Genomic DNA, 118,432 nt, shown 5'->3' on the forward strand with positions numbered 1-118,432 from the left:
CACCACAAAAATCACCCTTCATTTCCAAATGAGAAAACTAAGTCTCAGATACGATCTTTATGACTTGCCTATGTTGTCATTGAGACAGGGACCATGGATGTAATTAGAGTAGAGTGAGAGCCTCCGGAGGGGGCAGGCGGGATATATGTAGTCAGAGCAATGTAACTACATGCAAGGAAACCCCCCCTGCTAAAACTTTATGTTAAACATTGAGCTCTAGAACCATTCTTCAGTGAAATCAGTTAGTGTTCCCCAGATAAAGAAGAGTAGCACATGTTTTATTATGCTAATCATTTGTAACCATGTGTAAGATTCACTTTAGCATGCTAAAAGGCCCAGGCCTATGTGCTGCCTTTCCTCCTTCAGATCTGATAAGGTGATTTTGCAAACTGAGCAACTAACGTAGCATGCAGACCCAGCTATAGACGGCCTGGTTAAAGGCAGGCAGAATTCCATCTTAAAGATAAGACTGCATTTTAACACCCAGGAAGTTCAAGAGGCAGGATTCTTTAGCAAGTAGACAATACCTCAGCCCCGCTTGGGGGCTGGGCAGGCAGCCTTTTGATATGCTCCCAGACCAAGGTGTCGGTGTCCCAGAGAGAAATCAAGGCAAGAAATTCCTTACAGTTAAGTTAATTTTTAATATTCAGGGACCACTTAACAAGTCCCCACCCCTAAGTTTTTTCATGTTCTCGAAAAATCTTCAACTGCCTATAAAACCCCCTAGACAACGCACCACTATGGACTCTCTTGTCCCCTCCTGGCGTCAGCCGGGAGCTCTGTCCTTTCACTTTATCTCTAAATAAAAGCCTGTACCTTGCTCTCCTACCCTGACTGTTTGTGAAGCTCATCCTTCGGCTCCGCAAACAAGAACCCTGGCATCACCACGACACTAATAACTGCAGAAGCAGAAGGCAGTCTAGTTATATGTAAGTAATCAGTGATCTGCGTACAGTATTCCAAGATTTTTTTTTAATTTCAAGATGGAATCTTGAACTCTTAACAAAAATGACACGAATGAGGGTACTCAACTCCATCCCCTTGCAAAATGCTGTCACGATATTAATTTAGGGTGTCACTACAATCATTATCCTCATCAAGCACTCTTAGGATGAAATTCCTTGTTATCATAGCTGCTGTCCTCTGCACTCCCCCTCAGCACTTACCAATTTCCTAAACAGAATGGCGAAGACCCTGAAAGAGTCAAAGCAGGCTATCTCTGGGCCTCCTCACCCTCGTCCCCGCCCCATCAGAAGTCCCAGACATTTCTACCATACAGAGCCCCTACATCAGGCACTGATATCCCATACCCTTACTCTTCTTGCTGCTCTTCCTCAGAAGACGTGTATTCTCAGTGTTGAATGGTCAGAAAATATCCTGGGGCTTTCTGCCAATGCCTACTCATCAAGAGTCACTTGAAGATTCTAGGCATGTCCCCCCCAGCTTTCCACCCTCCCCCTCTGCTTTATTTCTTCTTTAGATCCTAGGATCCACTCTCCTTAGTCTCCTTAGCTGCTGCCTCCTTATCCTTTAATCTAGAATTTCTGTGTCAGCTAACTGGAGGGCAGGGTCCACGTCTGATTCCTCCCCACACCTCTGCTGTGCATCTTCACTGCTCCTCACAGACACGGTAGGCAATCTGTTCATTCTTCCCAGATGAACAAACCAATTAAACCATATTAATAAATCCTTAGGACTGAATGTGATTGGGGGGCCTCTGGAAAGTAATTAGGTTTAGACGAGGAAAAGAGGGTGAAACCCCCATAATAAGATTAGTGTCCTTACGAAAGGAAGGGAGACCAGAGGGATCACTCTCCAGGCATGCACAAAGAGACGGCATATGAGCACAAAGGTAGCCCTTTGCAAGCCAGGAGGAGAACCCTCACCAAAAACCAAATCTGTGCCTTGATCTTGAATTTCCTGCAGAACTGTGATAAAATAAATGTATATTGTTTAAGCCACAAGAGTCTATGGTATGTTGTTACAGCAGCCCAAGCTAAGATACTTACTCTGCCAAGAACTATGCTGGCCACCTTTATATCCAAGGCCCTATTTATGTTCTAATTTGCTTAAATCAGGTGACACCCATCATCTCCCAACTTGTAAACAGGAGTACAACAACCCAGAGAAGGCAAATGACCACCCAAAAGATAACACAGAAGGATGGAGTGGAGTCTGGGTGGGAAGTTAAAGCTTCACATTTTGTACAGGACCTACAATATGCTTGTTGATTCATCGGAATCAAGGAACGTTAGAACTAGAGGGGCCTTCAGCTATTTTCTAGCCCAACCCCATAGTATATGCATGAAGTATCACCAGGGATACAAGACAGCATCAAGTGGAGAGCAGCCAGAGATAAAGGCTGCATGAGGACTATGGAAGAAAACTTCAGCCTTCACAGGGGAATCACAATGTACCAATATAGAACAAATTCTTCACTGACTATTAGTTTAACGTCCTAGCTATATTGGTGGGCACTTGAAAGAAAGCAAGAGAGAAGAGAGCAAAGAGGATATAAATAAAAGAATTATAGTTCCAAGAGAAGAGGGATATGAAAAAGCAAGAAGTGTTGGCTAAGGAGGGGATACATGCCTTCCCCTCTCCCTGGACACTCCCATGGGAGTGGCTTCTTAAGTTCTTCAACTATGGGCCTAGCTGGCTAGCAGGAGGCAGTCATGGGGTTGCCCGGGGCCTTCCATGCTCTATGTGTGCTTTCCCACTGAGCAGCACTGGCCTCACCTGGGAGCTTGTTAGAAATGCAAGTTCTTGGAGTCCTGCTCCAGAATTACTAAATCTGAATCATATATGCGCAATAAAGTTTGAGAAGTTGCTTTTGTTGGGCAATTCAGGATAGCAAAAAATTGGGAAGGATTGGAAATGCCTGTGGGGAACCGGAGAGGGACTGAAATTCCTGCTCATGACAGAGAGCTTGAGAAGGCAGGGGGCAGTGTGGAGAAAGATGGTCTAGACTTTTTTCCCCCCATCTGGCTTCTTTTAAAACAATCCACAACAGCAAATCTGATTCTGCTTAAAGTGGCAGCTATCCAGGACCAAGTGAGTGGCATCTGTAAACTCATACTTCCCACTCTAGAAGGCAGGAGCATGCCACCATGTCTCCCTTCCTGTCCCTAACATGCCCCACCCAACTGGGGACCTTTTGTGGAAGCTCACCTCAGGACAGGGCTGTGGGCAGATGTTGGGGAATTTGCAGTTTCTGAACTCCTCCTGGGAAGGCATGGCCCACAGAAGTCCCCTGTAGGCCCTCCACTCACAGAAGCTAAAATGCCCCAGAGGGGCAGGAAGCCAACAGAACTGGCCACCAGGAGGAGGAGGACAAAGGGGTAGCCAGACATTGGAGCACCTGGGGCAGGGAGCATGTGCCCTGAGATTGCCACTCTGGAATGAACAACAAGGCACAGTGGGTCCCTAAGGTACATGTCCCAAGGACCAATTCAGCCAAGTCAGAGTGGCCATGCCCTGAGAAATAAGAGCTATTTCCCAAGGATGCCCCCTTTTCCTGAGGAAGCCCCCGTTGCATCCAGCTGCACAATCACTCCTAACAAAGCTTCAAACCAGGAAGGGTGTTTATCAAAAACCAAAGAAATGCAAACATCCTTGGGCAGAAGGAGACCAGCAGGGGGCCTGCGAGGGCAGAATGGCTTTGAAGATCCCAGAGATCCCTCTGTTGCCTTAGGCAAATTGGTTTTACTATCTGAGCCTGGGTTTTATGATCTGAGCCTCTGCTGTAAAACAAGGGTTAAGAGCATCTACCATGGGACTGTGGAGGCAATTGCAGGGGATGAATACACCTATCCAACACAGAGCTGGACTCACCGTACGTACTCAGAACTATCAGCTAACCCCCCCATGGTAAGGTGAAGTGAGATTCCAACCTGGCTTCTGTGACTGGCTAAGCCACGCCCAGCCATCTCTCCCTGATACTCTAGGTCAGGCCTCAATCCGCATCAGGATCTCATCTTTCCAACATGCACCTTGCCCCATCAACAATGTCAGCCTTTTCAAGGCTTGTCCAAGAGCTACAGATCTACTGTTTCCGTGCATGTCTGGTTGCATGCAGATCAGTAAGTCCCAAACCAACCAGACCCTAGACCTTGTTCATAGGAGTTATAAAATACATTTGTTATAAACAAAGGGTTACCTACTTCCATATATAATTCTTTTACAAACTAACAATGTCCTAATCGTAAGAGTAAAAGCCATGATAACAAAATCGTACGTGAAGTTGGAAGAGGCAGAACTTACAATGCATTTGCCATGGAATATGCATTTAAGAGAAGACTGTATTTAATGAATATTGTTGTCAGTTTTTCCCATATATTTGGCATTTTGAAATAAGGGCTAAATTAGAATCTTTCTATAACTGCATACAATCATTTGTGAGTAAGAAAGCTACAAATGCAGACCAGTAGAGGGGGGTTGTCTTGGTGACTCACTCACTAGGTGTGCAGCATTGCCATGGGTCATGTGATTTTTCCAAAATTGTGGCTTAAGAGTTGATAAGTTCCAAAGAAAATGAAGAACAACTTACATTTAACTTTCAACATGGTAGCTGTACTTCAGGCAGCATGTGTAATAAAAACATGTTTTTAAAGAAATCCACTTCTCGTATGAAACTGAAACTTTGTAGCTCATGTGTTTGTAGCTTATGTAACTATGAACTGGATTTTCATCTACATGAATGTTCTGGCAAGATGGTTAAAAAATGTGTGGGACTCAAGACAATACTTCATTGTGAGGGGCTACCCTGGCAATGTCTCCATTGAAAGACATATAGCATCCATCACTGAATGCCAGAGATACTACCCTCATCGTGCGACAATCCAAACTTAAAATTTTCAGGATGCCACCGAGGCACCAAACTGCCCCACTGAGACTTGCTATTGTGGGCTGATAACATGAAAGCACTCTAGCACAGACCTCATTTCAATCAATATCCATAGCTGAGTGTCTGTCAAGTTAGAAGGGTCTTAAGCATCATCCAGGCCCATCCTTCCCATCTAGCACTACACCTCAGAATATCCAAGAAGCTTTTCAAAATTCATATGTCGGGGCTTTCCTGAAGACCTAGTGAATAGGGGTGAGGCCCAGATATCTGTATTTTGAATACCACCCCCAGCCCCCAGATAAGAGCTGTTAAATTCTATCTGTGGGTTTGAATGCACCATTTACCATCTCTGCATCTCAATTTCCTCACCTCTAAATTGGATATAGAGTGGAAGTTGCTCTGCAACTCTGCTAATCTAGAATTCTCTGTGCCCACTCAGATTAAACATCTCAGAAGCCTCTGTTTGGACTCTCCACCTCTCTGTCCTCAGTTCCTAGCAGGGGCCCTCAATTGCCCAGTGATTTGGCTGGGGAGGGTGTCCATCCTGTCCTACAGGAGGATGAGCAGTGTGGTCAGAATGCCCTGGGGGCCAGGCCCCTCCCTTCCACCTCCCACAGTGTTGACACAGATGGGATGCAGTGAAGAGGCCCAGGGTAATATAAATCCTGTGTAAACAGAGCACCAAGGGGATAATTAGGAACCTTGGCCCATGGTTGCTCTTTGCTTTGCCCTCCCTGCAGAACCAGTTTCCAGGGCTGACTTCCTCAGAGGAGCTGGACTTTGGACAGCTGGGCAACAACTATATCCCAAGCTCAGGGGTCAGAGTAGGAGGAGAGGGTGTCCACCTCCACAAGCAGAGGAAAGACCTGTTATGTCTTTAAAAATGAAAGAAATTTTCTCTAGTAGGTTTTTTTAAAAACCAAGGAAGACCAGTTATTCCCCATGCTCAGGGGACTTGACTTAGGCAGAGGGATCAAGGACAGCTGAGCTGAAAGTGTCAGATGAACAGGAGTTAACCAGGCAGCAAGGGGCAGGAAGAGCCTCGTGGCTGAAGGACTGTATATGCCAAGGTCCAGTGGTGGGCACAGGAAGGCCACTGTGGCCAGAGAGACAAGAGGAAGAGGGAGGAGAGGGAAAGGCTGCTGTGCATGTTAGTAGGAACAGATGCTTAGGGCAGGTATGCAAATGCACATGACTTCAGGAGCCCAAGCAGGTAATGTGATTGGTACCGTTTGGGAATGTAGGCGTCGGCTCCATTCATTCATTCATTCAACTATTAAAAGTTAGGTTGCAGTATCCTGGAGAGGGGGCGCAAGTATGATCAAAAGAAACAAAGATCCTCTCCCTTGGGCAATTTACATTCTAGTGGGAGGAGACAGACAAAGAAACTTAGTAAGTAAACTATATGGTAAGTTAGGATATGTCAAGGGCTATGGAAAAAAGCAAAGCTGAATAAAGGAAACAGTGGGGTGCAGGGCAGGATCTCATGGGTGCTGCAATTTTAAATAGAAGGGTAGGGTAGGCCCAACATTTCAATTGTCCAAAGGAAGTCAGAAATTCAGACTTTTTGGTAAAATCTCTCAGTGCTAAATTGTGATGTCCTGGGAGCCTGCCAGCATCAGGGACTTTCCTCATTCTCTTTGCTAGGACTACTTCAGTTGTTTATGTTAAACAACAGAACAGTTTTCACACGCCAAGGGACAGAGCCCAGTCAAAGGCTTGTCACAGCCACACAGAAGCAGTCTTCAAATATCACCAACAATGATTTCAGCCGTCCATGGAGAGCTCTTCCTTGTTTTACATGCCCAAGCTCTTCAGAATACCCGTTTTCTGAAAACAGCAAGCTGCCCACAGCTCCCTGCTTGACCAAGCTCTCTGTTGGGAAGACTGTTGCTTCAGAAAGGAAGGAACAGAAATACTGCACAGTGCTGATACCCAGTCATACCGCCTGACCTCCTCTGGGTACTGGAGGCAAATGCAACATGCAGATCACTCATTATTCTTAGCATCCAAGGGGAACAGCAAGTCAGCATAATTTCTGGACAAAAAGAGCTCAAAAATGTTGTAGGACAAGTTATTTTCTTGTTTCAATTTGCATAATTTATCTTGTGACCATGATGTAACTTGCTGAATCACCCCTGTCTTTTCAATCCCATCCTTTTGTTCCCCAAGATAGAGAAAAAAATTTGTATTTGTGTGGTAATTGTGAAAAGATCTGAAAACTCATAAAGGGGAATAAAGGAATTGCCAGATTTGGGCAACTTAACTGTTTTGAAGTTTTGTTTTTTAATTGCGATATACCATAGGTACAGACAAGTTCCCAAATCTAATAGTAGAGCTTGATGAATATTCAGAGTTTGAACATCGGTGTTCACCACCCATATCAAGAAACAGAGCATTGCAATTCAATTGTTTCTTTAAAGACAGGCAACAGAGGCTGGATACAGATAGTAAGCCTCCTGTCTGACCTCAGGGCCCTGTAGGACACAGAATTTTGAAATTTTGATCTTTATCTGACTAGCAAGAAGCAATTTTTGAGGTCATTTTAATCAAGTAGCGGACTTGTAACTCAGGGAGTCAGGGGGAATCCCCACAGGGCAAAATACCTTTGAAACCGCAGTCAGTCAAAGGGAGAAACAAAGTGGGAGAAACCCGTTTATTTCTTACAGGCAGCCTACTTCTGCTTGCTGGTGTCTCTCTAGACCCAGCTGCAGAAGAGGAGGCACCACCCAACCTCTCCAGTCCAGATATGCCAGCTTGCCCTTGTAATTACCTATCGAAATGGAGATGAACTACTTCTCTCCACCCCTTGCAAACTCCTATTGATATGGAGATGTACTAAGGCCAAGTGAGAGATTCTGGAAATATTACAGTTTTACCCACAGGACTATATCACATTTGTGATTTAAAACTATCCCTCTGCATGGAGAATGGCTGGGGAGAATATACAAATGGGCAGACTAGTTACAAGGCTTTTGCGTTCACCTAGGCAAAGCATGAAGACAGTTCTAGGTTGAACAATGGCATAAGCTTAAGATACGAATCCTCGGAAAGGCAAGGTCATACTGGAGTAGGGTGGACCCCTAATCTAATATAACTAGAGTCTTTATAAAAAGGGGAAATTTGGACACAGATACCCACACAGAGAGAATGCCATGTGAAGATAAAGGTAGAGATTGAGATGATGCTCTTACCACTTCAGTTGGTTGACAAAAAAAAATAAAGGGAAAGGCAAGGTACATGACCTTCTCCAGTAGCCTCCTTCAGAGCATTCAAGAGCTGGAACAATGGTTGGGGTGGAGGAGCGTCCAGAAGCCCTGGGTCCACTGCCAAGTGGCTGCCTGGTGGGCAAAAGCAGCCTGAAGCTAGTCCTTGTGGATCTGCTTGAGGGGACTGCAACATTCAGTTTTGGAGTACAAACCATTGCCCCTTAGGGACGGATGCTGCAGGGGGCACTGCAAAGGAAACCACTCATTCAGATATATTTCCAATCCCCTCTTACTATCTACTTTCGAGGTATTTCAAGTATTGCAAATGTTTAAACTATTTCCCCTGGCTGTCCAGTCAAACATCTAACTCAACACTCTTTGGTTATGTCATCATGTTAGACCCAATTAAACTCATTTCATTTTAATATTCTTACAAGCGTCTCCAATGCATGAATCATTCCAGTCCTTTGAAGCAAGTTGTTTATAGCTGGTAAGCCTACTCCTGACCCCAGCTATCCTCCTCCAGGGAAGCCTTACAATGTTTCTAGTTGGGAATGGAAGGCCCTGAGGGGATTGCCCAATGTTTCTTCAGGACACAACCTGACAACCATAAAAACAACTCAAAGCCAAAGTCTTGTGGCAGAGAATCAGTTACAGGACATGCAAGAACAAGGGTCAGCAGACGTTGCCTGAACCATGGGGAAAGCACCTACCTGGTAAATCTTTCATGAATGGTGACCCACAGCAATAATCATCTATCAATAGATGTACTGATTTAACTGTGAATTAGATTATATTTGAAGGAGATGACCTCAAAGGAAGACACCATGCAAAGCCCAGTTAACTGAATGTTCTTTTTGAACTTGGCCCACAAAGCTCCTTATGATCAGCCCCTGCCTCTCTCCACTTTCATCTCCCCCATTTTTACCTCTCTCAAACTTTATGCTCCAAGCATAGTTAGAATGACCATATAATTTATCTTCCAATCTGGGAAACTGAGGATATAATAATAAGTTTCCAGCAACAAGTATAAACTGGACTGTTTTTGCACAACCTGGGACTTGTGGTCCCCTAGCCACGTGGAACTACTTAGAGTCCCTGTAACCGTGCCATGGGCTCTTATATCCCCAGACTGTTGTATATGTTCTCCCCTCTCCTTGTAACATCTTCTCCTCCCTTGTCTACTTGGAGCACATTCAATAGCCCACTCCTCTGTGGGGCCTTCCTCAAGACTCCTGGGTGGGCTTGGGCTCTTCTTTGGTGTCTTGACTGTCCCTGGCATTTATCACATTCTATCTGCATTTCTCAGGCTCCTCACAAGACTGGCAACCTCTTGAGGACAGGTATGTGTTTTCATCTTGGTGTTCTCTAGCCTATTCCATGTTACAGATACTCAACTAATATGTGTCTAATCAATGATTTGTGATTAGCCTGGAGAAGAGGTGGATGTGAGAACAAACTTCAAATATCTCAAGGATTGTCATTACAAAGAGGCCTAGACATGATTTATGTGACCATAACGATAAAACAGAATACTGACTGGAAGCCTCCAGGAGATGTATTTTATCTCAGTATTAAGAACCTTCTAGCCAACAACACTACACAGAAAATGAACAGGCAGCCTTGGGCAGTAGAGAGCTCCCTGTCACTAAATCTGTTATATTGACAAGTTTTAGCATTCACTTGGTCTTTTGAAGCAAGAATTCAGGCATGTAAGTGAGTGAATAGCCTGGATTACTGCTTAGAATCTGTGATTCATCCATTCATTCATTCAACAAATATTTACTGGACACCAGGCATTGCATCAGGAGCTCAATGAATTAGCACAAAACAAGTACAACCATGTAACCACACACAGAGCAAGGCCCTATGCTGGGTGATGAACAAAACAGATATGGCCTCTGACCTTTAGGAAGTTACAGGCTTGCAGGAGACAGACACACAATTATAAGAATTACTAGGTATTAAAAGAGAGTGTAAGGGGAGACCTTGGGGTAGGAAGCAGAGAACAGACTTTTAAGTTGAAAATGGATAAATGTAGGAAGCTTGTTTGGTTCCATGACTTTAGACCTTTCTGGAGAGCTCAGACTTCTTCTCTCTTCTCTGATGCCTGCTCTTCCTGTTGGGTGACCTTCCCAGGTGCTGGCTTAGACCAGTCTATACCTGCCAGCCTCAAAGCTGTGAGTCCTGCTCCAGTGACAGGTAACCAGATAACTCTGATCATCCCAGAGGAGACAGGTGGGTGAGCCATGTGGGGTCTTTAACCACCCCCTTTCTTTCGAACCCTCTTCTCTAAAAAAATCATCAGAAGGATAGTCCCACAGACTTCAGGACAATAGGGGCACAAGCAATGCCACATTTGGTAGGTGTACCCCAAGAGCTTGGCAGACACTCAATTTTTAGAGCAGCCAACTCTCATCAAAGCAACCAACGGTATTGGCCGCAATCCAGAACTCCATGCGCAAAGCAGAAAAGACATAGCAGGTGAGCCAAGGGACATGTGAGCAGAGGATTTTTCTCCTGTACACTGAGGGGAATAGCACTAGGATAATACAGCTGCCATTCACAAAATGTTTGCTTAATTTTGGTAAACAATAAAAAAAAATCCATGCATCAAACCTTTACCATGAGCCAGGCACTGTACTGTTGATTGTATATTCATTATTTTATTTAAGCATCAAACAGCCTCATAGTGTTGACAGAATTATTATCCTTATTTTATAGATGAGGAAACTGAGGCCTAGAAGTTGTCAGAACTTACCTAAGGTCACATAACTAGAGAAAGGCAAGCCTGAGTATCTCTAGAGCCTGCTCTTCTGGCCTCTATTCTGTGGACCTTTCATGGGGATAAGAGGAAGCCCAACAAAGTGGAGAGGGTCAAAATGAGCTATCTGGTCAAAGTTCCAAAAGTAAGTAAGTCCTCAAAAGAGTAGCAGTTTAGCAGGAGAGGGATCTGAAACCTGATATTACAAAGGGATAATCTCTCTATTATATAAATCCATATATCTTATAAGACAGACTAACAGACCATAGAAAAATAGACAAAGGATATGAACAGAGATCAAAAGAAATACATACAAACAGCACCTAAGCATATGAAAAGATGCTCAACCTCACTGATTAAAGAAATGCAGATCAAAGCTAAGCTATCATTTATCTACTATAAACTTGAAAAACTTGTGGGATGCAGCTATTATGACCTTAAATGTGTAGTATATTTGAAAAGAAAGTAAGTGAAAGCCAAGGACTTAAGTATACATCTAAGAAATTATAAAAAGAACACAAACTTATGAGAGATGCCCTCTCAAAAAAAAAAAGAACACAAACTGCAACTAAGGAAAATGGAAGAAATTAAATAAGAAGACCAAAAACCTCAAAATTCATTCTTTGGGGAGAAAAAAAATCATAAAAATAATGATCTTTGGCATTGATCAAGGGAGAAAAAAGAATGAAAAAATTCAGTCCAATATTAGGAATGAAAAAGAAGATATCACTATACTTCTGAGAGACAATGTAAAGATATGGCCTATGCTATAAACTTGAAAATGTGGATGTTCTGGAAAAATTACTGGGAAAACACAATAGATGCCAACCCCCTAATGACAGAGAAGTTAGAATTTTCTGACAAAAATTTTATAGCAGCCATGCTAAAAAAATGCTTCAATTGAGTAATTAGGAGCACACTTGAAATAAGTGGGGGGAAAATAGAAAGCCTTACAAAGAAATAGAAGACATAAAGAACCAAGAAGTTTTAGAACTGAAAAATACAATAACTGGAATAAAAGACCCAGTGAATGGACTCAACAGTACAATAGAGATGGAAGACAAAAAAATCAGTGAACTGGAAGATAGAAAAATAGAAATTACCCTGTCTGAGAAACAGAGAAACTAGACCAAAAAGTGGGGGTGGGGAAAGGAGCAGGGGATAATTAGATTAAAAAGGGGTTGGGGAGGGGAGAGGAACTCTGGAACCTGTGGAACTATAACAAAAGATCTAACATTTGTGCCACCAAAGTCCCAAAAGAACAGGAGAGAGAAAGAAACTGCAGGGCTGAAAAAGAACTCAAAGAAATAATGGATGAAAACTTCCCAAATTTGTCTAGAGATTTAAACCTAGAAATTCAAGAAGCTGAGCAAACAGAATAAATCCAAAGAAATCCACATCCATACACATTCAGAAGTTACTAAACTTCTGAAAACTGAAACTAAATTTTAAAAACCTTGAAAGCAGCCAGAGAAAAATATCTCCTTACCTATAGGGGAAAAAAATATTTCTCATCAGAAATTATGGAGGTGAGAATGAAGTTGCACATTATTTTTCAGATGATGAAAGAAAAGAGCTATGAATCCAGAATCCTACAAGAAATATACACAAAGATATCCTACAGTAATGAAAGGGAAATCAAGTCTTTCTCAGATGAAGGAAAACTAAGATAATTTCTCACTAGCAGACTTTCCCTAGAAGAATAGTTAAAAGTTCACAGAAAAGAAACAATTATAGAAGAAACCCCAGAATATCAGGAAGGAAGCAAGAACACAGTAAGTAAAAATATGAGTAAATACAATAGGCTTTCCTTCTTGAGTTTTCTAAATACTGTTTGACAGTTGAAGAAAAATTATAACACTGCCTTATATGGTTCTAGATGTATAGAGAGGAAATATATAAGATGATTATGTTGAAAAGAGGGGAGGGTAAAGGAACATAAAGAGGAGTAAGGCTTCTGTACTCAGAAGCCTTCACTTGAAGTGGTCTAACAATGACACCAGTGTTGTTTGCTATATGTAGTGTAATATCTAGAGCCGCCACTAGAAAGTAATACCAAGAGATACACTAAAAAACACTAGATAAATCAAAATGGAATTCTCAAAAATGTCCAGCTAACCCACTGGAAAGCGGGAAAAAAGGAACAGAAAAACAAACACAGATCGGTCGAATGAATTTTTTTAAACAAAACAACTATTTGCTGTTCAAAAGAAATTCATTTCAAATATAACAACATAGGCAGGTTGAAAGCCACGTCAGCTCACACGGTGGGAAACCCCCCAAGGGTGCTGAAAGCAGCCAAGAGGGGCTGGTCAGAGGAAAGCAAGCCTTTTCTTATTTCAAACATAGCATTATTTATCTTAACAGTCAGCAGGATTCCCAGGAACATGGAAGAGGGAGTTTTCAGAATGATTTCAAAGGGGCCACCTCATTCCTGCAAAGATAGGTGCAGGAAAAGCCAGAGCTTAAATGGACAACATTCTGACCTGTACGGATGGAGAAGCCTCTGGGGCGAGGTGAAGATCAGATGCCACCTGCCGTGGGCCACCACTAGGATTTGAATCCCCCACCCCTAAGATGGGAAGGGCAGAACTTTGGGGGAACTTGGGTTTGCCCCTAGCTATCTTCCTTCCTTTTGTTCCTCTCCAGTGGAAGACAAAAGGTCTGGAAGCCTCGAGCCACTGATAGGAAGCCAGGAGTGCTGAGGATGAAGACCTTTGATTGGGCCCACCCCCATCACTTGTGAGGGCCAGTGGCCTCATTCCTAGTACAGAATTAAGCACCAGCCTTTCCTTGGTATAGAGCCTGTTTGCACCCCTGGCAGCCTCTGAGTTCACTGCAGCCCTATGGACAAAAGCTTAGCCTCACCCCATTTCACAGGTGTCCAGAGAAATAAAAAAAATTACCCAAGGTAGTTCTCAGACTAAGGACTCATCCCACTATATAATCCTACCTCTGTCAAGATGCCAATATAATTATTATTATTATTACCATTTTGAGCACCACTTGTGTGTGAGGCATAAGACTAGGTGCTTCACTCCCGTTAGCTGGTTTGTCCTTCACAATAATCCCCAAAGAAGGTGAGGGTTCTCCATTCTTTAGACTCAGAGAAGGTAATAACATTAAGAGAATTGGTGCCAAGCTAGGTATTCTGAACACTTTAATGTACATTGAATCACTTAATCTTCACAACAATCCTATGAGAGTAAATGTAAGTATCATTTCCACTTCAGAGATGTGCGAACTAAGGCTCAGACACATCAGGTAAACTGAGGCCACACAGTTAAGAAGTAGCAGAACCAGGATTTGAACTGAGCATTCTTACCACTAATCCCCAACTCTGGAAGTACAAGCAATTTACCCAAGGTGATACATCTAGGGAGCATTGGAATCAGATTGAAACTCTTGCCCAGCTAGAAACTCAGGATCCGCCCACCCAGCATCCTGCCTAGAATAGGGCTGGAGCGATGCTCTGGGTCACTTGGCAGCCTCCTCCTCTCCATCTAGGAGACAGTTCTCTGCAAATACTCCCCAGACAGGATTCATAGAGGCCGAGCCCTCCACAGTGGCATCAGGCCCAGTGGGGCCAGCAAAGCTGGGACCCTGCCCAACCAGCCTTCTTTGTCAATTTTTCTCTCTCTGCCTGCTGCTTGCTGACTCTCTCTCTCCCTGGGCCCCCATTGGAAGTGCTGAAGGCCAGGTGGAGAGGGAACTTGGAGGGAGAGTGGGTCCAGGAGGGGTAAGAGGAGCTGAGTAGGGGTGAGGAGAGGGGTGCTGGGGAGTGGTTCTGTAGTTGTGGGGCAGGGGTAACCTAGCAACCACTGGCTCACACAGTCACAAAGCAGGCAGGCTTGCCCACAGAACCAACGAGCCTTCCCGTTGACTGCCCTCTTGCTCCTTCCTGCCCAGGCAGCAGGGGCTTCTCACCCACATGCTATAGCGGGCACTTGCCTCGGTGAGTCCAGGGATCTCTCCAGGGGAGGAAATGGACACTAGAACGAGGCTGGGGCCAAGATGGGGAAAGGGAAGCTCTGTCTCAGGTTTGGTGTGGTCATTCAACCCCCTTCTGCCTAGCTGGGGGGCCTCAGGGGAGAGGGAAGTGAGGACAGGGGCAGACATAGTGTGGCCAGCCCTGCACCTTGGAAAAGGCAGGCCTGGCCCGCTAGAGTCCCTGCTGACCTCTCTACAGCAACTGCAGGTTGTGGCCCATTATAGTGGCTTATAAAATCAATTTAATGGGTCACAGGTGACATTTACAAAATGAAAAAAAGTAGAATGAAAATATCAGTGTGCACCATATGTAGCCAAGGTAAGCACTGCTTAGGATATTGTTGCTTCCATTTCACATAGATATACAAATGTGTGTGCACATACATGTGAATTGTGTCACTATCTAAAAGTGAGTTTCTTACTGTGGTCACAGTCAAAAACATTTGAAAGTCTCTGTTATAATGAGGGCCTTATCCTCTAGGCAGGTGGGTTTGAGACTTTCAAATGCCCTGTCTTCAAGCCTGCACATTTAAATGCTCTAGAATGCCCCATCACCGAGGATGTCCGAAGCTTCCTTCAAAGGAAGCTCTGCCAGCTGCTTTTCTCTTTAGAGAAAAGACCAGGAGTCTTGGAGTAAGGATGCCTGGTTCCTTGTGGTATGACCTCATTCTCTCCCCTTACCTGATTTCAGTCAGTGCTGCCCACCTCTTCCACCCTAACCTGATAAATGACTGGCCCTGGGGGATCTTTGGGGTTCCTTGCAGAACCTGTGGGTATGAGGGTTAATACTCAGCATGCACTGACTTCTATACCAACCCCACCCCTGGCACCTGCAATCCCAACAGTTTGGCTATATATACACACACACACTTCAAGTCCATAGATTTAGATTAATCACAATTCTTGGCTTTGACACTTATCATCTTTCATCCACATCCTTGAATTGACTTATTTAGTAATGTAATGAACACCAGTAAATGCACCTCCCAAACCAAGAGCTAGAATGTCACTGCTAACACATCTATGTGCTCCTCTCCCCCCATTCTCCCTCCCCATCTTTTCTCAGAGATAGCCACTAACTGAATCTTGTGTTGAGCATTTTCTTGCTTTTTTTCTTGTTTTTATCACATATTTATGATAATTTTGCTTGCTTTTGAACTTTATTTTTTAAAAGGATCTCAGGCTATGTGGTTTTCTGGAACTTATTCTCCTTGACTTAGCATGATATTTGTAAGATTCTTCTATGCTGCATGTAGATATGGTTCATTCATTTTCATAGCAATATAATGTTCAATTGCCTGAAGCCACCACAGCTTATTTAGCCATTCTTCTGCTGTTGGACATTTGGGTTGTCAGGTTTTTGCTAATTTAAACAGTGTTAGTTTGAATATTCTTACAAGTTCCAGTTGCACATCTGCCAGTTTCTTTGGGTATATATCTGGGAGAGGAACTGCTGGGCAATATGGCATGTATATGTTAATTTTATAAGATATTGACAATTTCCCCCCCAAAGTGTTCCAGTTTAGATCCCCACCACCAGTCTATGAGAGTTGCTGTTATCCATCTTCAACACTCACATTAAGTGCACTGGTCTTTATTCTATTAGAAACCATAGAATGGCTACAGAGGTGAAGACCCAACAGGCTGAACATCCATTGATGAGGTAAGATGCCAAATGCCCATGCTCCTGCCTGGGGGGCGTGAGGGGAGAGGAAGACAAGGCGGCCTAGGGAACTCAACAGACTAGGGGTCCAAGAGAGGCAGTTTCTTCTCACCTCCCATTGCCACCAGCCAGGCCCCCCATGGGTCCTAAGGCTTGAGTTAGCAGAGGTCACAGGCTGGGCCCCTCACTGGAGAGGGAGGGGGTGTGTTGCAGGGTGTACGGTGCAGGAGCACTGAGGGCAGGAATTCCCTGGTTTTCAGGGGGTGACTTCCTTTGTTATTTGTGGGTAGGGGAGGCCAGCTAACTGCAACTTTCAGAGAAGGTTTGCTCTATTTCTTTAAGTCCTAGATCCCTTAGAGGCGAATCGAGGATGGAACAGTAAGCTCAGGGGCCTGGTCAGTGAAATCCTCAGAAGGTCCCCAGGCAGAACATCTTGCTTAGCATATCCAGAGTCCATCTCTGCTCCAGAGGAACTCCCTTCAGCCAGGGTCACCAGGAGGGAATGCAGAAAGCGAGAAGGCAGGTGGTCCCACCAGGCCCCAGGGGAAGAGCAGCCCCCTTTGGAGCCTTGCTGGACTGACCTTGAGCTCTTCCTCCAGGGGCAGAAGCACAGCATCCTCAGGAGAGGGAAGAGGGGCAGGATGGAAGGAGAGAGCCTGAGATGGCTTATCTCCAGTGAAGCCAAACAAGAGCTTGAAGCTTTCCTATAGCGTCACAGCCCTAATAATTGCCCCATCAGCTCTGTGTCCGCTAGGAGGGGAAAGGGCTTGCTGGCGTGGTCCGGCCTTGGAGCCAACTTTGGCCCCTGTGTGCTAAATCTGGGCCAAGCACACCCCAAGGACATGGGGGAGGGGGGAGGTGTGACTGCCTCTAGGTGGCTTCTCCTGGGCTGCCAGCAGTTTGGCTTGGGAAGAGCCCCTTCCTTGCTGGGGTCAGCCCCCCAGCCCTGGAGGTATATATTACTGTGCCTTTATTCCACCCCAGGTATTTGGATGAGCAGGTGGGTCTATGGCTTCTCTTTCTGGCTTTAGAGATGGTTTCTAGGAAAAAACTGGGGTTCTGGGAGATTCCATCTGAGTTCTCTCAAATGGATCATAGCTCCCTGCTAAGACATCTTACGAGGACAGAGGCTCCCTTGGCCTGAATTGTACCAACTGGGAAAGGACCATAGGGGAGGCCCAGCTTTGGGTGGCATGGGGGCAGTAGTGAAATCCTGGAAACCAGATGTCTGAGTATCTCAGGAATGGACTCAGGCTCCCACTGAGTCCTGCCCTGGTGGGCACTGCTGCCAGGAGCTTCCATTAGCTTCTCTTTGACCCTCTCCTTCAGTCCAAGAGCTGAGCTGAGACCTGAGAAGAAGCCAGGGCACAGGCCAAGGAGCCAAGGGGACAACGGGCCGCAGAAAGAACTGATGATCCCAGGGATCGTGGATCTTGAGCTGAACCGAGAGGCACTGAGGACCCCAAAGCCCCAAACCCCCACCACCTATCGCTTTGGCCGCCTCAGCCACCACTCCTTCTTCTCCCGGCACCATCCTCACCCACAGCGTGTGACCCACATCAAAGGTAGGGCTGGCATAGGCCAGAGGCTGGCTGGCAGTCAGGGGACAGTCTTGAAAACCAGAAAGGGAAGACTCAGCCAGTTTCCGGGCTGAGGCCCAGAAAAGACAGGGACTTAGCCAGGCGGCTCTTGATTCAGGGGGCAGTCTCCTAGGGCAGAAAGTATATCCCTACAGAATTCCCCTCATTGCAGATTCTCCCATTTCACAAATCAGAGAAAGTGATGCATGCTCTGCTCCAGAGCTGCACTCCATCCTCTAACTTAGGCCATTTCATCCACTCAGCCATTCATCCATCAAATATCTATTGAGTGTAAACTATGGGGTGAGGCACATTTTTAGGCCCTGGGGGTAGAACAGTGAAAAAGTCCCTACCCTCATGGAGCCACCTGTGGAGGATAAGAGTAGGAAATAGACAAGATGTCAGAGTGTGGTAAGTGCTAAGGCTATAGACAGGAGACCTGACTGATGGCATGACATCTGAGCCAAGAACTAAAGGAAGAGAGGGTATGAGCCATGTGAGTATCATGGAAGGGTATCCCTAGCAAAGGACACAGCAAGTGCAAAGTACTGAGGTGAGCATCCTGGCTCTGTTGGAGGAACAGCGAGGAAGATGGTGTGGCTGGAGCAGAGTAAGAAGGGGGAGAAAGGAGATGCATCAGAGAGGCAGTGGAGGCCTGATCATGTGCGCCTTGGAGGTCACTGCAGTCACCAGGAAGCCATCTCACTAGGAGCCATTGGAAGGTTGAGAGCAAAGAAGTAACAGAAGTGATCTATTGGCCTCTGTCTGGATGGTGGCTTGGACCAGGAGGTAGCAGGGGAAGAGTGAGGGGCCCTGCTCTAGATACACAGAAGGTAGAGCCAACTGGGTTTGCTGATTGATTAGAAATGGTGTGTGAGAGGAAGAGAGGGGTCAAAGCCGACGCCCAGCGTTTTGGCCTGAGTACCTGGAACACTGGAGTAGCACTAGCTGACACCTATAAGTATCCAGGTGGGAGTGCAGAGGAGGCAGTTGGGTCCAGAGCTCAAAGGAGAAATGCAAACTTGAGAGCCATTAAGTAGGGATGGCATTTGAAGTGGCATGCCTGGATCACCCAGGAGAGGAGAGGAGAACCTGGAGACTGAGCCCAGGGACCCAAGGCTAAGGGTTTGAGGAGATGAGAAGGAAGCAGCAGAGGAGATGACAAACCAGGAGAGGGAGAGGTCCTGAGATGAAAAGGAAAGTGTTTCAGAAAGGGGAGACTGAGCAACCGTGCTGTCCTAACCAGGCTGGTCCTCAACGCTGAACTATCTGATAATATCACATCACGCAGACCTGAGGCAGAAGGTCCCCATGTGTAGACTGCTTGCCACCACCTGCCGGCTGCTCTGCACTCAGCCGAGCACAGGCTGACAGATGATGTGAGGTTTTATCCAGAGGGTCTAGCTACATCTGGCTCTCTGCTATCTGAGGCCAGTCTCTTCTCTTCGCGGGGGTTTAATGCCCTCCTGCCCCATCCTCCTCTTCCAGCTGCCTGCCTCTGTGTGCTCACACCTGCAGTTCATTGCTCTGCCATAGAAAACCAAAAGGACCCAAGGACTAGGGCCCCGGGAAGCCTGGTTGCCTCACGCCTGCCTGACTTGCCGTGTGACCCTGCGTGCATCCCTCTGCTGTCCGTCCTTAGTGTCCTGTGGGTAGGGTCTCAGCAGTTGCAGAGGCTCTCCCAGCTCCTGTGATCTATGGCCTTGTGGTCACTGGAAAAAGTGAGACCAGTGCTCTCCCTGCCTACCAGCCTCCTGGCCTCCTGGAGTCATTGGGGTTCACCCAGGACCTCTTCCCATAGCCTCCAATCCTTCACAGATCTCACTGGGAAGCCCGTCTGTGTCGTCAGGGACGAATTCTCTCTGGCCCCCTTGCCTCAATCCACACTCTTATCTCGCTGTTTGATGGGGATGCCCACCATCTCCGTTCCTGTTGGAGACCCACAGTCCAATCGGGACCCCTGGCTTTTTTCTGGTGGGTACTTGGGCCATAGCCCCTCTACCTTGGGTTGCACCTCTCCCCAAGGGCTGCCCCACTTGGGCAGGTGCCTGAGAAGGAAAAAGCCATTGCTCTTATGTTGGTGGGGTCTGATGGGGTACCCCGCTTAGTTTCTCATTTCCTCAGGCTGCTGCATCTACATTATTCCCCCACCCCCCCAGGTCCTCAAAAATGTGCCCCTGCTTGGGTTTGAGGAGTGATAACAGTCAGGACAAACAGAGTTCTGTCAGGTCGGTGGGGTGGGTGGAGGGGGCCAGAGATTCAGGGGAGGGAGCTGGGACATCTGCGTTGGGCAGAGAGGTTTGGAAGGCTTGCGCAGTGCACTTCAGCACCAGGAGCACCTCAGCAGCTTATCAACTAGCTAGCCTGTCAGTTGAATGTCAGTGCTGGCTTCCGGCTCCTAAAAGAGGCAAAGCTACATTAAACCACACGCATCTTGGCGCAGGTAGTCAGACACTCTCCAGCATCTCTCAATGAAGCCACAGGCTAGGACATCAACAGCAGCCCCCCTCAGCAGCGACTGCACCCACCCACCAGTGGTGTGATTCCTCCTCCTTCCTCTAAGGCACCAGCCCCCCTCCTTTCCCTTTAAGATGCTTGGCAGAATCTGGGCAGGGGAGCAGGCTCTTCCACCTACAGTCACAGGGAGGGTAAGGAGGAGGGCCCCAGATATCAATTGGCGGGATGTTGTCCCCATCTCCCAGAGGCCTGGAAGAAGGAGTTAAAGGACCTGGCTTCCCGGGTGACCACGTTCACAAAGGAGAATGAGCTGAAGAACAAAGAGGTGGGTGTGGACAAAGGAGCTGTCTGGGAAGTGATGAGATGGGTCCATCCCTTTGTAATGGAAAACCTCCCAAGTCGGTTCCACCAAACCAGCAGCAGAATAAGTGCTCCTGAGAGGTGCTGCTGTTGGCATGGGAGAGTGGAGGTTGGGGGGCCACCGAGTACCAGTCCAAGGGCAAGGGTCACAGTGAGGGCTCAGAGGAGGAGAGAATACACCTAGGTGGAGAAATCCAAGACCACCTCAGAGAAGCAGGATGTTTACAAGTGGCCTGGGGAGATAATCCTAGTGGAGACTTGCAGCACAAAAGCTCAGAAACTGGAAAATGCAAGACCTCTTTAGAGGCCAGGGGGTGAAGTCAGGGTACAAGTGGACAGCAGTGGGGAAGAAGGGGGAAGGGGAGAACTTCGAATGTGGGCAAGAAGAGCTTGTTCTTAATTCCTGAGCGTAGTGCAGTGTCTTTTCTCATAAGGAGTGGAGAATCACTAAAGGTTTTCAGACAGGATGGGGCTGAGCTCATTTGCTGATAAACCACTGAAGACAATTGGAAGGCAACTTCAAGGCAACTGGCATTGGTCCTGTGACAGGCCTGGCCCTTTGGGGCTGAGTCTGGTCCTGCCTTGTCTTGGGCCACAGAGTTGGCATCCTTGCTCTGCAGCTGACTCACTGCCATGCTCAGGGCAACTCAGCTAAGCTGTCTGATCTCCATTTTCTTACCTTTAGAATGGACAGAAGGATCTACCAGTCTTAAGCAGAGTTGCAGGGGCAGGAGGTCCTCAGCTTTATATCCTCAGGCTTGGGTTCAGGAGGGTTTCCCAGGGCAAAGAAAGGATGCCAAGCTGTAGGGAACAGACCTGGGGGCAGCCGAGCTTGGAATTAAGGTTGGTGGGGACATGGGATCAGGTACAGTTTTCAATCTCTGATGGGCTGGAGGTGACAGGGAGGGCCTGCCAAGGAGGAAGTATGGGGAGTACTGAGGACCACCAGGGTGGCAACAAAGTTTTCAATAAAGTTCCAGGAGGAAGGAAGGGCCTTGGCTAGAATGGAAGGGCCTCAGCTGGGGAGAGGGGCCTAGGGCAGGGTGGGGCTGGTCTGGTCGACATCCCTGGTCCCTGAATACTGTGAGGCTTTCCTCCAGCAGAGGAGGTGATGGGTGCCCTGGAGGTGTGACTGGTCTCTTCCTCTTCCCTTCTCTTCCTCTCTGCTTCTCCCGCTTCTCTCTCTCACTCTGTTGGTCGGTCGGTCTGTCTGTCTGTCTCTGTTTCTCTCGTGCACTGCCTGGAGTCTCTGGCCACTCTTCTCCCAGCAGAAGGAGGAGCCTCAGCGGGAGCAGGGGGCAAAGTATTCAGCAGAGACCGGGAGGCTCATCCCTGCTGCCACTCAAGCCATCAGCCGCTGCCACTCACGCCACTCACGCCGACAGAACTACCCTTCGGGCAGAGCTGGAGGGGCCCAGACCTTCATCCTGCAGGATCAGGAGCTGCTGGTGAGGCCCTGGGAAGGCCCTAGTCTGAGAAAAGAGAGCGTGGTGGCACCTGCTCCCAGTTCCGAGCAATCCCAACTAGGACTCTTACAAACTGCTTTAAAGTGTGGCTTTAGAGTATCTCCCAGAGATACTTATGCCTAAGACTGCAGGACTTCAAAACCCCAGGCCTAGAGTCAGGAGCTTGGATTCCAGTCCTCTGCTGCCTCTAGGTTTCTGTGATAGGCTTTCCCCTCTCTGTTAAGTCCTTTCCCCCTCGGGGCCTTAGTTCCAGACTGGGAGCTTGAACAGGTTATCACAAAGGTCTGTTCCAGCTTCGGCACCTGATGAGCCCGTGAAGGGAGCTACAGTGGTAGAATGCGAGACATGGACATGAGGGTCCTGCCCTGTATGTCCTCAAACCATGCCCTGTGTGTCACACCCTGCAGCCGGCAAGGCTAGTCCCTCCCCCTCCCCCCTGGGTCCTCACACTCTGAGAGGTGTCTAGTCTATGCTATAGCACAGCACAAAGCCCCCCTCCTCCATGTGCAAGCTTTCCCATTGAGGCCTGAGATGATTCCCTGACTCATTCCAGTGGGTTAAGGCATTGAAGGTCCCTGTTAAAATGCACATTGTGTTCTCCAGGAAAGGCTAGACATTGAGCTAGCATCTCGACACCTTCCCTGGGGACAGAGCTTGCAAGCAGGTGGCCCCTTCGGTGCCTTACAACAGTCTAGTGAAATGGATAGAGCAGACGGGGCCTGGGATCCCCATTCTATGGATGGGGAGGCTGAGGCCCTGCCAGGTGACATTCCATGGTCCAGTCCCTGGAGAGGGAGCAGCATAGCTAGGACTAGAATGCAGTACTTTCTCCACCTTAGGGCAGCCTCACCTTGCCTGGAATTAGGTTCTCGGGTCCTCTGGGGAGGGGGCACAGGGCAGGTAAGTTGGACATGGAGAATGGAGAAGGGGCCAGGGGCATACATAGGGTGGTGGTTACTGCAGCGGGTGGGTAGCTGGGGGTGAGGATGGGTACCCTGGCAGTTGTGGGCCTGGGAGAGGCCCAGCCCTGCTCCCACACTGCTGAGGATAAGGCAGACCTGCTGGGGACTGACAGCCCTTCAGTTCCTGGGAGACTGCCAACTGCTGAGGGGACTTCACTTTCCTAGGATTCCAGGGGCTCCACCTCCCACAGCAGGCCCCATCTCCAGCCAACCATAGCCACAGCCACCATCAACAGCCCTGCCTAGGGGGCTCCCATAGCCTGTCCAAGACAGAGCTGGGTCTTATCCTGATAGCACTTGACTGGAGAACAAGTGGGGAAAGGGCCCTGAAGTGGCAAAGACACCAAGTGCCGGGAATACAGCTGGGAGCAAAGAATACACACTGCTTGGCAGGAAGGAACCCCAAACTGGGCAGTTAGCAGAACCAGCCAGCGCCACCTCTCAGTGCCACTGGGATGACCCCACTTCTTTGCTAACATTGCCAGATTCTGGGAACACCAGTGGGGAGGCCTGTGGGGTGCGTGACATCCCCATACCCAGGACCCAGAGATTCAGGACTTGGTGTGTCTCCAAGGAGCTGACTGGCTAGCTCTGACTTTGCCTTCCCAGTGAGGGACTTTGGGGTATAACCAGCCCAAGCAGGGTTCAGGGATGAGGGGCCCACATACCTAAATCTGAGGCTTATTCTGCCACAAATTCCCTGTGAGGTGTCTCCACCTCCAAGACTCAGATCGTCACCTGTCCAACAAGGAGTTTAAGAATCTCCCTCCGGGACTGTTGGGAGAGAAAGCCCTCTGGGAAGTGCAAAGTTCCATGCAGAGGAGGGGCAGGGGCCATCATGGGGACCAGGTTAGCCAAGCACATGGCTCTGGGAGCCCACTCTGCTGGGGAGGGGGCATGCTGCTGGCTGCAACATGCCATCTGGGCACACCGACCAGGCCTGTCCCCCACAGATCCTGGAGCTCCTTTGTCAGATTCTGCAGACGGATTCGCTGAATGCTATCCAGTTCTGGCTACTCTATGCTCCCCGCAAAGGTGAGGACGCATCCTGGGCCCAGAGCCTTCTCTGAGTAGAGGCTGCTGAGGGCCCTGTTCTCTGGTTCTGCAGGACTCTGACGTCACTCGGCTCCCACCCCAGGGCCTTCCTCCTGGGCCTTGTCTCCTTTATGGAACCCCAAGCTAACCTTCTCCAGCTGGACAGTATCACCGCTCCCTCCTCCCCATCCCACAGCAGGACTCCTATGCTCCATACTGACTGCAGGCCTTGGCACCTGGAAGAGAGAAGTGCAAAGACCACTCGCAGATGCAGCCTCTCCCCCACCACTGAGGGGAATGCGCACACACACACACAGACTCACGCACATAAGAAATACGTATATGCTCATGAACACACGAATAGGTGCACACTGGCACACTGTGACAGCGGGTGGAGGGTGCGTCTGAGCAGGAGGGTAAGGAGTGGGAGAGCCAGACAGCTGATTGGAGAAGGCTTCCTGGATGGGAAAATGGAGGAGGAAGAGGGGGAAGAGGGCCAGGGGAGGAGGCAGGTCCCAGCAGACTTCCCCCAGAGGGCCAGGGGGCATGGCGGGCGGCAAGATAGGCAAGAAAGGGTTGGGGACTCGGCACACACAGGGGCCGGGAGAGGAGTTGGGACCTCCCCACGGGGGCCTAGGAGAAGAATGTGAGATGTTAGAGAAAGCTGCCCTGGACTAGAGTTGGGCAGAGAGCTGGAGCTGGAGGCTGCTGCCTGCCTGTCCCATCGAGGGCCGGGAAGGGGGGCCAAGGTCTTCCCCTGAGCACTCTGCCTCCCCACACCTTCCGACTGTGCTTACAGAGAAAGACCTTGCGTTGGGGCTCCTGCAGACAGCAGTGGCTCAGTTCCTTCCCCAGCCCCTAGTCTCCATCCCAGCAGAAAAACTTCTGAACCAGCTGCAGGAAGCCCAAGAATCACCTCAAGAGAGGCAACAGCCACCCTACAGGTAGGCTTCACACCCCTCACCTGCCCCTTCCCAGAACTGCTCCCTCATGTTCAGCCACCTGTCCTCCCAGGTGAGGCCAAGGGGATCCAGAGAGGCGCCAGAGGGCTGATGGAGGCTGCCCTGGAGGAAGAGACCCAGCCCCTGGCCCAGGGACCCCTGAGTCCTGGCTATGCCGCTTAAAGGCCCACTGTGCCAGCCCAGGCTCAGGCAGCTGGCTGTGGGGGACGCCAGAGAGGCTGAGCTGTGTCAGCTGTGCCACGATTAGGCTGGATAAGCCACTTCCAGCCCTCCAGAAGCAGCTGGTCTTTGGGAAGACACAGAGAAGGAATGCTAATACAAGGGAGACAGGAGTGCCTTCATGCCGGGAGTAAGGGCCTTGGATGGCTGGAGGAGACAAGGGAAGATTAGGGAAGGCCTCACAAACTAGGGCCTGAACGTCAGCAGTTGAATCAGCTATATTGACTGCTCACTATGTTTGCCCACCACCACCAGATATTTTACATATTTCCAGTCCATACACCACCCACAGAGGCCATATTACCCCATTTTACAAATGAGAAAACTGAGGTTCAGGAATAATGGATGACCACCCACAGTCATCCAACAGGCCAACAGAAGAGCTGGGATTCAGACTCAGTTCTGTCTAACTTCTAAGCCCAGCAGTGCTCAGATTTATGGGGTACCTTGTTAAAAATGCAGATTCCTTGAAATTTTAGCCCAGCAAGTTGGGATGTATATGGGATATGCAATTTTAACAATCACCCGGGTATTTCTGAATAGAGCTTGGGGAACACGGCTGGGGTGGATAGGGTTTGAACAGCAAATGAGAGGGTAAGGGAGGTCAGAAATGGAAGTCAGGAACATGCACACTTTAGGGAATAAGCTTGGGGGTAGTTGGGGCATGGGCAGGCATGGTAAGAGGAACAGTAAGTACTGCTTGCTCAGATCAGCCACGATCACATCTGTTCTGATCATGCACAGAAGGTGCAGGTTCTTGCTGCAGCCTGGGACTTAGTTCTTTTTTCCATTTTGAAATACTGGGCAAGCCACAAAAAAGGAAGGCAGCCTTCATTGTGATCTCAGGCAAGCTGCCTCCCATCTGTGGGCCTCAGTTTCACCTTCTCTCAAATTCCCTCTCCCAGAGTTGTAGAGAGAAAAATAGTGTACTAGGTACGTAAAACAGTGCAGAGCACATACAAGACAGAAGGCATCAGTGGGGCTTGTACATCACTCAGTAGGGAAGTGGAGCCCCTGTCTTCTCCACTCACCTGGGAAGGCTGCCCGTCTGCAAGGAAGCAGGAAGCAGGGCCGACTGAAGCAGGGGCCTCCCTTACAGCTCCCAGGGCAGGAGGGCCTGGGTTCCCTGTGACCGCAGCAGGCAGGGGAGCCACAGTTATTGGGGTCCTGCTTGGGGGGTATCAGTCATGCTCAGATGCTTTCTGGCTCTCTGGGAGGGGCAGCTCTTGCCTTCTTCCCCTCCTTGCGCACCCTGCCAGCCTGCTGTGGGGTCTCCAGCCTGCCCTTCCATTTGTGTTGGTTATAGCCAATCCCCGAAGAAGATGAAGACACCACCTCTACCAAAAAGCGAAAAACCAGGTAAGCGTCCATGCAGCAGGCCGTGGGGGCTCACTGAGGCCCACCCCTGTTGGATTCCTCAGGGGTTCGAGGCACCCTGGAGATGAGTCCTCCCCAGGGGCTCATTTCACCCATCTATCCATTCATCCAACAGACACTGATTTCACACCTGGGTGCTAGGCTCCAGGGATCCCTGGGAAAGAATTCAGACAAGTTCCTGCTGCCATGGAGCTTACATCCTAGTGAGCAGAGGTACAGACAACAAATAAGAATGTCTGAGGGAGAGAGGCACCGTAAGGAAACTGGAGCAGGGTAGTGTGAGAGATAGTAAGGACGGGCAGGGTGAGGACAGCTGAACGACAGAAGGATCAGCCCTGTGCAGGCCCAGAGGGAGCCTGGAAGCAGGGCTTCCACCTGCCTGGTGTGTTGGTGGAAGAGCAAGCTGGCTTGTGTGGCCAGAGCCTGGTGGCTTGGACATAGTGGTAAGAAATGAGCCAGGTGGGCAGCACTTGCAGAGGACACTGGATGGTTATAAACAGGGCATGGCAGGTCCCCTCTGAATGCCAGGAGGAGAATGGGCTGCAGTGGGTGAGAAGGGATGAGGGAGACCAGGGAGGAAACTGCTGCATTGTCCTAGTGCCAGGGCAGAGGGGAGAGAAGAGGACAGATGCCTGCGATGTGCATAATCTCCCCCACTAGACTGTAAAGGGTCCTCAGTGCCTGGCTGAGTGTCTGGCAGAGAAGAGGCACTTCACAGACACTTGTTACCTGGATGCAGAAATAGGGCAGCAGTGAGACCCCAGGAAGGGTGCCAGCTCCTCCCAGGTCCCCAGCAGAGCCCAGAGCAGAAGCTGAGCTTGACCAGGCTTGACACATCTCCCTCTGTTCTTGCACATTTGGCTAGGGTCTTGGGGGAGAAGGGGTCTGCCAGGTAGGGGATCACCCTTCCTCATCCTTTCCTGCCTGCTATCTTCTTTTCTCCCAGAGAATATTGGGAAAGCGCAAGTTCTCCAGCTACATTCAAACCAGAACACGGAAGAGAAAGCGTCAAAGCCGGAGTGCTGAGGAATCTACACCAATTTGCCAGCCTTGCTCAAAAGGGGTTGCTTCCATCCTCACCGCCTCAGAAACAGCCCTTACTTGCCTATCACACAGAGTCTATTAAAACACTGTCTCCCCTTTAAGAGGACAGTTCCACTCTTCCTATCAGTAGTAGATCTGTGCTTGGGATCATTTATTCCAGGAGAATGGGATAAGCTGCGCCAAACCATCCCCCCTCCCTCAGAGAAACCCCAAGTGCCATCACCCACGAGAGGCTTACCTGGTTCCCTCATGTTCCTGAGACCTAAAGGGCAGATGGTAGTCCAGGTGGTCTGAGAAAGGGGCTCTGTCCCTCCTTGAGCCAAGACACACAGGGCTCTGGGTAGGTTAGAGCAGAAGTCAGGAACCCACAGGTCCCCTTAAAATAATCATTGATACAAATCATTGAGTTCCTACCTGGCATTGAGGGCTGGACTTAGGTAACAGCTAATGATGTACACTATGTGAATTGTTCTACATACTTGATGTGTAGTATTTGATTCTCCCAAATGTCCTAGGAGGTAGAGATTTAATATTATTATTATTAGTCCCATTTTACAGAGGAAAAAATTGAGGCTCAAGGGTTAAATAACTTCTCCAAGGCCACACAGTCAGTGGCAGAGCCAAGATCCAAACCCAACACGTCTGACTCTAGAGTCCCTGCTCTTACCTGCTGTACTCTCTTGCCTTACAAACAGCAACCCTCACCAAAAGTTATGGTGTGCATTTCTGAAAAGCATAAGGGTTAGCAAAATGGTCACTGGCCAGACCAAGGAGGAAAGGGGACTTATATACATGTGACCCAGACGCAGCTGGGGTGTGTCTGTTGTTTAAGATCTAAAGAAGATGGCTGTCACCCTCTGGCAGGTCCAACGTCTTCCTAGAGATTTCTGCAGATTCCCTGGAAAGGTTCAGGGGAGAGAGGCATTGAGGATTTACAATGTCATGGTTGCCTGTGGCTCTGAGCCCTTACTTCTACTGACTTAGTTCCATCCATGGATTGTGTGGCTACATCCTGTACTTGCAGCACTGTTCCACCTCCCAGCAATTCAGAGGGATTCAGTCCCTCCAGGGATTTTCAAATACCACATTTACATAAAACTTTTGTGTGCAGGCTTCCAACAAGACTGTGCTGGCTGGAGATGTGCTGTGATTCTGGCAAACAGCTTCACCGTCAGTATTAAATCGCCTTGTTTTTGGAAGTCCTTGGCTGTTCTCCCCCTGGGACGCTTCCCTGGAGGCAGCATCTGCTTTAACTATGCCTCTTGCTTCTCATTGGCTTTTCCTCTGGTCCTCACCTCTGCCACCAGTTTGCCCGTAGAAAGCCCACATTCATTTTATTTTATTTCCAATTTTTTTGTTGTGATAAAATCTGCATGACATAAAATTTACCACTTCAGCTATTTTTGAGTGTATCAGTCAGTGATATTAAGTAATTTTGCATTGTTGTGCAATCATCACCACCACGGGTCCAAAGTCCCCTAAAAGGCCCACATCCTCTTTCCATGTTTTAAAGGAGTCATTCATTGCTAAGTCCCAGGAGGCCAGCCAGTTGGGGGATTTGAAAGTTCCAGACATCTCACAAAGCACTGGTCAGAGGTGTCAGCTTCCTGGAAATGCCACTGGTGTCTGGTGTCAGAGCTGCCTTCCTGGTCACCTGCATAGGGCCATCTGTGCCCTCAGATCCTGTGCAAGCCAGGCTGGTTAACTAGGCCCATGAAGTCAGTTTGGCTTTGCAGAGCCTCTATGCTCTGCTTAGCAGCACAACCTGCCTACAGCTGCTCAGCCCGCATTTAGGCATTGAGGTGACTTCTGCTTAGGATGCCAGCTCACTCCTAAGTTTTCCCTGGCTCCAGGCCCTAGAAATTTTCTTCTCCCTACCCTCTGCATCTCTGCCTGAAGCATGAACACATATTTTCCCTTCTAATCCTATGGCTCCGGATCCTTCTTGGGATCCAGACTCCTTAGCCACTTGTGGTAGCCATTGCTGGGGGCTGCCCAGGATGTCCCCCACCCTCTTTCCAGGATGGGCCTGAAACCTAGCTCCATTCAATCAGAGCAACCCATTCCTGAGCACAGGAATTGGCTCGGGGTAGAATAAGCATGTGACCCAAGCCGGCCAATCATAGTCTGTCCTTGGGATTGGCAGGGGAATGTTGGCTTTGGAGAGGATGCCGTCATTGGTCATCATCACTCCAAAGGGGTAAAGCTGGACTCAGTCACACCTGATGCCCCTGATTCTCCCCCATTCTTTCCCATTATATGAGAAAATGAAATTACTTCTTGATCTAATAGTTGATTTTTATGCATTTTTTAACATAAATCTGTTACTCATTTTTTATATTAATACACACATATTGTTGTCCTATCATCACCACCATTCATCCACAGAACTCTTTGCATCTTACAAAACTGAAACTACACCCATTAAGCAGTAACTCCCCAGTCCCTCCTCTCCACAGTCCCTGGCAACCCCCCTTCCTCTTTTTGTCTCTATTGATTTGGCTGTGCTAAGTACCTCATACAACTGGATCATACCATGTTTGTACTTTTGTGACTGGCTTATTTCATTTAGCATAGTGTCCTCAAGATTGATCCATGTTCTGGCATGTGTCAGAATTTCTTTCCTTTTTTTAGGCTGAATTCCATTTTAGGCAATATTCCATTTTATGTATATGCCCCATTTTGCTTATCCATTCATCCGTCAGTGGACATCTGGGATGTTTCTGCTTTTTGGCCATTGTGAATAATGCTAAGAGCATGAGCATACAAAAGTAGTTGATTTTTATGTCACATGTGGTCAAAGGGATCCTGGATAATCTAAGGTCAGTGGAGGCTCTAGAATTAGAATCCAAGCTCATCAGACTCCAGTCATTGACAAGAGCCCTTGGTTCCCAAACTTGAACCATTCTCATAACCCATATCATGAATTTGTTACAACTGTTCACCACCTATACTAGCAATATTTCTAAATTTATCTTTATTTTTTTATTTAGCTTCGACCTAAGCAATAATATCCATGGCATCATGGTTTTGATGTGTTTTTTATAAAAGTTTCTCATACACATGAAAATAAATATAAATAAGTGTATTAAAATTAAGCTGTTCCTCCATGTGTCACCTAAGGTCCTCTATTGCATCACCAGTGTACACTTACCACACCACAGAAATGCTGACCAGAACAGACTGCAGTTTGGACAAAGCCACCCCTGGACCCTTGGCTTAAGGATACTCGTGGGGGTCTGCTTCTCCCTGCCCAGTTTGTTGCTCAGCAATGCCCCCCGCCACTTGCCTAACTCCACTTAAATAGATGAGAATAGGCTGGAGACCATTTTTCAGCAAAGGCAGGGGGAGGTTGTATGCTTACCGCTAAAGCCTTAGAATCCCACTGCTGGCAAGTCCCTCAGAAACTCCCAGCACCCTTCCCAGCTCATGGGAAACCCCACCCACAACATGGTGCCCAGCTTCTGCTTGGACAACTATAGTAACAGAGATCTCTCTACCTTTCCTGACTGCTCAAACCTTAGCTCTATCCCCAAAGCCACAAAAATAAAGTTTCCCATCTTCCCCTAATTTTGCCCTTGTTAAAACTCTTCTCTAAGTAAGTAGTCCTTAGACTACACCTCCTTTCAAATATTTGTATATCTTTTATTTTTTTCTCATCTGATTGCATTAGCTAATACTTTCAGAGAATAGTGCACCCTCCCCTCTGAACATTGGCTAGAGGGCTGAATAATCCTGCTTTTTAGTCTCCCTGTTTCCCTCTTCAGCTGCCTGGGACAGAGGGATTGGGGAAGACTGGGTCCTGGGAAGCCAGTAAATCAACTGGGTCTCTGTAACTTCTTGAAAATAAACTTTTAATTTTAGAACTGTTTTAGGTTTACAAAAAAATTCTGAAAGTTGTACAGAAGTTCCCACATGGCCCACACCCAGTTTCCCCCACTTTTATTTTTATATAATAGCTTTATTGAGAGCTAATTCACAAACTGTAACATCCACCCATTTAAAGTGTACAATTCAATGGTTTTTTAGTATTCAGAGAGTTGCACAACACAATTCCAAAATATTTTCATCACTCCAAAAAGAAACTCCTACACCCATGAGCAACCACTCTCCATTCCCGTCAAAGCACATTGACCCCGACCCCCTGGCTCTGTGCCCCCACCCTATGTAACCACTAAACTATTTTCTATCTCTAGGGATTTGCCTATTCTGACCTTTCCATAAGAATAGAAGCATACAATATGCTTTTATGTCTGGCTTTTTTCACTTAGCATAATGTTTTCAAGGTTCATCTGTGTTGAAGCATGTATCAATATTTCATTCCTATTACGGTCAATAACAGTACATTGTATGGACACACTACATTTTGTTTACCCATTCATCAGCAGATGGACACTTGGGTCGTTTTTACCTTTTGGCTACTGTAAACAGTGCTGCTATGAACATTGATTTACAAGTGCTTGTGTGGACATGTTTCCCATTCTTTTGGGAATTCTACCTAGGAGTGGAACTGCTGGGTCCTATGATTACTCTGTGTTTAACTCTCTGAGGAATGGTCAGACTGTTTTCCAATGCAACGGCACCATTTTACATTCCCATCAGCAGTGTATGAGGGCTTGAATTTCTCCATATCCTGACAACACTTGTTGTTATTTGTCTTTTTTAAATTATAGAGATCCTAGTGGGTATAAAGTGGTATCTCATAGTGGTTTTAATGAGCATTTCCCTGATAGTTCATGATGCTGAGCATCTTTTCATGTGTTTATTGACCATTTATGTATCTGTTTCAAAGAAATGTCTTCAGATGTAATTTTGTTTTTAAAAAAACAAAACTCCTGTTTTGTATATGGGGGTACTCCATCCTGTCTGGAACCTTCCTAGTTCTAGAGGAGCTACCCTGCAAGGAAAGCCCACCTGCCATTTTGGTTTTGAGAGTTTCAAGTTTTTGTTTGCCTTTGATGTAGCCCAGCACTTCTAAAATTCCACCATTCAGCTAAGCTTTTGTTTGTCATCAGAGATTATTAACATAGGGTAATCATTGCTTTCATACTTTCTTTGCCAACTGGGAGGGGGAAAAGCACACATTAGCAGTTCTTTCAGCTCCATCCAGCTCCACCCGAGATGCTCTTTGTCCCTACTGGGAGACAAGCACCACGTGTTAACTCTGCATTAAGGGGGCAAGTCAGCTCTCCATGGTTACAAAGGGCCCCTTCTTCAGCCTCACTTGTCTCACTGACCCCTCTTTGTAGATTTACTTACTCACTAATACAAATGCTGCCACCCACTTAGAAGGCAAAAGTGATTGCAGTCATTTTGTTTTTGATGATCTATTTTTCTGTTGGTGGTGGTTGTTTATCAAAGCCTCTGGAGCTTTCTTTAATGAGCTCCCCTAGTCACATTTAGAACAGGGTAAGGATTTTTATAAATCGGAATTACAGAACTTTTTTTTTCTGCAGCACCATCTGAGATAAGGGCAGTGGTACAGGAAAGCAGGAGATTTGGTACCCCACAAACTGGTGGAAGCCTCCTTCAGGGGCAAAAGGAGGGACCGCCTTTCCCCATGTGCCTTGAAGCCCCAGACCTCCCAAACCTGGGTGTGAGGCTGCCCCCAACACCCCCTTCACCCCGCCTCCCCTGCTCCAGCCCCGCAGCAGAGGGTGTCCTAGGGTGGCATGGTACTGGGTGCAGCCCTGTGTTGGGCCCGCCCTCAGGAGGACATCTCAGACTGCTGCTCATGGTGGCCCAGAGGAGCTCTAAGTGCAGAGGGCTCAAGGGCCTGCACAGCATCCTGGGATGCCAGAGAGAGCTGCAGGCGGGAGGCAGCCTCTCTACCAGCCACTTACCAGCTAATGCTCCTTGTGTGCCCCTGTTTGGTCCAGGGAACTTGGCAAGTCCTTTCACTGGCTGTGAGGGGCAGGGCCCAGACACTCTGGGGCTGATCCTGCACTTGGGTTGACATTCCGCCTCGGGCTGCCTTCCTTGGGCAGGTCCCTCTACTTTTCAGTGCCTCTGTGCCCACGTCTGTAAAGTGGGAGGATAACACAGAGAATGAAATTGTTTGGTGAAAGCATCTTGCTAACTGGCAAACTGCCAGTGTCAGATCCAAGTACAGTATTAGCACACGTGGTAGAAAACAGCATCCCAGGCCCCTGGTCCAGAGCTCTTGTCCAGTGTTCAGTCTCATGTGGCTCTATGACCCTCTGTCTTCCAGCCTATGGCTTTCCAGGTGAGACATCCTTGAACTCTCCCAGTTACCGTAGTCCACAGATTTCTGGGGTTCCTGCAGACAGAATCTCAGGGCCCTTCTGCCTCTGTCTCCTGCTCTGCCCCTCATGTTAACCCAGATGCAGAATTTGAATCCTGTATAAATCGCTATTTAATATTAATGAAAATTTAATATTAATGAGCATTTGGGATCTCTGGAGATTTTGCCTGAGACATGCAGGTGCCAGGGAAGAGCTATGCTGTTAGACCCTGCCATTCTACCATGGGTGCCACTCCTCCCCGCCTCTCTCTCCCCATTAACTCTGCAGAAAGCCCCAGATATTATCCTCACTCACGACCAGTAGCTCCCAGCCTTTGGCAGTGGTAGTACCAGGGAACCCGAGACTTGGTACTTTCCCTCAAGGAGCATTGTCAAGGCCCCTCCCTAAGAGGCACCTGCCTCCATCCAACTGCTCCGCTGGGCAAAACAATTCCCTCAACTCCTTTTGCCAAGGATTTGCCCCCCTGGTCTGAAGACCTTAACAGCCCCAGAGGGCTGCCTACTCAGGATCCTTGCAAGGCTGAAAGCCCCTCTCGCTGACCTGTGCCCTCCCTCTACCCTCTCAGCCCCCACGGTGAGATTTTGTCTCATGCTTTACTCACTCCATCTGCCACCCCATCAGCCCCTTCTTGGTGGATGCAGCCACGTCTACTCCATGACCACGTTCCAAGTTCCTGGACTTCAGCAGCCTGGAGCAGGGCACCATGGGACGTGTCCCTATACGCACTGCCCTGGCCCCTCAGTCTGCTGCAGACCTGCTGTCTGCTGCACAGTGCCCACATGAACACCATCCCCTTGGGAGGGTGGAGGAATAGCAGAGGGGTGAGAGGAATGACCATGGCTAATCTCTGCGGGAATCTGGACCTCTGTTTCCCTGTGGTGCTGGACTTTGTCCTCTCTACTGCCATTCTCGGTCTGACACCCTGTGGTTCTGTGAGAGGCAGAGACCAGTGAGGATGGAAAGAGGCCAAAGCACTACCTTTACCTGCCAAGGCCCTGTGCCCCACCACCTCCATCCCTGGTCATTAGGAGCACAGACTCGGCACATAGATGTGATGGTGAATGGTCCGAGCTTAGGCAGGGCCCAGAGAGCTCATGTGCTGTGCCAGGGCCAGGCAGCAATGTGGGGTTTCCCTCCTCTCTTGGCTGCCCTGTCTGGAAGGCCCTTAGAGTCACCTGTTGGGGAGTCTGGAATCATCACACGGAGCGTGGTCTTTGGGAAGGTGGGTCAGCAGGGGTGATCCGAGAGCCTGTCCCTGGTGCTGGGCTTTGAAGGGCAGAGCTGCTTCTAAGAGGTGCCAGTTGGGAGACAGGCATTCTAGGCTGAGGAGGATGGCTAGGAGGATGGGTATATGGAGGCCAGCATGGCAGCTGTAGCTTAGTGTCTACTGGGAGATGAAGGCTCAGGAGATTGGGTGGTGCCCAGTAGGCAGGTGGCTACAGGGGGTGACTGAAGAAAACTGAGCTCTGTCAACAAGAGGTGAGCCAGCCACATCCCTGTCCCTGGACAGGCAGGCAACTGAGAGCAGAGGTAGCACCTGCCACCCTAAGAAATGCCTGCCTCCCTGGAGCCATAGTCCTCTTCCTATGCTACACAGAGCACTGCCCCTTGGGGCAGCCACGGCCATGGCCACCCTGCAGTGGTTCCCCACCTGCTGCATCGCAAACCACATAGGGCCACCCTCGCCCTGGCTCCTGGTATCTGCTGCTCCCGCTCCCAGCTCCTTCCTCTTTCTCTGTACTTCCCACCATCCAGCCGGCTCTGCCTTCTGGGTGGCTTTTCTCCATTCAGCATATGGCTCGTTCATGACCACTCACCAGTGTGTCAGGGGTGGAGAGGCCCAGATAGGGGACTCAACCTGCCTGAGGTCACACAGTGGGCTCACGGGCCAGCCTCTATTTTCTGGATAATTGCCATGCTACTTTTTTTCTGAATTTCTTAGCCAGTTTGTTAGCTTCCCAGGGCTCCTGTAACAAAGGACCACAAATTGGGTGACTTTGACAACAGAAATGTGTCATCTGCCAGCTCTGGAGGCGAGAAGCTGAGATCAAGGAGGCAGTGGAGGGAGTTCCTTCTGAGGACTGAGAATCTGCGCCAGACCCCTCCCTGAGCTCCTGCCGGCTTGTTGGCAATCCTTGGTATTGTTAGGCTTAAAGAAGTACATGTGGCCTCTCCCTGTGTGGCTGTCTGTGTCCAAATTTCCCCATCTGAAAGGGCAGTAGACACACTGGATTAGGGGCCCACCCTGCTCCAGCATGAAGTTACATTAACTAATTACATGTACCGTGATGCTGTTTCCAAATGAGGACGCATTCTGCAGTACTGAGGGTTAGAACTTCAGTATATGACCTGTGCTCCCTCACAGGTGAGTTAGAGATGGGAGGCCACAGTTCAATCCATAACATACGTGTAAGGCTCTGGCAGGCCTAGCTGGCCCTAGCTGTCAACTCTTGGCCAGCAGTGTCCTGTGCTGGGTAAACACATTGCTTAGGCCTGTTGGTGGCCTCCCTCCTGGACTTGAATGTTAACTGTCAGAGGCCTGCAGGGCTCCTTCCTGGACCCTCTCCTTCCCCGTGAGAGCTCGTTCCCTGGCGGCCATCCTTCCAGGTTCCTGCTGTCAGTCATCTCTCACAAGCTGATAACCCCTCGCCTACTTCTACAGCTCTGTCGTCACCCCTGAGCTCCTGCTTCCCAACATCTCCCTTTCTTTGGTAAAATGTCCAAGTCCATTTTTTTAGAGTTTGAGAGTTCTCTATATATTTTGGATACATATCCAATTTCAGATTTATGATGTGAAAATATTTTCACCCAGTTTGTGTTTTGTCTTTTCATTTTCTTACCATTGTCTTTTGAAGAATAGGAGTTTTTAGGGCTGACCAAGTCCATTTTCCGAATCTTTTATGGCTTGTGCTTGCCTAACCCAAAGTCACAAAGATTTTTTTAAAACATTTTCTTCTAGAAGTTTTATAGTTTTAGCTCTTACCTTTGATTATCCATTTTGACTGAGTCAATTTTTGTATATGGCATGGAGATGAGGTCTATTTTGGTCCATATGGAGCCCCCATTTTTCCAGTATCATTATTGAAAAGACTATCCTGTCCTAATTGAATCAACTGGTCACCTTGTTGAAAACTGACCACAGTTGTATGGGTCTATTTCTAGATTCTCTGTTCTGTTTCATTGTTCTGTTCATATACTAATACCACACCATCTTGATTGTTGTAGCTTCACAGTAAGTCTGAAATCAGGTGATATGCTTTTTCAGTAAGTTTGAATCCCAATTTGCCCTTTTACAGAATGGTTTGGCTATTCTGGATCCTTTCTATTTCCATTAACAATTTTATAATGAGTTTGTCAATTTCTTAAAAAAAAAGACAGTCTGCTGGAATTTTGCTTGAAATTGCATTATAGACCATCTTGGGGAGAACTGACATTTTAAGAATACCAAGTCTTCTGACTCATAAACACAGTCTGCCTTTATTTAGATATTCTTACATTTCTCTCAGCAAAGGTTATTTTGTGTCCCTGGTGTACACTGTACATGGGTATGGCTTTGGTAATTTGCACTCTCAAACTTGGTCAGAGCCCCAGGGGTCTGTGGGTCTTCTGTCTTGTCAGGCCCCAGACCTTTCTCGTGTACACCCAGCGGAGGCCTGCGGACAAGGGCTGATGCGTGTGTAGACTACCCGTGTGCACAGGGCTCCCTGTGATTCCATATTGTCACACTAACCTTAAAAATTTGTTAAAATTTCAGTTGTGTTTTCTTACCTGCTTATACTTTGTCCACTTTCTCCCTGCTCCCACGCTCGGCTAATGTAAAAGAGCACGTGTGCCCTCTCTCTTCTCAGAGGGACTTGTCACCTTTTGGAGTTGGGTTCACCCACTTGCCCTACAACTTCAGCCCTCTCATGGGCTGAAAAAGCATAACATTGTAGATTATCAGGCTTTGTCTTGTTGTTAGAGGAGGACTGATATTCTTTTACAGCTTTCTACAGCCTAAGTAGGGTTTGGGTAACTTTTGTTCAGGGCACGGCTTGTGCTTCCATGGCCCAGGCCCGCAGTCCCTGAAGGGGCAGGGGGACCACAGGGAGACAGGAAATGAGGCAGGATCCATAGGCAGAGATCGGGGGGCTTTTGAGGATCCTAAACCCTGACTCTGGTGCATTCCTGTGGCCCAGCTAACAGCTTATCTGGCCCCCCAAAGCTGACTGGATCCTATAACCCCCATTCCAGGAATAACCCAGTGACCAGCGTCATCCCTGCAAATCACCATGATCACTGTCCCTTGCATTTTCCGGTCACACTGTTTGTAGTGTTTGCATAAGTAGGCAAGGTAAATGCCTTCACTCCCATTTTTCAGATGAGGAGAGGGACTCAGAGCCCCTCGAAATCTAGATCTCAAAGTTTCCCTAGAGCTGTCTTGCCCCCACACAGGACTCTGTGGGACCCCAGAGGTCAGTGTGGGTTCCTCAGGGTTGGTTCTGGGCCCCTCTTCCTCAACACTGCAGTCTTGCTTGTAGATGTTGAGCTTTGGCCTGAGATGCTGATTGAATGAAGGTTACAAATGACATAACTTTAGAATTACTCATCCTGTCCAATACCGCTGTTTCTTGTCCTACCGATGGCACTGCTCAGTGGTTACTACCTGGAACACTAATGTGAAGGACTCTTAGGGGGAATCTCTTAGGGAGATGAGTGCAGTGGATGGATTGACAGTGTCTGCCATGGGCACAGGATGGGGGAGTCCTGGCACGCATTTCCATGTGTTATCCCTACCCCATGAAATGTGCCAGGATGGCGGTGAGAGCTGGTGCTGGGGCTCTGAGGGCCCCACTTACCACAGCACTCACCACTACAAGGACTGCACTATGCCAAGGGAACGTGCCCACCCAGGGCCCATGATCCTCCTTTGCAGGCCATACTCTGGGTACCTTGGCCCACAGAATTCCCTGCCTCACCAGTGCTAAGTACAATTCTAGGGCTTGGGCTGGCATCCCCCCAAGTCAGTCCCCCTACAGAGTGACCTGGTCACCATGTGCGTACTCCTAGGCCCAAGTGGTAGCTGTTTAGAAGGGTAGTTTCCAAGGGGAGGCTGTTTGCAGAGGAATATAAATGGTGCTTGGACAGGAGGGCTAGATTTTCCACAAGGAGGCATGTGAGGTCCCTGGAAGGGGGCCCCTGTGTCCTTGCCCTGCGCCCCACAGATCCGAGGAAGGGGCCTGTGGTACACTCACTGAAAGAGTGTGGAGATGAATCAGTGATGTCTGACGCAGACGGGGGGTGAGACGTGGACTCCTGGCTTTAAATCACACAGTCACGCTTGATGTTGACCCTCCCTGCCCAGCAAGAGACATCACATTCCTTCCACCTCCTGCTGATGCCCACATCCTGCTTAGACTTTACCAAGGGAAGAGCATTCATTACCCTCCAAGGAAGCCACTCCTTGCATATTTGAACAGTTCATCTACTTAGAACATTCTTCCCTAAGCAGACCCCAAACTACCTCCCAGGCTCTTCCACCATTTGGACCAAATTCTGGGTGGCCCAAGAGGCTACCTTCCCAAGGCCGCACAGCTACTCAGTGATGGAGCTAAGTGGGACCCCCAACCCTCCAGCCCTCAGCCCTGTTCCTGCCTCTCCACCCCATGCTGATGTTCAGAGGAGCCCCAGAGCACGCAGGGCCGAGGCAGGAAACCTCAGGGTCAAGTCCTCTTGTGGCTCCAGTCTGTCCTGTCTATCCCTGCTCCCAGTCATCTCACCCAGCCCAGCACATCAGAGCTCTGGCTTTGTTGTCCCTATGTCTGAAATAGAAAAAGAAAAACACAACACAACAATTTGGGGTCCAAAACAAAACACAAAGGACAATGTTAATAAATACATTAAAATGTAGAGATCTGGATCTCAAAGGCACAAGACTTGACATCACCTAACACAGGCAAGCTGGGTCTCACAGGAATGATTCAGTGTGTGCCCCAGCATCTCAGGGAGAGGGCGGGCAGTGGGCGGAGAGGGCACCAGGGGAGCCCCCTCTAGGGCCTCAGGCCACGCCCACTGCTGCCACTCCTCCTGCCTGGCTCAGAACCACCCCTGGCCCCGGGGAAGGAAGAACTGGCAAGCACCTCTGTCATCTCCGAGGAGTCTGGGAGACCCTCTTACATGCTCAGTGGGAACCCCGGGGAGAGATCCTGGAACTTGGGTGGCTACCTGAGAGTCAGAGGGTTTAGGGAAGGTAACTGCCCTTGGAGGTAACATGGTGGGCAGCTGAGGCCCCACAGTGCTGTGGATTAGCGTCTCTCCTCCCCACACTCGCAGGGGGCAGAGGCTCACATCCTGCCCTGGGGCACCTGGCCTGGGTGGCCCTTGTCATCCTCAGGGCCTGGCTATGAGTGGACTCTGGTGCTCAGCCCTGGGACCTGACCACCTCCTCCCCGGCCCCACACCACAGACCTCTGGCCCAGGGAGCCAGGTGGAGAGGAAGACCCCTGACTCCAGCAGGAGTGGTCTTTGATGGCGGGCAGTGACTGACAGGTCATAAGTTGAACACTCACGTCTCCTCTGGGTCCCACAAAGTCACATCCCAGAGTGATGACCAAAGGTGCCATTCCTGGTCTAGCCAGGTGTCTAGCACCAGTTGGAAGACCCCTGAATGTTGAGGACACATGTTTCAGAGTGTCCAGACCCCACTTCTTGGGTGAGCTGGGCTAGGTCGGGAGGCCTACCTCCAACCCTGCACCTAGAGCCTCAGAACCACATTCAGCCCCCCAGCCCCCTTCCTTTCAGACTGCCCTACAAGTATGCCCCCTCACCTTCCCTGGCCTCTCTTTGCCTTTCTGGGCAGAGGGGCCAGATAGATGGGCCTCCACAGGGGTCCCCACAAGCTGTGGGGGCAGGACAGCCGGACAGTTCCAAAGTGAGGCCTGGTAGCTGGGAGAGAGTGGCTAGCTGGCCCTTGGTCCCAGTGTGGGAGACAGACAGGAGCCCCTGAGAGGTTCGATTCCATTGCCTGGGCTGCTTGCTGAGGTATCTCTGGTTAAGGCTTTCCCTGATCTTTTTCTTTCTCGCATACCCACTTTCTGGGGTGAAAAGTCTCACAGCCCCAAACTAGAATAAGAAGGCAAATAATTTAACAAGAAGTCTGTGCCTGCCCCTGCCCCTGCGCCACTGTGTGTCCTCTGAGCTGGGGGTCTCCAAGGCAGAACATGGAGTGTAAACCAGACCGGTGATAGGTGAGGCAGGGTTCATGTTGCAGGGGAGGTGGCGGGAAGGCTGGTGCCTGGATGCTTCGGGTCGTCCCTGAGCTGCCCTTTATTTTCAGAGACTGACAGAGGTGCCCCAGTCCAGCCCCAAGGCAGTCCCCAGGGGGTGCTTGGGGAGGTGTCCCAGAATGCTCTTGGGCTCAGTTTCTGGGGAGTAAAGTGATGCTGGGTCATTGGGGAGCCTGTGCCGAGAGGTCCTGGGAGCTGTGTGGGTTGGCCATGCTGATAGTCGTCTGATCCCATTGGCCCGACAGTAGGCTCCACAGCATCTGGAGGTGCCTTGGGTCCCGGTAAGGGGCTTCCAGGAGTGGAGAAGGGTGGTGGTGAGGCCAGGCTGGGAGCTGGGCTCATGGCAGGGCCTGAGGCCTTCTTGGTACAGGACTCACAGCACAGCTGGTGGTAGCCAGGGATGGAGCAGTAGCGATCAAGTACTTCCATCTGGCAGAAGATGGACCTGTCCCCCACGCAGGGCTCTGCTGCATACACAGCACAAGGACCAATGCCAGGGGGATGCCCATCAGCTGGGTGACACAAGGACACAAGCCCCCACCTCCCACTTAGCCCACCAACTGCAGGCCTTCCACCTCCTGCCCTGGTTGAACTCACAGGAGACCTTTTTCCCAGAGGGGGCCACAGGGTGGCCTGACAGGAGAAACTGGCCTGAGTAGGAACTAAAATCCCCTAGAGCGGTGGTTTTCAAGTGGGGTCCCTATGCATGGGGCATCAGCACTATTTGCTGAAATTGCCAATTGCTGGGCCCCATCCAGACCTATGAATCGAAAGTCTGGGGGCAGGGACCAGCTCTGTGTTGCAACAAAACCTTCAGGGTGATTCCAACATGTGGAAAAAATCTGAGAACCATGGCCCCACATCATCAACCACACTTGGCTGCAAACTAGATTTCTAGTTTGTCCAATCGTGAGGGAGACGGGACAGCCTGGGTATGGCCTGGATCCTGGGTGATTCTAATCTGCAGCAGAGCTTGGAAACCCTGCTCTAGATGGAAGTGGCAGCTCTCAACCCGCAAATCCAATCAACCCAAAGGAGTCTCATCCACTCTGTCCAAGGCCAGGCAAATGCCCAGGTAATTCACACTTGTAAGCAGCAGATTAGACATCCTGCTGCCAGTCAGCCTGCATTTGGGTCTTTAAGCCTTCCACCAATAAATCTGGAATCAAGCAGATCTAGGTTCCTATAAGAGGCCCTACCACTTAAAAGCCATGAGGCCTCAGGCAAGTCACTTAAATTTTATAACCCTCAGTTTCTTCTCCCATAAAATCGGGAGAATGCTGACATTTACCACTGAATAATAACATAATAATTATGAATGACATGGATAAAATTCCTGGCATTAGAAGGGTGCTTACTATACTAGTTTTGTTTGCTTTGGTTCAAATATCATCTAAAAATGTTTTTGCGTTTCTGTGATAATTCCAGGCAGGTCTCTCCAGACAATGCAAAGGCAGGAGCTTTGCTTTCAACTACTTGCCAGAAAGGTTAGGTGAAGGGGCAGATAAGAAAAAAAGGAAAGCCAGTGGCCTCTAGATGTCGCAAGAATTCTAGGACCAGAAGCAGAGAACCACCCTTAATCCAGGGAAGAAAGGGAAGGAAAACCCAGACACTTGGCCTCTGGAGCCTCGAGTAGCACAGGAGCAGAGCAGCAACAAGGTTGGGGCCAGAAGATCCTCTAAGGACATCTAGTGAGACCCCTTTATTTCACAGATGTGGTCACTGAGCTCAGAGAGGTTCAGGTATTTGCACAAGGCTACACAGCCAATCAGTTCTTTAATGGGGAGTTAGGACCAGTGAGCTTTCTGCTACTCATTTTGTCAGACCCTGGCCCTCAGGAAGGTGAAGAGGGAGAGTGAAGGAGCCTAGGGAGGGAGCATAGAACATAGAGTGTGGTACATAGCAGGTGCTGTGTCAATATTTATTAGTAGATGGATGGATGGGAAGATGGGACAATGAACTGACAGGCTCCTGATCGGGAGGCAGAAAGAAACTACTACTGCTGCTTGTGCTGTTGTTAGCTGACAGTTAGGCAGAAGTGCATGTATTATTTCATTTCATTTTCTCAACAGCCCTATGAAAGCAGCTCAGACCTACAATGGCTTATCCCAAAATCTTGAAACCAGATATGATTCATGATTAAGAACTTCTGAGGTTAGAAAAGTGATATTTGGTATGTTCAGGATTATATAACATCCTAGGTGGAGACTGGGACGTCACCTTGTGACCAAATACGGTAATGTTTATGCAAAAGAACAGCTCATCTCTAGTTAGTCCAGGTCTGACTTGGCTGCCGAATGAGTGTGCACCAAATTTAGGAAAGCACAGCTCTCAACATTTGGGAACAGCTGATACAGGATCACAGACCAGTACGAGCAGCATGCCCACCTCACAGCTGAGGAATCTGAGGCTCAGGGAGGTTAAGGTCACCTGGTCAGACTGGAGGCTGGGTCTGCTCCACTGCATGGCCTGTGCTTGTGACACTGTGACCACTGGAAGGTTTTGTGGGGGGGAGTCCAGAGAGACACTTACTTGATGATATCTTATTCATGGGATGTAGGGGTCCAGATTGTGGCACCCACTGCTTCTCTGGGGTCACCAGTTCCCGGATGTCAGCCATCACTGTGGAGTTCTGGAGATTTCCTGTGAGCAGGGAGAAGCAGCTCTAGTATTTGGAATTTCCAAGGGGCCAAGATGCAAGCAGGCATAGGCCTGCCCCCATCCGATCTGGCTCACCTCCACAGGATGGCAGGCTGCAGACCTGGACAGCGTCTGGCTTGTCTCCCTCGCACTGCCCGAGAGTGTTGGTATTGGTCCTGCATACCACCTGTCGCTGCTGGATGCCCACTCCACAGGTGGCTGAGCACTGCGGAGGAAGGCCAGGTCAGGGCAGCCGGGGAGGGGAGGGTGGGGAGACAGGGAAATAGGGCAGTGAGCTCTAAAGACCAGCCAGTGTCCAGGACAGAAAGGGTGAAGAAGAGGGAGCCGAGCTTCTACTCGACCAGAGGGACATGCAGAAACTGCTCTAAACAGCCTCACCGGGACAGCACACAATTGTCAAATACTCCTACGCCAGGTGGTGAACAGCCACCCCCTGGGCTTACAATCCCCTGAACCTTTCCAGCATCTAAACAGTTAACCCTGTCTCAGGAGGTTATCCATATCAGCACGACTGCCTGTGTCCACTGCAGACTGAGCCTGGGTCCCTAACAATGTTGTACATCGCCCTGGCAAACTCCCCTGTTGTGATCCACCAGCCTGAGGGACCTGGGACAGGTCCAATCTAGTTGATGACATCTTGTTACCAGGATGGCGAGGCCCAGATTGTGACAGCTGCTAAACTGATAGAGCTGGGTGGCAGGGTCCTCATGGACCTTTCTTGCTCCAATATTCAATGGCTTTGTGACTCAATTTACCAAAAGTCGGCTGGCAGAGGCATGTTCAAAAGTATTTTCTTCGCTGAGAAGAATAGGCATGGTTCTAAGGAGCAGATGGCTAACAGTTTGCATGAGCTGCCACCATCATCCCCTGGATCTCGCACACTCTGCTAATGAGTGGTGGTGGTGGCAGTGGTGGTGGGGTGAGGGAGAGTCGCCAGAAAAGCAAAGCTGCCCAATATGACCAACCACAGCCTCTCCTAGTGGGGTGGGGAAGAATCTGCAGGCACCACTTCCCACGTAAGGGTCACAGGCCACAGAGAAACACGGGACAAAATGGCTCATGCTCCCAGGATGAACAGTTACAAACAACAATAGCTCTTAAGTGCTTTGTCTGTCTTAGAGGGTACAACTCTCTTCCACCATCTGTCCCCTCTCTATTAGTTTTATCAAAGGGGTCCTTTGTGGACCAGTACGCTTTCTGTTTTATATTAAAACAAAGCTATACATGATGGAGAATATTAAATGTGTGTGAGTGGGATTTGGGGGTATTCAAAAATATTCTTTATTATACAGTATTTCAAGCATACAGAAAAGTATGAGGAAGTTGGTCACGAGAGCCTGTGCAAATACCACCACCAGCTTTAATAAATCAGCATCCTGGCATGTGTTCAAACACTGTGTTGTGCCTTTTTAAACTTTAAGTAAATGGTATCCCTTTGGAAGTGCTTTTTTCTTCATACTTCAGTCATTTTTCTTGCCTTTTTTTCTGAGGCTTAGCTATATTGGTAAGTACAGTTCAAGCTTATTCATTATTCTTGCTGTATTTTATAAGAACAGACCTTTTTTTTTGGTCCAGTCTCCTATATCTGGACATTTAGGATATTTCCTGATATTCTGCTACTACAGTAAGTACCACTGTGCTTTTCTCCATGATCAAATGAGGTATAAAAAATTGTGGTAAAATATACAAATCACAAAATCTACCATTTTAACCATTTTTGAGTGTACAGTTCAGTGGCATTAAGTACATTCACACTGTTGTGCAACCATCACCCTCCACCTCAGAAGCTTGTCTCCTTCCCAAATGAAAACTCTGTGCCCATTAAACACTAGCAGCCCATTCCCTCTTCCCCAGCCCCAGGCAGCCACCATCCTACTTTCAGTCTCTGTGAATCTGACTGGTCTGGGTAGCTCATGTAAGAAGAATCATACAGTATTTGTTATTCTGTGTCTGGTGCATTTCACTTAGCGTAATGTCTTCAAGGTTTATATCAAACAGATTTTTAAAGAAAGAATCCAAGACATCAAAAAACTTCTCTGTGGCCATTCCCAGGGGCTAGTCACAAGTGCATGGACTACTCCACAGCCTTCCTACTGTCGCCCTTCTTCTACGCTGGCCTCCCAACGATGAACTTTCTATAGCACTGCCAGAGTGGTCTTTTAAATTTGAAATTAGAGTTTGTAGTAATCATGTTAAAAACCTTCAACAGTTTCCCATTGCTTTTAGAATACTTTCTAACCCCTAATAAAGGATTTGACCCCTGCACACTTCTCCAACATCTTCCCGTAGCCCCTGCCCCTCCAGCTAAGCTCCAGTCCTTTTGGTCTGTGAAACAGGACAAGGTCACTCTTGCCTCAAGGTCTTCCTGTGGCTCATTCCTCAGGTCTCAGCACAAATGTCACCTCCTCCAGGGGGCCCTCCCTGATACACTGTCCCATGTACTTCCACACAGCTCCAACTGCAATCTATGAATACTTTTGCTATTGGTTTACTTGTCTCTATACCTCCCTCACTGGACTGTAAGCAACATGAGGATAAGTATCAGGTCTGTCTGGTTGATAACGGATTCCAGGCATTCCTAGTACAGTGTGCCTGACATGTAGTTGGCACTCAGTAAATATTTATTGAATATAAGAATGTACTTCAATTTACTCATCTGTAACACAAACATATTAGTTCATGCCTCCTGGCTCTAAGTGAAGGTCAAAAAAGATAGTGAATGAATATAAAGGCCTAGCCCAGAATCATGGTCCAACATATGTGGGAGACGTTGGACTTAGTTTTGAGAAAAATTAGATTAGATGTGGGGACAGAAATTAAGCCAGAAACACTCTGCCTATAGGGAGCACCAAAGCTCTCGGCAATTCCCCCACCCAGAACTGCCTCTTCCCTGACTTCCCAGAGCAGGTGCCCCTTGGCCCAGCCCCTCGCACCCTCTGAGGAAAACTCACCTGGGACCAGGCTCCAGTCCGCCACTGGGCTGGACATGGCACACGGAAGCAGGGCCGCCGGCTCTCAGGCCGGTCCCCAGGGCAGGCCTTGGCTGGCATGGCCTTGTGGGTAGTGTTGGAGAGGGGCAGCAGGCACTGCACCCCCCGAGTCTGCACCCCCAGCTTCCCACAGCTCCGGCTGCAGGTGCCCCACTCCTCCGTCACCCACCTGGAGACAGAGCAGAAAGTGGAGGGGAGGTGGGACTACGGGAGACTTCCTGCCAGGGTCTGTCCCACCACCTGAACCACTGCCAGGAGCCAAAGAGTAGGTTTGGGCTTCAGAATGCTTGGGGGCCAAGACAACTATCTGCCCAGCTCTGCAGCTACCAGGCTGTGTGGCCCTAGGGAGGTCGTTCATTCCCTCCTGTTTCCTCATCTGAAAAACAGCATAATGCACATTTAAATCCTGACACTCTCATGTCCTTGGGCAAGCTATTAACCCCTCTAAGCCTCTGTTACCCCATCTTTACATCAGATTCTTTCAACACCTCAAAAATACTTTTTTAGTGTCTAGGTTTGCAGGCACTGTCCTAGGTGCTGAGACAGGGCAATGCACAAAACAGATGCAAGTGGCTTGAATATAAAACCCCCTCTGCTAAGGCTCTTGGGGACAATTAACAGACCTGTATATGTAAAGCACTTGGCAGAGTGCATAGCATGCAGTAGGCAGTAATAAATGCGGACACTAGTACTATCACCGTCAGCGCCCGCAGAACTTCAGTAGTGATCAGCTAAGCTGGTGGCCTCTAAGCGTCTTTTAGCCACAGAGAAACTACGGCACCTTAAGCAGATGCCCCCTGGATGAGTTGACAAAAGCAAAACTGCTCTGGTGGAGCAGAGGGGGTGGCAGCCCCAACCCCTTCTCCCTTCTCAGCTTCCTGGGGCAACTTTTAGTAAACCAGGGCTCTTTCAGCCAACAAATTCCCTTAAAAGACAAAAAGCTCCCAAACTTCACTTGGCATTTCACAGATGAGGAGACAAGCTGGAGAGGGGTGACCTGCCTGGGCTCACAGCAGAGGCAGCACCACACGTTCTGTGATCACAGACGTTTGTGGGGAAAGTGGCCTGTGAGCAGCATAAAGTAAGTAAAAGAAGTAGAGAGGGCTGAGGGGCTGGGGCTCACGGCCGGGTGGGGCACAGGGAGGCCACAGTGGGCTCCAGTGCAGGTCGCCAGCTTCCCGCCTGACGAGCAGAGCTGCTGGGTTAGGCACCCCTGGGAGGACTCCTGGGGGGGAAGGAGGATGAACCCAGCTCTCTGCCTGGGGTCACGGCCACTAGAGAAGCCTTGAAGAGGCTGAGGAGGTGCTGGGCAGGCTCTGCTGCAGGCTCAGAGGCCAGACCTCAAATCCTCCACAAGTCACAGCTCTTTCCTCTTGCAGAAGCCCCTCTAAATAACCCCCAGAACATGGCTTGTGGCCGTGAGAATCTGAACCCTCAGGCTAGGGAATCGCAGTCAGGGTCTAGACCACGGTTGGGGGCTGGCAGGCCAGGCCGCGTCCCTGGGCCCCAGATGATAGCTGAGAGGAGCTGGTGGATGGCGGCCTGGATGGGGACCTAGAACTTCACTGGAAGCACTGAAATCCACTTCATCTCTATGACCCCTGGATCACCGAGGGAAAGCTGTGTCCCCAGACTGGGCCTCGGTTTCCGCATCTGTAAAAGACTGCTGGGAGGGGCAGACAGTGGAAGCATCTTCCTTCTTGGAGTGGAACTTAATCAGAAACCCCAAGGGGGGCAGATGGGCAAGTCTGCCATGGGTGCCCTCTGCTCAGGGAGTCATCGCTGCAGGCCCTGTGGGCCTCCATGCTCCAGTGCTGGGGGAAGCAGGCCCAGCAGCCCCTGCTCCTGGGGCCAGGCCCAGAGAGGGCCTGTGACAGCCCCAGGCGTGGGCTCAGGCTCCGCCCCCCGCCCCCAGGAGCACTCACACAGGCTGGGCACATGGGTCCTGGTTGCAGCGCCGGCGGATAGGCTTGGGCCTCTTGCTGTGGTCGCACAGGTGCCGCTGTACCATGTGGTGGTCTCGGCGGCGCCGGCAGCCATATTTGGTGAACTGGATACCTGTGGGGGGGCAGGCTGCCATGGGCCTCATCCTGCCAGGGCTCCACTGCCCCACCCGGGGCCTCAGGGATAATACCCTTGAGAGAGCCTCAACAGCCCATCCAGCCCCACCCTGTGCCTTTGTGTCCCCTCCTGCCCAAGTCACTTTCTGAGGAAGACTTCCTTGACCAGCTCATCTCATGTTTCCTTGATGCAGTGTAGGTAGGGATGTGGCTCTGGATGGCTGTCTGTCTGAGTAGCTGATAGGGCATAGACCCTGGCCCAGATACTGCTCTAGCAACCCCAGCCCCAGCCTAAAGGCCCTGCCCAGTCAGGCTACCACATCCCAGAGATATTCAAGGAGAAACTGAGGCATGAGCTGGGGACACGTCAGGTGGAGACAGTGCCACTCTCCAGCCACTTCTGCTCCTCCTCGAGGCCCTGGGCTGCTCTCACAAGGCAGCTGGGTGGTCGGGTGGTACAGTACCTCCTCCACACGGCTTGGTGCAGGGGGCCCAGCTCTTAAGTGCCCACTCATACGTGTCCGTCTCCTCCAGAAGCACATTGTTGCTCCCGATAAGTGGCAGCAGGTCCTCATGGATGATGTACTTATAGGCCAGGCTGCTGGGGGGACCACCCTCTTTTGGGGGGAGCACCTGAGGGGAGACAGAGGAAGTGGCACAGGACTGGAGAACAAAGAAGTAAGGCCAGGGGAGGGTGGAGAGGGGAGGAGGGGGATCAGTGCCCAGCAGAGCCTGGGGAGTTCATTCAGACCAGCAACCATGCAACAAACTCAGGCTGAGCACCTACTGTGTTCCAGGCCCAAGAACAGCCTTGGTGCCCATCAGTGATTTTCCCTCCACAGACCTAAGTTCTAAGGTAGGAACCATGTCTGTCAGTCCTGCTCACCAGGGCATTCACACTGCCTGGCTGCCTTAGGAGAGGGACTATAACATAGACTCTTATCAGCTACATGATTGCAAATCTTTCTTCCCATTTTGTTTAGGTTATCTTCCTACTTTCTTGATATTTTTAAATTTTGTTGCTCATGCTTTTGGTGTTATGTCTAAGAATTGAAGATCATGACATTTATCCCTCTATTTCCTCTAAGAGTTTGGTTTAGCTCTTGTATTTAGATCTTTTATCTATTTTGAGCTGATTTTTGTATATGGCATGAGGTAGGGGTGTGGATATCCAACTGTCCCAGCACCATGACATGAAGTGATTCTTTCCCCATTGAATGGTCTTGGCATCCTCGCTGAAAATCAGGTGGCCATAGGTACACAGGTGGTCAATAAAAATAGACTAAATAGAAAATACATGTTTGATTGAATTAATATGCTGATACCAACAGGCTTCCTGCCCTCCAGAATCTCCCTGACTAGTGAGAGTAGCACTAGGACCGACCAGCCAGTGCTGGGGGCAATGCAGACAGAGGCCCTCCTGGTCTGGTCTCCTGAGTTAGGAATCCCTGCTCCACAGGTCCTGGGCTATGGTCTAGGAAGAGCACTTATGGGCAGAGGTGGGCCCCAGCCCAGACAGTGGCCCTGTCCCCCTCTTAGGAGGCTGGCGGTGCTAGATGGCTCCCCCAGGGCAGTTACCCAACAGGCAGCAGGAAGCCACTCCTAGACTCACCTGTTGGCAATACCATAATACAAAGGGACACTAGATGATGCCAGGATGATGGGGGAACCAACCCAGGTCCTTCCCGCTCCTCTCAGGCTCTATTTCTGACCCTGCACTAGGGAGAACAGACTCTAGTCTGTGTGGTGTCTCTAGTCTGACAGGGAGACACTGTTTCTATTTCCTTCCTCACTTGCCATCCTGCCAGTCATTAACCACAATGGAAGGAGCTTACCCAGATTCCTGAAGACACTGGAACAGGAGCAGGTTCACCAGGCCTGTGCTGGCTTGGCAGCTGACAGTGAGCTAGGGGGACTGGGCTGGGATAACAAGGAGGGTGGGCAGGGGCCACCGGGCAGGGTGGGGGCTCACCAGGACGGTGATGGCCTCAGGCAGGGGCCCACTGGTCTTGAGGCTCTCCTTGGCATCCTCCACTGCGTACTCCCACTCCAGGCCCATTGCAGCGAAAGTCCGGCCCGTCACTTCCTTGCCCTTGGGGTTGAGGATGAAGCTGCCTGTGACCTGGTTCTTCACCGCTGGCCATGGGGAAAGGATCACACAGATTTCTATTCTCCTTCACAGGAGCATGAGCCAGGCCTCCTCAGAGACTTCAAGGCCTTCCCAGTGGGCCCCTCAGGCTCCTGGTCTACCTGTCACTCCTTCCCACCTGAGCCCTTCCAGTCAGATAGGTCACCACACTGTCCCCACACAGCATCCCTGCCTCTGGACCCAGGTTCACATCATTCCTTTCACATTCACTGTCTTCCCTTCCTCTTGCCTGACTAATATCCACCCGTATTTAAGGCTCAACATAATTCTCCCCTCCTCCAGGAAGCCTTCTTCAATTGTCCAGTCCTCAAGGAGCACCCTCCCTAAAATGTCTATAGCAGAGCATAGAGTTCTTAAACCTTTAACAAGCTCTGTAGTTAGACTGATCTGGAGAAATTACTTAGTTTTCCTGTGCTGCTTCAGTTCTTATTTGTAGATGGGAATGATAATTATACCTGGCTCTCAGGGCTGCTGACCTCTGAGGATAATCGCAGTACCCCACTCCCACCTACCCCACCAGGGGGCTTTGGAGACAATGAAAGAGCTCATTCATGTAAGGAACTAGACAGAGCGCATGGCATGCAGTGGGCACTTAACAAATGGTAGGCATTATTACCGCCATTAGAACAGAGCCTGCCTTGGCACTGCTGTGGCTACAGATCTCCTGTCTCTCCCACAGCCTGTCAGCACCTCTCCCCCATCTCCGTGTCCCTGGGCCAGCACAGGGCCTGGCATAGCATGGGAGTTTAAAAAGACGTGTAAATTTCTACCCCTTAAAGTTCCGTCAGCGAGTAACTTCAAGAGACTTAAACAAAGCCAACTTATTACTGAATGGCAAGAGGTAGGTGGGAGGTGTGTGGGTACAGACCCTAGCACAGACCCCAGAGTCATGGTCTTGGCCACCCTGGATGCAGCAGGGGTTGGGGAAGGTCTGAAGCCTCGGCGCGGAGCCCCTCAGCCAGGTGGGGAGGGCAGAGGCTCTGGAGCCTGGGGGTAGTATGACTACAGTATAAGAGCCCATGACTGTAGTATAAGAGCCAACGATTCAGGGCACTAACCAGGCGCTGGTCACTCTGCTCACTGCCTCGGTGGGATCCTCACACACGTGCTGAGGCTAGTGCTATATTAATCCAGGTGGGAACTCAGAAGCCTGAGAAGGGCTGGGATACACAGAGGGCTGCTGGCCCAGCTTCCTGGAGGACCGGCCTCTGCGCTGAGCAGGAGGAGGAGAGATGCCCCTCGTGTCTGACCTCTCTTGGCCCTGAGAATGGCCAGATCCTCTAGGCTCCAGCTGGGTGGCTCCTCAGGCCAGGCCAGCCTCACATCTCCCCCGCACCTCGCAGCAGCCACCAGCCCTGTCCTGGCTGCATGTGCTGCATTCCAGGACTCAGCACATCCAGGCCTCCCACTGACCCACTCTGTATCTTAAGCCACAATGTTAACCTCCTGTAGCCTCAATTTCCTCAACTACAAAATGGGATAAATAGCCTTCACAGATTAATAGGCTTAAATGAGACTCTGACTAAGAAGTGCAGCTCAAGGCCCAGCACATGGGAGATACCAACAGCCTGACTTCTCTCCTCTTTCTTGCCTTTCAAACAGATGATATTTGAAATTTCAGGAGAGCCTGACAAGTTTGGATAGGGCTTCGGTCCTCACTGCCAAGGCTGCCACCTGTCCTGAGCTTCTCTGGGAGCACCCACCCTGTCAGGCACCATATACACCTTTGTCCTGAGGGCCCACTGTGCACCTCACACACACATTATCACACAACCCATGCCAACATGAGGTCTCTGTTTCATGTCCCTCCCTGCCCAGGCCCCTGGAGAGCCCTAACCTTCAGGAAACTCACCAGTAAGCACACTGGTGAGAGTGCCTGTGCTGAGCCTGCGCTGGGTGCCAGGAGCCCACCCCACTTCCACAGGACCAAGGAGCTAGATTTCTGGAGACGGTGGAAGGCATGTGTGCGTACACACACACACACACACACACACACACACACACACGTGCACACACACGGCCAGGGCAGCCCAAGGGACTGCTAATATTATGGACCATCTATAGGGGTGCACAGAAGGAGTGTCTGTGAGTTCCACCCTCTTCTTGGAGTAAATGACCCTCTGTCCTTGCCTTCTTCCCTCCCCTGGTCCTTCTTCCTGCCTAATTCACCAGAGCCAAACAGGCAAGTGAGCAGGGAGTTGGCTGAGCCAAAGCCCTCTAAACTCACACCCCCTGTCAGGGCAGTGTGGCTGGCAAGGCCATGGGACTCGGCGACCTGGGTCCCTACTGGTTCACCCCCTGGGTGAATCAGGGTACACACAAGACCCTATGTGTACCCTCAGTTTCCCCTTGTGCCTTTGGTCTATTTGGACTAAACCCCCACAGATGCCTTCCAGAGCAGGTTAGGAATCAATTATGGCTGTGCTAATGCATTCTCCAGGGAATGCAAGTTCTTCATGAGACTTGAACAGGTTTTCTTGTATTATTGTGAAGATAACCTAAAAAACATGAGTGTCAAAATTTTTGTAATACATAAGCTTGCCCAGAAATGCTATGTCTTCTGTTTGTGTTTATGACAAGTTGGTGACAAGCAGTGTGACTTGGTGGACATAATAAGTAGGAGGTGCATCCGGGATTTGCTAAGGCTCAGTGACATCATAGCCCACATGCCCTCTATAAGGGGTTTGATCACAGACAAATGTGAGAGAAGCCAGCCACTGCCCAGCATGTGGAAAGCAGCCTTCTGCCCACCTGCCCACCAGGACCCTGCTCCAAACCATGCTTATGTGTTTTAAATTGAGATATAATTCACATACTATAGAGTTCAGCCCTTGAAAGTGTGCAATTCAAGGATTATACAGTCATCACCACTAATTCCAAGATGCTTTCGTTGCCCCCAGAGGAAATCTGAGACCGATTTACCATCTCTCCCCACTCCCCACTCATTCCAGCTCCTGACAACCACCAGTCTCCTTTCTGTCTCTGTGGGTTTGCCTGTTCTGGATATGGTCATTTCTCAACAGCCAATTTAGTTACAGCAAAAGGAGAACAAACCAAACACACACAGACATCTCTCCAATTCCATTTCTGTTCTTAATTTGAATGTTATGATTTATTTGAGGGCTGTAATTTAGAAACTATCAGCTTATAGTTGGGTGCGTGCAAAGTATAAAGAGTAGGCATCTAGTTTAGTAACTATGTGTTTAAGTGTCACTATGGTAAGAATGATTTAAGGGTCCATGTGGTAAACTGCAAAAATGGCTCCTATTCCTGTGTGCATGTGCCTTTGTACTATGGCTTTACCACATTTCCCATCAACAGATGGTCTTTTTCTCCCCCTTGAGTCTAGGCTTGGCCATGAGACTTGCTAGGGCCAGTGGGACGCTAGGAAGCGTGACAAAAGGAGACTTGATATATGCTTGCACACTGGGGTTTATTGCTCTTGCCACTCCTGAGGACCACGTGCAGACACCATGTGCATAATCCTGGGCTAGCCGGCTGGGGACATGGCCCTGTCATCCCCAAGACTGCAGGAGATTTCCAGTACCAAACAGGTCCCTACAGAGCTACCGGATGATGGTATTTATATAAGTAAGTCCAGGTGGATGAGTAGCAGAAACACCCAGCTGAGCCCAACCCCAACCAATGATCCACAGAACTGTAAACTAACAAACACATATTATCTGAAACCACCAAGTTTAGGGATGGTATCTTATACAGCAAAAGCTGCCTGATACATTCTATGAAAATGGTTTTCCTTTAAAAGGTATCTACACGCACAAGAAATTAACAGTGGTTGCCCATGGAGAAGGAAACTACTCTTGGGGGACAGGAGTGGGAGGGGAAATCTTCCCTAGATCCCCTTCTAAAATTTGAACCATGGAACAGGTTGCCTATTCAACATAAGTAAAAAAATAAAAATAAAAAAGGGTTCTCTGTTATTATTCAAATTATAAAATCCCCCTGCACATTAGAATCCTGTCTCTGTTTTCCCAGCTCTGCGACACCTGAGGTCAGGTCTCGGGGCCTGGCTGCCTCTCTCCCAGCACCCCAGCACTCACCAATGTGGTGGGGGACCTTCTCCAGCTTCTCAATTTGGATGTGCCTGGCACCCGCTGGGATCTGTACCAGTTTGAGAGCTCCTGCCACAGAGGAGGATCCAGAAAAACTGTGAGCATCCTGAGCTCGTGGCCCCACTGCCCGGCATTGCCCATAATCCTTTGGCCCAGCAGGTACCCAGGACTATCAGTGTCCTCATCTGTAACAGAAGAATGAGCCCTTCTCCACCGCTCTATTACAGATTATGAGAGGATCAAATGAGATGTTTTTGCTTCAAATTCTCTATAAGCTCCAAGGGGCTCTGTGTGTGTGTTTATTGCTATTACTTCCACTTTCTTGACCCTCCTCTTCTTCCTGACTTCTCCTGCCCCCTTTCTTCTTACACCTTTAGGGATTTAGATGAAATAGGCCACGAAGGTCCAGCATGACTGCCCTGGGCTTCTATAGCCTTCCCAGTTTGAGGCCTGGAAACCAACTTTTCACACAGCCACCAACTTCCCCCTTATAAGGAAAGGTGAGGCAAAGCTGGGGCATTCCCAAAAGGGAAATGGATCTAGTCCATACTAAAGTGTAAAGGACCAATATCCAGCCCTATGCAACAGCAAATGTGGCCAGATTGGAGGTGGGGAAAGAAGTCAAGGAATTCAAAGTGACCAGGAGTTCAAAGTAGGAGGCACCCCAGGCTTAAAAAAAAAAAAAAAGAAAGAAAAGAAAGAGAAAATTAAAATTACTAGTCCAGTCTGGGCCATATCTTCAGACCTATCGGACTCTGCTCCCACTAACGGCCTCAGGGCCAAAGAGATGGCTGAGCTACTATCACAACACATTGCCTAGCAGGAAATGTTCTGAGCTCCTGGCCCAAATTTAGGCAGAAACATGCCTGGAAGACAAGATGACCAGCTGCAGCTTCTGACTCACCAGCCTGGGGATGCCTCGGAAGGTCTGGAGATAGGTTCTACGGCCCCTTCTCCTCGCCTTGAATGGTAGACCAGCTCAAGGAAGGAGGGTCTTAAGGTCCCTGACCTGAGGCCCCAGGGACCCTGCTGGGCCAGAATCAGGGACTCTAGGGACTCTTGGGACCCAGCCACTCCTGATTGTCCCCCCAGGCCCAGCCTGCTCACCTGCCTGCTTGGAGGCCTTGCCCAGCGTCCCCTTCACAGTCCTGCAGTGGGAGTTGTCACCGCCACAGACTCCACACTTGTCATCTGTCTTCATGGACCCCACCTCCTTGTCACAGCCGACGGGCTGAGACCAGAGGTGAGGTCAGTGGGAGGAGGCTCCCACATCTCTATCACCACCCCTGTGCCCAAGACATGAGAGGGCCCTGGACTGAGAGGCATTCCTGGACGGGGCTCTGCCACAAACTTGCCATGTGACATGGGCAAGGTCTTAAACCTGGCCACTCCTCTCCCCTGGAATGGGGCTGGGCAAGAGCCCCTTCCCAGCTTCCCAGGGTTATACTGAGGACCGAGGTGTGTCATGGGTGGAAAGGTAAAGCAATGCTTATCTTCCTAAGGAACAGGGGAGGCAGGCAGTGCAGCCCTCCAGACTCCCAGGGCAGGTGGCAGCTGGGTAGCCCAGAGGGGCATGCCTACCACACACTCGCCACGGGCACAGACGCTGTACATGTCCCGGTAGCTGCAGCGCGTCCCGTCATGGACCACCTGGTTCATGAAGACCACGTCTCCTGTTTCCTCCGACTGGCAGATCAGCTCACACTTCTGGGCATCTGTGGGGAAAGAGACCATGCTCAGCCCCCAGCTGGGCTCTGAGAAAGTGGGCTGGCCCAGAATGACACCAGCACATAGCCAGGCCAGAAGCTCCAGGGCAGCTCTGGGCAGTTGGGGGAACACTGGGTGTGGAGCTGGGGCTTAAAAGTCCTGCTATATCATTTATCAGCCATGTGACCTTGGGCAAATTATCTAACCTTTCTGAGCCTCAGTTTGTTATTTATTATATCTGACCAGTAAAATACCATAGCAGGTTAAGACAAATTAAGTGTTAAAATAATAATGATCACAATAATAATAAGTTTAGTAAATACTTATTATATACCAATACTTCCAAAGCCTTTACACACTCCTGATGTACGATTTTAAATGGTTTCTGTGAGTTAACTCATGTGAACCTCTCACTAGCCTAAAGGAGTAGGTTCTAGTAAGAGGAAGGGCCAGGAAGATAAGCTGTCTGGCTCGAGTCCTGCTCTGACCTCTGCATACCTTCCACCAGTTGCTCGTATGATGGTGTGAACGAGATAGAAGGCTGTGTGAACGTAAGGCGTAAGGCAGAACAGTGGTCTCTGCTTGGGTTTACAGAATGGAGCAGCAGTGAGGGAGGGTAATAGGTCCTGTCTGGTTCTAACAATGAAATGTTTTCTTCTCTATCAGGGCTATTGACATCCTAAAAAGGAGGTTCTGGAGAATATATAAACATTTGCTGTTTCTTAGAAAAAGGGAGGTTGGGGCTTAGCTAACTTCCTGGAATTTGTCTAAAAGTCCTGGGAATCCAGCTGCCCCATTGGCCTCAAAGCCTCTCCCTGTCCTGAGCTGCGATGGCTGGTTTGCCTCTGAATAAATCTGTGAGGCATATAAAGCAAGCTGCTCCCTCAGCCAAATTTCTAAGGAACTGTCTGGCTCCCCACTCCGGGTTCCTGGGCTCCCAGGATACCTGGTGACATCTTGCCCCAGCACTCAGGACTCAAGTCTGCAGCCACTGACACTATTTTGGATTTTACACACAGGAACCAGACTCCTGATGGGACCTGGACCCAGGGCCAAGGGTGGGGGGCTCCACTTTTTGCAGAACACTCAGTCCTTGGGCTCACATTTGGAATGACATTTTTCAAGTGGGAAGGGAGCTCAGAAGCCCACCGGCCCACTGGCGCACAGACCCCTCTGGAACAGGCCTGCAGGGAGTGTCTTCCCTCTGCTTGGATTTCTTCCATTCTGGGGACCCGCCACTCCCTACGGCTGGCTTCCATGGCTGCACAGCAATCTGTCTGTCTGGGTCAAGGACTGAGGGTTCTGCAAAAAGTGGTGGCCCTGGGCTGAGGAGAGGCCCAGCCATTCTAACTGGCTAAGAGCTATATGATAGGGGGTGAGCATGTGTCCATGGACGAACCACAGAAATGTGGCTGGCAGGGGGAGATGGACTCAGAGGACTGTTAAGGGTCCTTCCAGCTTGAGGGCTCTAAGATGCCACGAACCTAGCCCGTCATTGGTTTCTCCCCACTGCTACGAGAGCCTTCACTGGAGATGCCCCAAAACAGACAGGCACTAGCACGGGCTTGGTCCCAAAATTCAGACCCTCTGCATGAGTTTCGATGTCTATGTCTATGTCAGGGCAGCTTGGAGGGGGTCAGTGTGAGGATCCCACAGGCTCCCATCGCCCTGCCTGCCAAGTCATTTTCATTAACTGCAATGGTAGCACAATCAGTAAAACTGAAAAACATGGCATGTGATAGGACAGAGCTCCTCAGCACATTGATTATGAGTGAGCAAGGGGCACCTGCCCCTGCATAGTGCCTTCCCGCACAGATAAGGACGTGTGTGACAGGCACAAGCCCCAACAGCCAGCACTGTGCCAGCATCCACAGCTCCACTGGGTGAACTGTTCCTTGCTCAAGACATTTTCCTTGCATCTGCAGAAAACAGTCATTGTAAGTATACAAATCAGGGATGGCTTTGATGAGGATGGTGCCTCCACCCCTGCCACTGAGAGGAACTCATAGCCAGCCCTGCACACAGGTATGTGGCAAGCCTGCTGACAGCATGGCAGATCCTGCCTGGGAAGGCAGCGGCCCAGCAGATGAGCAAGGATATAGGGGTGGGAGAGGGGACAGAGCCGGCTCACCATCCTCAGGCTCGTAGGGCATCCAGCTGTGCTTGGTGTTCTGGTGGGTGTAGTAGGAGTTGCGCTTTGCACACTGCTGGGCCCGAAAGTCCTCGTAGGGACCTGGACACTCCTCGCTGTTGCAGACCTGGTACTGGAACATGGGCCCTGAGCACAGGCGGCCTCCATAGGCTGGTCTGGGACAGGCACAGAGAGACCCTGTGACCTTAGAGGCTGGGAAGGCTGGGGAGGACCAGTCTCCTAACACAGCCCCATGGGCAGCTCACAGCATAAAAAGTGTTTGCACTGACTTATGAACTGGAGAGGGACCCCCATTGTGGGGGTTGCTGAGCTCAGAGCCTTCCAGATCCCTCTTGCTCCACAGTGCAGGCACATGCACATTGCACTGTGTGTGTGTGTGTGCGTGCGTGTGCATGTACGGATGTGGGGGAAAGGAAGGAAGGGGGAAGAGAGGGGGAAGATGGGAGTGGCTAACGCTCTCAGCTGGGCTGAAAGAGAAATCAGTCTCATTCATCTTTGTGTATTCTTTCAACTGTTACCCAGGGCCTGACATACTAAGCATTCAATAAATGACTCAACTCTTCCTATTTATATCCACTCCCACTTAAAATAATAAATTAAGGAGTAGTAAAAGACACTTGGATTAGGCATCAGAAGATCTGGCTAAAGCTCTCCCCCACCCTGACGTGGGTCCTGGGTAAGCCCCTTAGTCTTGCTGTACCTTAATTTCCCCTTTAAAGCAGGGACATAGTACTTCTTCTGTTACCTACCTAATGAAGAATAAACAAGAAGAGATATTTTAAAGCAATCCCTACTCTCTTCTCCCTTAAATAAAGAGGATTAGGTAAGATTTATGATACAAAGTATCCATGTGTACTGGGTGACTGGTAATCAGAGAATTACGTGGATTTATGCACAAAAGGCTTGGCATCCACCTAGCTCGGTCAATGTACTCAATACACTGCAGTAATTTTAACAGCAGCTGCCATTTATTAGAGCTTAATCTATGCTGGGCATGGTACTGAGGGTACACATATTAATTTCACTTAAGCCTCGTAACATAAAAATGGTTATTATTACAGAGGCAGTCAATAAGTTTAGCTTTCATCCAGGGGATAACTATCCGTCATGACTGAAAGGTGGTTTACTCAGAGTGGGCAGCATGAGGCCTTTCTGTTACCCCGGCTTTCATACCCACATTGGGTGGAAGTTATAGGCCAGTTCATTTGGGCTCGTATTTGTAAAAGGCCAGTACAGCCATCTGACACAGGAACAGGCTGCTCCAGCGGGCAGTGAACTTCCCGTCCCTGGAGGTAAACACATCCTGAAGGCCCAGTCCTGAGGGTGCAAGACAGAGGATGGCCACTCTGGAGCCGCTGCCATCCTGCACCCTGCCATTCTGTAGACCCCGTCATGTCACTCAGTGAGGGCTGGGGCCAGGCGCTGCCCGCAGAGGTTTGGAGGCCCTGGTTTCTGGAGCCAGCTGACCCACACGGCCACCCCCACCAGTCCCTGCCTCTCACGAAGCTGTTCTAAGTGGGCTGCTTCAGCTTGGAAGATGAAGGCCACAGAGCTGGCACTCAGGAGGTCCATATCCTCGGGAAGGGATCCCCATAGAGGGAACTAAAAGGGAGAAACAGACTGCTCCCCCAGAATGTTGAAACTGGGGGTGTAGGGTGAGGGAGAGTTGGCATTAGAAAGAGGTAAGTTAAGAAAAATTAATGGGAAGTTTTGCTTCATGTGGTACAAAACAAACTTGGGGAATTTTCTTTTCCTAAGATGTGGCTACTGAGCATTTCAGTCAGGGTTCTCTCAAAGGTAAGCCAGAGGATCAGGGTCATGGGAGGGCGTGTTAAACTGGCAGAGTCCTAGGCCCACCCAGGCCCTCCTGAGTATCTTCTGCACACGGAAGCGTGAAAATCACCAGTTTAGACCCATTCTCAGTTGTCAGACCCAATAGGCCATGTCAGACTCAGGCAGAAGTGATCTGGCACCACCCAACAGTCCTGGGCCCTCATCCATTAGAATGCTCAGCCACCCATCGGGGTCCTTCCCCCTGGTGCCCTGCACCCCCCACCCCCTCCAAATGCCTTCCCCTTCAAGCCCCTCAGGCCCAGGGAAGGGGGTTCCCTGCCCTGCCACCCCAGCCAAATGTACTCACGGGGGATTGTCACAGCTCCGGCTGCGGGATCGAACTCCACCCCCGCATGACCGTGAACATGACCCGAACTTGGTCCAAGAACTCCAACCTCCATCCTGGCCATAAGTCTGCTCCAGTGACTTCCAGATGCAGTGGCCTTTGAAGCACCACTGGGAATGAGCAGAGGGCATGAGGTTACTTTCAAGGCATTTCTGCCAGCCTGCCATGGAGAGTGCTCCACCGAGCACCAGCTCAGAGCTCTCACACCCAGCCACAAGGTCCCCTAACAAATGAAGCCCTAGTGCTCACACACACAAGGGTGCAAACACACACCAGGAAATACGTGAAAGCACAGGTCTGGGAAGGAGGGGAGAGAACACGTGTGTGGGAGAAAAAGCGTGGTGGGCAGGGGAGAGGAGGCAGGACAGCTGGGGTCTTCCCTTCATTCTCTCTGCCACTCCCTGTTTGACCTCCACAAGTTCCTTAACTTGCCTGGGCCTCACTCTCCTCATCTGTGAAGTGGAGTAAGCACTCCGGCTGGACGGGCTATGAGATAATGCCAAACCCTGCAAGCTACAGAAGCAAAGGACTGTGTTGTGGGAGAGAAGAAAGGGTGTGGGCTCATGGGGGGGACTCCACGCGTGCCTGCCTGCACAGGGAGCGCACACCTGTCCTCAGTACCCACCCCAAACACACTCCTACACACACTCGGTGAGGAGGCATGGGTTCCCCTGGGACCTGCCCCCAAGAGGGCCACTCTGGCTGCAGGCCCTGGCCACAGAGTACCTTGCCTGGCGCACACTCGGTCCCGTCCAGTGGGGGCCCCTTCTTGGTCTTGCAGAAGTATGGGTTGTCAGGGTGGCTGCACCACAGCTGCTTGCAGGGCTCAAAGGTCCTGAACTGCATGGTGAAGGGAATGGGGTCACTGGACTTGACTGGCTCTCTAGCTCTGACAAGTTTTCCAGGGGGCAAAGGAAAATAACATGGAGAGAGGAGGGTGTGCTGGATGCTGGTGACAGAATACTGCAAGGGAGGCAGGAGGAGCCCGGCCAGCCAGAGCCCCACACACCCTCAGGCCTGGCCCTGCCCCGTGTACCAGTGGCCTCCAGTGACCCCTCTTCTCTCCAGTGGGGCAGCCAGCCACAGCCCCTTGTCTCCCTCCTTATGTCCCTCCCTGCTTTTGCAGAAGCCACTTTGTCACTGAGCAGGGACTAGGGTTTGAAGTTCTGGGGAGCCTGGACCTGCTGGTACCCCCTGAGCCCTGTGCATATGGGGGGCATGATGGGGGCTACCAGTTCAGCCCAGACCCCACAGCACTCAGACAAGGTCAGGGCTCCCCTCTCCCTCGAACCTCACCCAGCCATGCCAGAGGGTGGTCACCTTAGGTTTCAGATTGTCCAGGAAAGCCCCAGTTCCTTTCCTCTCCTATCACCCCCTGCAGCCAGACGAGTGTCCTACAAATACAGCACTGGGGCACTGAAATTCCATATCCCAGGCTTCCTTTCTGTACCCAAAGCAGAGACCACATGTCCCAGTGTGGCCTGGGCAGCGGGGATGGTGGCCACACTCAGGGCCTCCTGAGCCTACAGAACTGGAGCTGCATTTCTGGATGGAGGGTTTAAGGCACTGCAGTCATTGAGGCCTGACCGCACAGAGAGCCCCGAGTTCTGGCATGTCCCCTTCTCAGAGCCTCTGCCTGGGCCCTGGTGAGCAACTGTTCCGTTCTTTCCTTGGTGGCTCTAGCTGATTTCTAGGCCCCAAGGTCTTCCTTGCCCTGCCCTGTCCTGCAGGGCAGAGATGGGTTAAGCTCTCCTGTATCTCTCTCCTTATGCATGGTGGTGGGCAGCAAGCAGCTGAGCCTTAGGAGAGAGGTTTATGTGCAGGCACAGGAGAATTCCACTGTGGTGGGAAGTCAGTCCAAACAGCCTTCCAAACCCCTGAAGAGCAGACGGTGGCAACTATTTCTTCCAGGCCAGAGCCCAGTGCCTGATCTCACTTGTGGACTGCCTAGTGGTAAGCTCCCCCGGTGACCAACCCAGCCAGAACCCCAGGGACCACCTGCCCTCTCTGTTCTCTGTGCTACTCATCTTTCCCATTTCAGAGCTAAAGCATTTTCCAGCCACAGCACACATCTGCACACGGGTGGGACAGGTATGCAGCAGAAGGTGCACTGGTTACCCTGCATCTCCCCACGAATGCTGGCATTAAGCCTGTGGGCTTGTCACCAGGCTACCTGGATGGCTGTGTGGAAGATGCTCTATGAATGAGCAGTCTGGGTCACAGAAGGACACGGCCCAGGTGCCCAGCTGGGAGAGGCCGGTGGGAACTCACCGCTGAGCAGGTGTGGTATCCAGAGCCGAAGTCAAAGCGGCATTGCTCATCCATTGAGTAGCCAATGCCGGGCAGCTCCGGGGGCTGAGGCCAGGCGGGTGCAAAGGGGTCATCAAGGAGGCAGTCATAGGAGCTGCCAGTGGAAACAGGGAGGCGAGCCAGGCTGAGGCAGAATTCCCAAGTTCTCTCTTCCCAGAGGTGGGGGTGCAACAATCAAAGAAGGCCTGTAGGAATCCGCCCCCTGCTGCCCTATGCTGGCCGCTGTGTCTTTCAGGGAGGTCGGGGTGCCCTGAGCCCTTGTCGGGCAGAACCTCATTTCCACTAATGACTGTGCCTGGGATCTCTGGGTAAGGGCACTCAGGACTGGGGCTAGGAACTCAGTTTGTAGCTTTCATACCATAGCACTTCTGCCCATGTTAAAGGCCCATGCCATGGCCAAGATTAAGGGTTGGTTTGTGGACAATTTGAGAGCTTCCTGAACCAAGGGAAGATGAAAAGTCAGCTGGCCACCCAGAGCATACATTGGGCTCTGGCCAGCTGCTGCACGAGGTTGGTGACGGTATCTCTGCCTGTCCCTCCCCACCCAAATCCATTCTGTGCCCATTCCTGACCTTGCGCTCCCAAGTCTAACACCTGTTCTGGGCCTCAACAGCCCTAGTGTCCCAAGAGCTGAGCAGAAAAACTTGGAATGGAGATGGTGTTAGGAGGGGAGATGACTTGAGGGAGATGGGGTGGCAAGCCACATGCTGCCCTGGCCCCGCCCGGAGGGCAGGGGTGACTTACGGGAGGTAGCGGCTGAGCTCCAGCTTGCTGCAGCGAGACCAGTGGAAGCGGTGGAAGGCAGCCTGCACCAGGGGTGCCATGACACTGCCTAGGCTTGTCTCGTCTGCACAGTCATTCCCCTGACCATCATGCTCCATGCCAAGCCTAAAGGGTTAGGGAGGACACGGAAGAGCCCTGAGTCATGCCCAGGGAGCCTACCCCCAGGAAGACACACAAGCAGGCTAGCAATGGGAGACGCTGCCCTGACCAGGCTGTAGACTGTGCCTTTGGCCTCATTTTCCCCACCATGCAGCAGGGAGGACCACTCCTCTGGATGGAAGCTGAGGCTCCACCCTGTCCCCCAGTGGGCCTAGGCTCATTCTGCCATCCTGCCCCCTCCTCAAGCTCCAATCACATCCTTACAGCCTCCAAGCCAAGCTCAAGCACCACTCCTGCCCCAGGACACCCTCCCTGGCCACCTTGCCTGGGGGCTGACCTCCCACAGCAGAGGCCACCTGTACCACCCTTAACAACTTGCACATGATACCCTGTCTTCCCCACAGACTCAAGGCCTTTGAGTGCACAGAGCAGGGATCATTCATTTCACTTCAACCTCATTCACTGAGTCCCTGTGGGCCAGCCTCTTAAGCTTCTCCAAGACCCTGTGGTACTTAACACAGAGCTTTATACCCCTCCCATAATGATAGTTTTACATGTAAAAGTTTTCTCTTTACAGTTAGTAGTTAATGCCAAAGCTTAAAGGTTCTAAATTCCTAAGTACTCCCAGGCAGCTGGCTCTGGCCTTGACCACTAGACAGACACATGGGCTTCTAAGCTTGACCTTGTCCCTCCCCGGGGAGGGGCCTCTGCTCAGTGAACAGTAATACCCCATCTCCCCACACACAGAAAGACAAACTCCTGGCCCCAAAATATTTGGAACCACTGGCTTCAGAGGCAGGAAGGATGTCAGAGGTTTCCATGGTGTCAGCTTTCATGGTGCAGATGAGGAAACCACAGCCCCAAAGAGGACGTGCCTCCTTTCCCTGCGAGGGGCAGAGCTGGGATGGAGACTGCACTGGCCTCCTGTGCTGCAGGGCAGATGCAGAGAGGGGCAGGGCGGACAGAGGACTGTGGACCCACCCTCTGGGGTGGGCCCACTCCTCTTCCCGTGTCCTTCCTCCTGTAGTAAAAAGTCCTCACTCTGTGTGTGGCTGAGGAGGGAGCCGGCTGGGCAGTGTGTCCTTTACCTCTGCCCCTGAGGACAGACAAGGCCAAGGGGCATGACAGAGGCATGTACACGTTACCATCTGACACACTGGCTAATAAGCTTACTTGCTTTCTTCCAGCTTATAGCTTCTGACACAACTTTCACAAATGTAACCCCATGCCCAGAACATGGCCTGGCCCACAGAAGGTGCTCAAGAAACACTGGTTGAATGAATATGTCCTAAACAAAATCCAGGTCTGAGGATAAGCAAGCCAGCCACCAGCCTGAGGCCGGAGTCGAAGTGCACCTGGTTATGATGGCATCAGGCCAGCGTTCCAGTGCACCCTGAGCACCACTGTGGGCTGGAGTGCCTCTGAGAAGGGCCTGCAGGTGTGGATGGGAGGGAGGGGTAGAGACCACCCAGACAGCAGACCACTGCTTGTGATGGGACACTGCTGCTGACCTGCTGGAACGCAGGGCCATAGCTGGCTCTCCATGGCCCTGGGATTTGGGGACTGGGCCCTAGACAGGCCCAGAATTGCTGCCCAGGCCCTGGGCTCTCCTCGTCAGGGCAGGGCCTTGCTGTGTAGACAGCTCCTCTGGACCTCCTGGGACACTGGGGTGGGAGCCCAATCTGGGGCAAAGCCTCCCACACACAGAACTCCATGGAGCTCAGGGCACACCCCACCCTCTTTATGCCACTTACACGTGGCCAGTCTCGTGGGCCACCACGAAGGCCGAGGAGAAGCCATCCTCATGGTTGAGGGCACAGCTTCTCAGGGGGTGGCACATGCCAGTGACAGGTGCATACCCTGCCAGGAAGAAGGAGAGAAGGCAGAGAGAAGTCAAGGGGAGGGGAGGTGGGACTCGACAAGGTCTATGCCCAGCCACCTACCACAGGAGCACCCTGACCTGGTCATTGCCAGAGGGTCCTTGCAGGAAGGAGGGTCTCTGCAAAGGCCCACCCACAGTAAAGCACCCAGGGCCCAGCACTGCCACCTGCTAAGGCATTACAGCTTCCCTCTCAGCCTGCAGCTTCCCTGTACTCGTCAGCCCCTCCTCTAAGCAACACAGTGGGATTTCAAAATGGGCCCTGCCCAAGCCTGCGCACACCCAACTTGCACACCATGTCTCTCCAGCCAGCCAGTCAGTTGGTCAGTCAACAAACAAGTTCTAAACATTTTTTATGTGGGGGTAGGGAGTGGTTCTGTGTTAGATGCTATGGGGAAAACAGGAATCAAATCCAAGCCCCCTGCCCTCCCCCCCCCCACACTGAAAGAGCAGATAGCACACCCATGAGACAGCCACATGTAAGTGGCACCAAGAGGTTGGGGTGTGCCACTAACATGAGGTTAGAAGGACAGCTTAGGTATGGGCCCACAGGGCCAGAGTTGAAGGGGCACAGAGGGATATACTTGGGTGATTTGGAGTCAATGAAGGGGTTGAGGCGGATCAGGGAATGACTTATGAGGGGGCACAGAACTGCGCCTGGAGGACAGGTGAGACAACTCCCCGAAGGTGGGGAGAGGGCCTATGGTGGGGAGGGCACATGGTGGTGCAGAAACGCTGCTGTGCAGGCCTCAGGGCAGCCATGCAGGGGCTGGCATGTAGGTGCAAAAGTGGAGGCCATTTCCTAGCAGGTACTATGTGCAAGGCCTCTGTCTAAGGGCCTTCTTTCCAGCCTCCCCTGGGGCTCATTTACAGGCTGGAGGGCAGATGGGGCTGGGGAAGACTTCCCAGGAAGGGTGATGATAGGGAGTGCTCCCTGCAAGGCCTGCAGCCGACCAGGCTGTCTTCAGAATGCTGAAAAGCCCCCTCTTCAGAACTGCTAAAATGCTTTTTTATTTGAGATGGTTTTAGGGGGTATTATGAGAGGCTATGGTATGAAGGAGATTTCTGGGGATTCAATTATCCTAAAGGACTGAGATTTGCTCTCCATGGGGTAAAAGAACACACACATATGTGTGTCTATGTGTCTGTTCATGTGTACAGTGTCTACATGTATAGTGCATCTGCATGCACACATGTCAGTGTGTCTGTATATACATGTGTCTGTGCATGTGTATGCATGCACATCTGTACTGTTCATATGTGTATATGTGCCCATACACGTGTGTGTCCCTTGTGTGTATGCAAGTCCACATTTGGGGCTTTAGGGATTCTACCCTTTGAGTAGAGGTATGGCTGCCTGACTCACTTCTAGCATCAAACCAGAAAAAACTAGAAAGTCCTCAACTTGGAGCCTGGAGATCCAGTTTGAGTTTCAGATCTGTCTCCTCTCTGTGGTGGACATGGGAAAGCCTCTTTGCCACTCTCTGCCTCAGTTTCCCCATATGGAAAACTGGAGGTGATCAAAGCTTCCTATATTTGCAGAGCACTTACAGTCATTCTCTCAGACATTTTATGCATCCCTCACCCTCTTAGCAGCCCTGGAATAGAGGAACGCATGTACTATCATTTTTCCTACTTGAAAGTTAAGAGAACCCAGAGCGACAAAGGGAGCGTGGAGCACTGGCTAGAGAGGTGTGGAGTGTGGGTAGAAAATGGACTTCCTTGCTGACATCCACATGAGCCCCGCTAGGTTCCCAGTGGCCTGCAGTGAGGTCGGACAGATACAGTGTGGGCAGAAGCATCTTGAAGATCAGTGAGGGGCTTCAAGCAGCCTGGCTCTGGGATGGTAAGCACATGGCACAGGGCCCAAGACCTGACCACTCCCAACCTCTTTTGGGTTCAACCAAGACAGCAAGGACCAGAGCAGGGACTCATTCACTTCTCCTGTCCCCAAGAGACCATTCAAAGCTTGCCTACCTGTCCAGCCACGTCCTTTCTCCAAAGTTCTGTGGATCTCTTTGCTGACAGGGGACCTGGCCCCTCGAGGCTCCCCAGGGTGGCCCCAGAAAGAGCCATGCCCTGAGCCTGGGCCTCTGCTCTGCAGCTGCATACACCTGGCCATGGAAAATACAGTGCCTTGCATACCTGAGGGCCCAAAGTCCTGCCGGGTAAGGAAGATGACATGGTCATGGTGCTCTGCATGGCCAGGGTCCTGGCGCTGCTGTGAGTATGCCCAGCGACACACCTGCTCCAGGCTTCGAGAGGGGTTCCCATGCTCAATCAGGCTCAAAGACTGTGGGGCCAGAAAGCGTCAACAGCATAAAGGTCAGTTGGAGGCCCAGACCACAGCTGACACCTGGTGCTCCCTTTCCACTCGCCTAGAAGAACACTGTGGCCCACAGGACTTGAGTACCTGTCCCAAAGCCACCAGCCATCCCAAAGTCGCCAGCCATCCCAACTCCAGCTGCTGCTGGCACAGAGCCCTCCCACTTTAGAAAACGTTCATACGCCACACCCATGCTGGTACACCTACCTGTCTGCTGAGAAATTGACACACATTATCTCTAACCCCTCAACTAACCCGCAAGGAGGGTGGTGTTCTGAGCATTTCCTCTATGCTTTATGTTCATTTTCTTATTTAATCTTCACAACAGACCTGGACGAAAGTTCTGTTGTTACCCCATTTGGGGGAGAATAAGCAACCGGTCTAAGATTACAGAGCCCAGGACCCCAGGGCCCAACCATGGCAGGTTGTCTCAGTTGCTCCCCCTCTCTAAGTCCCAGTTTCATCATTAATTTCTCAAGGAGAGAGATCTCTAGCTGTAAAAATACAGGATTGTCTGCTTATTAGGTCGGAGAGAACCCATAAGTCTCCACTTACCATTTCTAAGGGTCTCCGGGTCCTGATTCTGGAAGCAAAAATGTTTCCTAGATGCCGCCCCCCACTTCTCCCTCCAAACTGCCTGCCAACAAGGGGGGGTTTACCTGCCGGTAGCCGACCATGATCAAGCGGACCAGGGCAATGTTAATGTGGGTCCCCAGGGACTCATCATGGTAAATCTCATCCACCTGTAAGGACAGACGGGCAGGCTGCTTTAGCGGAGGCACTTGTTCATGAAGGGCCTCCTACCCAACAGGCGCTGGGCCAGGTACCTGATGTGCTATCCCATTTCAGCCTCACCATGGCCTTATTGGCAGGCCTCTTACCCCTACTTTACAGATGAAGAAACTGAGGCAGAGAGAGGCAAAATGACCCGCCCACAGACGTGCAGCTGACAAGTTACAGAACTGGGATTCAGAGGCTGGCCCCCCTAACTCCATCTGTGAATTCTCTCCCCAGGGCCAGTTTGAGGGGGTCGGGTCTCACACTTAGCTCCTCTGACAAAGACTCATCTTCCCCTACCTCGAAAAAGTCCTTCCAGAAACACCAGCTGCTTAGGTGACTCATCCTCACACCCCCGTGTGCCTCTCCAACTACCACAGGACTCATCTGCCTGCCTCGTAGTGCCAGGTGCACCTCCAGGGCCCACCCAGGGGATGCACTTGGAGCCTGGACCCAGCATCTCCTGGGAGCTTGTTAGAAATGCAGAGTCCTGGGCCACCTCCCAGGTCACAGACCTCATTTGTAAACAGTCCGTGGAGAACCTCCGGCACAGTCAGGTTGGAGGAGCTCTGCACTGGGGAGCTCCCTTCTCCCATAGGCCCAGGGGCCTGGGGGGGCAGTGCGTGCCCAGTCCATCAAAGAATGCAGCCGTCTCCCTTTCTCTGTTCAGGACTAGCCCAGGACTGTGTCCATATCAGATGGAAAAGCCTCTGTCTATCCACCTGCAAGGACAGGGAGCTCACCTTCTCCTGAGCATCCATCTCCTAAGGATACCCCATTGAACAACTCCAGCTTTTTGTTTTAAATAACTTATTTTTGAATATAAAATACTTTACTCTAAAAAACTTGGGAAAGCACAAAAAGTGTAGAAGAAAATTAAATCACTTATACTGCAATCAGCCAGAGATATATATGTTAACCACAGTCAATATGCTTCCTACAGGGGGATGGTGGGGGGGGAGGGCTCATTTCACAAAACTGGAATCATACTGAATACACTGTTTGTACTTTACTTGTTATTCTGCATATTTAAAAGCATCATCTTTAATGTCTCATGTGATGGGCCATGAGTTCCGTAACTAATCCCCTAGCTGGACAAGAAGTGACTTGTCTGAGCGGAGTAATGGCTGGCTCAACGAGGCAGCATCAGTGTACAACAGTGCTTGGGGCACACTGGGCAACTACTTAGAACCTCTGTTTCTGCTTCTGTTGAATGGAGCTGTCATAGGCTGTCATGTGGATGTCTCCTGCCAACTCAACACCTGGGAACAATGCGTGGGCCACCCGGGAAGACAGTCCCATGGGCACGGTCAGTGATGGAGGCAGAAGTGGAAGCCAGCCTCTGGCTCCTGCCCGCTTCCCAGGAGATGGGATGGAGTTTCTCACCCCTTCTGTCCCTCTATGCCCTTCAGCTCATGAGCAAAGTAACCAGCCTACAACCCATGGAAGGACTTCTGTTCCAACCTGTGTGAGAGTCCCACGGGGAGGGGGAGCCAGGAGGGGGCTGGAGGCCGCTCCCAGGCCAGCCAAGGACAGAGCCAGGCTGTGGCGCAGAGCTGCAGCAGCGGGAGCCACATGCACCGCAGAGCCCCAGCCCATTCTCCTAGAGCTGGCAGCTGCCCTTGACCCAGTAGCATGCCGGCTGTAGGGCAGTCAGCATCCAGCTTCCGCCAGGGCCCACCTGGCACTCATGGACCCAACTGAGAACAGAGACCAGCGCCTGCTGTGGGACAGCAGGCCCCCACCACCCCATCACAGGGAATGACAGGAAGTCCAACGGGTGGCAGGGCTTCCTTCCACCCTCCTCCCCTCTCCAGCAGGAGCAAAGGCATCGTGTGAGTTAAGTGCTTAAACGCATAAACAAATAATGTCCTCTTCAACCTGCATGCCCTTGACTTGTCCCAGGTAAATGGTGGGGTGTTGAGTGGGGCCGCCTGATGCCACCTCCCACTCATAGGTAACTGGCCTAAATGTAAATACTGGGCAAGCAGAAAGGGACATGCCACCTGGAGGGACCACTCTGAGATACTGTAACTTGTATACTAAGCTGTGTGGCACAGACCCCATGTGCCACACCCCAGGAAAGGAAGATGGTGTACACATGGGTAGGAGAGGTAAGGAAGGTCTCACTGGAGAAGCCAGAATGATCCCGGTCTGAGAAGGTCATGGGCCCTGAGGAGGAGATAGGCAGAGGCTTGATGCAGGGAAGAGGAAGGCAGGAGCCTTGTGGAGCCACCAAGGGAGCCCAAGGTTGGTGGCAATCAAGGAAACTGAGGCCAGGCTCTCCCATGTGATAGGGAATATTTCCCAAACCCAAGCTCACACACCTCTAGGTGGGTGCTCTTGCCATTACAAAGTTCTCTGTGGAAGCAACTTGTGTCCACTGGTAGCTGAACGGATAAAGAAAAACAAAACAGAAACAGACTCATAGATACACAGAATGAACTGATGGTTGCCTGAGGGTAGAGGATGGGGAGATGGATGAAGGAGATCAAGAGGTGCAAAGTTCCAGTTATGATAAGTAAGTCAGGGGCATGTAAAGTACATCACAGAGATTACAGTCAATATTATCACATGGGGACTGATAGTAACCAGACTTTTTGTGGTGATCACTCATACTATATATAAATATCAAATCACTATGTTGTGAACTTGAAACAAACATAATACTGTGTGTCAACTCTGCTTCAATTAAGTAAGTTCTGTGTGCCAGGAGCCCATTCAGCCTTCCTGTTCACCTGCTCCACTGGCCTCACACCTCCCTCTCCAAGTTTCACTGAGCACATCTGCTCCATTCCTGGGGGCAGATGGAGACCACAGCCTCTCAGGGACTTCTCTCCACGCCCACATGAGTCAAAGAGGAAATGCAAGAGGCAGCAAGAGAGAATAGGCAGACTGCTCACCAAGGGAGGACCACTGAGTGGGGAACAAGTTTTCAGTGTGACAAGAAGAGATGCTGAAATAACACCATCAAAGCACCAAGGTAAAGAAACCATCAACCCAGACTCCTGGACCCAACAGACCACCGTTTAAGAACTGTAACAAAATGAAGACATTAGCAAGTAAACAAAAAGTGAGACAGTTACAAAGACCCCCAGAAAAGGATCTGCAAGAAAGGAAGATGGACAGTGACCCCAAAAAGACAGCCTAATGCACAAGGATGAGTGAGGGGTTTTGACGTTATGGTAAGAGCAGGGTTCAGCAACGATGGTCTGGTCTTTTCTTATACTAAACAAGGATAAGAAAAGTAAAGTAGTTCTATTTTATTCCCTTATTTCCCCATTAAAAAAAAAAGGTGGGGCTGGCCCTGCCATTGCAAGTCCCTGGTCTGGTTCATCTCTGGGGCGTTGGCATGCTCATCCCCTCCTTGGGGCTTTGAATCAGCTGGAGATGCCCTGAGGCTTTGCACAGGCCAAGGAGGTGGCTAGACAGGACTGCCATATCCACTCAGAACTGCACAGGCTGCCTGGCACACAGGTCTCGCCCTCAGGCCTGGGCTGGTACTGGAGCCAGAGGCAGGAGGTGCAGCTAATTGAGAGGCCCAGGACCCCAGGCCTCTGGAACACAATCAAGGCAGCTCCCTAGTAGGCTCCAGCCTGGCTGTGTACTCAACGCTTGGCTTTGCCAGTCTCTGCCCTCCACAGCTGCCTCCCAAAAGCCAGAGGCGAGGCCAGAGAGCCAGCTCAAGAGAGGTCAAGAATTGTTTCCCATGGTTGGGGGCACAGGCATCATAGCCCGAGACACACCCACAGGGCAGAAAAGAACACTGTCTGGTCTCATTGCTTCCCCACCTTAGCCAAATTCAAGGTCATCTGCCAAACACTCCCTACCCCCATCGGTCAGGATTCCACATAATGTACTGGCCTGGGATGGTCATTGGGTATGTAGTAGAAAAACAAGCAAAGATCAGGACTCCTCTCTGTCCAAGGGGAGACAAAACAGCACAAGGGAAAAGCTATATAAATAATGTAGTAATTTACATAAATAATATAAGTAAAGCCTCTGCTATATTTTATGGCTAGAAAACACTGGGGCTGGAGGGTGAGCTCTATTTACTGAACACCTACTACGTGCCAGGCACCATCCTGGAAGCTTGCATACAGCCTTACAACAACATTATGGAGAGGAATTATGCCTGTTTCACAGGCAAGAAACCCAAGGCTCAGGGAGGACAAGTAACTTGTCCAAGGCCACCCAGATGGAAAGTAGGATTTGAACTCAGATCTCAGTGTGTGGCTGCTGTCCAGAACCGGTTTCTGTGACAGGCTGGCTGGGGTGGGCTTCCTCTGGCCTGGGAGAGAAGATGAGGAGAGCAGGTTTCCGCATCCATTAAACAGCAACACAGACAGCCAGGGAGTTGTCGTAAGAACCCCGTTCTAACTTCTGTAACCCTGTGTGGCCAGGCCGTCCAGGACCTCATGGCCAAGCCCCGAAATTAAAGAAGGGAAGGAGGGCCCATTGGGGTAGGGCTCAGAATCTGTTTTCCTGCCCCAAGGAAGACTGGTGCCTACAACAGAAATGCCTGTGGCCAGTGGGAGTGAGCTAGACCCCCAGAGAGCCCATGGGAGGGCAGCTGGCAACCTTCCCATCCAGACCCAGCCAAATGGGCTTCTCCTTGGTGGGAAGGACGGGGAGGGCCAGCAGAGAATGGTCCCCAGCCAGCCCCAAGTTCCCCCACTCCTGGGGACTGTTGCTCCTGAGGAGCTCTGGAGCTGCATGCCCACCCACTGCTTGGCAGCAGGTTCGAGAGGTCTCAAACAGGAAGGGCACTGCTGAGAAAGCAAGACACTTGGGTCTTAAGCCCACCCCGTGCTTAAACAGGAGGGGACACTGACTGCCACCTGAGGGCTGCTGTCACAGCACACGACTCCCCACTTCACCAAACCCTCCCACAACCTGCCCAGAAGGAAGCACTATCCCTTCTTTTCTTTTTAATTAATACACTTGTAATTTTAGAGTAGCTTTAGGTTTACAGAAATGCTGCAAGGATAGTAGAGATTCCCGAGAGCCCGCACTGTTGCCCCTTTTATTAATATCTCTCATTACTACGGTACAAGTGTCACAACCAATGAACTGATGCTGGCACATCATTATTAACTAAAGCTCAGAGTTTTTCCAGATTTCCCTTTTTTCCCTGAATATCCTTTGTTTCTGCTCCTCGGTCCCCTCCAGGACACTATGCTCCTGGAGTCATCGTATCTCCTTAGGCTGCTCCAGACTGTTTCTCCTCTGACAGTTCCTCAGGCTTCCCTGGGTTTTGATGACCTAAATGGTTCCGAGGAATACTGGCTGGCTGTTCTATAGACTGTCCTTCAATGTGGGTTATATCCACTGTTTTTCTCATAGTTCAACAGGGATTATGGGTTTGGGGGAGGAAGACTGAGACGTGAAGCACCAACCTCAACACATCATGTCAAGGTCACACGCTGCTGACAGGACTCATCACTCATGGTGTCGGCCCTTATCCCCGCCCGGTTTCTCCCCATCAAATACTCTCTTCCCCCACTTTCCATTCTGTGCTCTTTAGAGGAAGGCACTGTGCCCAGCCCACACTTCAGGAGTGGGGAGTTAAAATTTCACTCTTTGAGGGCAAAGTGTCTACACTAATTATTTGGAATTCTTCTATATGGGAAACTTGTTTCTTCTCCCTATTTGGTTATTCAATCACTTGTTTATCAGTATGGACTCATGGATGTTTGTTTTATACTCTGTTTTATAGTTCAATGCCATGTTATTTCTGTTATTGCTCCCGTTGTATCAGCTGTGGCCCTTGGGAAGGTCCCCAGCACCCCCGCCCTGTTGGTTCGGAGGCATTTTGGGTTCGGGTTTGGGTTTTGTTTTAGCATTTCCTTTCTGGCACTTCGCCATGCTCATCTTAGACATCCTCTGCCCAGTTCTATAGTCAGCCAACCCTCCAAAGAGCTCCGAGGAGCATGCATTATCCCTGTTCTCATGGTGACAAAAACAGGCCCAAAGTGATGGGGGAACTTGCCTAAGTACAGCACCCACAGTTGGCATTCAAGCCCAGCCTCTGTGCGTGTGCCTGCCTGGGCACTTACAGCCCCCAAACCTGGGCAGAATGTGGACAGCACTGCTTGAAGGGGGAGGAATGGCCACAATGACCTCTCCTGCCATTTCTCATCTCGAGACCTAGGACCAGACTTGTCTCCCCAGCCCTGACCCTTCTAACAATGGGCCACACGGCAGCTCTGCAGAGCAGGCGCTCCAATGCACACACACTCTGTGAGTCTCAGATGCTCGTTTCTCCCTGCTCAGGATCGCGGTAGCCTAGCAGTTATCGTGTGTTGTCACTGCCTGGACAAGCAAGCACCTCTTGTTACTCCTGTTGGGGTCATAGGACACCACAACCCCTTGATATTTCGGGCAGTGATCCATTTATGGATTACCTAAGGAAGGAATGAGTCCTGGCTAGTGGAAAAACTCAAATGCCACCTTCCAGTAAGATCGAGAGGCACCCACATGAAGCCCGCACATGGGTGTCTGTGGCCTGGACGGTACCCCAGAGATCAGAGTGGAGCATGCCTGCAGCATCTCCCATGCTCACGGCCTAGGAGGCAACACTGAGCAGAAGAGGATGGACCATCTAGTCAGTCATATGTGTAACACAGATGTGTATGTGTAGATACATACACCTGCACGTGTCACTGAGTCAGGTGCACAGATGCAGAGGAGTTCACACATATGTGTGAATACACATCAGATGTGTGTGCATGTATATGCGTGTGAACACACGTACTGTGTGTGCACCTGCACACACTGTGTGTGAGTGTATACAGGCAATACACTGCTGCCTGCAGCCTGGGTTCCCTGCCCTCCCTGGGCCCTCAGAAGCCAGAGCTGGGCCCTGGTTTCCTCTGGACTGGGACACGGAGACCTCACCAAGGCACCACACTCACTCACATGCCACACTGGGGGGCCCCGCCTCTGAGGTCACCAGTGAGATCTTGGAGGCTGAGGCTGCTCTTTGGGGGGTGGGAGGAGAGAGCTGAGTCTCCTGATTCCTTCCTCAGTCACCATAGGCTCAGGTGCTCCCCACTGCCCTCAAAGTTGATGGTCACAGCCCTGTATTTCAAAGGGCTATTGTGGGCTACAGGCAGCACTTTTAAGCCACCTTCTAACCAGCACACCTTTCCAAGGTGTGGCTGTCTCCAGGGCTCCCTGGAGGCTGGAGGCTGGCATGAATGGCTCTCTCCTGGAACCTAGCTGCCTGGCCCAGCTCGCATCCAGACTGCTTGTGGAGGGTGGTTCCAGAGTACTCAGGGATGGGGCACCCAGCCCAACAGAGTCCCTTTCACAAGGTTCGCAATGCCCAGCATTTATCCCCAACAACCTCTTCCCAAGCGCAGCCCTGCCCATGTGTAAAGAGGCCAGTGTGGAGGCCCGGAGAGACCTGAGCTCTGCCGCATGATCTCACTTTGTGGGCAAACAAACCTTGCAGAGTCCTGAGGACAGAAGTTGAGCCAAACATCATGCATTTGGAACAGGGCCCATGGTACACACTATGTGCTCAGTCAGTGGCATCTATTAATTAAAACTTGTATTTTCCACTTTGGGAGCTGAGGAGTGGCCCATGAGATCCCCCCAGGACTAGGAGTTTGGACTTCTGATGTCCTACACGTCAAGCAAGCTGCCGGGTACCAAAGTGCTCTGTGAGCAGGAAAGCTCTCTTCACAGGGAGGGCTGCTCACTGTGGTTAGGTCTCTCCAGCCAGGATTCCCAGCATTAGTCCTTTTGTGCTAAGCACTGTCCTCTGCCCAGTGAGCTTGCTTTGTAAAAGCAAATACCTGCCTGTGGCAACTGGAGCTAATACCTTAGGGCAGGATTCACAACCTAGCTGGGAGGGACCCCTTGACATTGATTATTCTCATTGTGGGGGGCTGGCTGTCCTGCTCAATGCAGGAGTTTAGCAGCATCCTTTGCCTCCTCCCACAAGCTGCCAATAGCACCCCACCCCCTCCAGCTGCAATAACCTAAAGCTATCTCCAAACCTTCCCAAATGTCCCCTGGGGCGGAAAATTGCTCCCAATTAAGAACCATTGCCTTAAAGTAAATTAATTTTTGCTTTTCATTTTGGGGTCTCTGAGTGCCCTAAAATGCAGTCAAAAGCCTTTGGGGAGGAGACAAAGAAGAGAAAGGACCAAAAGGAGAGGGAGAAGAAGGATCTGTATCCTTCCAAAGGGCAAGAAGGATGAGCTGCTCTGGAGGCTCACATACTCCCAAGAGGAAAGGGTCTGGCGAATCAACTCTCTCTCTCAGCTGCATGGAAAGCAGTTTTCCTGGTGGTCTAAACCAGGCTTTATGATGAATATTTAACACAGGCTATGTGCCAACAGAATGCCACCCTGTCAGGCCAAGGCCACCAAGGCACCCAAACCTCCCAGGTCTAGAAGGGACACCATGCTTTTCCAAGAGTGAGAGGCTGCAGCGCTCAGAAAGGGCCCCCGAGGGAGTCAGAGCTGCTGGGACCCTCGAAGAGGCACCAGCCCATGTCTTCCTGGCAACCACACTCAACACCTTAGTAGCATCAGCCTGGCTGGGCGGGGTAGAGAGCAGGATGGGCAGGGAGCCTACCACCCGACGGCTGGGGTGCCAAGAGGGGTGCATCTGTAGCCTGGCTGGGCAAGGACTGATGAATGGGCCTCTTTGACCCTTTCCCTTCTCTCCAGCCCCAGGCCTGGAAGGATCCTTGTATGCTCATGTCCAAGGAAGTCCTTGCCCCAGCGAGTCAGTGCATCGCTCCTGGCAAGGAGAGGGCCTGACAGTACCCACTTCTTGTCCTGACCCTGGCGGGCAGGCCTGGCCCCAGCCCAGAGCCAAGAGCAGGAACCACACCCAGGGTGAAGCCCTGGGCTCCTGAGTCAGCTAGAAAGCCCATCTCAGGAGAGGCTTCTGTAACGCGGCAGCCCTCTTTCCCCCTCCCAGGCCCGGAGCCCGGGTATCTTCCTTCTGCCTCCTCCTCAGAGATACTGGCCCCAAGTCCTGCCACAGCAGCAGTCGGGGGAAAAGCACAAACTTTAGAATCAGACAGATGTGGGTTCTAATCCTGCCTCTGCCAATTAATAACTGTGTACATTCTGAGGCAAATATCTCACCTTCTCAGAGCCACAGAGGTCAAAGGAATATTGCCCAGGTAATGCCACAGTGAGGATTTAAGAAGCTCGTCTGTAAACTTCTTAGCCCTGTGCCTGAACATGGTGGGTTCCAGAATGTGATATTCTAGACAGTCAAGACAGCTCACAGAGTCCTTGTTTTCTGGGTCTTTCCATGGGTCCATCACAGCCCCACCTGCACTCTGGCATCTATCCTTCCTCCCCCAAATCCACCTTGGTGTGGCCATCAGGCACTATCCTTCACACCTTGTCTCCATGCAAGCACCCAGTCTACTGCCTGATGGACCTTCCTGCCACAGCTAGACTCCTGGGAGGTCTGGAGGCCTCTATCACACTGGGGGCTGCCTCCCCAGCCCACCACGCTGCCGCCAGCACTCAGCAGGCCTGCACACCCTTCACCTCGCCACACTCCCCTCCCACCAAGGCTAGCTCAGTCCCTCCAGAAAGCCTTCCTTTCTCCATCAGCCCACGGGGATGGCCATCTCCTCACAGCAGCTTCAGCACCATCCTCAGTTGTTCCTGAATTGTCTCATGGAATGAGGTTTGTTTTGCAGTTAAACCAAAGCGTCTAGAACAGGAGTCTGTCATGCTAGGCACACACGAGGCACTCACTGAATGCCAAATACAACTTCCCCTTAGGTTTCAAAGCTCTTGGATGGTTCTCTAGTACTAAGATTCAAAGAAGCTTCAAGAGAAGTGACCTGGTACACATGGGTACTGAGGCACAGAGCAATACTAGTCTAACCAGAGCCCACCAGCGTGTTAAAGAGGGCTTAAGAGGTTCCTTGCCCACCATCAGGAGCTGTGTGAATATTTAAGTACATCCCAGTTAACGTGAAAGGAAAATGAGAGGCAGGGTGACTGAGAGCTGTGGTGACTAGGGCCTGATCAGATTATATCGAGTGTCTCACTAGTGGCTTATTCCCCCTCCTCCCTGGATTAGCACAAAGGGACCACCCATCCTGGGAACCAGATCTCTCTCTGATCCCGCCAGGCCAGCCCTGGCCCCAGAAACGAGGGTCAGAAATGATCACAGGCAGGCCGGCACTCTGAGGGGACAGCAAAGGGACACTCCTCTCACGGGCTTAATGAGACGCCTGAGGGGATCGTGCTTCCAGCCTCCCAGCCAAGTGAATTCCCACACAGTGGGCAGAATGAGCTGCTGGGCCCCTGGGAGCCGCTCACCTATGGGAGCTGGAACTCTGGCTGGCAGTCCTCTGCCCTCAGGACGTCAGAACCCCCAATGGCAGCAGCAGGTTTGCAAAGTCATGGCTCCTTCCCAGTACAGCCTGTCTCAGAGCTGCGAGCCTCTGCCCCGGTGAGGAGCAGGGTCCTGGTGGGGATCTGGCCCTTCCTGTTCCCACACCCACAAGGGAAAGCCAGTAATGAGCAGAAGGACCAGTCTCAAACCACCTTCTGGAACCTCCAGGAAAATATTCTCCTCCTCCCCTCCTTTCCGGAAGGTTGTGAGGAGAAGGATAGTGGAACCAAGACCATGGAAACAGCAGTGCCCAAGGCAGTGCCCTCGGCCATGGTCTGCAGCGGAGGAGCCCCCTGGCCACGGCTGTGAGTCACGGGTCAGAGTCAGGAGAGCTGGAATGGGTCTTGGGCTTACTTACCTCCAACAGCGAAGTTCTGGGGACACAGGAGGGACACCAGGAAAGGGGGACTGGTGGGCAACCAGCCTCCACATCGTGAACCTCGAGAACTTGGCAGAACTTCCCACCTGCTCCCCACCCCCATCCACCTGGTCTCCTACAGCTCCAGATCTGAGGGATTTCACTGGCCCCCTCTAAACTAATCACATTTCTGTCTGGGCAAGCCTTTGGAATACTGAGTTTCAAAAGTGTATTTTCCACAGAAAAAATATCTTTTTACGATCCATCAAAAGACTTGTTCTAGTTTCCAAGGGAAACCTCTAAATTCTGCTTGGGAACAAGTTACTGTTGACCCTCCCTATCATCTTTCTAATTTCACTGCCTCCAACCCTATAGCTAGAAGGTCACTTGAGTTGATCTCAGAACCTTCTCTAGAGAGGCCCAGACCAGACCAGCTAGGGGGTCCGGTGGGGGCCTTGCCAAGAACACACAACAGTGAGTTGCTACCCCAAGCAGAGACTTCAGGGACTGGCCCAGGGGGTTGTGGCCCCTCCTGTGGTCCCTCAGGACACACACACACACACACACACACACACACACACACACACACACACACACACACACACACACACTATCACTCATTTCCTGGGGTTGCTTCTGAGGTCCTGTTCCTGGTCTGTGTGGTGACCCACTCAGAACCACAGAGTCAGTACAAAGATTATTTTAAGCTGACAGACAAATCTATGTGTCCTTCTCATACAAGCCTTTTCCTCCCCTTCTCCCTAGTTTTATAAGCCCAAAATTCTAACCACCCCTTGGAGTTATTTGTCACTAAGGATTCCCATAGATATACATACTACACATCTAAATGAGCTCTCTTTTTTTCTTGCTAATCTGTCTTTTTCAGTTTAAATCACATGACCCCATGGCATGAACCTAAGAAGGTAGAGGAAAAGTTTTTTCCTCCCTGACACTTGGGTCCCTAGCCACGGACAGCACCCACCTGCCATGAGGCTACAGACCTCTGTGCAGAGCCCTTGGGAAGAGGCTGAGCTCTGAAGCTGACCAAGCAGCCCTGAGATCCCAGCCCCATAGCTGACCAGCCGGGAGGCCGGCAACCTGCAGCCAGCTCTCTGCCCCAGTTTCTGTGTAAGGACATCAGGGTACTCTGACCTCTCACAGGGTTATCAGGAGACCTGAGTAAATAAGGTCACATTAATGGCTCCCAGTGGTTGCTCAAAAACAATTCTAATGACTTTTATGTTGAACATGTGCAGTCGTCTGTGGATACACAGCAGTGTAAGTGTACTGAGGGAAGAGACGCCTTCTGAGCACTCCACTGTGGAAGCTGTTTTGCCTGCATACTTCCCTGCCTGCTTTCTAGAATAGATTCTGCTCCATTTCACCCACACACAGCAGTAAGGTCCATCTGGGGGACCCAGGCTGACCCTCTAGTCCCAGCAATTAGTCCAGGATGGCCACATGATCCAACCCAGGCAATCATCCCTAGAATGGCAGAAAGGATCTGTGGAGAAAATGGAAATTTCTGACCAGGATTCCCATCTGGCCTTAATAGTGCCCATTGTATATATATATATATATACCAGGACAGAGTGGCTGGTAAGTCACAGGGAGTACTGGCCTAGGGAGGGGTGGAGAGGAAACACCCTTTCTCTTTCTCTCTCCTCAGTTCTGGTATGGGAGTGGTCGGGTGTCTGCCAGTCACCAGAGGCCTGCTCACAGAGTTCCTCCCAGTGCGAGGTACAGGGAAGTGGAGGGCAGTGGGTGCAGGGAGAGAGCCCTGCAAGCATGAGAGCAGAGAAGTGGAGCCTGGAGGGAGAACTAGGAGAGTATGGCAGCTGGTAGAGGGAAGCTGTGGAGCCCCAGTGCTAGGAGAGGAGTAAGCCATGCTGGGGAGCAGGAGAGCAGTGCTGGAGCCTGGAGAGACTGAGACCTACTGCCTTGAGAATAAATGTGGTATGAACCCCTTCGGACCCCCCAACTTCTTGCCCTTGTCTTTATTCAGTCTCACTAAAATCACAGGGAATTTGCCTCGAGCAGGGGACTCTCTCCTCCTGGAGCAACAGGATCCCTTTGTCTTTGGGTACTAAAGATCAGAAACTATGGGAATCTGGGGTTGCAGTGGTCCTGTTTGCCGCCATGGGAAGAAAGCCTGGCTCCTGCTGGTTTATACCACCAAGAGACTGGCAGGGAGGCCAGAGGCAGAGAACATCCTAATGGACCTGAGGCCTAGTTCTTGTGGCTCCTGGAGCTGCCCTGTTTCTCAGTTTCCTTCCACTAGAGTCCTAGAGTCCTTCTTTGGCTTAAGCTAGTGTGAGTTGGGTCTCTGTCACTTGCAACCACAAGAGTTCTAACTAACACCTACCTCCATCCTGCCCAATGCTGAGCATCAAAGAGGATCCCGCTGAGGCAGTATGGCACCTGGCTCTGAACAATGAATAAATGACAGCCAAGACTTGGGATGAGGACAGCTGATAAGGAAGCCTGTGCAACCCTTCCAGAACCTGAAGACCTGTTCACATTTCAGTCCAACCAAGAAACAGGTAAGGAGAAGCTGAGCAACAGAATGCTCAATGGAGGTACCCAAAGAGGACACTTTCTCTGAAACATGCAAGAAAGAATAGAGCATACAGTTCAAGAAAGACAACTCTGTGGTCTTCCTCAGACTGCCCACCCTCAGCTACTCCCAACCCTAGGTATTATCTCCACAGCCCCACTCCTCTCCACAGCCCCAGTCTCTGGCCAGAATCCAGAAAGGAAGAGGCAGTGGTGATGAGGCCAGCTCTTAGAGGATGGGGGTCCAACCACTTAGTTGCTTAGGAAGGACCCACAGCCAGAATCCAGGGGTGTGCCTGAGTGTGACTAAGGCTGCCACCCTTCCAGCTCCAGAATAGTAGATACAGCCTGTAAGTCAGGTAGGCCACCAGACTCCCTGCCATCAGTGGGAAAGGCTCTCAACTTGGGACCCTGTCCAGGCCTCAAACTCAGATAATAAAAATATGTTCTTTGATGGAAACTATGCATTGTCTACAGAACACTTTGGCTTTATCTGAATCTGATTCTACTGAAGCTGCTTTACAACTGACAGCATTGCAAAATTCTTGTCTATAGACATGAAAATTTTGTCTTCCCTTCTACCCTATGAAAAAGCCAATTTTCTTCTTTATTTGCACATTCATTTCAAATTCCTGATCTGTAAGTTTCTGTTCTTTGGGTTCTCTTTTGAATATGATATAATTCCCTCACTGAGTAGTGACTAGAGTAAAATCTTTAATGCCTGCCTGTTTTTATTTCTGTATGACAGTCATAATTTTACCTTTTCCTGAAAATTATCTTTTATCAAACTAAAGAACTTTGGGGGTGTGAACAGGGCTCAGCTCACACTCCTGGGGTCATCAGCTCCTGCTGTGGATCCAGGATCTAGGTTCCCAACACCAAGGGCTCTGTAAGGTCTCCCCTGCCCCCTTTCCCTCTCCCACTCCTCCTGCTCCCCATCTGCTGGCTCCAGCAGCCCACCTGGGTCTCCCACTAATGGGATCAGTACTCAGCAGAGTGGCCTTAGATAGGGCCAGAAGTTTACAGAGTCTGGGTGGGTGGTCAAGTGCTTCAGCAAGGTGGGTGTGTTGCTATTCGTAGTCACCCTTGCTCCCTCTCTCTCTTTCCAAGACAGCCCTTGGTAGCCTTTGTTCTTTGAGTCCTAAACCACACCTACTTCAGGGACAGAAGAATTAGTATCCAAACAAAGTGGCCAGGGGCAGACTTTATGGCAGCCTCTCCCCTCCCTGGAGCTCCTGTAATTGGAGCTGATTTTTATCCTTGGCCTTTTCTTAACACTGACATTGGAACAGAAATCTGCAGCCTTCATCTTTCCCATCTTGGTGGTTGCTGGCTCCTGGCGTCTCCCATGGACACCATTCACTTACATATTTACAGTCACTTATCAGGTGTCAGGCACTGTGCTGTGTGCTGTTGGGGTTCAAAAAAGTATAAGGCAAAGTCCCTATGCTCAAGGACCTCATCTTCAGAGGCTTAGACAAAGAACTATTTATACACCCACACAAAGACATCATAGTTGTAAGAACAACAAAGCACATTTCTTGAGTACTTCCTATATGCCTGGCACATGCTAAATACTTTATACACCTATAACTTTCACAATAAAACCAAGGGTAGATACTATTACAAATAAATGGAGGCTCTCAGGGGTTCAATCTTAGCCAGCTCAGGGGCCATGCTTGTGTCCAGTCTCTCTCGACCTTTAGGAAACTCTACCTCTTTTTCCAATGTATAGTGACTGTCCAATGTGTGGTCATGTGACCCAAAGTTAGATGAATCAGAATCCTGCCCCAGGAAATTTTATGTGGAAACTGGAGGGAAAACTTCTCTCTGTGTTGTTCCAAAAGGAGGGAGTTCCCCACCCAGGGCAAGTTCTCTCTGAATTCATTAGACCGAATAAAGGCAAGGGCAAGAAGTTGGGGCATCAAAAGGGGTTCATACCATGTTTATTTGCCCTGGCGCTGCTCCCTCCTGCTCCCCAGCATGGGCTGAAACCTCTCCTAGCACCGGGGTCCCTCCGCCAGCTGCCGCTCTTCCCTAGCTCTCCTTCTAGGCTTCACTTCTCCACTCTCCAAGCTCTCACAGCTCCCACGCTCGCACCACTCCGTGCTCCCACCACACTCTCCTTCCCCATCCCTAGCACCAGGAGGAACTCTCTGGGCCTCTGGTGCCTGGTGGACACCCAGCCAATTATATACCAGAACGGAGAAGAGGAGAGAATGGATGTTTCCTCTCCACCCATCCCCTGCCAGTACTCCCATGACTGACCAGTCACTCTGTCCCCAGTAAACATCCCATAGTTGTGCAAACAGACTGTTACATATACACAGTAAGCATTATTAAGGCCAGGTGGGAATCCTGGTCAGAAGTTTCCATTTTCTCCACACTCTGCCATGGGGCTAAAAGTCAGCCTTGTGCTGCCAGAACCTATCTTACTGAAAAGTCAGTAAAGGAGAATTAAGATGTCACAGAGAGAGAAGAGAACCTAAAACAGAGTCCATGACAGCCTCTAGTACCAAATATACTTGCCACCAGCTCCATCCTATTCCTCACAATTTGCCCCTTAACCCAATAAACTACCCTGTTTTTCTTAAACTAGTTTGAGTTGGTTTTCCATTACTGACAACCTAGAGAGTCCTAAGCAATGCAGGTCCCTCTCCAAAGGTCACGCTAGTAAGAGCTGGCTGCAAGCCCTCCTAGCTGCCACCTCACCACCATGTGGCCAGACTATGGACCCCAGAGAGAGCATGGCTGTGTCATGCTGTTTCATCATCCTACACATGTCTCCAGGAGGACTGGCATGGCCGAGGGGTTGACACTTCTACTCATCAACTATTTAGTTCCCAAAAATGTATTACGATCCCTCACATGAAAGTCATATTATAACCAACCTCTTTTGGAGAATTTATGTGATGCAAGATATCACGCAGTGTGTGTGTACCTCATGCACTGCCCCCCACACCTTGAATGGAAAGAATTGTTAATGCTGTTTTAAAAATGGGGAACAGTCACTCCAGAGGGTTTGTAACATGCCCCCAAGGTCAGAAGACAGGAAGGGGCAGAGCTGGACTTTGTGCCGCAGAGCCTATGCACCTGGCCAATGCCCCCATGTTCTTCTCTGTGCAGTATTGGTATGAGCTGCATGTCCACCACAGCCTCCAAGAACTGTCCATGTTAGACTAAGTGTAAGGTGACTCTCCCAGCCCTGGCCCACTTGTAGGGATCTTTTGGAAATAAATCTCCCCTGTGGAAGGTACCTGAGATTGCAGGTAGTCCACTTCCTTATAAACCTCAGGTCAGAGAACCTTACCCTAAAGGCCAGTGGAGGCCCAGGAAAGAGGTGGGACCCTTGGCCCTTTGAAAAGACCCCACTGAAATTCTTCAGGACCCTCCATGTTTTTATATCTTCCTTCTCAGCTCTTGTGTTCGGGATGAGCATTTATGTTGAGCTATCAAGCTGGGTCAGCTGCAGACTCAGAGGTGAAGGCCCTGCCCTGTTGTCTCCTGTTAATATGGCATTTGCCTGCCCACTCCACTGCTCACCCACTCCTACCTGGACTGCATAGCGCCCCAGCATGCTGGGCTGGGGTGGGAGACCAACATATCCCCCCTCTAACCAGCTCCATAGGGGAGGGTCTGGGGTCCTGCCCATGCTCCCCAGCATGTACCTATGGCCTATGTGATGTCCACTGTAGGTCCTCCTTGTACCTAGACCCATCCCCGTCCTTCCCAGCGCCACAGCTGCAGGCCCCTCTGACAAAGGCCCCCTCCAGAAGAGAAGCAGTTCAGGGCCTACCTCTGAGGCTTTTCCCTTCTTTCCCTACTGGTCCCCCCTGTCTCTGCCCCTTTAGCTCAGAAGTACCCACCTGTAGTCCACAGGCCAAATGTGGCACATAGATAGATCTTTTTGGCATTCACAGTGGCTATATTAAACTTAGATTTAAATTTTCTACAATAAAATGTATTTTTTTAAAACATCTGCTTTTCTGACTTTTCTTGAAAAACTAGCTTTTCTGGGACAAGGGTCCTACATCTCTCATTGTCTCTGTCTTTGTGGTCTCTGTGCATGCCCAAGATCTACCCTGTGGCTCTGGAATACCCCCTATCAGATTGGCAGTTCCTTGGCCAGTCTCCCCAGCCTGGAATCGGGCATTTTCTCCAGATGATTAGTCTCCAGGAAGTCTCTTCAACTCAAAGGCAAGCAGGGTCCCCAGTCATGCTTGGCCCAGAACTCACTATCCACAGGCTCCAGCTTGACAAAGGCCGGCACTGATGGCCTGTGGGCACCTCAGCACAGACACATACAGCTGAGATCAGGCCACAGCTGGGAGTGCATGTCAGGCCAGACCAAGCCTGTCTCACCAAGGAACTGGCTGTCCAGCTGGACTGAGGAGCAGTGAGTCTCCCAGGTCCACCAGAAAACACTAGGCCTGAGAGAAACCTTCCATTTAGACCAATACTGGTGGTCCCCACCCCTCCCTGTCCCAGCCCCCAAGTTCCAGGACTCAGGGACACTCACAATATTCATGAGGGTGAGGACGTAGTTCTGCACATGTTCCTTGCCGTGGAAGCGTACCACTGAGTCATCAACTGCCAGCAGCACCTCAATGCTGTAGCTACCTGGCTTCGCATGCCGCCGCTTCCGGTCCCCCACCAGGCTCAGAAGGTTGGGAAGGTCACCCAGGCCAAAGGCTGGAACCAGGATAGAAAGAGACTGAGGTCAGACCCCTGGGAGGGGCTGTCATCCTGAAGCCACCCACCAACCCACTCTGTTCTGCCTCTATAAGCCCATGTAGCAAAGGGTTCCTTCCACACCAGATCATTCCAATGGCACGGGCCCTTTTCCTGGCCCAAGGACATGGCTAAGTCTTTGAGGCAATGAGTAGCAGACAAGTGAGAAGTGGTGAGAGTGGGGCGCCTGGGTCCAGCCTCTGTCCCTGTCAGTGTGTGTCCTCGCCCAGCCCCTTCATGTCACAGACCTCTATCTCCCCTCCCAGGACATGGGGATGAATAATCCAGCACCTCCTGCCCCACAAGCTTGCTGTAAAAGTCAAAGGAGGCAGTGGGGGAAACATCTTAAAAAAGGAAAAAACTCAGGATGCTACTCTGGCCTATGCAGGGCAGTTTAGGAACCCTTGGCATATGCCCCTGCCTCTCAGATCGCTCCCAGTCAGGGCTAGAAACCCAAAATTTCATCATCACAGCTTTACCCTCTTGGCTAAAAGCAAAATATTTATTTGTTTAACTAGGATTTATTAACTTGTAATTTGTAATCTAGGAGTTGTCAAACTTTTTCTGTAAAGGACCAAATAGTAAATATTTTAGCCTTTATAGGTCAAACAGTCTCTTGTCTCAGTTATTCAGTTTGGCTGTTGAGGTAGAAAAGTAACCATAGACAATGTATAAACAAACAACTGTGTCTCTGTCCCAGTAAAATGTCATTTACAAAAAAGTTTAAAAAGTGGTAAGCCTTAGTGTGTTTATCCCAATCTAATGCAATCCAATTCTTACATCTCTATCAGGTTTCTGTCCCCATTATGTATATGAACAAACTGAGGTTCAAAATAGCCTGTCTAGGTCTGTCTGAATCAAAATGCTGTAAACATCTTTTTTTTACTGCTACTTAGAAAGGTAACACCTTAAGCAGTTATCAGTCATTTACACCAGAGCCTGAATGAGTTTTGGAGCAATATTGTTGGGGCAATGGAATGAGGGTGCATAAGGACACTGTGGGTGGGGAAAGCTAATGAAGAAGAGCAAAATTTGCTACCCCAAAATATAATTCTTTGGCATAAGGGTTATTTTAGGCTGATTATTTTTAAGAAACAAGATATTGGAAAAGCTCTGAAAACTGAGCAGAAGTCACCCATTTGTAAGAGACATTTGTATTTATAAGGGAAATCTCCACTTCTAAGAGTATCTCCCTCTCTGTACCAAGAAAAGAAGGGTGACTCTAAATCTCTAGAAACTTTCATCCATGGAGAAGGCAAGGACTTACATCTGCACAACAACCGTACCCTTGTTTACTGGGCTTTTCCTGGTGACCTCCCACAACTGACCCCGCACCCCAACATCTTCTTTAGCCTTCAGCTAAAGACAGCATTTATGGTAGTCACTTGGCCTCTTTGGGGGAGTTACTCAGTTTTCCTGGGCCTCTCCCATGTACGCAGGAGGACTACATGCTATCGAACCTCTGTTGGCTTTCCTCCTGTTAATCTGTCTTTTACTTCAGGGTGGTCTCAGCCAAGAACCTAGGAGGGTAGAGGGAAAATTATTTTTCCTCCCCCACAGGAAGAAAGCAGGATAGGAACCTGGGGTCTCTCAAGAAGGCTTCAAAGTCTTAATACTTAATGGTTTTCCCACCATCCCACCCTCAAGTTCTAATACTTGTACCACTGATTTCTAAGAACATACATTTATCCATAGTTATTTGAGAAGCCTCCAGTGAGTGGGTCAGGTGCTAAGGACACAGAGATGCCAGCACTAGATCCCCAGCATGCATCAAGGGGTGCAGCTGCAGGAAGGGCCCATCCCTATTAGATGGATGGACGGTGGCTAGGTGATGAAGTCAGGGCCCCTGCCCTTGGGCCCACTGCCTAGTGCAGGTGACAGATGAGAAACCATATGAAACAATATGGTAACAAGACAGGGGCTAGAGTAGGACTGCCCAGGGGAGGCTTCTACACTGGAGACCCGAGCCAGGACTGGGGAGTTGGCAGAGGCTTCTGGAGGAGGGACACCTAAGCTGGGCAGCACAGGGGGCTGGGACAGCTTGCTGGAGCATGGGGAACAGGAGGCCCCGAGTAGAGGGAACGGCACCTACCAAGCCCATTGTGAGCAAGTATGTGGCAGCCCTATCCATAATATGGGTAACCCTCATGGAGGAATCATGGGTACCTTAGCAGAGACCCGAGTCCTGCCTCTAAGCCCCTATCAGTGTGGTGCTTCAGGAACTGAAATCTGATGACAGGGCAACAGAGGACCACAGGACTCAGGGCAACTTTTTGTTTTTAATTTTCCCTTTGGTTAGTAGTCCTATAGGACAAAGGAAGGAAAACTCTAGACTTAAAAGTTGGAAAAACATGTAGCCAATTGGAGAAACCAGAAATGGGTGGCCAGTGTTCTGAGTGATGCCCAGTCTGGCAAAGAAGCCCAGATTCCTCTGCATCTGCTCCTGGGGCTAGTGTCTCTCTGTTGCAGATCACACTGCATAAGAGCTCATGGTGGCCCCAGGGCCTGAGCCCAGTGGTGAGTGCAGTGGCCCAGAGACAAATGCCTGGGAGAGCGGAAGGAGAACGCTAGGAGGGGAGGAGAAGAACCAAGGACTCTCTCCACTGAGTGGGGAGAATAAACAACAGTCACTCCCAACACAGGAGCAGTGCCTGGAGATTTACAAACTGCAAGTGAAATATGGAACCTGCCTCCTCACAGCAGTCTAACAGGTCTGTCAAAGGGAGGCTCAGAGAGGTTACCTGACCCATCCCAGGTCACACAGCAAGTCAATGGCAAAAGCCCAGAATGTAAACTCAGGGTTCCCACTCTCCCATTAATCACACCCTACCAGGGCCCAGCCAGATTTCTCTCCCAGCAAAATAGAGAGTGGAACTTGGGAGGACCTGTAAACATCAGCCACAGACACTGGAGATGTTCCAAACACACCCTTTTCTATGCGTCTCTCATCCTTCAGGCCAGAAATGGGTAACCCTCAAAGCAGGGAGGCGTGGGGGGCAGCAGGCTTCTGGAAGGCTTTCACTGAGCCCACCCAAGAAGCCCCAAGAGAATGTAAAATGGTGCAGCTGCTTTGAACAGCAGTTTGGCAGTTCCCCCAAAAGTTAAACATCATGTTACCATAGGACCCGGCAATTCCACTCCTAGTTCTAGACCCAGAAGAATTGGAAACATTCACATAAAAATTTGTGCATGAATGTCCACAGCAGCATTATCATAACAGCCCCAAACTGGACACGATTCAAATGTCCATCAACAGATGAACAGATAAACAAATGTGATATATTCATAGAATGGAATATTACTTTGCCATAAAAAGGAATGAAGTGGGGATACACATTACAACATGGATGAACCTTATATGCTAGGCAAAAGAAGCCAGCCACTAAAGGCCACATAGTGTATGATACCCTTTATGTGAGATGTCCAGGGCAGGCAAATCTAAGGAGACAGAAGGTAGATGAGTGGGTTGCCAGGGGTGTGGGGAACAGGAGTGACTACTAATTAAAGGGTACAGAGATTTTATGGAAATGATGAAATGTTCTGGAATTAGGCAGTGATAATGGTTGCACAACATGTGAATATAGTAAAAAACCACTGAATTGTATACTTCAAAATGCTTAAAATGGTGGATTTTATCTTGATTTAAAAAAAAAAAACAGCAGTATCCCTAAGCCCCAGCCAGGCTGGCTGCCCCTGGAGGAATGAGCTGCACTGGCATCTGGCAGCCCCGGCCCACAGCTGTGGAACCACAGTTATGCCCACAGGCGCTCATGGCCCATTGGTACCCAGTTCCTTCCTCAGGAGGGTCTTAGAGGGTGTGAGGGGAGTTACAGAGAGCAGGACGGAGGGCTGAGGAAGGAAAGGACAGCATCAGGAGCATGGGGGTGTCCAGGGTACAGCTGTCAAGGCCAAGGCAGGGCCCCCAGGGGGGTCTCTGAGGGGCTGGGCTGAGGGCCAGCTCACACCTGGAGGTCCAGCCAAGGTAGCCAGTTTCTACCTCCAGACTCTGAACAGTTCAGAATTCTCACCAGAGCCCTTGAGGAAAAAATGGCTTAAGTCTTCTTTGCGGCTGATCATGGGTACGTGTTAAGGGTGTGTTTGTATAAGGTATGTGACTACATGTGAGTTCGTGAGTGGGTATGAGTGTGCATGAGAAGTGTATGTGAGGTGTGTGACTGTGTGTTGTATGCAAGCGGGTGTGTGTAGGTGAATGTGTGGGGGTGGGGGCAGGTGCCTGTGTGCTCTCTTCAGGAAGCAGCAGCCAAGACCGTACCCTGAATGCCATGGGGAAGAGCCCCTTCGACCCCAAGTTCACTGGTGCACATCAGACAGCTGTACAGTGGAGCCCAGGTGGCAGGAAGCCCCTCCACAGGCCACACAGCACAGCTAGAAAATCAGTCTGAGAGGTCCTCTGCCTCCTCTCCTTTCCAAGGAAAGCCAGACATACCTCATGGGCAGCAGAGTTCACGCAACGGACACAAAGAATATTAAGACTTGGGATCTGTCCTCCTGGACTCCCAGCCTGTTGGAGTGGACATGGTCCAGGACGAGAAGGGCCATCTGAGTTGGGCTGTCACCTGGGCAAGATGGGAACGGACAGAGATGCAGGAAGGTGCTCGGGCTGAGGGAGATTTCTCAAAAGCTCGTTTACTGAGCAAGCAGGCTCTAGCCAGCTGGCCCAGGCCTCTGAGGCATTTTTCTATGTAATGAGAAGTATATACAAAGATATGAGGTGTAAACTTTCACCTTAATCAAGAACGTTAAATGAAGACGTGTTTCTCCACACAGTGCACTCAGACTCACCGCTGTTCTTAAAATAACACAATAAGCGACAGTCGCAGGTTCCAACAAAGTTTTCCACTACCACTCATCTTTTTAAGGAAGGACAAGATGGGCCCAGGCTATGGCATCACCTGCAGGCCCCCAAGACTTCCAGCTGTGCAGCCTAACGAGAGGGATTCACGCCAGCTTCCTGGGCCTAAACTCCACCCCCAAGAACTCCAGCTCTGCTCCCGTCGACTGTGGCAGCAGGCAGTGCCGTGGCTTGCAAGCCCACAGCTGCGTTCAGAACTTCCCCAGGTCTCTCCCCAGAAGTGGGGACTCATGCTCTTTTGATTCAGAACTGGCCTCAGATGAAATGGAGCCCAGCAAGACTGGACATTCCTCCCAGCCACGGCGGTGAGCAGTGCCAGTTACCACCCTGCCCCTGAAGCCCACCGCGGCCCACCGAGTCTCCACCCAGCCCACAGGCCTGCAGAACCCTCCAACATCCCACCCAGCCCCTGCTGCTGTGGCTTCTGTATGAGCAATACTGGGAGAGCAGCTGGAGCTTCAGAGAAGGCATTGTATGTGGGGACAACAGGTTTCCAGGCATTCCTTTACACCATGCCCAGCCCCAGCAGGGCCTTAACAGGAAGTATGGTCCCCTCATGGCCAGCCTCCACCAAGGGACTTCTCATGTCCTCCTGGCCAAAGGGGCTTCATGACAAAGCTAAGTTGGATGCTGAAGCTGGCACAGGCCCAGAACCAGCACTCATGACAATCACACTCTTTGCTTTATTCACAGAACCACAGGGGCTGAGTACCACTGGTGTGCAGGCTTCTGTGCTGGTCTCCAAGGTGCAGGGACAGCCCTGCTCTCAGGGGCCTTCACTCTAACATGACAGTAATTACCCTGACAGTACTAAGAGCACCCATTCATCAGCACCCACTGTGTGCCAAGCTCCATGCCGGGATTTTTACATACACTATCACTAATATGCACAACCTTAGAGGAAAGTAATGATCACCTCCACTTCACAGATTAGAAAATGAGGTTCGGAGATGTTAAATAACTTGCTTAGGACCACACAGTAAACAGTGTTGGGGGCAGGATTTTAAAATAATTTGCTGGACGTAAAGCTAACCCTGAAGCGCAATGCCCCCTGAGCGCCCTAAGAACTTCGTCCTGTGACTCCCAGGGTTGGTTCATTTTGAGGGGAGAGTTAACTGCAGCCATTCCACCTTCTGCTTTGGCAGGGAATAAGCTTTGCAAAGCAATGCTGAGCCCCTAAGAGAACTCTGCAAACCACAAGGACCAGATTGAGGGCCTTGAGTAGCTCGCCTGGCCCCCAACTCCAGCCAGCTACAATAGCCCCTAAAGCCCATGGGGTTTCTTGGCTGGTGTGGTAGGTCTATATGTCCTAGTCCCATTTTACAGAGAGGAAGGCCAGGAGTTGAAAGGTAAATTAAGGTCAGAAGTTACCTAAAAACACCCCCAGAGGTGTGGACAGAGGCAGAGCTTAGGGACCCACTCAGTGCCTACCTTCATTGTGAAGGTCCCCGCCAGGCTCTGCCCACTCTTGCTGGATGACTTCATGGCGGTAGACCACGTGCGTTCTCCCGCCGGCCTCCTTGTCCTGCTGTCCCCACTCCAGGGGTTCTATGAAGTAGTCGGTGCTGCCTGTGCGGATGAGGCCCGCCTGAACCAGGGGCATGGCAAGCAGCAAGGGCAGTGGGGAGAGAAGAGGCACAGACAGATGAGCATGTGTGAGCATGTATGTGGCCATACATGTGCAGGCTCTTCCTCTGGGGCCTTGGGAGCCCTGGGGCTGCAGCACGGCAGTGGGAAGGGGCTACAGGAAGCTGAACAAGGGGGCCATGCACATTTTGAGCAAAGCAGATCCCCTTTTACTGTGTGCTGTGTACTCTGGGGGTTCCACTTAACATTTCATTTAAACAAAGGGTTCCGGTGCTTTAAAAGGACGAGGGGAGGCAGGAAAGCCACTGCCATAAAGAATACATGCACACAGTCCAGGGCACTGTGTTCGTCCCAAGGGGCTGTCACGAGGATTTGCCTTGACCTACAGGCAGACAAGAGAAGAAAATTCTTTCGGTACAGGTTAGTTATCCCCAAGGTGGGTGCTGAGGCCTCACTCCAGTACAAAGTGCTATCATTTCGGATTTAAAGCATGTGCCCATGCCAGCCAGGGGCAGTGCCTAATGTTGGCTGGTGATAAATGAGCCATAATAGGGTACAGGAGTGCACGCACTGTTTTTAATCTAATTTTGCCTGCTTCAAAATATTCCCTTTTAAAAAACTAGGTGTTGGCTTTGGAAGTAAAAACATAAAAATATAACTTTGGCCAAGCCCAGCAAATGTCTTATTAGCCCCAGATGAAAGCAATAATCACGAGAGGCCAAAGAAACATATAACTAGATGTGTGTGAATATATGTGTGGCTGCAGAGGCCCACAAACCGCCCACACATCAGCTCCATAAAGTAGTAAGACCAGCCCACCTACCACAGTGCCTGGAAAACAGCAGGCAATCCTTAATAAATGTACACAGCTGACCCCTGAACAATGCGGGGCTTAGGGGTACAGACCTCCCATGCAGTCAATGATCTGCATATAACTTTTAACTCCCCAAAAACTTAACTACTAATAGCCTAACTGTTGACTGGAATTCTTACCAATAACATAAACAGTCGACTAACATATTTTTTGGGTTGTATGTATTATGTACTGTATTCTTATGAAAAGTAAGCTAGAGAAAAGAAAATTTTTTTCAAATTATTGCAAATCTCAAAAAAATTTTCCAATGTATTTATTGAAAGAAATCCACAGATAAGTGGACCTGCACAGTTCATGTCGTTCAATGGTCAACTATATTTGTTGAATCCCTTCACTCGCTTAGCAAGTATCTCTTGAGTGCCTACTATGTACTAGCACTGCTCCTGACACCGGCAATGCAGCTGTGAACACAAGCTGGTGAAAGGAGGAACCATTTTTATAAATCTATTGGACCTTTTCCACTTGAATAGGCGCTGCCTCTTTTTAAAGTAGCCAGGACTTCATGCAACTAAATTCCACCAATTTTCCCACCTCACCCTGTTTTAAGATGAGTTCTTAGGGAACCTCCTCCAAGATCTACTGAGCACACACCTCTGAACCTCCCAGCAGCAGCCAATCTTGCCCCCCACAAAGCTACTGCAGCTCTTCAAAACCTGGCATTCCGTGCTTCACTGAACATCCAATGACTTGAGGTGACCACCAGATCTCAGTGCCTCCTATGAGGGATATAGGTTCTGGAACGGTCCACATGGAATAGGGCTGGGCTGCAAGGCACTGCCTTCCAGCTCACTGATCCCAGGGTGCAATCATGGACCATACAGACCTTTCAAGATGGCCATGCCTGCCCATCACCATAAAGCTCCTGAGACTTCAATACCCCGACAACATCGCCTGTCATGGCACCTCTAACTTTTGCTTGGATGTTTCTAGTGACAGAGAGTACCCTCGCTCAAAATGTATCTTATTCTATCTAGGGACACTCATCGTGTTTTACTGAGCTAAAACATACTTCCCTACATTCCACCCTTTATAAACAGTCTTACTATCACTGGTATGAATAACAGTACCTGCCACTCATATTTACATATCTTATTTCATCTTTACCACAACCCTATGAGGTGGGTATGAAAATTAGACCCATTTCACAAATGAGGAGAGGCTCAGAATGGTTAAGTAACTTACTCAAAGTCATCCAGTAAGTGACAGGACTAGAGCAAGAGCCCAGCTTTGTGCGGCTCTTAACCCCTAGGCTGTGTTACCTCAGGTCATCCCTGGGCCTAGCTTCAGCCTTCAGGAGCCACTCAGAGCAAGGAAACTTTCCTATCATAGTGGCATCTGCAAATCCCTGGGCCTCTGACCTGGTTTGACCTTGCAGAGGGAGCAGGATGTTCACTTCCCGCCTCCAGGCAAAGTGTTCCCATGGAAGCCAGGAAGCCAGTCCACCTCCCACCACCGACTGGAGAACCTGGAGGAACCTCATCACATGGGCCTAAAGGGAACAGACCCCTCCCGTCCCCCAGGTGACCCACCCCAGACTGAAAGGATTCACCCCACACCCCGTCTCCTCATCACACCCTCAGCTCTGGCCTAGCAGAGGCAGAAGTCCCAGGTCCTGGGTGCAGTCAGCCCCCTGCCCACAGACCTCTCCCAGGGAAGAGTTAAAGAAGCCCTATTTCCGCACTCCAGTTAACTGTTTAGGACAAATACCCAAGCCTTGTAATACGCGACCTGGAAAGTAAGTTCCAAACCTCTTTGTGGCTATAGATTCCACCAGTCCCCCAGGATCAAAGGCAGAACTTCCCCAGCAATTTTCCTTGTCCATTTTGTGCAACACATCTGGCCTTGACAGATAGTTCTTGTTCAGACCTGGGCGCCCCCTCAGCCTCTGTGACCCTCTCCTGGAGAGAGTACGAGAAGGCAGGCTGGCCAGCCCCATCCCTGTAGCCCTTGGTTTCCCCATCCACACCACCAGAGGCTTGCCCATGGCCTCCTCCAGCTCTGCCCCAGCCAGGAAGCCGGGCACCGCACCCGGCAGCAGACTGGCAGTGGGAACTTTCTGGCTCTCTGCCTCCTTACCACATTACTCCTGTCTCTCAATTTATGAGATGTTTATATTTCTGAAAAGTGGTAGCTAATTTTAAAGTGCTAAAATCAAATCAAACTTCTGTATAAGGAATCCAAAAAGGGGGGGAAATAAATTGCTGGAAAATAAATGTCAGTTATATCTGTTTTCACTTAAGAATGAGAAGTGTCTCATTCTTTTGGAAACAGAAAATAAGAAGGAAATACATACTAGGAAGTTTCTTTATGCAATTAAACAGCAACAATAAATAGCTGATTACATCCAATTGAGCACCTACAATACAGGCCCTCAGGCAATTTCTCCGAATGGAAATTCTCCAGCGGGCAGGCCTGGCTGCCACCCACCAAGTTCTGGACTCCCTTTAACAAGCTCTCTCCTCCCATCACCTCTCCTGTTTCAAGGGGCCTGTCCTGAGAGGTGAGGGGCTGATGGGGGGACCTTTCCCAATAAGGCTGCTGACATCAGCTTGGTTGCAAGAGTGATGCCTCTGCGGTGTCTTTATCCAGAGACCTCAAGGCCATGCTGACCCAAATTTTCTAGTCCCGCTTCCCCTCATGGGAAGCCCCCAGGTCCAGGGTGTAATTCCAGGGCTCCTGAAGAAGACAAGGTCACATGGTGATGGGGGTGGTGGGTACTAGCTTAGAACTCACCTTGAGTCCCACCATAGGTCATAACTGAGCAAGTTCAGCTGGTCACTGGGAACTGTCAATCAGGAGGGTGAGGTCCCAAATAGTTTAGCACATAACTGATGACATTATTTTGTAACTAGTACATATGTGTACATGTATATGTATAAACATGTTTATTCTAAAATTACATGTACTTGAATGTAAGTTGGAGGCAAGGATTCCATAAACCAGCAAACAGATCTCTTGGGAGGCCACAGGAAGAGATCCACAAACACTGGATCGTGTGTCCTTGGACAGTGCAGAAGTCCAGGCACGGACAATCTATACTAAGTCAAGTGCACAGACGATGAGCAAGGATGTAGCATGGGGTCTGACAGTGGCAGATGACTTGTTTCTGGGAGGACAGCTGCAGGCCTTCTGGGAAAGTGGGATACTGAGCCCCATTGCTATGCCCCCAAATCTGCCAACCCTTGCCAAATGCCCAGAAGGAGGGCCCATTTTAAGATGACTGCTCCAGTGGAGCCCATGACGGGTAGGCCAGGTCCCCTCTTGCTTCTTCTTTCAAGGTCAGCTCGCCAGGAGAGAGGGAAGCCTCGCCAGGAGAGAGGGAAGCAAAGTAAGTCTGCAGCCCAACCATCCCTAGGAGAGCACATTCTCCAGCCCAAATTTGTTCTGGAAATTCCATTATGAGGGTTTTACTGCCAGCTGTGCTGTCTCAGGTTCTAGGCTTCCACCAAATGCAGCTTGAAGCTATTCCACTTTGGGAAATGAAAGAAAACCCAGCGAGTGGAGGCTGGGGTCATGCACACTACTGGGAGTGGCAGGAGAATCAGAAATGGCTCCCACCAGGTTCACCCCTAACCCAGCAACCTGCTTCTCTCCCCAGCCACCGCCAGCCATGCCCCTGCCTAGACCACCTCACCTTCTACAACCTCAGAAACCTCAACTGCAAGTGTCTCCATCCCTTCTACCACTATCCTGCTCTCGTAACTCTAGTACACTGCTCCAGCTATTATTAAACTTCATCAAGACCTCCAGTGCTTGATCACTGCCAGTCCCCCCAACTGAGCCCTCACTTCCCTTCTAACCACCTCGGACTCCTTGGTCTAGATGCAAATACCCATAAGTCTCTCCCCACCTCTCCCTACATCCTACTCCCCCAGAGAAGTCTCTGCCCTGGTTCAACCCAACCAGCCACCCACTCCTTATCTGCACACTAATGGAGAAAAGGCACGTGGGGCCTCCCAGTCTCACCTGAAATCAGTGGCCGCCACTCTCACATGAGCCTGATGCTGGCTGGGGCCTCTGCTACACCTCCCTGTTATGCGGGCATCCCCCGTCTCTCAGGCTTAGGCTTCTAACACTGCTCTCTCCTCCCATCACCTCTCCTGTTTTCAAGGAGAAAACAGACCATCAGCAGGCTCGCCCCATCCTGCCACTACTCTGAATTCCCATAGCAGTGTCCTCCCGCGTTGCCTATGCTGAGGAAATGGGGGTATATCACTCTTCATCTCCTCAGAGACTTCACTCCTGCAATGATTGATACCCCTCTTTCCAGCACCACCATGCTCTCCTCTCAGATCACTCTTGATGACACCCAAGTGCACTCACATTGGCCACACTCCTTCCCTCCCAGCCCTGTCCAGTTATTGTCAGGGTCTCTGCTTCCCTCCACAGCAAAGTTCCCTGCACTCACTGCCTCTACGCTGTGCCTCATACCTCCACCCACCCCTCAGGGGCTTCTAGAGCCACCACTTCCTGGAAACTATTCTCGTCAGTGTCACCTGTGACCTCATGTGGCCAGAGCCAGAAATCACTTCATCCTGGTCTCACTCAGCTCCTCTAGCCACACACACACATGCTCCCTGGGGAGTTCCCCAGTGCCACAGCTTTAACTACCACGTACTCACAGATAACTCTAACTGATATCCCCGGCTCTAAACCCTCCGAGTTCCATGAAGGGTTGTCCTTGATAGAGACCCTGGGCCTCCACTGGACACCTCACACTGTAAAGCAGACCTGCCCACCCCAGCCTTCCCCAGCTCAGCAAATGGCACTTTTTCCCAGTTGCACAAGCCAAAAATCAAGGGAATTGGGTTTTATCAAGTCCTCCTACCTCTCCAGTGGCTCCGTTGAAATCAGACAACTGCAAGCCATACCCAGAGTAAACTGCAGGAATCAGAGGTCTATTAGAGGTAATAGACCATCCTGGGCCACTGTCTCTGACTTATGACAAGTGTGAGGGGGCTGCCCCACTCCATGCACCCCCCACCCTGGGACCACTGCTCCTGCCAAGGCTCTGCCAGGTGGCCTAGATCCCTTCCTCCCTCAGTATGTCCTTAAGTCTTTATGAAGCATCTACTGCAAGCTGGGCTTGACTGGGATGGGGGGGAGAGCCACATGAGACCAGCCTTTGCTCTCCTGATGGAGACTTGTAACTAGAATATACAAAGAATTCTTACAACTCAATAAAAAGACAAACCAATTTTAAAAAGTAAAAAAGGATCTGAGTAAACATTTCTCCAAGGAAGATTCACAAATGGCCAATGGGCACATGAAAAGATGATCGACATCATTTGTCATTAGGAAATACATATCAAAACAATGAGATACCCTCATACACATTAGGATGGCCACAATCAAAAGTGTGATAGTAACAAGTGTTGACAAGGACATGGAGAAATTGGAACCCTGGAACATTGCAGGTGGGAATGTAAAATGATGCAGCCACTTTGGACTATAGTCTGGGAGCTCCACAAAATATTAAACAGAGTTACCATATGACCCAGAAATTTTCAAGAGAATTATATATCTACTCAAAAGAAATGAAAACATGTGTACACAAAAACTTTTACACAAGTGTTCACTGGAATATTCACAGTGGATGAGACATAGAAATGACCCAAATGCCCATCAACAGATGAATGGATAAATAAAATGTGGTACATCCATACAATGGAATGTCATTCAGCCATGAAAAAGAAGGAAATACTGACACATGCTGCAGTATGGATGAATCTTGAGGATATTGTGCTGAGTGAGAGAAGCCAGTCACAAAAAACCACATATTGTATGATTCCTTTCACATGAACATAACAGGGAAACCTATAGAGACAGAAAGGAGATTAACAGTTGCTCAGGGCTGGGGTAACAGATTAGGGGGTGATGACTAAAGGGCACAGGGCTTCTTTACAATATAGTGAAAATGTTCTAATATTGAATGTGGTAAAAATTACACAATTCTGAGTACATAGTAAAAATCCACTGAATTGTACAACTTAAGTGGGTGAATTGCATGGAATGTGAACTGCATCTCAATAAAGCTGTCAAAAAAATAATACACATGCAGGGAGATGAGAGGCACACAAGGAGATGACACATATGCATGGAAACAAGAGACACATGCACAGAGGTGACACACACACAGACAACACATGTGCAGGCAGACAACAGACACACACTCACAGGGACTACACACTTACACTCAGACAACAAACATGTACACAAGGTGCACAGGCTGTCCCCCGCCACGGAAGCGTGAGTCAGCGTGGCTGGGATGAAAACCTGTGGCCACTGAGATTCTATAACATTCAAACTTGATGTGGAAGCCCCAAGCCACAGGAGCTCTGCTAGAGGCTGGACTGCCAGGCCTGGGCCCAAGCCAAGGAAAGTCTAGAAGCTGATTCATACCGAGCTGCAACCTTGGGGACAGGTGGGAGGAAGGAGCCCTTAGAGGATGGAGCTGAGAACTGCCAGGCTTAGCCTCAACTATTATGCCTGCCATGCACGCCCCACACGGGCAGTATCAGAGCTCCCAGAACAGGCCAAAAGTTTGGAAGAAAACACCAGGAAGTGGAAAGCCTCCACCAGCTGGAGGTAGTTCTCTGGGATGGCTGTTCCACTTCCCAGGGTCATGACCTCTGCAGGCCTTACCTTCTGCGAGGTGAGGTGCTCGGGGAAGGCTACTTGCTGGGGCTAGTCCATTTGCATCAAGAATCCTTAGGAGAAAAACAATGTGTTGAGTGGTAAATGCTGAGACCCTAGAGCAAAAATCCATGGATTCTGCCGCTCTTAAACCATGTAATCTTGGGCAAGTTACTTTTAATACCCTGGGATTCAGGATTCTCGCAGCACTGATCTTGTGGGTTGCTCTGGAAAATATACTTAGAGCCCCTAGAATGGTCCAAGCTTGCAGCAAGGACTATGTAAGTGCTCATGTTGACTGCCGTGACTATCATGATCACCATTCAAAGCATGCCTAGGAGTTTCAGTGGCTCATGAAAGGAGCCTATTGGTTCAGTGCTGGGAGAAGCATTCTGGAACCACAAAACAGTTTGCCTGTAACTCCTGGTTCTGCTACAACCTGGCTGTGACCTGCTCAGATCCCCTGCCTGTAAACAAGAAAAATTACGAGGTTGAGCATCCTTAAGGGAAAAGTCCTTACTAAGAAGAAGAGGCTATGCTGGGTCAAGGTAATTTTAAAGGTGAGAGGCACATGGGCAGATAAAAGGTTGGTGGACATGCACCCCAGCTGCTAGGGAGTTGCCTCTGGGCAGCAAAATTGTTGGTAATTTCCTTCTCTTTAAAGTTTTGCTATGTTCTAACTTTTTTCTATGATTCCCCCATTTGAAAAGGAAAGTCAGTTCTGCACAGAATTTCTGCCTGCTGCAATGAGTATGTAACAATTACTTTTAAACAAAGTTTTAAAAGGAAACAAACCCAATGTAACCCTCCTTTTTTGTCATCCAGTTTCCCTGCAAAGTTGTATAGCAGCTGCACTCGGGACTGAAACACCAGGAGCTCCAACCCAGCCCCGGCCCTTCTCAGCTGGGTGACACGGGCCCTCTCCAAGCCTCAGTTTCCACATCTGAAACCAAAGGGTTGCTGGGATGGGGGAATGAGATAATGAAGGGAAACGCCCCTCCTGAGGCCCAGCCCACAGCAGGGTGGTAGCCTTTTCCTTCCCTTCCTCCTTCAGCCTGGCTCTCCCCTACCCCTGCCCCAGCCCCTGACTTGACCCCAACTTTCCCATCAAACACACAGTAGACTTTTCCAGGAGGCTCTAGCAGTGGGTCTCACCCTAGATGCCCATTAGAATCACCTGGGGAATTTGCAGATCTACTGACACCTAGGCCAAGCCCCAGCCCAATGAAGCAAATCTCAGCGAGTGGAGCCAGAGCATGAGGATTTTCCCAGAGCTGCCCATGTGATTTTAATGTCCCGCCAGGGCTGGGAACCACTGATCAAAACTCTGGAAGCTTCCCAGCAATGGAACGGTAATGATGGAATGTTTAAGTGATCATCCATATTTCACAAAGAGTAGCCACAGCATGGGGTGCTGGACCAGAATTAGTTTGTCATAATGCAGGGATATGGGCAAGAAATAGGGAGCGAGAGGAAAATGAGCATGTGCCCTGACCAGAGTCAGGAGTGGTGGGGTCTGAACAGGCCACTTACTTATGTCTTGAGCATCCCTGGGCTGAGTATGACCAAGAGACTGGACCACATGTGATTTATGCCTCAGAGGCTGTCTTAGAACCTAACCACCTCCTTCCCTCGGGGCAACTCCACTGTGAGGGAAGACTAACTCCACAAAATTGCCCTGAGCTGAGTGGGTCTGGGAGGTGAGGGAGGGGGCTGGGATTTGGTGGGCAGCCCATGGCAAGTCAGTGGTGCCATGGCTACCCCAGCAGGAAGACCACTGTGCAGGGGACAATTAGGAGCAGCACCTCGAGGAGGAGGAGGATGTTGAAGGCAATGGCTGAGTCTGCCCTTTGGTCCCGTGGAGAACAATTACTCACATTTTCAGAAGCTGGGTAAATATTCTTAAAGGAAGGGTGTTCGTGTTTTCTGACCATCCCCTCCCCACCAGCTTCAGGGGTCCTGGCCCAGGGGCAGGGCAGGGCCTCACACCTGCAGGTGCTCAGAGACTGCACTTCTGCAAACCCCACCCAGGAGCCCAGACAGAGTCAAGGGCAGACCTTGCCAGGCTGGCAACCACCCCAGTTTCCATTCCCCATGCCCAGGAGCCACGTGGCTCTGAGGTTTCCCCCCATTCCCGCCCCCATCACCACCACAGCCCACCAAACTGGGGCTGGGAGCTCCACTTGGCCCTCTGCTTGGCCCTGAGTCCTGGTGACTTCAGAACAAGAAGACAGGAAGCAGCCTTCAAATGCCAGGAGGCAGTGTGGCTGCCAGCCCTGAGGTGAGGAGCAGCTCCCTGCACTGAGGCCCTGCAGTCCGAACTCTATGGCTCAGAAGCAAGCCAGCTCACAGTGGGGCAGCTCCCGGGAAAAGGTACAGTCAATCCCTCCCACAGCTGAGGCCCAGGCCCCACAGGCCACTTGTCCGAGCCAGGCCTCCCCGTGAGCCATTCCTACATCAGCTCGGCCCAGAGGACTGCTGGCCTGGTTTTAAAGTATGCCTCCCTGACACAAGATCATGCATGTAAAATGTTTACCACTGAGCCTAACACACAGCGGGTCTGCAGTGAGCCATAAATGAGGGATGTGGTGATGGCTGGGGAGAAGGTTCCCTACTGAAGGCAGGGAAGCAAGGGAGGATGGGAAGAAGTATGGACCTAGATGCCCACATTTCTGTGCCAGGCCCAGCTCTAACCCCAGGGGTGGCTCCTAACGACATATCCCTTCAGGTGTCACTGCCCTCCCTGCACTGTGGGGAGGGGTGGACACCCCATATCGGCTTAGGCACCATCAAATGAGGCACATTACTGTCCTTAATCCTCACCATGGTCTGGCATCATCAGCATGTTTTCCAGATTCCCTAGATTTGTGACACTTCACCAAAGCTTGTCTGTGTGAGCCCTGCCAGCTGCCAGCAACACAAAGACCCATATCCCAGCCACTGGGACCATTCCCCAGGTTCTCAGCTCACTTCACATGTTCACATATATCTCTGCATTTTACTTGTCCTGAACCTCGGCCCGCAATACTATTCATCTATTCATTCATTCATTCATTCATTCATTCATCAGATGATTACTGAGCCCAGTTCTAGGTACTGAGAACACAGCCAAAAATTCCTCTTCACCTGGAGCTAACACTCTACCAAGGGGTGAGGCAGGCAATGAAGATGTAAAAATATGGTATACCAGATGGAAACAGCCATGGAGAAAAATTCAGCAGAGGAGAGAATTGGGGGGTGAAATTTTAAATAAGGGAGTCAGGGAAGATGTTATTACGAAGGTGACATTTGAGCAAATGCCTAAAGGAAATGAGGGGGCAGGTGCTGGCAGTGTCTGGGAGGCCTGCTCTACAAGGGATGCTGCCAGGAGGGTCATGGATGGGCTGTGGTGAGTAGCATAGGAGGTCTGGCAGGAGACATGACTGCCCAGGGCCTTCTTGGCTTCCCCTAGAGTTTCATGGGAGGACCTGGGCTTAACGAGATTGCTCTGGCTACTATTAGCAAATGGACGGCAGGGGGCCCAGGTGGAAGCAGGGAGGCCAGTTATGGAGGCTACCTCCATCACCCAGAAGGAAGCAGACAGTGTCTCAGCCCCCACCATTTGTTCTTCTTGTCAAGCCTTGTTTGCTTGCCTTTGGGAATTATTAACAAGAAGAATCCCCCTACCACAGGACTTGTTCCATGTCTGGAAGCACACGTGTTCACATGGCCCTCCCTGACTTTGCCCCTGCTGTGAGCACTGCCAGGAATGCCCTTCCAGCCCAACTCAAATGTCACCCATTGTCACTTCCTCCTCCATGCCCATAGTGCCTCTGCGTTGTGCTCTCCCCAATCCAGAGAGGTTGTCTAGCTCTCTTCCAGACATGAACTTCAGGAATATAAGTTCTGATCCATGCCATGGGGTCAACTTCAGAACAAAACCACCTTAATAAATATCCTCAGGACCAAACCTCCAACATGAACTCTCTCGGGCATATTGCCCTTAATGAGAGATCTGCTCTCCCACACAATGTGGCTGTGGCTTAGGGGACAGTGTGTTTTACCAAGAGTCTCCCCAGCCAGGGAGTGTGAATTATGAGGTGACAAAGCATCAAGCACTCAACACACCCAGGCCAGCAGCCTGCTGGGCTCCAGAACACAAGGCCTCTTTGGGCTGCAGGAACTAGTTCAGAGTGTGGGTGCCTGCCAGCCTCAAGGGGCGGAAATGAACCTCTGCTGTGGGGCAGGGGTAGATTGGAGGGTACAGGCATTTTCTGGGCAGATTAAAGGTATAAATATTTGGTTGGCTTAACAGCAAAGGCTGACAAAGGGCTTCAAGCAACCCTTTGGGAACAGGGTTTGCATTCAGACCAACCGTGTCCTGACAAATGCTCCCACATTTCTCTAAAAGGGGCCTGTTCTACTGCCCCTAGGCTGTTGCAGAAAACAGAAGGAAAAGAGACTGCAGGGTTTTTAATGTTCCATGACAAGAAATGTGTGCATAAAAAGCAGCCTACGGCCCTCCAATATTTTGAAAATGGATAAAACAGCCGCAGTGGTGACTTGGGGCCGAGAAACACCAAAAAGGTTCCATTTGAGCTTCAAATCCTGCTAACTGGGTGGTTGCCATTTGTTTTTTCTTTAGTTGGCTTCCAGTGTTCAGGAAGACAATGACATGGAGAAGCTGAGCAGCCCACCCTCCCAGTGGGAGCCTCATAAACACCTCCCACTCAGACCCCGGAATGTACCCCCCCAAGGGCAACTGCTGGACCAATTGCTTTAGCTTTCCTGCTCTGAAGCTGTTGCCATGGCCACGGCATCACTGGCCAGCACAGGCTTAATGACTTTGAGTCACTGTTCATATTTACTTGGTCCTTTTCCACTGACTTGGGAGAGGCTGAGTGGGATATGGGGAGAGCACTAGATGGGGAGTCAGGGACCCAGACCCCATGGCCTTGACAGCCACTGCGTGACCCTGGGTGACTCTTCTTCCCTGAGCTTTGGCTTCCTCGTCTGAGGGAAGTTAAGAGGGGACTAAGAGATCCCCAAAGCCTCTTTCAGCTGCAGCTATCCACATTCAGGCCAAACTTAGGGCGAACGGTGGAAATGACACTGAGCAGAGATTCAGCACTGGAGGTTTTCATAGCACAGGGATCATTTGTGCTGAGAACTCCTTGGAGCCACCAGGGATACAGCAGCCTACAAAAACTGCTGTTGGGGCTAGGTTGGGGGGAGAGGCTACTTCTAAGACTTTGAAGGCAGTGCGAGGGCCACATGCTGAAAACGGAATGCTGGGCCTGGCAGATGGTTCAGGGACTTCCCACTGCAGGGTTTAGGGAATGCGGAAATTCCCTAGGTTCTCACCGAGAGCCTACCTGGGCCTCCACCACACTGAGGATGGAGGTGGCTGGAAGGCAAGCACCACACTCCTGCCATTCACCAGCCTGCAGAGCAGCCCAGAGGCTACCTCCCCACAGCCAGCTTGAAGATGCAAGAAAAATAAACCCAGCCCCCAGACCAGACCTTGTTGGAAGGAGAGCCTGGCTCTGCTCAGGACAGGCGGCAGTGAGGTGATGTCTGGCTTTTATTCCATATAATAAATAAATTATTAATCCAGGGCAGACAGCAAGGCACAGCCGTGGGGAGACAAGGAAGGTGAAACTCTTCCAGATGAGACTGCCTTGAGACCTGGAAAACCACCCAAGACCCAGGCCCCAGAAGTCCACTGAGGCCCAGCCGGGATGAGACCTCCTGGGAAGCAAGAAGGGCAATGGAGTGGGCCACCAGGGGTCCAGAAACAAACCTACTGTGGATCCTGCCTCAGTTTCAGCATTTATTCCAAGAGATCTAGTAATGATGATAAAAGCTAGGCATGGTGGCAGCAGGTCTGCATGCTTGACTCCCAACCCTTTAAACTGCACGGTGAGGATCCCTTCTTACAGATGTGGAAGCTGAGGCTCAAAGAGGTTGTCACCTGCCTAGAGTCAGTGTGAAGAATGACGGCTGCACAATTGGGGACAGGATGCCACAGCTGACAGCTAGGCCAGGGGTGCAGGAGGGCCAGTGGCAGTGCGCAGTGCCACACTTGTCAGCGCTGGCCTGGGCAGGTGGACAGTCTGCCACAGACAGAATGACAGATGTGCTGCCCTCATCATTTACGTGGGCTGAGAAGGTGCAAACCTGAGCTTCATGCCACCTTGGAAAGCAATTCCCTCACCCAACATCCTCTGAGGCCTGCCAGAGGGCAGGCTCCATGCAGGGACCACAGGGCCACACAGGTGACCAAGCTCAGGCCCTGCCACTTAGGAAACCAGTGGGAATGTTCCAGGCAAAAATGCAAACTGGGGCAAGGGTCAGGTTGCATGCTGCAATCTGAGAAAAACCAACAGGCCTGGGTGAGGTCGGGACCTGGATGGGCTCTTCCAGCCCAGCTGAGGGGACACCCCCTCTGTAGGTGTCAGGCAAACAAATGGGTGCTCTTGACTTCCTCTTCTTTCCCACCACCCAGCCCCTCAGCCCCAGCCAACTCAACCAATAAATCAACCCCATTTAATAGCAACAGGTGAAGCATATCAAATATGGTGCTAGTAAGTTGCACACATAACAACTCTATGAAGTGACTACCACTACAATCCCCACTTTACAGATGAAGAAACTGAGGCACAGAGAGGCTCAGTAACTGTTCAATGCCACACAGCACATAAAAGGCAGAGCTGGGATTTCAACCCAGGTGACCTGGCTGTGGGGGTCATGCTCTCATCACTGCACTTACTGCCTCACTGGCAATCTGAGAATCCTGCTAACAGTCCTGCTGTGTTGGGCCCAAAGACTATTGTTAAAAAACAGAACACTTTGCTTAAAAGTCTGTATTTCTGATTTGTCTTTAAATTACCCGAAGACTGGCACTCGCTTTAAACAGGGTTTGTCCTCTCCACTTTGCCACAGTCCTACCTCCTCCTGCTAGAGCCTGGCCCTTTCCTCTTTCTTGCGTTACTCCCTGCTTCTGGAGGCATGTGAAATCATGACCTGGCTTTGTGCTCAGAACTCAGATAAATGGAAACATTTAAGACAGTCTGATTTCTGGGAACTGGGTGGCCAAGATGGGGGATGCCTCAAGCAGAGGGAAGGGGAGGGCACTGTGGGAGGAATGAACAGTATGAGCAAAGAAGGGGTACAAAGTGAGATGTGAGCACCAGCCTGGAGGCAGGGTTGGGGGGAGGCACAGTGGTCTGCAAAGCAGGAACTGCCATTGAGGCCGAAGAGGCAGGTGGAGCAAGGAGGTGAGGCTCACACCGACATAGGGCCAGGACACCCTCTGGCTCCCCCAGGATTGCCAGCACAGATGTGTGAGGGCAGGCAGCCCATACGTAGGTCAAGAGGTATGGGTGAGGGCACCTCTGCAACTCTAGGCAGCACACTCCATCGCACAGGCCAGGGGTGGACAGCAGGGTGGAGACAGGAGCTTCCCAAGAAGCTGCCAGGACAGCCCACTCACTCCCCAGCCAGCAAGGAGCAGCCTGTGGGGTGAGGACAGCTGTTGACACAAGGACACCAGTGAGCCACAGGCAAATCTGCTGTAGTAGCATTACACCAGTGTGCTGCTGGGAAGAGTAGCCCGTCCCCAGTCTAACATAACTTCTACTTACAAACCTCCCAAGGCTCCCTGGGTCCACACATATGTCTAAGATCCATGGTGAGACAGATTTTCCAAACTACATCTTCACTACTCTCCTTCTCCCATGGAAAGCCAGGAGGACAGGTCATTTCCTGAGTCCTGCAAAGGTACAGGATTTTCTTCTCTGCAGAATGCCTACACTTCCTACATCTTGGCTTTACAAACTCCTACTAATGCTTTAAAACCCAGCCCAAATGTCTCCTCCCCTGGGAAGCCTTCCTTGAGCATCTCTCCCCAATACTCACCTCCAGGCCACCCACTGAGTGTATTATGCTTCCTGCATTCCCACAAAACATTAACGTTTGTCTTGTTTTGCACTGTCTGCTCTGTATGTCAGCCTTCCCTTTAAACCATGGGCTTCTGGAGTACAGGGACAAAAGGTTCAGTTTTATCCCTGCATCCCCAGGACCTCTCAAGCTCCCAGCCCTAGGGCAGTGGCACACAGATTGTTAAGTGAATGCTCCACTTGATACCTCATGGTATCCCCCATCCTGGAAGGCATCTGGGATTATTAGAGCCCAGTCATAATACTCACTCCCATGCACTGGACAAGCCCCATTAGGCTCATTCTGCAGATTAAGCTGCTGCAGCGAGAAAATCCAAGTGGCCAACCTGGGACTCATATGTGGCCTTGGACTCACATTGGAGAACACAGGTAGTTCTAGGTATCTATGCAAGGGACATTAACAACAATATTTATAGTATTTTTCACTGTTAGTAACTATAATTACTATAGCAATTACTGTAAAAAAAAGTAATAAATATAACTATTAATAATCATTGAAATAACCCCCATTTTTTAAGGCCCCACCATATCCCAGACCCATCGTTTTTTTGCATTCTTATTTAATACTCTGAACAACCCTACAGATGTTGCTTTTCACCCCTCCTTACAGATAAGGAATTTAAGCACAGAGAGATTTAGGAACTTATTCAAGGTCACATAGCCAGTCTGCACCAGAATGAAGAGACCCCACACTTTCTAACATCCTCGATTGTCTCCACATAATTACTACTAATAGGGCCTGTCTCAGGCCTTCCAATAGGCCAGGAACTTTTTATAACAGCTTTATTGAAACATAATGCATATACCATACAATTCAGCCATTTAAAGCATAGAAACTCACAGTTTTCAATATATGGGTACAGTTGTGCAACTGCCACCACAATCAATTTTAGAACATTTCATCACTCCATAAAGAAACTCCAGACCATTCAACCCTCAATCCCTAAACCCTGCCCCCCTGGTAATCCCATTTCAAAGACAGAAGGACTAAGGCTCAGAGAGCTTCTGTGACTGTGGCAGGGGTAAGAAGCAGTGCTGAGACTCACTGTCCCCTGCTCCCTGCCTACGCTGCCTGCCAGGAGTCTACTCTGTAACCCGTTAAAAATGCACAATCTGTGGAAAACGAAACCAGATGGTGACAAATCTTGCACGTGAGATGGCTTTTGCACCAGGCCTGTGACTCACAGAGGCGCTGAAGGCAAAGAGGGGAGGCAAAGCACAGCCAAGCCCCTGTGACCCCAGCACAGAGCCAACGAGGCCTAGGGAGGGGCAGAGGCGGCCACGGGGGAAGGACATGGGGGAAACCTGGGTTTTAGATGGTACACAGGCTCCCCTCCAGCAACCAGTGCCAGAGCTGGAAGGGGCTCTGCGCTCATCCAGCCGCTGAGATACACCCAGGGGCCAAGGGAGGCCCAGACGAGGGGGGCAGCTTGCCCAGGGTTACACAGCCACATCCCCTGACTCCCAGCCCAGACTCTTCAGCTAACATGCGGCCCCATCCCCATCCTGGGCCCCTTCTCCTATCCTGTCCTTCCCACAAAGTCAGACCAAGACCCCACCTGCCCAGTGTGCCTTCTGGGACCCCCTCCCTAGCCCTATCCAGCATGGTGCTCCCTCACTTGCTTGCTCAAGGTCCAGTTCAAACATCACTTTCTCTGAGACCAAAAGATAATAATCTCTCCCATTTACTGAGTACCAACCTACTGTGTTCTGGAAAACCAACAAGGTAATGCTGAAACTCCTAGTGGGGTCCCTGTGTTTGGCACCCAAGTTCCTCAAGGACAGGGACCTGACTGTCTGCAAAGCAAGATAATAACAGTATCTGTGTACACACCTCCTGTGCCTGAAGGGCTTTGCAGACTATGAAGTCCTGTGCTGATAGAAGCTATGTATACTACTTGTCGAGCTCCCCATTGCTGCTTCGTCTACACAGTGCGTGAAGTTAATGAAGGCACCGACAGTGTGCGAGCTCTGCCTGGCCGCGGGAAGGACATGTTCTTGTTGCTGTCATTATTTGCACCATTTTCATTTTCTTACATCTCCCTGTGGACCTTGCCTGTGGCCAGTGCTCAGTACACAGTTTTTTGGAATGAATGACTTTGGCACTTAAGATGTTGAAGAAGACAGAGTTAAAAATCTAGAGATCACATAAAGATGCAGAGTTAAATCTTGTCATCATAAATGCCACACTGTGGCCTTTGAGTCCAAAGATGGCTCTGTGGGTCATCACTGTGAACAGCCCCTGGCTCTCACATGACAGAGGCAGTTTCCTGGAGTGGGCTGGGACTGAGGGAATCCCTATCCTGGGAAGCTTCTGTGTTGGGCTGTGGCCCCTGTCAGGGACCTGGATGGTGAGACCCCTAGGAACTATACTTAGGGACTGGCCTCTGAAGACAACTGAGGGCACAAGCAGTGGCCTGGTGGCAAGCAGGGGCCCAGCCTAAGGCTCAGCCCTGTGAGGTCCATATTCTCACCTAACCAAGGGCAGAGGGAGTGGGGGGAGCCACTCCCAGAGCCTCAGTTCCGCTGCAGAACAGGCCTCTGGAAGCCCCTCCATGAACAGCCTCCGAGACCTGACCGGCTTCTGCAAATGTCCTACAGAATTGATTTCCACATGCCAGAGAGCATCAAGTACAAATGCGAAGAGTAAAGCCCAGTGATGGAGACTGACTTGCCCAGATTACACAGCTGATGAGAACATTTGCTCAGTGGCCACCAGACATCAGAAACATTGGCTGGGCAATGGCTGACCCCAGCCCCACGAAGAAGCTTCCCACCCCCAACAGCCAGACCACAGCTTGTCACTGTGGACACTACTCCATGTGGCCACAAGACCTTGCCTCATGGGGTGCTAGGTCAGAGTTCTTCGTGGACCTTGTCCCTGCATCAACTAAGTTATCAACAGAATGCTAAGTTGGTTCAATGGTGAGGTTTTCAGGGTGCAGAGGGGATGGGTGGTTACTTATTGATGGGGATGATCAGCCACTGACACCTTCGTCACACTGTGGAATGAATGGCTTTGACACTTCAGATACTGAACAAGACAGGGTCAAAATCCAGAGACCAGATAAAGATGCAGAGTTAAATCTTATCACTGGAAATGCCGCCCCATGGCCTCTAAGTCCAAAGATGGCTCAGCAGTGTACACTCACAGAGACAGTCTAAGAAGTGGCACACCCAGCCCTGTCACTGAATGGTTTACAGCGTATGTGGTCAATGACTTTTAGAAGGAGTTTGCGACATAATTCAGCCAAGCCACTGGTTTACACCAGCACTTTCTGTCTCTCCATCTGCATGGACACCGCATCCCTGTGTGATTCCAAACGCTGCTTTGGATTTTCAACCAAAACTTGTGTTCACAACACAACACTAGCCAGCAGACTAGCTGAGGGCTCCCACTGCCCGGAACCACAGAGCCAGGCCAGGCTGGCAGCCAAGGGTCACCCAGGCATTAGGACGAGGATAGCCTTCTCCAGCTGTCCTTACAACCGGGGCTTCTTGAAGTGCACCTCCAGAATCCTTGCATTCCTGGTGACTCCAGCACATGCTCAACTTTGTCTAGACCATGCTTCCTCACAGAGGGGTGATAGGGGGTCTCCACTGGGCCAAAAATAGCTTTTTTGGAGGGCAAAAAAATTAGTCTTTTTATGTATAAAGCACAGATACACATATAGTTTATAAACAGATGTTCAGTATTATCTCTGGTATTAAAATTTCATAGGGGGGTGATTAGGGGAAAAAAGTCTATAAGTCTCTTTGTGGGGGTTATAATGAAAAAAGACTGAGAAAGACTGGCCTAGACAGAAGCAACCATGATATTCAGCAGGAAGGCACCTCTGAAGGATGGGAAGAGGGCGAGAGGGTCTCCCAGCCCTGCCAGTGAGGAAGGAGGCCCTCTTCCCTCCCCACACCTGACTCATCCCTCTCTTAAAACTGAAGGGCAGAGGGGCAAGCAGGTCCTTTCCTGGGACCCATCAGCTCATACCTGACAAAGTAAGGACCACAGGAAGTATACCCATCAGGGCCCTGGGGCTGCCCAACAGGCCCACGGGGACCACACACACCGAGGTCGGAGCAGCAAGGGGACCGAGGTCCAGCTGAAGTGGGCGCGAGAGAAGCCACCATGGCTTTCTGGTTTGCAATATGGAGTCAACTATGGATGGGGGGGATCCCCACACCCAGGCAGAGGAAGTGGGTCCTGAGAAAGGGAACTCACAGAGCAGAGCACCGGGAAAGAGCAGGCTGGCTTCAGGCAGAGCAGTGGGGCATGAGGAAGGACGCAAGGGAACACCAAGAACAGTACCAGTGGCTGACACCAACAGAGCCTTGGCCAGGGGTCAGGCAGTGCTGACCCCTGGCCATGCACCTGCTGAGGTAGGTCAGACTGTCCTCACCAGCACCAGCCCCTTGAGGGCAGGGACCATGTCTGCCTCAGGCACTGCCATTTCCCCCAGAGCCTGAACAGTGCTGGGCATATGGGACACATTCAATGACTAGGTGCAAAATGAATAATTCCTTGCTTCATGCATAAAGGAAGAACCAGAGAGAGGGCAAGTAACCTATCCAAAGCCTCAGGCCTAGTAAGTGGCACAGCCAGGACTCACCCCATTAGAGCCTGCCTTCTCACACCCATGTTTGTCTCAGCGCTCAGGGATCCCTAACAGGTAGGCTCTGGGCCCAGCATGTCTGCAGATGGTGAGGAGCTGAACAAGACTAGGCACCATCCTACTCGGTCACTTCACACCTGGCAGAATGTGAGACTGGTGTCCAGAAGACGATGCAGGGTTGTTTCTGGAAGGCAGCACAGTCCCTGACTGCCTAACATGCTCACAGGAGTCTCAAACACAGGGGAGGCAAGGAGAAAACTATGTTGGCCTGGCTCAGGTAGCCAGGGACTAGGGAAGGGGCCAAATGCAGCTTGAGAAGAAATAACAAGTGTTGGCGAGGATGTGGAGAAAAGGGAACCTCCCTACATTGTTGGTGGGAATATAAATTGGTGCAGCCCCTCTAGAAAGCAGTACAGAGGTTCCTCAAAAAACTAAAAATAAAAATACCACAGGACCCAGTAATTCCACTTCTAGGAATTTACCTGAAGAAAACAAAATTCTGATTCAAAAAAATAGAGGCACCCCTACATTTATTGCTGAATTATTTACAATAGCCAAGTTATGGAAGCAACCTAAGTGTCCATCAATAGATGAAAGGCTAAAGATAAAGATGATGGTACATATGTACAATGGAATATTATTCAGCCATTCAAAAAAAATCCTGCCATCAGAGAAGACAATGATTCTATAGCATCTTATTAATGCTGATGGACAGCGACTGTAATGGGGTATGTGGGGTGGACTTGATAATAGGGGGAGTCTAGTAACCATAATGTTGTTCAAGTAACTGTACATTAAGATAACAAAAAAAAAAAAATCCTGCCATTTGCAACAACATGGATGGGTCTAGAGGGTATTATGCTCAGTGAAATAAGCCAGGTGGAGAAAGACAAATACCGTATGATTTCACTTATTTGTGGAATCTAAAAACAAAACAAAACAGAATCAGCAAAACACAGTAGACTCATAAATACCAAGAATTGACTAGTGGCTATCAGGTGGGTGGGGCTGGGGTGGAGATGTGGGGAGAGGGAGGGGGATAAAGGGGCACAAAAATTCTCAATCATAATATAAGCTGGTCATAGGGATGGTAGTACAGCATGGAGAATATAGTCAATGATTCTTAACATCTTCCTGTGTTGTCAGATAGTAACTGCACTTGAGGGAGTGAGGATTTAATAAAATGGGTAACTGCTGAACCACTGTGTTATATACTTGAAACCAATGTAAGATTGTATATCAACGATACTTCAATTTTTAAAAATGCAGCTTGAGAAACCCAGGGGATACTGGGCACATTCCTTACCAATCCATCGCAGTTGCTGATGGCGACAGCTGCCCCTGGCATGCCTGTGACACTCCCGGTATAGACACACTCCCGCCGCAAAGGCTGTCGGAACAGCTCCTGAAAATCCTCCTGCCACTCCACAGAGGCTCCAGGCACCACCAGCCTTTGGTTGGGTTGCAGGCGCAAGTGCAGTTCCTCCCCAAAAACGGTAACGTTGAAGTAGAGAGAGTAGCTCCCCACCCGGCCAGGCTGCAGGGTGGCTCTTCTGCTCTGCAAGGGGCTGCGGACCACCCGGTGGTGACTGGAGTGTGGTGGTGGTGCAGATGGTCTGTCAACTACCGCACTCCCTGCAGAGGCTGGTCCTGGCCCAGACAGCACATGGGACAGGAAATGTCCTCGAAAATCTGTGCTGCAGGGCACTGTCACACCATAGTCACTGAGCTTTCCTGAGAAGCGCAGCTCTGTTGGCAGTAAACAAAAATAGTTACTTCAACATAGTCTGTGCAGAGGTAAGCGGAAGCCAGAAATCCCATGGGGGCAAGAGAGGATCTGCCACTTGGAGCGTCACCTTGGAGGGACCTCTTAGCTCAAATTCAGCCGTCTCCCTTCCAGTGCTTCCTAAGCCCTCGATCTCTGCTCTTGGATGAATGGTGTTCAAGTACTCTGTGGACACAAATTGCTCCCTGTAGTCCCCAGGTCCTTGTTAAACTTAACAGAAGGAAACAAATGATGCCAAACAGTCCTGTCACTCTAGCAACAAGCCTTCCAACCTGGGGCACCACAGAGGAAATGACTGAAATTCCCTGAAAGCCCCCAGGGCAAAGAGAGGGAAGGCCAGACCTGCCCCAACTCCCCTAGTGTGCTGAAGTCACCAGCCCAGCGTGGGGCAGGGCCCTCTACTCCAGGCTCTTGGAACACAGCCTACAAAACAAACACACCTAGAAACCCAGGGGATCCTGGGTGCCTGTCAAGGAGAAAGGTGGTGCCAGAGAGGGAAAGGAGGGAATACAGGTTCTGTTTTTCCAAGTTTAGAAAGAAAACTTTTTTAAGCAGCACAGTGGCTGCAGAGATTTCTACCTGGCCCAGCACCAAGCCCAGTAAATATAGATCTTCAAAAATAAAAGGAGACGTATGGGGTGACCTGCCCACTCAGACTGAATTAAATGTGAGGTCATGGCCCCATGCTCCAGGCTGCATGCCAGCAGCCCCGTCCTCACACAGCTCTCTCTGAGCCCAGCCAGGCCAGGCAGGAATGACAGCTCCCTGGCTTCCAGGCCTGGTGATTCATGGATATGAGTTTGGGAGGAATTTTCATTTCCACACAGCTTTATCTCTTGCCTCCCCAATCCCCCTTCACAGTACTGATAAAACCTACAAATGACAGGTCCTGAAAATCCCCCATGCCCGTGTGGGTTATATGGAGGTGGGGAGGTTAAATAGAGGCAGTTTATGGGTGGGGGAGTGCTGACAATCCTCTGGTTTTTACCATTACAGCAAAAGCCCCCCAAGACTTCTGCTAGAGGGAATCCCATTTTGGTACATGTAAAAAGCTCACAGGCAAGCAAGCACCTTGACTGGAAATGACTGGAGTACCCTCCCCACGCTCAGAGTCCCACGCTGCAGGTGCGGGTGAAGTGCATCTGTGTGTAAGTAGTGTAAGCAGCGGTCTGCATACAGTGTGAGAATACTGGGATAGAGGGTAGAGGTGTGTTTCTGTGCATGAGTGTGAGTGCCGGATGCTCTCCCGGGTGTGGGGCAACCACCTGCCAGCCTGATTCGATGCGACAGAGACATGCAAACACGTACACACACATGCGCACACACGCCCACAAGTTAAGAGACAGAAAAGACCTTAAAGATAGACCTATGCTGAGTAAAAGATAAACAGAGAGAGAGATACACAGATGCTTAGAAGAGACTCAGTATTCCCAAACCCTCTCCTGGGGTCTCTCTCTACCTTTGGGCTTTAAGGGAAGAGAAATCTCGGGTCAGCTCAGGTGGCACAAGAGGAAGAAAAGAGAACTCAGCCTCAGTGTGGGCACCACCTCCCACCAGCTTCAACGCTGCCTGGTTCCCTGGGCACCCTCGGGCCACCCTGGCCCTCGGGCATCCCGGACCCCTGCCCCGCCGCGCACCCGACCCGCACGCACCTGGGGTCCTGCTGCCCGCGGTGGCGCAGAGCGCACAGGGCAGGAGCAACAGACAGGACAGCAGCGCGGGGAGCGGGGCCATGTGGCCGAGCGGGGCGCGGGCCGAGTCCCGGCTGCCGGAGAGGTTGGAGCGCACCCTCGGCTGCCCGAGGGCCGGCCTCCGCCGCCGCCGCCGCCTCCCGCCCTCCGGCTCCCGGCCCCCAGCGCCGCGCCGCCGCCTGGACCGCCGGCTCCACGCGCCTGAGGCTGCGGGCGGGTGGGAGAGCCGAGCGACCGAAGCGCCAGCGCCTCGGTGCCAACTGCCTGCCGCTCCGTCCGGCCGCGCCGCGCCGCCCCGGGACGCGGCGGGAGCCGGGCAAGGGGGCGGTGGGGCTGGACGGGGGTGGGCACACTGGCGGGGCGGAGCGGGGCGGGGCGGGGGGCGCAGCACGCCCGGGGGCGGGGCGCGGGGACGAGAAGTGCCGCTGCGGGCGGCCGGCGGGATCGGAAGCGCCACGCGTAGCCAAAGCTGGGGCCCCGGGTGCCCCGGGCGCGTTTCCCGCCCAGCAACATGGGCTTCTCCGGAGTGACGGCCTGTAAACGCTCTCCTTGGCTCCTCGTTCTCTTGACCATAGGGTCCACTCTCCAGAGCCGCCGGGCAGAAGGATGTCCGACCGCCTCTGGGTGGGGAGAGTGTGAGCAGCGCCCCTCTCCTCCTTCTTTCTCTCCTAATGGGCTTGAGGCCCTGCGACTAACCTTCGACCCTTTGGATCTACCATTTTGCAGACTACAGCCCCCTGGGCCCCCAGGCACAGTGAGCACCTGTACCCTAGCCAAGAGCAGGGCTGAGT

At 50.5% G+C, this 118,432-nt stretch overlaps 2 protein-coding genes across 15 annotated transcripts; one reads left to right on the top strand and one right to left on the bottom strand.

Moving 5' to 3' along the window:
- Nucleotides 1–14,661: 14,661 nt before the first annotated feature.
- TBATA (thymus, brain and testes associated) lies at nucleotides 14,662–28,055 on the top strand. Of its 8 annotated transcripts, XR_012133513.1 has the most exons (12): nucleotides 14,679–14,774; nucleotides 16,416–16,472; nucleotides 17,072–17,472; nucleotides 17,802–18,037; nucleotides 19,871–20,026; nucleotides 20,755–20,834; nucleotides 22,138–22,317; nucleotides 24,251–24,332; nucleotides 25,132–25,276; nucleotides 26,820–26,872; nucleotides 27,006–27,103; nucleotides 27,837–28,037. XR_012133513.1 is itself a non-coding variant. In XM_073241680.1 (11 exons), the coding sequence occupies exons 2-11, from the start codon at nucleotides 16,426–16,428 to the stop codon at nucleotides 27,914–27,916; spliced, it is 1,095 nt and encodes a 364-aa protein (XP_073097781.1). In that variant the 5' UTR covers nucleotides 14,678–14,774; nucleotides 16,416–16,425; the 3' UTR covers nucleotides 27,917–28,055. The 8 variants fall into 8 exon arrangements, 7 of the variants coding, with proteins under 7 accessions (XP_017517231.3, XP_073097778.1, XP_073097781.1 ...); XM_073241680.1 differs by lacking the exons at nucleotides 17,072–17,472; nucleotides 27,006–27,103 and adding an exon at nucleotides 16,815–16,850 and having other exon boundaries at nucleotides 14,678–14,774; nucleotides 27,837–28,055; XM_073241675.1 differs by lacking the exon at nucleotides 27,006–27,103 and having other exon boundaries at nucleotides 14,680–14,774; nucleotides 27,837–28,055.
- Nucleotides 28,056–31,879: 3,824 nt separating this feature from the next.
- Nucleotides 31,880–117,947, bottom strand: ADAMTS14 (ADAM metallopeptidase with thrombospondin type 1 motif 14). 7 transcript variants are annotated; one of them, XM_073240898.1, is made up of 23 exons: nucleotides 117,603–117,947; nucleotides 115,471–115,913; nucleotides 93,952–94,108; nucleotides 87,436–87,608; nucleotides 69,493–69,576; nucleotides 68,653–68,800; nucleotides 66,383–66,488; nucleotides 64,491–64,634; nucleotides 63,708–63,840; nucleotides 62,163–62,276; nucleotides 61,398–61,546; nucleotides 59,237–59,412; nucleotides 56,980–57,113; nucleotides 56,506–56,629; nucleotides 55,387–55,467; nucleotides 51,149–51,312; nucleotides 49,641–49,809; nucleotides 49,042–49,174; nucleotides 47,078–47,285; nucleotides 44,202–44,331; nucleotides 43,998–44,108; nucleotides 33,778–33,955; nucleotides 31,880–33,071 (listed from the first exon to the last, which is right to left on the bottom strand). In XM_073240898.1, exons 1-23 carry the CDS (start codon nucleotides 117,682–117,684, stop codon nucleotides 32,924–32,926), a joined length of 3,489 nt encoding a protein of 1,162 aa, XP_073096999.1. In that variant the 5' UTR covers nucleotides 117,685–117,947; the 3' UTR covers nucleotides 31,880–32,923. The 7 variants fall into 7 exon arrangements, 6 of the variants coding, with proteins under 6 accessions (XP_073096999.1, XP_036854879.2, XP_036854878.2 ...); XM_036998984.2 differs by lacking the exons at nucleotides 31,880–33,071; nucleotides 33,778–33,955 and adding an exon at nucleotides 40,035–41,929 and having other exon boundaries at nucleotides 117,603–117,945; XM_036998983.2 differs by lacking the exons at nucleotides 31,880–33,071; nucleotides 33,778–33,955 and adding an exon at nucleotides 40,035–41,932 and having other exon boundaries at nucleotides 117,603–117,944.
- Between the last annotated feature and the right edge of the window lie 485 nt (nucleotides 117,948–118,432).

The sequence above is a fragment of the Manis javanica genome, chromosome 7 (assembly GCF_040802235.1).
Source record: "Manis javanica isolate MJ-LG chromosome 7, MJ_LKY, whole genome shotgun sequence".
NCBI lineage: Eukaryota > Metazoa > Chordata > Mammalia > Pholidota > Manidae > Manis > Manis javanica.

Bases quoted from the DNA above. Each gene is read 5' to 3' on its own strand.
- TBATA (XM_073241675.1), top strand. From the start codon at position 17,315: ATGGGGGAGGGGGGAGGTGTGACTGCCTCTAGGTGGCTTCTCCTGGGC. The intron at 20,027-20,754 runs GTGGGTACTTGG...CCCATCTCCCAG, and splicing joins GGACCCCTGGCTTTTTTCTG to AGGCCTGGAAGAAGGAGTTA. The intron at 25,277-26,819 runs GTAGGCTTCACA...TGTTGGTTATAG, and splicing joins AGGCAACAGCCACCCTACAG to CCAATCCCCGAAGAAGATGA.
- ADAMTS14 (XM_036998983.2), bottom strand. From the start codon at position 117,684: ATGGCCCCGCTCCCCGCGCTGCTGTCCTGTCTGTTGCTCCTGCCCTGT. The intron at 61,547-62,162 runs GTACTCTGTGGC...GCTCATTCCCAG, and splicing joins CCGAGTGTGCGCCAGGCAAG to TGGTGCTTCAAAGGCCACTG. The intron at 49,810-51,148 runs GTGAGCCCCCAC...GTCTCCCCTCAG, and splicing joins CTGAGGCCATCACCGTCCTG to GTGCTCCCCCCAAAAGAGGG.